The sequence below is a fragment of the Salvia splendens genome, chromosome 5, assembly GCF_004379255.2.
Source record: "Salvia splendens isolate huo1 chromosome 5, SspV2, whole genome shotgun sequence".
NCBI classification, from domain to species: Eukaryota; Viridiplantae; Streptophyta; class Magnoliopsida; order Lamiales; family Lamiaceae; genus Salvia; species Salvia splendens.
The window spans coordinates 33570755-33714498 of record NC_056036.1 but is presented as its reverse complement, the minus strand read 5'-3'; the positions used below and the strand labels follow the sequence as shown (position 1 = coordinate 33714498).

Genomic DNA, 143744 nt, shown 5'->3' with positions numbered 1-143744 from the left:
AATTCTTTGAATTACCATTCACCGGCCTTTCTGAAAATGGAGAAGAGCAAATATAAATTGTCAATGTAAAAGGAATCAGTAAAGAAATCTATTTTTAAATGCACTAGGCATTGGTCTCTCCAGAACATAATAAAAACAACAATTTGCCACGAACAATAAGGAAAATGGGAATCGGGTGAGAATTGGATCCGAAAATAGTTTCATACTCCTATATATTTTAAATCACTTGACTTAAAGGAGAAGTACACATTACTTACTTATTGCATGACTGTGATGCTTCTTAGACCATCTCTCCCAAATGCTGTCCTCCAATTTATTGAGTTGGCTAATTGCATACTAAGGTTGGCAAAAGGCTTGCATTAGTGTTAGATACTAGATAATTATGATTGAATCAAAATTAGGCATGAACTAAGCATGAACAAACAGATGGGGTCCCAGATAAATACTACAAGTGGAGGAAAGGAATCAGATGGAAAAGTAAAGATCAGGGGTTGGCCTATTTCATTTAAGTGAGCCAGATGCGCTAATGCCGAATCACAATCAGTTGAAAAATAACCCAGCAAGTAATTGCACGTAAACACTATTTCATATATAAATAATTGACGATATCTAATAAAGGCACTTTGCAACACAATAATATGTCATTACGAAAAATGATTTGGGTTTTATAAATGACCCCTATTTGGTATGCTTCCTAAACCTCTGTCAACTTCAATTTTAGGAGTATACACACCTGAAAATTTCACTATTCCCCCTAAAAGAAATACTCCCTTTGTCCACTAATAGTTGGCTCACTTTGACCGGGTACAAGTTTTAAGAAATGTAATGGAAAGTGAATGGAAAAGATAGTGGAAGGTGGGTCCTACTTTAATATAGTTTATAATAAATTTTGAGTGAGATAAAGTTGGTGGAATGTGGGGTCAATTACCAAAAGTAGTAAAAAAGCAAATGAGACATTTATTGGTGGACGGACGAAAATAGCAAAATGGGACGATTATTGGTGGATGGAGGGAGTACAACATGTTGTTCAGTCAAGACAACAACGAATCAACTAAAATCAACCTGTAGCTACTGTTACTCCTAAAGCAAAATCTAAGTGAAAATGTAAAGCTATTTATAGTGAAAAGATCAGGAAATACTTTAACATCAATCTTTTGGTGATCAAGAGTTTATTCAACTTTGAAATGAAAGAAGAAATGAAAAAAGTAGCTTTGACTTACATAAAGAGTATTTAGTTGAACACAAAGGGTTGGTGTTGTTAAAACATTAATATCATTAGACTTTCTGACATCAGGCAGCCTGGGATCTGTCAATTCCTTCTTCACAAAAGCTTTGATTCCACTTTCTCTCCCGAATCGTGTAAGAATGGGCACAGGTGGAATTATGTCTTCCTTGTCAGCTACAGTAGAATAAAGAGTTTATGATGTCAGGTTGAAGCTTGAAATAAAATTGTTGAATCATAAATTTGGGGTCACATATCACAAGCCAGAGGTAAAACAATATAGGAATTTGAATATGACTGACATAAAACACCCTTCCAGAATCTAATGCAATAAAACATTCAGACAAACAAAACAGTGGGCAAGTTAAGGATGTACAATTGGATGGCACAAACACAAATTAACTTTATACCAATTCATAAAGCTTGCTATGAAGCAAACTGAATGTTATGGAATGTACAAAGACCACAAGGCAGGACCAAACTGAAAGCACATGCATGGATACAATACCTAGGCTGTCCACGATATGCTTGGTATACACTTGGAATGCACTGTCAATGCCACGAAAGAGACTTTTGAGTTCTCCTGGCCTCATTGGAACTTTAAGAGCAAAGAACTGATCAACTGTCTGCAAAGTGCAAACAAAATCAATGAAATGGGATCCCAATAAGTTTATTATGACATGATTGAAACATTATTTCTATGTTTACAAGTATTGACAAGACCGGACGATATAGTATTGAGAGAGCCAACAACATAGCAGAATAACTTAATCAATCTGCAAAAAACATTATTCCCCGTAAAATAGAAAGACACCCGAGTCAGATATTATTATAGATAAGATTAACACTCTTATTCCTTCAATAGAAGAATTCTAATGATGACGAAAAAATTAGTACGAAACTGCATCATGAGGCAATCTCTCCAACCCCCATAGCACCAAACAAAGCCAATTAATTACATCAAAGATAACATGTAACTAGGATTTTATATATCTATTCCTTCAATAGGAGAATTCTAATGGTGACGAAAAACAGTAGAGAAACTGCATCCTGAGGCAACCTCTTCAACCCCCCATAGGACCAGAGAAAGCGAACTGATTATATCAAAGTTAACACATAACTAGGAATATATTTATTCAGATATGCATGCCACTGAAAGATCTCTATCCCGTGTTACTCATGAAAGTCCTATAGATTAATGTTTGAACCTAGTGATATAATATTGCTCCTGCAATTGTCAAATTAACTTTCAACTATTTCATCTCTGAATTATAGAGTCCGCATGAAGCTGTGGTTTTTAGGCCAGAAGGAAATGCCTACGAGTATCTGTAGCCTTATTTCTTAACAATTCTACAGATTGAAGTTTGACCTCAGTTATAGTGTTTTGCTTCAACAGTCAAATTGACTCAACTTTCTTCCTAACTGTAATAATGGAGTTAACATGACGCTGAATCAATTAGGCCAGATGGTATTTAAGAAAAGGCCTAAAAGAACCGTATGTGAGTGAACAATGTCTTTTCAACAGTCACTATCATAAAACTACAGCTACATGACAAGAGTTTTCTTGAATGAAGTGAAAGATCTGGTAAGGAAGACAAGAAATATCTGGATATCATAGCAAACAAACCTCCTCAACAATCCTGTATATCTCAACGATTGAGCTTCCATGCCTTTGCTGTGCTGATACTGGGGACCAATTCTGAAGAAGAAAAGAGAAAACAAGGAAGATGGAGAAGAAGAGCTCAGTCCTTATTAGCATAGAACAAGAAGGAACAAAGAGAATAGCAGGATCAAAGTACATTCTCATTTCTCACTTAAAAGAGTAATATTCTCAGACAATGGTAATTCAAATATTCATTGAAAGATAAATAAGAAAAAGAGCACCTCAGTTGATCTATTTACTAATTATATATCCAATGTAGTCAAGCGAATTGATGCATGCCATTGTCCAAGATATAGAAACTGTTGCATCGGAAAACTAAGCACTCAAAAATTAAACTAAGATATAGAAACAAACTTGTTAACAAGAGAACTAGGATAATTGCATTTACAATATTAACAATTCAACCCAGCATCATGCTTTGGGCCATTGAGGAACATCAATTTTTTTATTCGCAACAGTTTATAACTAGTACATGTTCTTTCAATTTTAGTCTAACCTTGGAGGGAAGATAAAGAACATAATGAAGAAGGTACTGCACCAAGTTTACAGGTTCAAAAAATCAAGGCAGATAAAAGACCTGGGTTTTGACCAGGCAAAAGGGTGATAACAAGAAGTGGTTTCTCCTACTGCCTACTAAAAGTTCAATCATGCCCTACTACCAAGAACAGATTCCACCAAGTATTTCGTCATCTTTACTGTACTCAGGCTGTAGATCTCCTTTTACTAAGAACCTAATATCAATAGTGTATGAATTTTTAGCATAAGTTGATACCTCCTGCTGCATGACTCGTTCAACCCATCCTGAAATTCTTGCAAGTTGTGCATTGACCCATCGCAACACCAATGTTCCAGATACAGTCTCAATCTGAATAATACAAATAAGGGTAAACCTTCTATTGCATAACTAGTTATTGTAAAAAACTGATGCAATTAAAACAGGGGAATTTAATAAAAGAACATATTAGATGAGAGGCTTTAATACTTTTTGTCATATGTATAATATTACAACAGAAAAACATGAATATATGGAAAGAAGTATAGTACAAGGTGCAGTATAGTAGTAGGGTTACTGCATGCACTTCCACTTGGATAATAGAGCTACTCTCAGTGGAATGGCTTAGTAACAAGCATCATTCCTTGTTTTTTCATTATTATAAAAACATTCCTTTTGATGTGGAAGGAACCAAGAGAAAGATAGTGAAGAATGGGAGAAGAGATTCTTGCAAGGAGAAGAAGAAAAGAGAGGGAGAGAGAGTAACAAGAAACAGTGCAAGGAGAAAAAGTAAGACAAAAGAGAGAGGTAAATGAATAAAAGAAGGGCTGACATAGGGTATTCTAGAGTTTGAACATTCTAGATGCATCACAATAACAGAAATTAGGATTAATCCTAAAACAGATATTAGGATCAATCATATTTTAAGAGATCATTCCTTCTGCTGTATAAACTTCAACATGAAACTAATAGTTGGACCAATGACCAATATACAAATAACAGTCTAGACCAGGATGGTATATTTGTGTCCATGGATCTGTTTCAATAGAGCACACTGAGAGGCTTCTGAGATTGTCAATGATCGAGGGGAGAAGTATCTAGCTACTGAGAAGGGATGCATTTGTATGTGTAAGCACGATGAATTGGACTATACCAAGAATTTAACCAGTTGATCATTGGATAAAGTAATTATACTGCAACTTTCAGCTCATGGGAAGTGATGCAATTATCACAAACTAGGAATATATATCACAACAATGCATTCCTAATCTTCTTCAAAGAGTAGATCCATACAAAGATATTAAAAACACAAACCCTCACCTTGTACAAATTTAGCTTCTTGAGGTAAGCCTCTGCAGTTCCCTCACCACAGGTGGATGTGATAACAGCTATTAAGTTTTGCTCAAGGTTATCAGCAGCCGGGAACACAGAAACAACATCCTCAGTCAAGTGTTCAACGCTTTCAAGGAATGGTTTCTAAGAAATTTAGAATAATTAGACTTCCACATAAGCCGGGATGATGAAGAAACATTAAGATGCAAGCATACCAGCTTGATGCCATAAAGCTTATGAATAAGAGATACTGCGACTGCACTGACATTCTGATGCCGCAGGGTTAATATAGGAAAATACGTGGCTGTGCTATTTTTTACAAGTTTCTTTGTCTGTTCAGCAAGTAATGCTAGAGGATGTTCATTTGTTGTGTCAGACAGTGTCTCAACATCCTGTATAATCTGCGAAGAATGATATTAAGATATATAATCTCAATGATATTAGAATATAAACAAGATACGTCACATTACATTAGTTAGGACTCAGGAGAACCAAGATGACACATGCTAATTATCAATAAGCCATTATTCTAAGAAGAATAATCACTGACAATACCAGTTTTAACTTTTAACTTTGAAAGCAAAATAATATTTGCTTACCATAGCCATGAGAAGAATGAATAGGTCAACAAAATATTTTTCATACAAGTAAAAAGACAATAGCATTTGGTTCATGATCTCAAGCATCATTTCCTCCAACAAATAATTCAAATTGAATTCCTTTTGCTTTAACATATTGCAGAAAAGTCGTATTTATAGCAATGCTCAAAGATCTCGACAACCAATGTTCGTTCCCTCATTCACCAATCCAATAGTTTTCAAACTTTCTTGCTATCCTTCAGCTTAAAAGTTCTCTAATATATTATCAAAACAAAAGGACAACTATGTTAATCTATTAGAAAATTAGATTCAAGTGCTCACTCTGGAAAATGCTTGCTTGATTGAAGATAACACATATATCTCGATTTGTTCTGCATCTGTGACAGGTGGACCTTGCATTGCCTGAAAAATCCAAGCGTTAGTTCAATGTTGTTCAAGTTAGTGAACAATTTAATAGCATGTGACCCATACTCCAATGTTATATTCATAATTTACCATTCTTGACTTCTTGATATATATTTGTTTCATGTTAATGAGTACTCTCGAGTCTTCCTTCTCCACTATAACATGGAATAACTTAAAGATCTGTGTTTGTCAAATTTGCCGAAATAGAATTGGCTTTTAAAATATTCTACAGATTTCCTTGATGAAATTAATATGAGGGTTGTACTGAAAATTACTGAAGAATCTATAAAACGATAAGTCTAATAGATGAATCACAACGTTGGGTGAAGAATAAACAAGGAAAAATAATAATATTAAACAAGGAAAACCACATTACCAACTCAGGTTCTTCGAGAAGAAGCCTCCGAGCAACCATGGCAACTACTAATGCATTTTCCATCGTTTTTGATCCCTACAATGAAAGAGAAGCAAACGATACAGAGATTGCCATCTTCCCAAGTTTTGATTATGATTCACAATAAGAAAATATCACAAAAAAATAATACAATAATAACAAATGATGAATAATAATGATGACAATAACTAGCAACAAAATACAGGGCAGCTAACAAGTTGACTTTTTGTTCCATCTGAACAATCAGGGGTGTGAGAATTAATAATAATTTATTTACGGGAACTTGAATTGTAGTGAGTACTTGAGCAATACAAACCCATTGCTTGAAGCTGCAGGAAACAGAATAAATTTAAAGGAGGCAATCAAAAGTGCCTAAATGGTGTAAAAACCGAACTAATTCATGTTGATATCAATCAACTTAAAGGATAGCAAAACACCTCGGGAAAATGATGATGGTAATCAGCCAAGCGCATATCAGCCCATTTTTTAATAGGTAATAGGAATGACTGCAAAAAAGTCAAGTCCTCAAATCCCTTTTCAGTCTGGACTCTGCAACTCAAGCTTCTCAAATGCAGTCTTTCCTGTGGGCCACGCTGCTCCTTTAAAGGTATTCTCTTCAACTGATTGATGGCATGCTGCAGTACATCTTGCTCACCGGTGATGACAAACTGTAAGGCACATAGAAGAGGATTGTGGTTAACAGATAGCAAAAGGTACTAGCAGTTTGAGTGTGTAAAAGATGATAAGGAGTCTACGCGATTCAAACACTGCCAGCAATATATACACTAATGATGTCATATGAAAGAATTCTCTTACAGGGATACTTGCATTCAAAATGTTGTAAGACGTTCACCGTAAGCTCAAAAGCCAAACATAAAATTACAGATAAGAGTTTAATAGTGGTATATGGGAGAGACCAACAAGAAAGTATATTGTCATTTAGTATCCATGCATTACTATTGAGCAAATTGCCATTTAGTATCTACTAAAAAGTTTCTTTCTATTAAAAAAAAGTCAAAAACACACATGCCAATTGAGTAAAGAAAAAACCATTTGGCCTTATACCTGCCGAAACAGCACCCAGGCATAGCATGTATAATGGATTGTCTCCGTGATACCTAAAACACGCCAGGTTGACTTAAAAAGCTCCAACATTTCTTCTACTTCCTGGCAGAAAGAAATCATAACTCTTTTCAACAAAAAACAAAATTTTAAGTTGGTCCGAGTAAATAGAAGTCCAGTAGTTATTTTTACAGAAACATAGTGACTGAATTCACTATCAAAACTCTGGAAGTAAATAGTGGTGCATATTTGACAACATTAAAAAACTTGCAACTTTCATTGCATACTTGTTGAGGAAAAACATAAAATATCTTAATGCACATAATATCCCACTGACCTCTGTAAGCTTGCCCTCATCCAAGACATCAAATACACTAAGCAATAGTTTTTCATACAGCCTGACATTTAAGTGATAACCATCCGCCCAGTGGCATACTTCACCAGTTAAATCACCTCTTGCAGGTCTCTCTGCAAGTGGAATAGTGATCTCCCTCAGAGATCTCAAACACTCTGTCCTCTGAAGATCACCTGTAGCTGATGGAAGAGACTGATGAACAAAACAAATATGTTAGTAATAGGAGCAAAAGAATCTGTAGTTTAAAAATTGTTGGAATCTCAAAATAGAGTATACCGGGTGACAACCTAAGATATCAAGAACTGAAGAAAAATGTGGAGTTTTTCTTTTCTCTTCTTTTATTTATTATTCCTATCATTATTTATAGTTTTATTCTTTGGAAAGGGGAGGTGTTGGGGGGAGGAAAGATAGGAAGACCATATAAATGTATATTGTTTGGTCAAATCACAATGGACACTATCAGGACAAAGCACTACTTCTAGAACACTTCAGACATGAAACAGACAGCGAATTTCCAGAAGCCTCTTTGTTACATTTTCAAACCCCTCTTTTCAATTTTCTACTATGCTATACACAAACGCTTTGCTTTGTTCATTTTAACTTTCTGCGAACACCATTGTCAATACTATATCATCATCATTACAAATTTATAATATGCCATCGTAAGTGGGGCCGACCACGTAAACGCAGTGTTGTCAAAATGGCGCCCGGGTCGCTCGGGTCGCCCGGGTCGCCCGGGTCGAGACCGTCACCGCCCCAACATGGGTGGGTTGATCGAGGTACGGGGTCGCCGCCGGGTCGCCCGGGTCGAGAGGGTTGCCTGGGTCGAGAGGGTCGCCGCCGGGTCGAGATACAGGTAATTCCTAGACCTTTATTCTCTGAATCTTTTCCTTTTTAATGCTGATTTGTTTTTACTAAAATAAACATAAGTATAAAAGTAAAAACTTACCTAAAAGTCTGCTGATTTTCTCAAATCTTTCACACTTTTGCTCTGACTTTCACTAATCTCAACAGGAGCACACGTTTTTCTCCTCTCTAATCTCAGCAGTGTGCTCCTCTCTAATCTCAGTCTTTTTTCCTCAAATCTCTCACACTTATATTCTGACTGCACACGTTTTTTCCTCAAATCTCTCACACTTATATTCTGATTTTCAAAAATCTCTCACACTTATATTCTGACTGCACACGTTTTTATCTATATATATGCATGAACACCATCAAGCTTTTCAAACCCTAAATTCATCCTCTTCATTCCTAAACAAATATACAGAGCCACCCTTCATCTATTCCTTCCTTTGTTTAATCAAGGTATTGTTCTAACTTTCATCTTCTTTTTGAATTTTGTGTGCAGATTAGTGGGTCTCTCGACCCAGTCGACTCGTCGACCCGCGACCCGAATTTTCACCTTATCGACCCGGTGCGACCCTCGACCCTAACAACACTGCGTAAACGTTTCTCTCTGTGTTCTGGCCATAAAAATATTGATTTTTTGATAGTAGATACTAGGCGCAAACTCATGGATATAAAAAACACAATCAGCAAATCAGATTTTCAAACCTATAAGTCTTAAAGCAACAAATTGTACATCAAACTAAAACCAATAACTCTAGACATCGTAAATTGCATTGGAAATATGGAACTAAAAACGAAACCAAAAGGTAAAAAATTATGAGCATAAGACATCCAGTTGAGAATATAATGCAAGGGAGTGGCATGAATGAGGGTGAAGTGCCGGAATAGAGCACTGAGAACGAAATAAATTCTGAGTGATGCTAATGGTGAAGGGGAATCATATAAAATAGAATATTGTTAATATGATGAGAAGTTAGTGACATCTGAACACACCTCAGACTCTTCGATCTTCGCCAGAAGAATCCTCAAATCACTTGCTTTTCTGCCAGATTCTCCAAATCCCACAACGGGATGATTTACAAGTCCTTCCTCCAACATATTTAACTGGGCTGACAGCAAATTAAATGAGTATTAAGAACAGAGGTAACTTAATACACACTTTACTGACAAATAAATAGCGATTAAGTATAAGCATATTTCCTCATTACTATGTCAACCAAAATGAAAATCAACTGGTCTCAAAACAGCTTCTTTAACAAATAGAAGCTTTTTGTCCTCAAAAGAGGAGAATATCTGAAACTCCAAAATGGAGAAGAGAAGAAAATAAAAGCAATAGGAAACCAAACAATTTGGGGGTGATAGGGGTTTTACAAAAAAAAGGAGAAATGAAGAGCTCACTTGTCTTTTCTGCCATTTTATATAAGACTTCTTATCTGAAAATTCTGTTCTCGATATGCAACATAACAATTCCAGTGGTACCAATAAAGTATCCATCCGTTTCCCAACTTTGCCAACCATGGCACTGAGTAGTGCTCGTCTTGTTCTGATGTCCATTTCCTCTGAAATCTGTTCAGGCCCATCCAAAATTTGGTGGATAAACAAATAAGCAGAAGCATGAGAACTAGCTTCGGGGAGAATGACAGTATCTAATTAATGGTCTTAGAATAAAGCTTAATGATATATTAAAAGCTTAAACATTTGATTCTCTCTGGGAGTAGTAGACAACAAGGCTCATCGAGTGAAAGGCAGGAGACTCATAACCTATGCGGCACCGATACGGATACGCGTATCGGTATCCGAAGGATACGGATACGCGGATACGGCTCTTTCCCAAACAACCCGATACGCGGATACGTTTTAACTATTTTTTTTAATAAATAATAATAGTGCAAAATAAATTACAAAATAGATATTCTAATTCAACATAGAGACATTAAAGGTCTATTACACTCAAAATAACATGATAGCAGCAGGTTCTAAATTAGGAAATAATTAAAAGGTAGTAGCAAACTAGCATCAAGCCATCAACATCAAGCTTCTTCCTCATTCCCCGTCTCCTCCAGCTCCACACCTTCATCCTCGGCATCACCCAATCCAAATGATACAGCCTGCAACTCAGGTTCATCAATGGAGAGGTCAGCAACTTCAAGAAGACCAACACCACTAAGGGAATCAAAAGAATCTCCCCCAACATCCCACATCCTTGTCTCTCCTTTCTTGTATGCATCAGTTCTTCTTGACAAATGTCTCAGATTTGAGTGCACAAAGACCAAATCTTCAGCCCGCTCAGGAGTTAAGGCATTTCTCTTGACACTATGGATGAAGCTATATGTGCTCCAATTTCTTTCACAGCAAGAAGAAGAGGCCGGTTGGCTGAGCAGTTTCATGGCCAAACTCATCAAAAGAGGGATAGATTGTCCATGATTTGTCCACCATGTCATTGGGGAAACAGCCCATCTATCATGTATAGAATCAGGGTCATTGAATTCTTCTGAACAACTAGAAAACCTTGCATATTCTTCCTTCACTGCAGCCAACTCTTGCGGTATGCGAAAGAATTTCTTGAAGCAAGTCATCCTCATTTGTGATATTTCCTTGTCCTTGTGGGGGGGTCGTCGGCCAGCACCTTCTTGAAGCCACATGTTGCTGTAAAATCTGGAATTGGCAGCAATTTAGATCATGAAGTTAAAATGAAAAAATGAAGAGCAAATATATTCATTGATAGCCCTCAACTTCTCAGCAATATATTCTTTTGACTTGTATTCTCCTTCACAATTGTCAGCCCTCAAAAACATTGGTGCTTTCTCAGAAACAGCGGTGAAGTTGATGATTGGCCTCCTCTGAGGATCTGACCAACCATCAGAGCAGATTGTGACCCCTTTCTCTGGCCATGTGCTCTTTGTACTCTCCAATAGAGTCTCTATGTGCCTTCTTTCTTGCTTGAGCAGTGATTCCCTTGCCCTGTTATACCCAGGTATTGTGTAACTTGGCAAATTGCGGCTGCAAGCAAATTGCGGCTGCAAGCAAATGCAACTTGGTATTTCCTCCACCAGGTTTAGGCTTCTCTAGAATGGTGACATGATCCCACAATGGAGCCCTGATATCAGTTATTTGTCTGGACCCAGATCCAACACTAGAACTAGCAGCAGAACTAGCACTAGAACTAGCAGCAGTAGCACTCAGATTTGGAGATGCCATACTGCTGAAATTATAATTGAATTGAATTGGGGGAGCAAAAAACTGAATTATAACATAGAAAAGCGATGGCAAAAATAGATACATAAAACTGAATTATAACATACCGAATCTATGGAGGCGGGGAGTTTTTGACCTAGCTGCGGCTTTCTCAATTGTGTGGAATCTTATATTGTATAGAGCATCATTATTTATAGAGCTAGATTTGTTCATCCAGCTGCAATGGGCTACATCACAAATGGGCTTTTTGGTCCAGCCCGTTAATTCTATCGGGCCGGCTCCTTTAGATGGGCTTTAAACTGGGCCGTATCCACCGAGATACGTATCGAATCTGAGGTTTCCCGGCCCAATACGGCCCATCCCGCGGATACGCCCAGGATACGTATCCGTCGCGTATCCGTCGCGTATCGGTATCGGATACGTATCCGATACGCGATACGGCAACAAAGTGAAGTATCCGTGTTATATAGCTCATAACAAACCTCCATCTGGACACGCATCGTCTCCAAGAGGCCAACTAAACCATGAGAATTATGAGATTGTGTTCCTGCTTGTTGACTCTTACTTCGCCCCAGCTTCTTCATCAAGCTCGATTTTTTATCTTTCTTTTTTTCTTTTGATGGAACAATTAGCCCCCTGCCAATATAATGAAATGCAAAAAAACTCATCAAATTTTATTCTATTTTATCTTTCTTCTTTGTATTGGGGGGGGGAGGGGTCAGTCCAAAGAGGGGTACCCTGAAGCTCCAGCGGCAGAAAGAAGGATCTCATATGCAGTTTCACGGAGATCTTCATCTGAAATACCTACAATATGAAGAAAAAATATCAAAACCATTACTTCCTAATTATAATAAAATTTAGCTCCAGGCAGGTATTTCTAAGAGTTATATAGTAGGGTAGATTCTGAGCCAACCTTTCTGGTTAAATGAAATAATTTTCAATAAAAAATAGAAATCGCACGAGTTGGTCCTATTCAAAGTGATAAAAACAGGAGTATGGGCATAATAGAATGCTTTAATTCTATTTGCTCGCAAGCTCTGAAGCAATTAACCTGCTTGGGAGAGCTACCAAAGTAAGAGCACCATTAACTCATCATGCAAATAAGACAAACACAAAGGTACATGATAAACTATCACCAACCACGCCTACCAGTAGAAAATGAAGGCAATCCAAGAACAACATCAGAAGCATCATTCAGTACTCTCCTGGAATATCTACGGCTATCCATCTCCTCTATCATATCATCATCGAAATCATCAATATCATCCACTGTTAGTTCTTTAGGTTGTGAAGAGTTCAGAGATTGCGACTTGACAAGCTTTGCGATTCCTCAATCAGATCACTTTCAACAGGCTCTGAAATGGAATGACTTGACACAATTGGAGTTGCTACCACATCTGGTACTAGCGGAGGTGGCCTTCGGGGAGGTGAACCAGAAGATTCAGCACTTGTGACTAGAAAGAATTCATCGGTAGAACCTGCATTATTCTTTTTTGAAGTAACAACAAACATTAACGCGTTTACTAGTGTCTGAGCACACTCAGTAGCACATTTTTTAAATCAAATTTATCAGAAAGGTGTTGGCCTTACCATGCTAGGGAATAGAGTGCCATCGTGGTAATCTCGAATGGCCTCCGAGAGTTCAAGCATATGACCTACAATCATCAGATCCCAACATGGAAAGTGAGAAACAAACTAAGCCAAAAGAGGAGAAAGTCCCTACCAAGAATCATCACCTTTCTTAGCACAATTAAGGACAAAATCGACGCTGACTTGATCCAGATCCACATCGTCTAACGACACTGCTCCGGGAGGCATTACTACCTTCTTCATCAAGCTACCAGAGAGTATGAAATCTAAGAGTGCCAGCCTATCCCGACGATACCTCTGCAGAAGTTCGAGCTCATTCTCCCTATAATGAGGAAGATAAACAACTCTTCAGTAAATGAATGAAACCTAATTATAAGGCTGAACTAATCAGTAACTAAAATTTGAAGAATCTGAGAATTGTAAGGCTAAATTAATCAGTAATTCCAACTAAAAATTGAGCAAATCGTGAAATCCAACAGAATGAGATGATAGTAGTGAAAAGAAGGGCACATACTCATCCATGGCGACTTAACAGCAGCGACCTTGAGCAACTCAGCAACTGAATCTGGCTGGAAGTATCAAAACGTGAAGGAGATTTGGATAAAAGGAAATGTAGATTAATAGAAGGGAATGGTGGATCTCTCGAAGTAGATGGTTGAAGTCAAATTGGGTGGAACGGAACTGAAAGAGTACAAAATCTAGAATGGAGTTGGGGTGTCAGACTGTGCTTTGTGGAGAAACGAAATGTATCTCTATCTGTATGCATATGAACAGCTGACTTATCTACGGATTTGCCCGATTTTTTTCATTACTGTATTTCATTTCAACTGTAGTTATATTTAAACAAAATAAAATGCCTAAGTTTATGCAACTGCTCATTTATATTATTGGATTTGTTTGTTAGGGCATCCACTATAGGGCGGCGCCGGCCGCCCCCAATCCGCCGCCGCCCCGCCGATCTATAATGCATGGAGCGTCCGCTCCGAGGCGGACGTCATTTTTGGAGCGGAAGGCTCAACCTGGACTCGCTTAACCATCGGCGGCCGGAGATCCCTTTCCATTCCAGCCAATCTCCTTTCACCGATGCAGATCGAGACACACTGGAGACGATGATGGGTCTGCTCAGTCCGGGCGTACCGGATACGCCGACAGCACGCGTGGATACGCCCGTTCCGACGAGAGTCGGCGGGTCCGGTGGGGCGGGTGGAAGCAGTGGCGGCGGGGCGCCGGAAGAGGCGGCAGCCGCGGTGGCAGCGGCGCCGGCAGTGGCGGTGGCGGCTCGGGCAGCGGTGCAGGTAGCGGCGTCGGCAGTGGCGGTGAGGGCAGCGGCGGCGCCAGCAGCCGGCGGTGGACAGACCACGTACTACACCAAAGCGGAGTCCATTGTTGTGGCGCAGGCATGGGATGCCGTCACATCGGACCCCATAGTGGGCACCGATCAGACCGAGGGGAGCTTTTGGAAGCGCATCCTGTTGGCATACAACGAGTGCAAACCTCGAGGCGCCAAACCGCGTGACGGGGAACAGCTCCGCAAAAAGTGGTCTAGGATTCTGCAGGCCACCAAGCGGTTCGCGGGCATATACGAGAACAACCTGCTCAGTGCTGAGAGTGGTCGAAGCGAAGCCGACGTGAAGGCGTTGTCTATGACCCAATTCAACACGGAAGGCTGGCCGAAGTTCACCATGTGGGAGGAGTATCTTGTTCTCGAGTACTGTCCGAAATTCAAGGCCATCTGTGCGCAAGAGCGGGCAGGAGCTCCTGGGGCGAAGCGTACTAGACACAACATATCTGGGGACTATAGCAGCGGCAGCGGCTCGTAATCATTCGACCTCTACGACGAGCAAACCGAAGAGCCCTCCGCTACACACTCTAGGCGCCCACGCCCTCCGGGACAACATGCCTCTATCTGAAGCACTAGAGTGGCTGGAAGTTCCTCCCGCATATCATCGGCCGCGTCTGGATCGCGCATCCCATAGCCCGCCCCTATACCGCAACCCATGGCCCCTGGTCCCCACGAGGTCTTGAGAGAGAACCTAGATGTGCAGTTGATGAAACAACTGCAGGGAAACTGCCGTTTCTACGAGACCGCAACCAACCCGGTCATCAAGGGTATATACTGGAAACTCATAAGTCGGATCCAGCGCCGGCTAGGCTTGTCTGATGAGGATTTGGCAGGGGCGGCAGCGGGGGAGGCGGTGGAGAAGAGGATGAGGAATCCGACTCCGCCACCGAGTAGACGGTGGCGGCGTTTTTATTTGTATTGTTTTTAAATGTTCGTTGTATAATTTTACCGTTTCCAATACAACGAATATTCGGTCCCAATTACCTCGTTTTCTAATATTTACATTCCGATAATTTTAATTATAATTGATTTAAAATAAATGAAAAAAAATGAAAAGTGACTAAAAATTTTGGGGCTATTGGAAGTGTCCACCTTATAGCTGCGGACACTTTTTATTGTAGGCGCAGATAAATAAACTGGGGTTGTGGACAAAAAAGGGCGGGGCTATTGGAAGTGTCCGCCTTATAGTGGATGCCCTTACTAACCAATTACAGATCTTTTACTATTGGTCAAGGTCTAGGCATATTAGCTAGAAATTAATTAATATTTAATTTGTTTATAAAAGTAATGTATACGGGATGCGTTATGGTGACATCATTTTTAAAGTGATAACGTACCACCAACCTCGTGCTGCCACGTGGCACGCTATCCTGTAATATTATGGGCGTATCTAGCAATATCATAGCAGGCGTTTTAGATGGATTTCTACGATTGCATGATAGTTTTACGTGGATTGTTGTGTAGATTGTTGAGTATTGCATTATTGTCTATAATACAAAATAACCGTATACAAAAGCAATTTTTCTATATATATACTGCAGCAACTGAAACATTCTATGCCTATACTGTCATACTCAACAATCTACACTGCAATCCACCTATTACTATCATGCAATCTGTAAACGCCTACTAAATGAATATTGTTGGATAACGTGCCACGTGGTAGCACGAGATTGTTGGTACATTGTCACTTTAAGAAGGGTTATCATCTTAATACATCCATATATGTAATTTTAAAAAAATATTACTCCACTTTACAGAAAATAACATGAGACTTTAAACTCGGTAGTGCTTATAATCACTCAAACTTAAAATTAAAAATATTCATTTATAATAAAAATAATAATAATAATAATAATAATAATAATAATAATATTTTTAATACATTAATAGAAACCATCAATTAGTTGCACGTAAACGAAAAAAATCAAAATTTGCATAAAACTCAATTTTTTTATTTGAAATTATTAGAAATTGGTCACTCACCATTTAAAAGGGCTTATAAGGAGAATGGTGAGAATGGTGGGATAAGATTTAATAGTTTTAACTGACATTTCCCCCAAATGATTCATCAAATGAATTGGATTGATGTGGAAACCAGAAGTTAGAGAGTTCAAAACCAAAACAAGTGTCACACACATAATTCAAATTTAATATGGACCAGAAAGTTTATGTTGACAATGTTTGAAGTTTTTTGCCAACTTAAAGATTCCACAAGTAATAGAATTAAACTTGAATTCTTAATCTATAAACAAACTACATCTCGTTTCACGCATTAACAATCAACCACAAATCCACAATCAAACTTTGATTTCAACACAACCTGTAATCCCAATCCTACTGCTATAAGAAGCGATCAATAATCAAACAACATTTGCAGTGATGACTAAGAACACATGCACAACGATGCACACAGTAAGAAATGAACACAACACAAACAAAACAGACGCGCAGCCGCAGCAAAAGAGGTAGTTTCACTTAACATTGACAGCAAACACTAATCTGACTCTGCGCGATCCATGGCACCAGCTGACATCCCCATATTTGTAGCCCCTGGATGCTCGTTTGGCGTCGAAAACAACCTTGAACGATGCTTTCCTGACGCAAGCCTGGAGGCGCATTCACCGACGCCATGTAAGTGGCGTTGGGCGATCCGACCTTGGTGACCACCCTCTTGACCTTGGTGGGGGCGGAACCCCGCTTGAGAGCTGCGATGGAGATGGTTGGGTAGTTGATGTTTGGGATGAGGTCCTTGGCTGAGCTTTTGGGGCAGCTGAGTTTGGTGTGGGTTAATAGACTCATTTGCTTTTGGGTGTAGCCGTAGTAGCACAGGAAACGCATGTGATCCTTCGTGGTTGTCTCGAATACGTGGCCCGGATCCAGTGCTTTCATGGGGCTGATCTCCCATGCTCCTGATTCGTCGTCCTATATGTTGTGTTGGTGATGGTTCTGCCTAGGGTTGGAACGGTACGGTATACCGCGCCGAAATGGCCATACCGCATACCGTACCGTGCGGTATGACCAAAAACCATACCTTTACCGTACCGCTTTTGTCGGTATACTGCAATTGCGGTATACCGAAAAGTCGGTATACCAAAATTTAGATATCGTTACCGTACCGCTTTTGTCAGTATACCGTACCGTGATTTCGATATATCGCAATATGCGGTATACCGCGGTATACCGTGATTTCCGGTATATACCGCAATTGCGGTATATATCGTATTTGCGGTATACCGTGTTATTTGCTGTATATACCGCAAATTTACGGTATATACCGCAAATTTGCGGTATATACCGTAAATTTGAGGTATATACCGCAATTGCGGTATGATGCGGTATAACGTGGTATACCGCGGAATATACAAAATGCATACCTTTACCGTACCTAAAACTGTCGGTACGGTATGATACCGTACCGAAAAGTACGGTATACCAAAAATTTGGTATTTTCGGTATTTTTTTTGTACGGTAAGTGCGGTATTTCGGTATATTTTTCCAGCCCTAGTTCTGCCAATGTTGTTTGAGATGGATGTTGCATGCGACACAAAGTGAACGTAATTAACGATACGCAAAGTAACTGTTGGGTTGCAAACTCATACCAGATAGAGAGAGAAGTTGAAAGGAATATATGTGTCGTTATTTTGGGAGTGATAGAAAAACAAATCCATGTGGGCTTGGCTCCAGTGGACGACGATATTAAACGAAATGATAAAGTAAGAGTAGTATCAGTTGTGATGAGGGCGGATTTGATGATGGAAGGGACCAGTGAGGATGGACTGATTTGAGGAAGGCAGCTGCAACGGAGACATGAGGGCAGGCCATGGAAATTTCGGACCGGAGTCTGAAGCTCGTCGTCCTGTTCCCTGGGACCTTATAACCTTGTGGTATGACAGGCAATGATGCTGCCAAAATGGCCACTCCCACTCCCGGAGCCATTACATCCGGCTGCACCAATACCACTAGTCATGATTGATTGATTCATTCAAAACCATTAATGTTAGCGAAATGCAAACCTTGAGGATGTTCTCGGTTAGAGTTCCGGGGCCTCGCGACGAGAAAGGTGCCACCACTAGCCTGAACCCTCTCACCTCTCGTGCTGCAGTTATTGTTGCAGTGGGATTCCTGTGTCACAATTTGTTGTTAGTAAAAGTAGAGAGTAGAATAAATTAGTTTACTTGGGTGGATAACTTACTTGGTAGAGTTGATGTAGTGGAGGATTTTGGAGCCTATGTGTTGTTCAACATCTGCAAATAGGAAGGTTCCTCCATCCTGTGGAGGATCAACCAGACCTTCTCTGTTTACTATGATGACATCTTTTGCATCGGCCTCTTCCACAACAAGTCGCTTTGTACCCTCCTCACATTACCATTTTCATCAAGACACACTATGATCTTACCTTTCGCTTTCTCCGGATCCAAAGACCCTACTAAACAGTTCCTACTCGACATGTTTCGGAAAATATTAAAAACTGAAGACACAAATTATAATTAGGTAAGAAAATAAAATGAATTTTGGAGCTAGGCACCTCGCGTCAGAAGATGGAGTGGAGTTTGCGGCGACTGCTTCTGCCAATGCAAGGGGATATCTCTCATCATGTTTTAAAGGAGAGAAATTGATTGCAGTGCCATGGCAGAAGAAGAATAGATTGATAATGATAAAGTGATATGTTAAATTAATTGAGTACCTTGTAGGATCTGCCATTTCCTAGCAGGATCTCGGAGTGGAAAGCGCGATCCAAACTAGAGGCGGCCATAGTGAAGATCCACGGAGCAGAGTTTTCAACGGTGTAAGGATTAGGGCCATTGTTCCCAGCTGAACAAACTACCATAACTCCCTTCTCCTGCTCATGGAAGGCTCCGATGGCGATGGGGTCGCTTAGGAAATCCAGATCCAAGTTCGTGCCCACGGATATGGAGATGATGTCCACTCCATCCTTTACAGCATCATCGATTGCCTTCAGTAAGGCTTAACCCGAGCATCCGTTCTCTTCGCACACCCTATAGCTTGCTATCATGGCCGCCGCATGCCAAGCCGTAGTAGCTAGCTAGCGCCAGGGACGACCGCACCGCCCGCGGTAGATGCCACGTGAGTTCTGTGGCCGAGGGAGTCCCTCGGCGATGCCTTGCCTTCTTGGTAGGCTCTTGCTCCTATCAACTTCCTCTTGAAGATGGTAATTGAGAGAGGCATCGATCGTTAGGGTTGATAGAATAGACATTGTATAATTGCATAGAATAATATATATGTTTTCTTGTTTCTTGTGTATTTTATGTGTACAATTTCTTCTTCTTTTATACGAGAAGAATATAGCTATCTAAGGAAAGAGATCAATCTATTCTAGGGCCATATTACACAATATCAGTTACAAATCTTCATCCCCAAGTCATACCAATTACTGATCTTTTCCTTTTATAGTTTGGCACTCCCCCTCAAGTTGAGTAACGGTATCTCCGATGTTCAACTTGCCCAGAACTTCGTGGAATACCTTATGATGCAAGTTGATCTTCAGACTTTACACCCACTGGTTCAGCTTCTTTAGCTTCTCCTTCCATGTCATTATTAGTGTTGTCTGTAACATGCAAAGGTACAATGTTATTATCAGAACTGGATCCAAGATCGGGGTTGAAGGTTCGGTCATGTCACTCAACTCTTCGTTCTGTATGTTGGAGTTCGGCTGCCCGATGGTACCGCTAACTGTCTCGAGTGGACCAACATCTCTAACAGACGATGACGTGGAGGCTGGTTACTCTCCCCCTGGGGTTCTGTCGTGGGTGTGGGTATAGTAGGACTAGGTATAGAAGGATGCCAATCTAGAGAGTCGTTGCTTTGAGTCTCCCCCTGACTCCTAGTTTGGCAATAAAAGTATTCGTCATCAACAAAGTCGCAATTCATCGTGATATATAAGGTCTGAGAAGTTGGATCATAACATCAATACCCTTTTTGAGATTTTCCATATCCCAAGAAGACACACTTGATTGCTCTAGGGGCAAATTTAGACCAATTTGGCTTAGGAATATGGACAAAAACAATGCAACCAAAAACTTTTGGGTCAAGGCTAAGTGAAGACGGGATATAGTGGTTTTGGGAAAAAATATCAAAGGGGTGTTTTGAAGTTTATGATATATGTCGGGAGACGGTTAATAAGGTAAACGGAGGTTGCTATAGCTTCTGGCCATAAGGATTTGGGTATGTTTGAGTCAATAAGAAAGGCTCGGGTCATTTCTAGGATATATCTATTTTTCTCTCTCCTACCCCATTTTGTTCCGGAGTGTGTGGGCAAGTGGTTTGGTGTACTAAGCCCTTTTCGGCGGAAAAATTTTGCATTTTAGAATTAACAAATTCTCCCTCATTATCGGATCTAAGGATTTGGATAGACTGTTTATACTGAGTTTACATGAGGGTATAAAATTGAGTAAATTTTTCAAAAACCTCATATTTTGCCTTTAAAAAATTAACCCAAGGCATGCGTGTAAAATCATCTACAAACAGCAAAAAATAGCGAAACCCCTGTCCCCCCAATAACAGGTACATGACCCCAAACATCAGAATGAATTAAGGCAAAATGAGTCTTCTCACGAGTATTATTTAAATGATACGAATATCTATGGCTTTTGGCCAAAAAACAAGTTTCACAATTCAAAGTAAAAGAGGAATCAACTAATTTCGAAAAAAGTAAACGAAGATATCCTATAGAAGGGTGCCCAAACCGGCGATGCCAAAGCCATGTTTGTTTGTCAGTCAGTCCGTGAGACAGCAACGCAGTACTCTATTGGGCTGCCTTATCCACGTAGTACAGTCCGTGTCGTTCAGTGCCACGCCCAACTATCTCCCCCGTCTGGGTATCCTGTAATAAGCAGAAATGGGGTTGCATTAGTAACTTGCAGTTAAGTTCCTTAGTTGCATGACTCACAGAAAGAAGCTTATGGGATAGGGAGGGAACATATAAGCAATCTGAGAGGCGTAAGGTTGGTGAAATATGGATAGTGCCTGCCCCCTTAACTGGTGCTAAATCCCCACTAGCTGTTTGGACATAACTTTTCCGAGATTTTGAGATTTCTAAAAAATCAATTGCATTATATGACATGGTATCGGTGGCTCCACAATAAAAAATCCAATGGCTATTTTTCTCTCCCATCGTTGAGGTTGACGAGTTTGCCAGTGCTTCAAACGTATTATGACATTTAATACTAGGGTGAATTTCCAAAGATTTATATTTTGGACCATCAGAATTATAATTTTTGGATTTTTGGGGTAATTTATGAAAACTATTAAACCCTGAGGGTTCAGAACATAAATTATTATAAGTTCCATGGTCAAAAAGCAAGGTCTTGGGATTTCTGGGGGTGCAAACGGAAATAAAATCTGAATGGGGTAAAATATGAGAATAAGGCAGAGTTGAGGGATCTAATTGTAAAGAAGACCCCTCTTTACCTTCTGCCCAAACCTTAACCGCTGACTGCCCCCCTCCTTCCCGGTGCTCCACGCCCTAGCCATCGCGACAGTGGCGACGGCTCGTTCCTCGGTTCCATGATTACTGGCGGTTGAAGGACCGATGTTGCCCGTTGGATAATCGGCGTAGGCAACTCGTTCCTCGATCGGCGCTGCCACAGATGTCGTCGCTCTTCCTCCTCCTCCACGATTCGCCCTCGCCTGTCGATTTCTCTTCATTTCCTCCCACCAATGGGGATATCCGTGGAGGAGAAAGCAGGTATCTTTTGTGTGCTTTTTCCCTCCACAGTGATGGCAAACTAATCAGCTTTTATCTTCTTCTCCTTTCCAATTGGTCGGAAATTTCGACGGTGGAGGAGGCGGCTGGCTGTTGGCGGCCTTGTTTCGGTCGAAGGTAACCAGGTCGGCTCCGACTCTGGAGCTTGGTTGTTCTTTTGACTTAATTAGTCCTGCATTGACGGCTTCAAGCCTCACCATCGTGTACGCCTGTCGTGGGCTCGGTAGGGGATCCTTGTTGATAATCTCCTTTTTTATTCCTTCATATCTCTCGTCCAGTGCAGTAAGAAATTGGTACACTCTCATCCTCTGTGTTGTCTGGTTGTTCTTCTCGATCGATGGTGGGTGGTCGACTGTGCATGGGTCTCGGGCATCTATGGAGATCTTGAAATTTGACCCACAAGGCTTCAAGAGTCATTCCTCACTGCCTAATCGTCATACACTGTCTGTGCAGATCGTACACTTGGAACAGATCCCTGCCGCTTCCGTATGTGATTGTCAGGCCTTCCCAGAGGTCCTTGGCGGTCGCATATTGGGAGACCTCTGTTACGATATTTGTTTCAATATTGTTGATGATCCAATTGAAGGTGCAGTGATCCCTTTGCTGCCACTTCGGGTAGTTCGGGTTGGTCCGTGGTGGAGGGTTTGAAACTCCAATAATGTGAGATGTCAACCCTTTTACCACCGATCGCCCGTTCCATCAGATTCGACCACAAGGGGTAATTGTCCCCATTCATTTTGGTCTTGACGGTAACTTCGCCGAGAGATTCGATCTGGTCTGATGGCGTTGTGTTTGGTTTGTTGCTGGTTTTGAAAAATTCGGCGAATTGCGCAGCAAGATCGGTTGAAATATTTATGGTGTTTGAGGCTATATTGGTTGGGTTTGAACTTTCGGTATCTGACATGTTTGTTTGCTCACAGGTTCAAGGTCGATGGGTCGGGAAAGGTATGGGACAGTGATGAACTCTCTCTGAGTCCCCCACTCTAACAACCTGCTCTGATACCATCTTGAAGATGGTAATCGAGAGAGGCAGTGATTGTTAGGGTTGATAGAATAGACATTGTATAATTGCAGAAAATAGTATATATGTTCTCTTATTTCTTGCGTATTTTATGTGTACAATTTCTCATTCTTTTATAGGAGAAGAGTATAGCTATCTAAGGAAAGAGATCAATCTATTCTAAGGCCCTATTACATGTTATCAATTATAAATCTTCCTCCCCAAGTCATACCAATTACTGATCTTTTCCTTTTATAGTTTGACACTCCTACATCAATCAACACCAAAAATTTCAGTGCTTATTAAATTGGTACCTAATTGCATATTCGGATACCTATTACAGTTTGTCTTGTTGAAATCTGCAGCTTCCTGACAAACACCTCTCCATTTGGAGGGGATCTTGCAGATGTGACGATCATTGAAACTAGGTGACTCCGGCCATATGCCTGAAACAACGCACTCTCTATTAGTAGTACAATTTACCTTTTATCTTTTTTTCTTGAAATAGTTGTTACACAAACCTATGTCAATGATTCCAATGATAACATCAGCTGATTTGTGGTTGTGATGAGTGTGTGGTGCTCTGGCTCTGTGATCTACAGCGGCCTCGAGAAAATCCCAGGAACGCGTTGTGTGGAGCTGCAGAAGCGGATCGGGAAATACAGAAACAATCGCTTATTTTTTCTGCACACACAATCAACTCAAGTTTAGCAAATCACAACACAACTTTCCTTGAGATAAGAGAGATGGTGAGTATTGAAGTATACCGGATATGAGAGAAGCTTCGAAGTCTGTGAGCATGGCAGAGAAGCCTCTGAAAGCATGGTTGTAGGAGCGCAACAAGGATTTTCTCTCACTGCAGCCAGTATGAAATGGAGAGAATGTTAACATGTAGTAATATTGTATATACTCAGATACGTGCAGGGGGTGGAAAGTATACAGACGCGGAAACAGGGAAGTAGTTTGGCCAACTGATCGACAATAGAACAACCCATAAATCTCGTCTGATTAAGTCAGAGATCCAAGCGATCGGTTGAGAAGATTTGGGAAGAAAGACTCGGCAGATTGTTACTTTGTTATTTCAGTTTCATTGTTCCTATTTTGTTGCATTATTTGCCTATATATAGTGAGGACCCTAGAATAGAGAGAGCATCTTGGGAAATCAGTGTAATTGGGCGATTCAGTTTCGCAGGCCTCCTGGGTGAGGATTTCGTTTCACTTTCCATTCTTGTTCCTTTCAATTACTGATAATAAAGCCGAGGTTTTGTCTCCCCATTTCCTTATTGTTTTCTGGTGCATTTTATCAAACAGATTCTGTGCGTGCATTTTATCAAATAGATTCTGTGCGTGAGTGTGTTTCTGGAGCAACTCTCTTGAGCACGCCTTGTGCTCGAACAATTCCCGGCCTTTACTCTATCAATTTTGGTGCGGTGAATGATGGCTAGTACGCGTAGTACGGAGGCCCGGTTAGGTGGACTAGAGAAGGCTATGGGAGATCTGGAGAAGAGTACGGAGTCATTGTCCAACATGGTCAATGAGATGAATATTCAATTTCAGAAAACCGACGACCGGATGAATGTTCAGTTCCAAAAAACAGAGGAACGAGTTTTGGCGTTTGGGTCTCAACTCGAGACGTTCATGGCAGAGGTCCGGAAGTTGCTGTCCTCCGGCAAGGGGCACGACAACAATGGGTCGAATGACACGGAGACAGCCGATGACCACGAGTCAACCACGCCTGGTGCAGGGGGCACAACGGTCTTGCTCATGCCGACTTTCGATGGCTCTGAGGCGATCGCTTGGCTCGCTCGGGCAGAGCAGTACTTTCTAGTGTCCGACACTCCACCAGAAAACCGTTTAAAGATTGCTGTCGCAGCATTGGCAGGCCCGGCCTTGCCATGGTTTCACCTGTTACGACGACGGATTCCCACTCTGTCTTGGGACCGTTTTACACAAGAATTGATGAAACGCTTCGGGGATAACATGGCGCTTGACGAGTATGAGGCATTCGCAGCTATCCGCCACGACGGTTCTCTCACCGACTACATAGCGGCTTTCGAGGCACGCCTAGCCTAGATATCTAACTTGTCTGACCACCAGTATCTCAGATTTTTTCTCGCAGCTTTGCAACTGGAAATTCGTATGCACATGAAGGCGGCTAACATCACAAGTTATTCTGACGCGGTTCAGCTCGCTCTGCGCATGGACCAGGTCGCGGGGGTACAGTCACCAGCTCCACGCCCAGCCCCGTCCTCAGGCCACTCTTTTGTCAGTTCGGCTCCGCCATCATCAAAGGGATTTTCTTCTTCGACTTCGGCTGGGTCGACAGCAGCTTCTCATCGGCCGGAACCACGCCGTTTTCGCAACATGTCATCCGAGGAATTTAAGAAGCATATGGCGGTTGGCACTTGTTTTCGTTGTGGTCTGAAATTCGGTCCATCGCATCGGTGCCCCCCCAAAACTCTTGACGTGATGGTCCAAGACGACGACGATCCCGTGGATGAGTTCGTTTCTCCTGACGACACCGACACTCTGGAATCAACCATCGAGCTGCAGCTATCTGAGCTCTCCTCAAACGGGTTTGACAACTCCCGTACGCTGAAGCTGTTTGGAGATATCGGCTCCCACAAGGCGAAGGTGATGGTTGACAGCGGTGCGAGCCACTGTTTCATTTCAGATCAGCTCGCAACCTCTCTGCAGCTCCCTATCACACCGACTGCCCCTTATTCAGTGATGCTCGGTGATGGGTCCAAAAGGCAGGCCGCTGGTATCTGCCATAATGTCCCTCTGATCTTGGCGGCTGAGACTTTTATTGTGTCTTGCTATGTGTTCCCCTTGCGCAACATCGACATCATCTTGGGGGTTTCATGGCTGGCCTCCTTGTGAGACGTCACGGCAAATTGGCAGCGTATGCCGATGGTGTTCTCAATCAATGGCCGAAGTTTGCTAATTCAGGGGGACCATGACTTTATTACCACTTTGTTAAAGCATCATTTGAATAAAAAATTTCTCATATCAACATATTTATATTTGTATAATTAATACTATCTCGTTTCATATCTGAAACCCATGCATAAAAAAATGAACGTCGTGTCAAACATACCAAAACCCAAAGGAGACATTAGGGGAATAATTGAAGATTACATTACCAAAGATAAAGGAGGCATTAGAGGGAAGAGATACATAATTGATACACAATTGATATGGCTCTTATTGTCCTAGAATAGATTTATCTACTTCCAAAAATATATTGTACTCCTCACTACAAAATGGAGAAGGCTTGATGTATTACACACACTGAAATAAAGAAATTCGCTACTCATCTTCTTCAATCATCTTTTCATACCAACTCCAATATGCATAGCCCTTCCAAATCTCTCGATAACCATCGTTAAGATGGTATCAAAGCGGGCTTGAGACTCAGAGCAATGTCATCATCGTCTCAAGTACCTTTCCCGACCCTTTGAAAAACCTGCAATACAAAACCAGTAAACATGTCAGATCCAAACAACACCCCAATCACACTCTCAGCCGAACAATTCGCGGAGTTCATGAGACTAAGTATGTCTCAGAAAAATCAAAACCCACAGCCTTTATCCATTGAATCACTAGGCGAAGTACGCCTGGCCGAGAAACTCAACGGGGATAATTATCCGTTGTGGGCCAAACTGATGAGTCGGGCGGTTCGAGGGAAGGGTCTGGCGTCTCACATCACTGGAGTTACAGACCCTCCCCCTCCGACAGATCCGAGCTACAACCGCTGGCAACAAAGAGATGACTGTTGCTTTAACTGGATAATTAGCAACATAGATGCCAGCCTCGTAAACGAGGTCTCTCAATACGAAACGGCGTTCGACTTGTGGGATAATCTAGCCACAACGTATGGGAGCGGAGCCGACCAATTCCAGATCTCAGACCTGCATAGACAAGCATACACCATCAAACAAGGAGAGACGACGTTAGAAAATCTATGGCAGAAGCTTCAAGATCTCTGGATATCAATCGACACCAGAGATCCAAACCCGATGGACACCCCAACGAGTATTGAAAAATACAACCGGAACACACAGAGGCACAGGTTGTATCAATTCGTTTGGGCCTTAGACGACCACAGATACAGCAAGATTAAGAGGGAGATTCTAAATATGGACCCAATCCCCACGGCGAGGAAAGCGTACGGGATGGTGAGACGAGAGTCAGTAAATGAGAAGCTTCTCAATCCAGAACCTGGAATCGGCGTGGGCCTGGCCGCAATTGACAGGAATCGAACCCCAACAACACAACACAACCAACCACAGCGAAATCCCAAGGATGAAGATAAAAGCAAATTAGTATGCAGCCACTGTGGGGGGAAGAAACACACCAGGGAGACGTGCTTCCACATTCACGGATTCCCGGAATGGTGGGAAGAGATGAAACGAACGAGACAAGCTCGGAATGCAAGCCGGAACGGCGGGGGGAGAGGAGGCGGAAGAGCCTCGGCGGCTGTTGCTCTCGAACACGCCACCTACGCCGAGAGTCCAGCGGGCGGCAGTGGAGGCAACGGCAACGGTGGAGTCAACGCCAGTAGCGGCGAAACCAGAACGGCGGAAAAAGCCCCAATCGCGTCCGTCGCGCTAGCGAGGACATGGTCCGAAGGTAACGAGTCGCGAATCGGAGGTCTCAACGGCGGAGACGACGCGGGGAGGGCAGGAGGAACTAGGGTTCCTACAGGCCGATTGGGGGAGATGGGCCGAATGAGGGAGACGACTGGGGTTAGAAAACCCAATTTAATCCCCCAACTCACCAAAATCTCAAACCCGACCCAAAACTCTCAACATTGTCAAACAGAACCCCACCGATTGAAGTTAACCCAAAATCCACCCCACACTTCCACCAAATTCGAAATTGCACCCCCACTCGCAAAAACTTTACAAATCACACCCCAAAAGTCTGTCCTAGTCCAAAATCACCCCAACGTACCATGCCGCAACTCGTTTGACGCATTAGCCTGCTCCTCTACTTCAAATTCCGGCCCAAAAGACCCTCACTGGATTTTTGACTGCGGAGCCACCGACACAATTTCGTTCGAAGCCTCAGACTTTGTATCCATTACCACCTCAAAAAAGGCCTATGTCCAAACTGCCAGTGGGGACCTAGCACGAGTTATGGGGGCGGGCACTATACACATCTCACCCACTCTCTGCCTCGCTAATTGCCTTTTTGTTCCGTCTTTATCTCATAAGTTGTTATCTATTAGTCATGTGACTAAGGAACTGAACTGTAAATTACTAATGCAACCGCAATTTTGTCTGTTACAGGATATCAAGACGGGGACGATAGTTGGGCGTGGCACTGAGCGAAGCGGACTGTATTACGTGGATGAGATAGCCCAACAGAGTGCTGCAATGATGCTGACTCCAGGACCAACTGACAGACAGGCTTGGCTTTGGCATCGTCGGTTAGGGCACCCTTCTTTAGGATATTTTCGCCTTCTTTTTCCTGAACTAGCTCGATCTTTGAACTCTTTTCATTGTGATACTTGTGTGTTAGCTAAAAACCATAGACACTCTTTCAAGTTAAACAATACGAGAGTCAAGGCTCCTTTTGCTTTAATACACTCTGATGTTTGGGGTCCTGCTCCTATTACTGGGGGACAGGGTTTTCGTTATTTTGTGCTTTTTATTGATGACTATTCCCGCATGACCTGGATCTATTTTTTGAAAAACAAACATGATGTGTTTGATAAGTTCGTAGACTTCTATAACCTTATTCAAACTCAATACAAACATAACATCCAAACCCTTAGATCAGACAATGGGGGGGAATTTGTCAACAACAAAATGCAAGAGTTTTTTAGGAAAAAAGGCCTAGTCCACCAAACCTCGTGTGCATATAGTCCAGAACAGAATGGGGTAGCCGAAAGGAAAAACCGCTATATACTCGAAATAACCCGAGCTCTCCTCATTGAATCCAAAATACCCAAATCATTCTGGCCAGAAGCCATTTCTACTGCTGTTTACCTCATAAATCGGCTACCCACCGGCATTCTTGGCTTTAAGACTCCCCTAGACATTTTTTCCCAGCACTTCGAAATCCCATCCTCCCTATCCCTTGAACCGAGAGTATTCGGATGTTCTGTTTTTGTCCACATTCCAAAACATGAACGTACCAAATTTGATCCATGTGCCCTCAAATGTGTCTTCCTTGGCTATGGAAAAAACCAAAAAGGATACCGCTGCTATGACCCAAAAACCCGAAGAGTCCACACTACCATAAATTGTGATTTTGTGGAAGGAGAATATTTTTATGACCAATCTAGTAGTCAGGGGGAGACATCAGACAACAGTCCAAAGGATGACCACCTAGATTGGCTACCAGATATTGGACACTACCATTTAGGGAGAGAGTCACAGCCAAGTCCTGTCACAGACGTTGGTCCACCTGAGGAAGTTAGCAACACCGCAGGGCCGCCAAGTCCAGTAGTACAGAACGACGACCAAAGTGGCAATGACCAACCGACAGCCCCGTCTTCGATTCCTGAGGTAAGCAATTCAGATTCCGATAATACGACCTTGGAGTTCACTAACCCTGATAGGGACACAAATGAAGAATGTGGAGTCAGTGGAAACAGTGGAGACTCATACGAGTTGCCACCAAGACGAACAAGAGGGGTCCCCCCACGACGGTACTCACCAGACTGGAAAGGAAGAAAGTCCAAGTATGCAGTATCCAATATTGCTCATAGCCATCTTTCAGAAATGGCCAAGGCATTCGAAGTTGCCTTATATGAAGAAGAAGACATCCCTAAGTCCTTTGAAGAGGCAAACAAACATAAGCACTGGAGAGAAGCCATGAAGAAGGAGATAGATGCCCTAATGAAAAACGATACATGGGAGAAATGTGCACTCCCAGAAGGAAAGAAGCAAGTCGGATGTCGATGGATATTCACAATAAAGAGAAAAGCAGATGGTTCAATCGAGAGATACAAGGCGAGACTAGTGGCGAAAGGGTATACTCAAGTATATGGAGTGGATTATGAAGAGACATTCTCACCAGTGGCTAAGATGGAAACCGTGCGAACACTACTATCAGTAGCAGCATGTAAAGATTGGGCACTACACCAGTTTGATGTAACCAACGCCTTTCTTCACGGAGAGCTTGAACAGAACAAGGAAGTATACATGGAGGTCCCACCAGGTTTCTCCCAAGAGTTTGGAAGAGGAGAGGTGTGCCGGTTACGGAAAACCCTGTACGGATTGAAGCAGTCACCACGAATCTGGTTCGGAAGATTTTGCCAGGCTATGACCAAGCATGGATTCCAACAAAGTCATTCCGATCACACGCTCTTCACAAAAAGGAGAGACGACAAGGTAACATGTCTGATTATCTATGTTGATGACATGATTATCACTGGAGATGATGTAGAAGAAATCCAGAGATTGAAGGAAAATCTGTCCAAAGAATTTGAGATGAAAGATCTAGGAGCGCTAAAGTACTTCTTGGGAATAGAAGTGTTGAGGTCTCGACATGGAATATTCCTAAGACAGAAAAAATATGTCTTAGATCTATTGGCGGAAACAGGTCTCCTCGAAAGTAAGCCTGCAGATATCCCAATGGTTCCAAACCATGGTCTGAAGATAGAGAATGGAGCGGAACTAGCAGACAGGGGAAGATATCAACGACTCGTTGGAAAGCTCATCTACCTCTCACATACTAGGCCAGACATTGCATATGCAGTGGGCATTGTGAGCCAATTTATGCACCAACCTCAAGTGAATCACATGGAGGCAGCATTAAGGATCGTACGGTACTTGAAAGGTACGATAGGCTATGGAATATTTCTAGCCAAGAGGGAAGACCTAGAGATTGATGGCTACACAGATGCGGATTGGGCAAGCAACCCAGTGGATAGGAAGTCTACAGGAGGTTACTTTACGTTCATCGGGGGAAACTTGGTTACTTGGAGGAGCAAGAAACAAAAGGTTGTAGCTCTATCTAGCGCTGAAGCCGAGTTCCGAGGAATGAAAAGTGGACTCATGGAAATCCTATGGCTGAGGAGATTGCTCACCGAGATTGGTTACCCACCTACTCGGAAAAGTCAGTTGTTCTGTGACAACAAAGCTGCCATCAGCATCTCAGAAAATCCGGTGCAACACGACAGAACAAAACATGTGGAAGTGGACCGACACTTCATCAAAGAAAAACTGGAAGGAGGCATTATCGAATTCCCGTTTGTCCGTTCTGAGGAGCAACTTGCGGACATATTGACCAAGGCCGTTCACCCGAAGATCTTCAAAGAGATATTGAGCAAGTTAAGCATCGGGGATACCATTGCTCAACTTGAGGGGGAGTGTCAAACATACCAAAACCCAAAGGAGACATTAGGGGAATAATTGAAGATTACATTACCAAAGATAAAGGAGGCATTAGAGGGAAGAGATACATAATTGATACACAATTGATATGGCTCTTATTGTCCTAGAATAGATTTATCTACTTCCAAAAATATATTGTACTCCTCACTACAAAATGGAGAAGGCTTGATGTATTACACACACTGAAATAAAGAAATTCGCTACTCATCTTCTTCAATCATCTTTTCATACCAACTCCAATATGCATAGCCCTTCCAAATCTCTCGATAACCATCGTTAAGACGTCGTCCTAAACTTTATTGGATGATTACTAAATAATTTATCATTTCAGTTTTAATTAAAAATAAAATAAAGAATAAGGATACCTGCAATGCTCTTTATCGGTGGTGTCCGGTCGTTTAGAACAAATATGGAGTAATATATTTTTGAATGTTTCGTTTTTAATTTCACAGTTTTTTCTAAAAGTACAATATTTAATGGTACCACGACTAATGTGAAGGAATAAAGCATCACCTCAATAGATTAGCTTTTGAGTAATTAAATTGAAAAGGAGAAGCAACGAAAACATGAGTACATTAAATTCAAAGTTGTTAAATCAACCAATAAAATAAGATTTCCTTCTTTTCAAATCTGAATCCCATGCATAAAGGAATTTGGTCCTAATGTTTAATTATTGCATGATTGTTTCATTGTTTGTCAGTACTAATCGATCACTTTACCTTTGATTAAAATAAAACATGTATTTAATATTGTATAATAGCTAGCACTCGCCATCTGTAAGTTTTAAAGGGCATCTTGTGTTTATTCTGTTATCCTTTATTCATTTTTTCAAGATTTATGGATTATAATGAGAACAAAATCGCCAAACAAATGTGAATAGCAGTTATCAACGGATTATAATATTTAGCACAATTTGGAGAGGTGCGCCAATGCTTATATCGAAATAACCAAAGTTAATTATCAAATAGATGAAGCTCCTAAATATTGTGGAAGGTAAATTAAGTTTTTTTGTAAACTAACTTACAGGTTAGCCTAAAACAAAAAAAATGTTAAAATGAGATAATATTTCGCCCAAAACAATTTCAACCCAAATAGCCTTAATGGACTTGACTACACTCAAACTGATGAATGCGATTGATAACCTATTGGTCCATCGCAAGGATATGGAGTGCTAATGTATGGATGGGAGAATATACTAATTAGCAACTTAAATCTTTTTTTGAAAGCATTTGACATTTTTCTAGAACACATTTGGTTGTTAAACCCGCCTTACTGAAATCTTGGTAGTACGTTTTTATTCACGCTTATACTACACTTGTTAAAGTTAATGATTGATCATATCCCGATGCATGTATGTATATGATCGTAATCAATTATTAACTAATTGGCATCCCAAACTAAGACCAGTTCTTAGTCATTAGATTATGAGATCTGCTAATTAAAATAATGTCAGGTGGATTATATTTTAAATGTGAAGTATTAAATAACTTAAAGGGTATTAATGTCAATTCTTATATATGACAGTTATAACCACTTTCTCTCTCCTCAAAATCATCTTAAAACTTTAAATCTACGTAACTCATCTCGATTGAAATTATTTTTCATAAAAAATATATCAAATTAAAGATAATTTTATATGGATTATACAAGATCAAAATCGCATTTGTTCCGACAATGGTCAGATGATGAAATTTTTTAATTTTTCTTTCAATTTTAGTATATATTGATAAGCAGATTTTATATTAATAAATGCATTAAAAAGTCAATATAATGCATGTACAATATCACTAAAACTGAGCTGAAAATTTTGTGTACGTGTATTAAAATATATGGAGTATATCATTGTGTTGATATTTTTAATACATTATGTTGATATCAGAAAAACTACAAAAATTATCATATTAGAGCATTAGCAGTGGTGCGAACATCCCCGCGGACATTCCAAAAACACCTCCTGCCACGTTATACGGACATCACACTGCAAATGCCACGTCATACGGATATCCCACTGCACAGTGCCGGATATCCCCAAAGACATCCCGATGGACTTCCCACAATAAATAAAAATTAATGCAATAATCGGGACGTCCGTGGGAGTCGACGCAATGGCGGACGTCCGCACGGACGTCGCGACGGATATCCGCGGAACTCCGGTGTCCGCGGAATTGCAAAATACTATTGATTCCTAGTCATTAATCTAAATGCATTTTCCAACATAATTATGGATACATAATTTTTTTTCTTTTTTTTTATCATGGGATAAATTTATAAAACACTACAGTTCTTTGTCCAATCATTTTTTTATAAAATGGATGTATACTCCATATAGTTTGCAAAAAAAACTTTATTTAAAGGAAATGTTGGGGGCATTATTACTGATAGTATTATAGTAAAAAAATTGCGTTTTGACTTTGTACTAAGAAATGCACCGAAAATGGAATACAAATGTTATAAAGGAGCTTGCTTTGGGAAAACATCTTATGAAGAACGTAATTGCAGCAGATTAGGTAGTATTCGCTTGGATCATTGTTTTCTTCTTCTCAGGTATTAAATCCCTACACTCTACGTTTATTGCTATTTTCATAGCTGACTTATTTGTGAAAATACTCATTTATTTGCATTGTAAATATTGTTGCTATGCTGCATGATATTATTGCGCCACCTATTCCAAATTTCCAAGCGACTCGATCCAATATTTCTTCCCAATGACTCGATCTGTTCTATATATCGATTGCGCTGTAATGCTTTTGTTTTATGAAATTTTCGCAAACATATATGATCGATTCCATTGCGTTTGTGCATTTCTTTACGTTGAACGACTATAGGTATACATTAGAATTGTGCCAATGAATTATGAGATGGTGCGTTGTAGATTTTGATTTTTATGTGCTTTCAATTTCATCGTTTTTATTTTGGATTAGGGTGTTTCGGAGATAGAATGACAGTGGATAGCGCTTGATTTGATTGGAATAGCGTCAAAATATTGCATTGTTAACTAGATTTTGTAATAGCTATGGCGTGGCTTAGAGTGGGATCCAATGTGGCGAAGCTCACTGTTAGACGGACTATATCTCAAGCTGGTTCTTATGCTGCTCCTCAACGGAGTCGATATTTCCATGCTACAGTTTATAGATCAAAGGCTCAATCTTCGCCTGTTCCTCGCCCTGTTCCTCTCCAGAGGTTGAGTGATAGCTTTCTACACGGCACGAGTAGTGTTTATCTTGAGGAGTTACAGAGAGCCTGGGAGCAGAATCCCAATAGTGTGGATGAATCATGGGACAATTTTTTCAGAAATTTTGTCGGCCAGGTAGCTACATCTCCTGGCCTTTCTGGCCAAATAATTCAAGAGAGTATGCGGCTGTTGTTACTAGTGAGATCTTACCAGGTTTATGGTCACTTGAAAGCCATGATAGATCCATTGGGTTTGGAAGAGAGGTCGATTCCCGATGATCTTGATCCAGCACTTTATGGTTTTTCAGAAGCTGATCTTGATAGAGAGTTCTTCGTTGGTGTTTGGAGAATGGCAGTGTTCTTGTCTGAGAACCACCCTGTGCAAACGTTAAGGGCGATATTGAAAAGACTAGAACAAGCTTATTGTGGAAGCATAGGCTATGAGTACATGCACATTGCAGACCGTGAAAAGTGTAATTGGTTGAGAGACAAAATTGAGACTCCGACACCTACTCAATATAGTCGGAAACGACGTGAGGTGATCCTTGACCGGCTCATATGGCGTACATAATTTGAGAATTTTTTGGCTGCCAAATGGACTGCTGCCAAAAGGTTTGGGCTTGAAGGTTGTGAGACATTGATTCCTGGTATGAAGGAAATGTTTGATAGGTCAGCAGATCTTGGAGTGGAGAGCATTGTAATTGGGATGTCACGTAGAGGAAGATTAACTTGTTCTGGGTAATGTTGTTCGGAAACCTCTGCGACAGATCTTCAATGAGTTTAGTGGTGGTACAAAGCCTTTGGATGAAGTTGGACTTTACACTGGGACTGGTGATGTCAAATATCATCTTGGCACTTCTTACGATCGCGCAACAAGGGGTGGTAAGAGAATTCACCTGTCTTTGGTTGCAAATCCCAGCCACTTAGAAGCAGTGGACCCTGTTGTGGTGGGAAAGACTAGAGCCAAACAATATTTCTCTAATGATGTTGACAGAACAAAAAACCTGGGTATTTTGATTCATGGTGATGGAAGCTTTGCTGGACAAGGTGTTGTCTATGAGACCTTGCATCTTAGTGCTCTTCCGAACTATACTACTGGCGGGACCATCCACGTCGTTGTGAACAATCAAGTGGCTTTCACTACTGACCCAAGATCAGGAAGATCCTCTCAGTATTGCACAGATGTTGCCAAAGCTCTTAGCGTGCCTATTTTCCATGTCAATGGTGATGATGTTGAAGCAGTTGTTAATGCCTGCGAACTTGCTGCAGAATGGCGTCAGAATTTTCATACAATGAAATTGTATGCTACCGTCGATTTGGCCACTATGAAATTGACGAGCCATCATTCACTCAACCAAAAATGTACAAGGTATGCACTTTATTTCATTTCCTACTTTATAAATGTTGTTATTCCTATTTTTTTTCCCAATCAACTTCGGTAGAAATTCAGCTTCATTTAATTCTTGTGTCGTTTTTTCTTTCAAGTAGCCTATGGCAGCTTCTAATTTCTTGAAAGATTATAGGTTATAAGGAATCACCCATCTGCACTCGAGATTTACCAAAAGAAGCTTCTGGAATCTGGTGATGTAAAAAAAAGATGTTGATCGGATAAACAACAAAGTCGCATCAATTCTCAATGAAGAATTTATTTCCAGCAAAGACTGTGTGCCTCAAAAAAGGGACTGGTTTTCAGCTTACTGGACTGGGTTCAAGTCTCCTGAACAGCTTTCCCATGTTCGTAACACTGGGTAATGTGATGTCTTCACTTACACTTTCAGATAAGTTATACTCCAAAACACTAAACCTTTTCTGTTTTCAGGGTCAATCCAGAGATTTTGAAGAATGTTGGCAAGGCTATCACAAATCTTCCGGAACAATTCAAACCCCATAGAGCAGTTAAGAGAATCTTTGAAGATCGTGCAAAAATGATTGAGAACAATTTGCAACATTGATTGTGGAGGGAAATCATGTTAGGTTGAGTGGACAGGATGTTGAGCGAGGTACTTTCAGCCATAGGCATTCTGTTCTTCACGACCAGGAAACAGGGGAAAAATACTGCCCTCTAGATCATGTTATGATGAACCAACACGAAGAGATGTTTAATGTAAGCAACATGTAATATTGGTCAGTATGCTTGCTTCCTGTGTTTTTATGTGCACTGTTTGACCTTTGTGTTTAATTAGACTTCTAATACATCGTAGTCTCATCTTAATGAGACAAAGCATTTAAAGAGCATTCAGAATGAAGCTCCTGTTATGCATTTTATTGGGACTAGGATTGCTCTGAGTGAATTTGTGTTCTCTTGGCACTAAAACTTCTCTATAATGATCTCTTTTCCCTAACTTCACACATTGTTTTCAACTATGCTAACATAAACTGTAAAATGGTTGGAGTTCTAGCCCAAATTATACTGTCACCTATGCAAAATTATTTGCAGGACTAGTAAGTATTTTCTAAAAATTCAAGTCATAAGACTGCTGTTAAGCTAGTTTTCTTTGGGGTAAGAATGAATTTATTCCTCATGTATGACATTTCATTGGCTGATTTGTTGGACTATGCATCATTTATTTAGTTGCTTTTCAGGTTTTCATCATTTACTTAAGAAGAATTATTGACACTGAATCCAGCTCCCTTTCCGAGTTTGGAGTTTTGGGGTTTGAATTAGGCTATTCAATGGAAAATCCGAATTCTCTGGTACTCTGGGAAACTCAGTTTGGTGATTTTTCCAATGGAGCTCAGGTGATGTTTGACCAATTTGTGAGCAGTGGAGAGGCCAAATGGCTACGGCAAACTGGACTAGTTGTCCTTCTTCGTCATGGGTATGACGGCCAAGGTCCAGAACTCTCAAGTGCACGATTAGAACGCTTCCTTCAGGTATTGCTATTTTTCTTCATCGTTTTCTCCCGTTAATATTCTTCTTGTATTTCCATCTACATGTATTCTTCTCATATTTCTAGATAATATCTTGTTGTTTTTTCCAGGGATGTAAACTTGACCTTTCATGTTGTATTGTAGATGAGTGATGATCATCCATCTGTCATACCTGATGAGATGGAAGCAACCCTCAGGAAACAGATTCAGCAATGCAACTGGCAGTTGGTGAATGTAACTACACCTGCAAATTATTTACACGTCCTGAGGCGACAGATAAGCATATTTAACTACAATATGTGCAATTAGAGAAAGACGCGTCCTCTCATTCTATATCTTTCGTGTTGCAGATACATAGGGAGTTCCGTAAACCTCTCATTGTAATGTCACCAAAGAACTTGCTACGTCACAAGGACTGCAAATCTAATTTATCCGAGTTTGATGATGTTCAAGGACACCAAGGCTTTGACACACAAGGAACCAGGTTTAAACGCCTAATAAAGGACCAAAATAATCACTCCGATCTTGAAGAGGGCATAAGACGCCTGGTTCTTTGCTCTGGAAAGGTGTGAAGTTATACTTCAATTTGTTCCTGTTACTTTTGTCTTCATATTAGAATCTTGTTTGCAGGTGTATTATGAGCTTGACGAAGGCTGGTGCGAAGGATGTGGCAATCTGTAGGGTGGAGCAGCTTTGTCCCTTCCCATACGATCTCGTCGAATCGTGAACTTAAAAGATATCCAAGTACATGTCCCAAGTAGTACTAAGTATAGTTTTTCATCTATGGATATTTACTTGATAAATTCTAACCAAATCATTATTTCAGATGCGGAAGTTGTGTGGTGCCAGGAAGAGCCAATGAACATGGGGGCATACAACTACATCGCATCTCATCTTGGCAGTACGATGAAAGCTGCGAGCACATAGGGCGTGCTTTGTCCGCTGCCACAGCCACTGGCTTTACCCAAGTTCACACAAAAGAGCAAACCGAAATAGTCCAGAAAGCCATGCAGCCTGATCCCATCAATTGATGTGATGCTTTTGTGTTTTACGGAAATAAGCTCGGATGACTTTTGATACGGAGAGAACTAATGCTTTTTTTCGAGTTTGTCAATTAAAAACAAGTGTTTCTTTCATCGTTGGTTGGTCGATGAAAATGTATAAATCGGTGGCATAAACTAATTCAACTTTTGGTACTTGTTCATTTGAGTGTAGCACAAATATTGTTTTAATTAATAAATACTGTAAGATTTTCTTTACAGGTTAGACTAGACGTAAATGCAAGTACATTTACCAGGGTTTCAATATTTCAAAGGTGTCTTTTTAATTACTCCCTCGTCCCATGAAATTTTGTCACATTTTTCCATTTTCGTCCGTCCCATAAAATTTGTCACATTTTACTTTTTACCATTTTTTGTTATGGACCCCACATTCCACTAACTTATTCTCACTCACATTTTATTATAAAACTAATACTTTACAAGTAGCACCCACATCCTACTAACTTTTCAACTCACTTTCCATCACATTTTTTAAAACCCGTGTCCGGTCAAACTATGACAAAATTTGGGGGACGGAGGGAGTAGAAGAAAGGGAATTCGTTTAAATCGTTGTAAAACTTATGCAGTTTATGATTTTGTTTCTAAATACGGATGTAATTATTAATAAATGTTTATCAATATTATGAAAAAATCTATATGCTCTCGATTCTAGGTTTCGAACTTACAACATGAATGGGGTTGTGCATCGCACGAGTGTGACACTGTAAATTTTCTAATAGGCTAGTTCATTCTTTGTGAAATGTATTGAACAACAATATTAAACGATCGGAAGGGTGTACATTGTATTTTCTAGCTTGATTATAAAGGACAAATAAGCTCTCCGGTGCGGCCCCCTCCCGCCCCCTAAATCTGGGTCGGGCCGGCCCAGGTCCGCCGCAACCCGCTTATATTGAGGCCCAGTCCGGCCCGGGCCCATGTCTAAGGTGGGCTGGGCTGGGCTTTTTCTAATTTTGCTAAGCCCGGCCCAACCCAGGTCCACTTGCCATGTGGGCCTGGGCTTGGCTGAGCTTTGTTTAATTTTTTTATTTATGTATTTTAAAGATATGCTAAATGTATTATATGCAAAAATAAAACATATAACTTGTACTCCGTATTTATATCTCATTAACTAAATCTAAATTTAAATAATGTGCTTAAGTTCATTGATTGACTTTGTATTAACAATATTTTTCATGTTCTTTATTCTATTTAAAAGTAAGTGTATAACTAATGGAATAACCAATATTGTTAGTTTTGTTAGGAGATGCTAACATATGAGTTGATGTTATATTTATAAAACTACAAGTATATGAACTAACTAACAAATTAAAATAATTCTATAATTATTCATCAAATTTTAAAGTTTGAATACATAATATTCTTAAAGTTAAACTTCAAAACTATCTTTTTTACATCTTGGATAAAAAAAATATAAGAAAAAAATTAGATGTATTCAAGATTGAATGTTGCATTCATGATTTGATTGGAAACTTATGTTGATATTAAACTATTACTGTTTGAGCCCATTCGGAGACATCCAAAAAATTGAAATGATATAAACAAAATTAACATGTCTCGTGCACAATATAACATGCATAAATAGAGAAATATACCATTATTAGTTCTTAATCACCTAATTACATTAAAAAACTAATTATAGAAGGTGGGCCTCTGATGGGCCCGGGCCTGGGCTGTGTCTGGGTTGGGCTTCAGATGGTCCTGAGCCTGGGTTTTCAAAATGGCCCAATTAGAGCCCAGACCCGTTTCATTTTACTGGTGGGCCGAGCCTGGACCAGCCCGGCCCAGTTGGCAACTCTAGACACAATCCGCACATTGGATACAGACATTACACACCAACACACACTATAAACAATGCACGCACACAATGATAGTGTCGGTATTTTGACGATGATGGTTCTAGTGTTAACATTTGTGGCCTTGTGGGTATCTTCTTGATGTCAACATACCAGAAGCAGTTTCTACATCAATAATTAAAAATACGAGTGATATGGGTAATGAAATAGAAACAATTAAATGACGAGCGAGAAAATAGATATTCTAGTTGTACTGTATGTTTATTCAGAACGTCTGTATTTAATGAGAGTGTGTAATTCCTTCAAATTTAATTTTGTATTAATTACTTCATTTTACCAAATAGATATTTAAACCAACTAATTTTAATTTTAATTTTAATTTTAATTTTAATTTTAATTTTAATTTTAATTTTAATTTTAATTTTAATTTTACCAAACAGACCTAAGAGGGACACAAACAATGGTAAATTTTCGAATTTAAGGTGGTGAATTTTATACTTCCATCACTACTTTTTAAATGATACAGATACAAATACAAATACAGTGAGTATAAGAAAATGAATTCATAGCCGAGTCTCTCCACCGCTGCGGATGCACTCTTTGTGAATGATTTGTGCTCTTGTTTTCTACTCAGATTCCCCTACTTCAAATGGTGATTGCGCCTCTTCATAGCCATCTACTTACGTTTTGGCGTTTGTTCATTTTCAAATTAATATATACCGATTGGTTTATGTGCGCGCCAGGATTTATTCAGGAAGGCAATTCTGCATCCAGGGCAGCCTCAAGATTTCGCTCTCCAGACTGTGCAGCAAGTTATAAAACCCCAGGTTCGAAGCAGAAATACATTAATTTGAATGTTGTGAGTTGATGAATCCAACTAATTCAGGGGAAACCCCCAAAAACTAGTTTTACTTTTGTTTTCGATTTTTTCATGGAATTGTATTTTAGCTGTTTGTATTGAGTGTATTATATGTTCCTTGCAGAAGCAAGTGAAACTCGTTCAAGATGAAAATATGCTGTTGGAGAATATTCTGCGGACTTTGCTTCAAGAACTTGTGGTAACACCACATTCCTGTCTTAGTATATTCTCTACTTCTAAACATTTTCGACCAGGAATTGCTAGTGTTAGTGATTGAAATTTGATGTTTTGAGACTTTCTGTTGCTAATTGGTACACATCGTGTGGAGTTTTGGTACTAAATACAACTTAATCTAGAGTTCTAGACAAAAGCTATTGACCGGCCGTTAGTGTTGACAACTTAAATATTGGAACTTATGTAATGTTGAAATATGTGCAATTGGACGATGAATTGCAACTTAGTTGGTTAGACGCTTCCTCTCAAACCAATGGGTTGTGGGTTTAAGTCATTTCCGGTGCTTGTGTGTGAATTGTAACTCAGAGAAAACATGTCCAATTGATTAGAAACACTAGCTTGTGTTCTAATGAATTTACGTTCGAGGTCTAGGCAGCCATTCTAATTGGTGTGGTGTGTATGAGTGGTCAATATAAATTGAACGTTTACATGCTCTACCATTTTGTTGCAGTCAGATGCAGTTCAGTCAGGTGAGGCAATTATGCTATTTGGTCAATCCATAGCTGATGAGGATGCACGTCCTGGTCAAATTCCTCGTCTTCTTGGTGAGTGTGTTTTTAATTTTTAACATTCTGCTTTGTGTAAGGATTTTGGTAGCTTCTTTTTCTCTCTGCTGGATAGTCCAGTGAGTTTACAGGGAGATGTAAGGATGATAGTTGTGTTAGCTGAAGGAGTCCATTTTGTCCTTATATTATCTTAAGATATGGACAATATTTGGGTTTTAAGATAGGAAGTACTTGCTTATATCAAGTTATAAACTTTTCTCCAAGTTGTTGCTCATCTGCTCTGGCACTTTTTAATCTGGAAAATATGGGTGACAAAAAGAACTGGTTTAATAACTAAATGCTGCTAATTTAGGTTTTAGCTAAGAGATGGTGTAAGGCTAAGCTAGCGATGAGTGAAGTTCTATCAGGATTTCATTGTCTTAACAATGTTAGCATGTGAAAAGTGGGTTTTGTTTACGTCAGTCACTTTAAGGACTCGCTGCCTTAGCACACAAAAAGATGATACCAAGTCTTAGTCTTTCAAGGACTAAAGTTGCCATTGCATAATTGACAGAAGAAACGTTTAAATTTTACCATATCGTCATACCCAAACAACTAGTATTGTAAGAAGATGTGTGCAAGAACTGCTCAATAAGTTGCGGCTCAAAATGTGATGGTGGAAAATGAGTTTGAGGGGACTGGAAAACTAGACTAATTGAAAAAAACGAATACTGAACTTTGGAATATTGTTCTTTTGCTTTCCCATGGCAATGATGGCGCTGTGTTAACATATATTCCTTGAAGTGGCATTTGCCAAATTATATGTTCTGCTCTCCTATGGAAGGACATACTAGCATTTTTAATCTAATTTGATTGCTAGAAAACTTTAATTTCAGATAAAGCCGGCAATTCTTGGTGTGTATAGTGTTTACATATTTTATTTGATTTCCCCTGCTTCTGTTTACTCTGTTCTTGAACTACTTTCTGCCTGCTCACTATTTCCTTTTCTTTTGGCAATGTGGAATCTTTCCAACTAAATTTCAACCATGAACCATTGTAGGTGATTAAGGATGGAGTTATTGCTTCTAAAATCTGAATTATACCCCAAAGAAAGATCAAGATACCTTGCTTTTCTTACCGCTTTCTAATCTTTTGTGCTATTGTTTTCTTCCTTGTAGACATTGTATTATACCTCTGTGAGAAAGAACATATTGAAGGTGGCATGATTTTCCAGCTTTTGGAAGATTTGACAGAGATGTCTACAATGAGGAACTGCGAAGACATTTTTGGGTACATTGAAAGTAAACAAGACATTCTTGGCAAGGTAGGCTTCATTATACTTGTGGTATTGCTTCTGTACATTCTACCTCATGAGTCATGTATCAGCATCTTACAAACATTTCTCTTCTTCCTGGATTTGTTACCTGTTCTACCCCCACAATTTTATGCTTTTATTTTATGTGTTACATAGCCAGAGCTCTTTGCCAGAGGGAAGCTTGTTATGCTGAGAACATGCAATCAGCTACTTCGTCGTCTATCAAAGGTTCGATCTCTTGTTTAATCATTATGTTTATTTATAGATTATTGAGAACTCTGTGTAATTTTTCGGTTGGAATGTTGCGTTCCTCTCTCAGCCATACTTCACTTCTTGTAAATAATCTAGATGATATTTTCTTAATATCAAGATTTATGTAGCTCTCAGAAACTTAGCTGTCTAATATATAACATAACGACATTGGATCTTCTCCATACGTAGAACAAAGTTGACTATATGAGCATTGAGCAACATGGTCTAGGATATAAATGCATAATACTTCTTGCTTTTTCCTCCGTAATCTTCCTCTTTCTTCATGCTTGCTTACTATTTGGCAATTAAAGTATCAGGTGTAGTTTCTTGTTGTTTCTGTTAAAAAACTAATTCGAGGATCAGGCTGTGGAGTCAGATTTGGATTTTACAGGAGGCGGATGTGCATTTACATTTAGGACTTGCATTATACTGAAAGCTTGTTAAATGAAATTCTATTAACTTTTGGCAGTCGGCAGAATGTTTCAACTACAAGTGGTAAAATTTTAAATCACTGCAAATGCACTATAATCCTAGCTTTCCATGATATCTTGTTACACTCTGTTCAGCATAATGACTTTCTACATCATAATATTTGTTATGTCTGAATCTGAAATACTTATATTTATGTAAATGGGCTTGCAGGCAAATGATGTTGTGTTCTGTGGACGAATTATTATGTTTCTTGCTCATTTTTTCCCATTATCAGAACGTTCAGGTAGTTTTTGCTGGCAATAGGTAGTTGCTCCATTGCTTTTATTTTATTTTTTTCACCAGTTAATTTATCATCTCTCCCTTTCTGGCAGCTGTCAATATCAAAGGAGTTTTTAATACGTCAAATGAGACCAAATATGAAAAAGAAGCCCCAGAAAGTAACCCTTTGTTTTCAATTTCCAATGTCTCCTATTCCGTTTCCAAGTTCATCTTGTTCTAACTATCAACCCTTTAAAATTGACTTGTCCACTTTCAGGTAGTTCTATTGATTTCAACTTTTACAAAACCTTTTGGAGTTTACAGGTTGGTGGGCATGAGTGAAATCTAATTGTTTGAAAACATTGTACTCCGAATAGTTTACAATTACCTGGCAATGTGCATTAGTTTTAACATTATACTTATTTGCTGTTCTTTGTCTAGCCTGGAAACATGTATTAGTTCACCATTATTTGTCACCTACCAGAGTAGATGTTTTCTGAACTTCCAAACTTGAAAACAAAAAATCAAAGGAGAATTGGTTGTCATCCTTTTGAAATATCTGTTGAATTACGTAGTTTTTTTTATTCAATTAATGACATAGAATTTCTTGCATTGGTGAAAATCTCGTATCTACCTATGGCAGCTAGTGAACAACTTTTATAATGTTGGAATAGTGAGAAGTATAACTGAAATGAGAACTAGAAGCTGGATACTTAATTGTCAATGAAGTAAACCTATTAACTTTTATTTGTGGAAATTATTGTCACCCTCTCTCAATTTGTGATGGCGGGATGGGCTAGATATTGTTTTTACTTATGCCTTCAACTATCACATATTCAAAGCTTAATTAAGATGTTTTGTGTGGTGATGAAGATATTCAGTTCACTAGTATGGAAATGTTGGCAGCTTATCCTTTTGTCAACTCCTGTCATTCATAAAAATGTGGAAGGCATAACTTGACTTTGTATCTTGTGAGATCTGTATACTGTTATTTGTGGTGACTTAATATGACTTATTATGCCAATTACGCATAAGGAAACTATGCACTTTTATGATATTAAACAATTATACGCTGAATAACATTTTTTTTGTAGTAAAGAAAATAAAGAAAATTCTTCGATACTATTGAAATTCAATCACCCCAAATATTAGCCCAGAGCTATTCGCTTTGCTTCATCTCCAAGCTATTTTATTGTAATATTGGTCTGTGCACTATTGATGTTTCACTTTGCTATCCAGGAATCCTTTTCCAATCCTGCTTCTCTTGCTTCCACCGTTACAAAGTGGCAAAAATTTACTTCTAGTTTGATGGTAAATTCTTTTACTGGAGTTGTCTTAACATCCTGCAAAATAGATGAATTGCTCACCATGCTTTCTCAAATCTGGATATTTAGGTTGTGTTGAATACATTTGAGGCTCAACCTCTGAGGGATGAAGATGGCAGTGCTATTAACCTTGAGGATGAAGCGTCAAACTTCAGTATAAAATATCTCACCAGCAGTAATCTAATGGGTCTGGAGGTGGGAGTCGTGCAAGATAGGAGTTTTTTTAGTATGGCAACCTGCTTTAAACAGATTAATTTTATAATGAGTATTCTCTCATTCTCGGCTTATTACAGTTAAAAGATCCAAGTTTTCGAAGACATATTCTGGTTCAGTGCCTTATTTTGTTTGATTACTTAAAGGTACTTCTTTCTCTCCCTTTTTAATTAGGTCATATATATTATAATTTGTAATTTTTTGAACCACTTGAAAATGCGATGCTATTGGATGCATAAAATAAGAATGGCATTTGTTCTGTAAATTATTGTGGCTTGCTTTATTTGTCATTGTTGGAAGGTGTTAGTCATTTTTTCTGGTGGTTACCTTCTGCATATCTCTTTCTGTAATATGCACTTAAGTATCAAACTTCACATGCTAGGGAATCTATTTCTTTCTGAGAGTGAATAAATTAGTGATCATTAACATGACCTCTATGTTCTTTATCAAGCCACCCAATTCTATGTAAATATATATTCAGTTAAATGTTGATACATTTCTTAATTTTAGTAATCTTGCTAGGTCAGATCATTCTTCCATGCTTTCTTTTGAATTCATTTCCAATTCTTTAAGAAGTATTTACTAATATGTTACTTCCTTCAGGCCCCTGGAAAAACCGATAAAGATTTGCCAACAGATACAACAGTGAGTTCATTTGAATCTTGTTATCCTTTGTTATTATCTCTGGAGATTACTATTTTGCTTGTCTAGCCATTTTTTATCTTTTCGTCTATTAACTTTTATGGCCATAATTTGAAATTAGCTTGGCCTTTTATAAGCAAAGCTTGACTTATCCTGCTTGAAAACGAACTTCTACACTTTATCTCTTAAGGTGATACACTTTTGCTTGGACTCTAAAACATTAAATAAGATTACAAGATAACTTAAGAGAAAATTCCTAACTTACTCTAATTTATCAAACTGAAACAACACAAATTTACTTGGACTAAACAAACCAAGACCCTATCCTACGCCTGGATAGGTTTCGAGTCTGTGACCAAATGGACTCGCATTTGCATGCTTTCTCTCGACTGACCTGTGCATGTGATAACCTTCACATCCTTGTAAAGCTGTGAGTAGTCTCCTTTACTCGCTATGAAACTATGGCCCCCTTCTCCCTACTTCTCTCAGCCCTTGCTTGTTGGCGTCTTCCTTCATCGAGGTTGAAGCACTTTAGAAAACAGCAAAACCATGTCACCAACTAGGCGTTTTCTCATTTAAGTCCAAAGCTAGGATCGTATCAGGGGGGTGGGTATAAACTCTACAACATCCAAGGAGAGAGAAAATACAGTAAGAAGAGAATGTACGTAAAAGGAAGATGGGAATAGGAGACAAGACTCTTTTTTACTCCCTCTGTCCATGAAAAGTATGAACTCTTTCCTTTTTTAGTCCGCCCCTGAAAAGTATGAACATTCTATTTTTAGAAACTTTTTTTCTCTGTAAAGATGTGAGACCCATTCTCTACTAACAATACTTTAAAAATGATTTCTCTCTCTGTATCTTACTTTACCAATTATGCATTAAAACCCTTGCCAAGCCAAATGTTCATACTTTTCAGGGACGGAGGGAGTATTATGTAACTCAAGATAATTTTCATTTTCCCTAAGAGACCAATATGGAAACATACTCAATGTCCAACATACAAGAATTATTGATCATAATGAACGGATGTGCCAGATTTTCTGTTTTTCTTTTGTTTGGTGACGATGACATAACATATAATAGCTATGTGCTTGTAGCCTTGCAATACTCATAAAATGCTTGTTTTTCTTCACCGTCCATTTATAAATGTTTTTTAATTTGTGTCCTGAAATCCAGATTAACTTCTTTACCATTTATTGATCTAGAAAGAGGAGATAAAAAATTGTGAAGAACGGGTGAAGAAGCTTCTAGAAATGACCCCCCCTAGAGGGAAAGAATTCCTTCATAGCATTGAGCATATTTTGGAGCGTGAGAGGAATTGGGTAAGTATCTGTAGCACAGGTTGCATCTGTTTTTCATTTGACTTCTGAGATTGCTTTTTATGAATGTCTTTGATTATTTATGGCTTTTTGTGTTATCAAATTAATCATATACTCTGTCTCTAGGTTTGGTGGAAGCGCGATGGTTGCTCTGCATTTGAAAAACCACCTGTGGAGAAAAAGCCAGCTCAAGATGGTGGTCGGAAGCGGTAATCAACTATCGTTTTAATTGTCTGTCTGAATTAGCTTCATTAGGATATATGAGGTCGATGCCTGTCTTTCAGACATCCATGCAGTATGTACCCCACTCCGTGAGCTGGTTCATGATGCTTCATTTGTGACATATGTTTGTTATGCATTAAATACAACTTGATATAGAGTAAATTTGAGGGGAAGGTATATGCATTTATGCGCCTGTTACAGAAACGAAGATTGTTACCAATGCGAGTGTTGCTAGATGTTGAGTCAAGTTTTTCCTCTGAGAGTCAACTGGTTCAAAAAATAGTTAGCAATCATTTGTCCACTTCAGAAGCATAATGGAGATAACTAGCATAACTAAAAACTTCTGATGCTTTTGAGGATCAGCCTGTCAAATTCGTAAGAATGTAGCCAAGATGTACATTATTATTTATATGTTACTGAAATATTATCCCACCCTGACTGTCCTTTTTTTGTTTGGGCGTATCTATTAGTCGTCCTCGGTGGAGATTGGGAAATAAAGAACTGTCGCAGTTGTGGAAATGGGCTGATCAGAACCCGGTAAATATCTCATATCTTTTATACTTGCTTTACAATTTTTAATATTTGCTTCATGCATTTAAACATTGATAGCTATTGCTAAATGCTGAATATAACATTCTAGACAGACACAACTTACGAGTACGTGATCAAAAACTGTTTCTTACTATTAGTTATAAATGGTTTATTTCTTCAGAATGCTCTTACAGATCCTCAGCGTGTCCGCACTCCTGCCATCATGGATTACTGGAAACCGTTGGCTGAAGATGTGAGGACATTTAACCTATTTTTTTTTAAATAAGCTCTTGTGCACACTTGTATTTATTAATCTAATTTTGAAACAACAGATGGACGAATCTGCTGGAATAGAAGAAGAATATCATCACAAAAATAGCCGAGTCAGTTTAACTTCTTCCTTACCTTCAATATTCTTTTTTTTTTCTGGGTTTAGTCTTTCTCTGTGTGATTTTCATCATTCATCTTTGTGATATTGGCTAGTTCATTCTTATTTATGAGTGCTTGTGCTCTATGTTGCACAATATATGAGCAAATGTATTCACTTCCAAGATCCTCGTTTAAGTATTCCGACCCCACCAATTTGATCATCTTGTCTGAACTGTAACCACTTTTACTTTTAACATTTCCAAGTATATTCCAGGTATATTGCTGGAAAGGTTTAAGGTTTTCTGCCCGGCAAGATTTGGAAGGGTTTTCAAGAGTATGTATTTTCTTCATAGCTAAGATATTTGTTTAATCATCAGCTACATTAAAGATTAACTCAATTGTTGTATTTTGTAGTTCACTGAACATGGCATTGAAGGGGTTGTTCCCTTGGAACTTTTGCCACTCGAAGTGCGATCAAAATATCAAGCTAAACCAGGTGATCGAACCAAACGTGCCAAGAAGGAAGAGACAAAAGGTTCCACGCAACAAGTCGAAGACACTCAGGTAATTCACATATCTCCAGAAATCATTTACTACAAAACTCGATATTTGTTCGTGCAAAAAGCCGTTTCAAGAGAGTAAAATGTGCATGCATCTCCTCTGTTATCTAACCTCTGGTGCTTGGGGCAGATTGCGACTCCTGCTAGTGAGACCGAGATGGATGGGGGCAGAAACGATGGCGAGGGAGCTACAGGTGATGGAAGCAGCGTAAGTGGTGAGGGTGATGAAAATCAGAAACTCAACTCTGATACTGACGGTGGTTTGGAAGCAGGCCAAATTGAAGGAGATACAGACTTGGATGTTGTAGCCTAGCCTATTACTTGCACTAACTCATCTATTTTAGATTTACTTCATTATGTTTTTTGGCCAATGTTGTATCTTACTAGACACTATTATTCATTGGATTACTTGCCAATATTAACATTTTTTGTCTGAATTTATAAATTTTCACACAATTTACAATTATAAGAATCATAACACCGAGTTCAATGTTACAACTGAACTATGCAAATATAGTTGCAACTATCATAAGAAGACAATAGTGAAAAGATCATAATTTAATTTTTTAAACACAATTTTTTAACCCAAAAGAAACACTTCAACTACTGTGAGACAGAGGTAGTTACTATAGTTGCATCGATCTATTGCAAACACGTAAGCTTAGAACAGGAAACTCAACGGAGCTGTCTTCTCACATACGCAGCAAAAACAAGCTGCTAAGTTGCTAACTACGAAGAAGCAGACTACATGTATGTGACTTATCATCCAAGCAAATAGACTAAAACAAGCTTTGAAATCGGCCACGCTAACTGCATTTCTTACATGTCATGAGATGCATGTATTGCAACAAATAAACAGCTCTCTAGACATGAATGATAAACTTATTCTACACCAGCCATCTCCAAAGGCCATCGATAAGGTAGAGTTTTTCTCCATAGCTCTCAGGCTTTCTGCAAATGATAAAATACAATTAGGTGCCCAACCTTAAAATCATTCTCATTTGAAGTGTTTTGACGACACAATAATGCATACCTGCTGCATTGGGAGATATAGTTTGAATTCTGGTGGGAGTTCCTCCTCTGAGTAGAGGCGATCAGAGAAATATATCCTTCTCAGGCGGCAATTGGCATGAACCTGAACTCTCAGAGTCTCAACATAGTTAGTTCCATATGCACGTCGAGTAAGGTCAGTGAGGTTCAGCTGGATTTGGTTCCAGCCCTCATCCAACTTCAAGGGCATGGTGCAAATAAAGGGTTTAACTCTTGTTACAGCCTGAAACAGAGGGTCGATGAAAAATAATCAACACAAGGAATTAATAAGAATCGCACAGACAGATATAGATTTCATCAAAGAAATTAATTCAAACGAGTTTATACTCTACAATCAGACTAGTTTGGGCTCGATATAAATCATTGAAGTTCGTAGCAAACTATTATACAAACTCTTTGAGGAGTTACATTTGGGAGTGGCTTATCTATTTTAATAACAATTGCAAATAACATATATATGTAGAAATATTTTGGATAGAAAATTTACTTATGGGAAAACTTACAGACTTGAAAATTAGAAGCTCGGAATCTTCGGCGGACATTTTTATCGTCGAGCACATGAATCTCAAACGTGAAGTACTTCTTCATATTTTTAACAATCATAACCAAGAACGGAAGCTTGATACCAAGCGTTGCAGTTGGATCAGCAGGGCAGGTAATGTAGGTGGATTGGACATTCGACCCAACTAATTCAAGGACATTAGATTGTATGTCATCATCTTGCAGTCGCTTGATCTGGCCATTGACAACTGTAATAATTTTCCAATGAAACCGTAAGACTAAAAGGAAAATGCCAGAAGATAAAGTGTACTGTAAACACCACAAACACATACAAAACATCTGCACATTAGCATATAAACCTTGCTACTTCCATCCATATACACGAGGTAGGTAATGGTGTTTCGTATAAAAATAGGATTTCAAGAAAATCATAGAATTATTCATAGATACACTTATTGTTGCATTCAACAACAAGGTCAATCCTCCATATACGCAGGACCTCAAATATTCTCACTTGTGAAAAGCTCATTCAAAGAGGCAATGCAGAGAAAAGGATGGTCTGATTCTAAACATAAATAAAGAGTTGTAATTTCATAAAGCATCCACAAACTACCAGCATTAACATACATAACCTGTGATGTAAAAAAATAGGAGTAAAAATGAGAAATGTAAAAGAAGAGAAGACCTACTACCTTCTTTATCCCATATCTGCAAAGGCTTACTCCTGAGGAATAAAAAACATCAGAAACCAACCACAGATAAAAAAAAGGTGAATAAAAATTACACACCCCAGGCTGTAAAGGATCGAAAGAAAACCGGACTGGAATGTGTTCTTAAACATCTCCTCTGCAGCCTGCAACAAAATATAACAAAATTAAACGCAACTTGGATACATTGAAACACCAAATACAGTTGGTTAATCTGTCCTCGAATTCCAATTTCTAGGTTTTCGTATATTATAATTGCATTAATTTCTGGAAGAAAGGAAAAACCCTAGCATGTCCCGGTAATCAAAGCACGCATAAAACACAAACCGAGCCCATACACGTACCTGGAGAAGAGAGAGAGAGGAGGGAGAGGGAGAGGGAGAGGGAGAGGGAGAGAGAGAGAGAGAGAGGAGAGTGAGGGGAGTTGGAGAGAAGAAGATTAATTTTTCACAAAAGGAGAGCGTGGAGAGGGCCGAGGGGATAGGAGGAGAAAAACTAATTTTATGATTTAATTGTTTTACCCTTTTCGGGTTAACCCTATCAACTAAACTGAGAAAAAAAGTCAATTGCTAACTTAATTTTTAATTGCTAATTATAATTAATTTAGAATCATAAGATTTGTAGAGATGTAGTAGTGGTCGTCATGTATAATTTCATTTTATTATTATTTAAATTTTAAAAGATAAGAAAGCTATCAAAATTAAGGTTTTGGATCAAAATGTCAATATAGTTAATTAAACAAATCAATACAATTCATTGAATATGTCAACACAATTCAGCATTGATATTGTATATGTATTATATTGACAAATTATGATAGCTACATTGACATTAAGCTGCTTTTGAAAAATACGAAAATTAGAGATTTTTTTTCTTCAAATTTTGATATCGGAACATATGCAAATGAGATATCGTTAGAATTCTTCTAAAATTATCTTTAATTTGATATAAGTTGTGTAAAAAAATAATTTAAATTGAGATAGTTATAATCATTTAAAGTTTTTAGATATTTTTTTAAAGTTAGTTATAACTGACTTTTTGGTCAATTGAAATGAATATCCCTAATTGACATTTTCTGTGCATTGTATTGATACTCATGGATGGATGATCTTGTGCCTTGATTTCATGATCCAATCTCTATAATTTAGTTATAGTTAACAATTTAAGAGTGAGTTAGCAATATAACACACCCCGGGCTGGGTAAATATGCCGAAAACGGTATATCGATTGTATCGTACTGAAAAATATCGAAAAATTTCAAATTTTTGGTATACCGAAATTTTCGGTACGATACATACAATACAGTACCGCATCGTAAATTTTCGATCCGATAACGATATGAAATTTCTTATACCGCAGTATACTGTTTTATATTGAATATATGATATATATCGATATTATCGGTATACCGAAATATATCAAAAATCAATACATATTGAATTATCGATACATACTTTTATACTGATTATAATAATAATAATACGAAATCAATATGTATTGAATTATCGATGCATACCTTTATACTGAGGTCCTCTTATATTACTTATAGCATCATGATCCAAAATTAAGACCAAATCTACACCCTTAGATTTTAAAATGAATAGATGAGATTAATCTCACGAATTTCAATAAATAGAAGATAAAATATAAACAAAGGGGTAAGATCGTTATTTAGTTAACATATTATAATTTTCTCGGTTTTTTTATATCAACATAGTGCATTACAAATATCAACACAATTACATGAAAATATCAACACAGTTATATTGAAATTGTTTGATGCATTTATTGATAAAAATCTGCTTATCAACATATACGAAAACTGAAATAAAAATTATCAAATTTCACCATCTGAACGTCATCGGAACATATGCAATTGAGATCTCGTTAGAATCCTTATAAAACTATCTTTAATTTGATATATTTTTTGTGAAAAAATAATTTAAATCGTAAGAGTTACGTAAATTCAAAGTTTTAAGATGATTTTGAAGAGAGAAAGTAGTTCGTTTTAACTGCTATATTTATTAATTGATATTAATATCCTTTGAATTTATATAATTATTATTTAAATTAATATTATAATCCACTTGACATTATTTCAACCACTAGATGTCTCCATCTAACGGTTAGGAATTGGTCTCAATTTTTTATTACTATTTAGTTAGCAATTGATCACCACCCCTTTATACTGATTATAATAATAATATAATTTTTTTAAGATTAAAAGTTTAAAATCATAAATAGATATCTATTTAATTTATTTATATATTCAAAAAATATTTATTGGAAACCCTAAAATCATAAATAGATATCCATTTAATTTCGATATACCTTTCAGAACGGTATATTGAAGTTCGGTACGATATACCGAAATTTTGATACGGTAACGTTATAGATACTATATATACCGAAATTTCGGATACCGAAATCCGGTATACTGAAACTTTCGATACGATAACGATATGAAATTCTTTCATATCGGAATTTTCGATACGATAACGATACAAAATTTTCAGTACAATATACCGAATCGATCCAACCCTATCTATACATACCAAATGTCGTAACGAGTTGGCATGTCAAACAAGTAGTTATTTGACAAATGGATTTTCTAAAAAATCATATTACAACTATGCATGAACTATACATGGAAACTAATGAATATAAATCCTAAACTACTGTGGATGGTAAGGCAGCTGGAAACTAATGAATATAAATCCTAAACTACTGTGGATGGTAAGACAGCAGGCGCAGCGAGCACTACTGTGGATGGTAAGGCAGAGGGCGCAACAAGCACTACTGTGGAAGCAACAGAAGCTATGCTCAACGCTGCAGCGGTGTCTATGAACGCTGCAGTGTCGAAGTACAAGGCTGCAATTGCGGAGGGGCAGACCATCATAAAAAGGTGCAACAACAACTAGGCAATGAAAAAGATCTTTTGGTGAACCTGTCAGATTCTATGGTGCATAAGCCTGGTGTTGGTGCTACTGCTGCCTCCAGAAGCAGAAGCAATATAGATGAGCAGGATGGAAAAGAGCGGGATGGGGAAGAAGGGGAAGACCTCCTAATCAAGTAGGCTATGAAGAAGTTCCTTTGGTGCACCTGACAGATTCTATGGTGGATAAGATTCTATACAAATAGTTACGTGGTTTACAAATATATAAACCTTTCCACTCTAATGCCAAATCTACAAACCTAATGTTCTTTTTCAAATATGAAGTATGTGGTTTCGCTTTTGTGTAGAGGGTTTACATCTTATAGCCACATGAAGAGATTAATATGATATATAATATTTTTTTAAAAAGAATTCAAATATATGTGGTTTCGTCTTTTGTGTAGGGTGTTTACATCTTACAGCCACATATAGAGATTAATATGGTGTATCTAAGTTAAATGAGTCTCAATTTAAATAGATTAAAAAATGCTTAAAGCTTGTAAATAATTACGCAGAGGTATATATACATGGACAAATCACAAACTCTACACCCTGATTACATATTGGATGAAAACTGTGTCAAACTTCAAAGGTTGTAAACTATTAATGAGGGAAAGATTTTACAAGAAATCTATCTACTCCCATGAATATATTAAGGCTGTGTTTGGGAATATGGAAATGGAATTGGAGACTCCAATTCCGATTCCATTGTTTGGTATAAAAAAAATTGTATAGAATTAGAATTGAATTATAATTTCAAGTATTTCAATTCCATGATTTCAATTCTATGGTTCAACAAAAGAATTTGAATTCCAAAATTTCAATTCCCGAGTCAAGACTTAAAAAGGAGCGGATCCTATTCGGGTCAAAGTTCCAATCCGGGTCATAATTATTTTTCTCAACTCTGTCTGCCTCTTCTCCTCTCTCGCGACTTTCCCTTTCCTATGCAGATTTGCCTCAGCCCTCCATCTTTGTTCAAACGATTCATCAAGGTAATTATTCCACATCAAAATTCAGATTTACCATCATCTCAGATCTCGATTGTAGTTGTTAGCTAGGGTTAAATGTGTTGAATTGGGCTTTATCTTAGCCGCCGTTTTGACTTTGAATTGAATTTGATTTAGATATGGAATGCATATGCTGAACATCTCAAAGATGTTGGATTGATTTCCGCATCAAATTGGGAGGAATTTTGTTTGAGATTATGGCCGCAATACCCATCTCTCCGTCCAGCCACTGCTGTTCTACATCTTCGGCTTGTTCCAATTCATCCTCTATTTGGTCACACCAAAATCCCATTTATTTTCTATTTCATGCCACTTCTCCTAAACCCAAATACTGTTCTCTGCAATGGAAGGTTAACACTTTTCCTAATGTGATTTTTCATGCAAGATGGTTGTTTGGTGATAGAGTTTGGTGAAATGTCACTATTTGTGCTAGTGCACGATGACTTCTCACAATGCAATTATTGACTAATTGGTAGGAGTATTTAGGATAAGAAGTATGCTTCTAGTCCTAGTTAGTATCATACATCATGTAACTTGTATAATTTTCACTTCTTTATTTAAAATGCATTTGCTTCATGTGTATGGGAAGTGAGTGACAAAAAGTATGCTTCCAGTGCATGACTAAATCGAGAATGATCAAGAGATATTCTGGATAGAATAATATTAGTTTGATATGTACTAGTACTACTTAATATCCTACTATCTTAGTAGGAGGATATACCATTCTGGGTCATTTATAGTACTCCATAACAATATGTTGCTACTTTTTTGTGCATGCAAATTGGCATGTTCACTTGTAAGTTTCCATTTTGATTTTTGAATCTTCTGAATGTAGGGAACTCATCTTGGAAGCCCAGATCCAAAAGGGTGCTTCAGTAAGTATAATTGACATTGCTTGATTCGAATAAAATATGCTAAAGTTGTTGACTTTTGTGTTTGATTGTTTCTTCTACATAGTACATTTCTGTTATCTCTTTCATATTTTTGTTGACTGTTGTTTGGATTTTCAGAAAGTTGTATGCTTGATCAAGTGTTTAAAGTTACATTTGCTGCCACATATCTCATTTTTCTCATTTTTCCTCAATTTTATGTCACGATTGTTGTTTATATTATGGTTAGAATGTGATTATGGTATAGCTTATAAATTTTCACTATCTTTTAACTTTAGTACATGGACATCCATGAGTCTGACTCCGATGATGGAAGAGACGATGAGAGTTCCTTCGACTAAGATATTCACTATTCTTCAAGTTGTGAAATTTTCTCATTAGTCAGTCAATGACATGAACAATGCATGGTGAAAGAGCCCAGTCTTGACTTTTCCATAGCAGGCGAGTTATATATAAGACGGCTCTATTATGGAAGTGACAGAACTTGTAAGGAATAGCTTAGATTGACTAGGCATTGCTTTACTGTGCTATGTTTTAAGTTAAAAGAGAGAGGTTTGAAAACTACAAGAAATATCACGGTTGATGAAGTAGTAGCCATGTTTCTATATGTCATCTCTTTTAATTTAACAAACCGTAAAGTCGGCTTTGATTTCATTAGATCTGGAGAGACTGTTAGTAGATACTTCCATATAGTTTAAATACTATACTAAAATTAGGAAGTCATTATGTTCTCAACGAGAAACAATCATGGAAGGCTTCGAAGATGAAAAATGGGATTGGTTTGAAGCAAGTATTATTCTATTTGTTTTTTTTTAATTTATCTAAAATTATACGAACTAATTAGTAGTTTCGTGACGTAGAACTGTCTCGGGGCACTTGATGGAACACACGTTGAAGTAAGTGTTTCATTGAAAGATCAAGGAAGATATAGAAATAGAAAGGGTAGGATAACAACCAATCTTTTGGCTGTGTGTTCTCATGACTTGAGGGTTTACATATATTTTACCTAGATGGGAAGGATCTGCAACAGATAGCAGAGTATTACGAGATGCACTTACTAGAAATGATCCGTTCATAGTACCTAAAGGTATGTTCTAGTTAAGAAGTTTCATTTTTTTTCTCTGTTATCATATTTAAGCTTTAAGTAATAATTAAAATTTACTTTTTATCTCGTAGATAAGTATTTTCTGGTAGATGCTGGATATACCAATGGACCTGGCTTTCTAGCTCCTTATAGAGGTATTCAATACCATCTCAATGAGTGGTCCACTAGAGGAAACAATCCACAAAATCCAAAGGAGTTATACAACCCGAGACATGCAACTGCTAGGAATGTGATATAAAGAGCTTTTGGGTTATTCAAAAAACGAAGGAAAATTCTTAGAGAAGTATCCTTTTTTGATGTCAAAACGCATGTGATGATCATCAATGTTTGTGCTATTCTTCACAATCTTATTCGAGTAGAAGCACCTAATGATCCATTGTTGGATGAAGTGGATGCTGAGATTCAAACTAGAGTTACTCAACAAGGTGATGATCATAATGAGGGGGAAGAGAATCAACCAACTTTGCCGGGTGATTATCATACTGCGGAAGAGACTCAACACTCGGATCGAATTACAGTTGTTCAAGTTACTAATGAGTGGACTAGATTTCGGTATAGTTTAGCCGAAGCTATGTTTCTTCATTATCAAAATAGGCGTAACTTTTAGTGTCGTGCTTATGAAACTAAATATGTAATAGAATTGGTTTTTTGGTACAATGTTTTGTGGTCCTTATTAGACTAAAGCTCAACTTGATAAGATGTCTTTCAATTTGATCTTTGTTTGAATTTGAATATGTTATTTTCATCTAGTAGACTTAGTTTATGGAGAATAGTAGTAGCTTTTAATATATTGTTGAAACCTTTGTACTTTTATAGTATAGCAAAGATTCGGGGACGAGCAATCAGACCGTCATATCAAAATCAACTTCAGCTCCATCGCCCGGACTTGTAAGAAACAACACAACATGAGAGAATTTGTTTTGGTAGTTCTGAATCACCTTTTCGATCATAAGCAAAGTTGTTTCTTGTCCATCGTTGGACACAACACAAACCAAAACAAACTATTGTAATTTGTAAACAAGTTTCGAGTTACTCAACTATCAAATCTAGGGGTGGGTTAACCGACCCTAAAAATTGGTAAAAAAAGTAACCGGAACCAATCTGAGTTCGGTTACTTAATTAACCGACTCGGTTAGAACCGGTCGATTATCGGTTATAACCGAAATAATCGAATTGCTCATGGTTACTTCAAATGATGCAAATCTTGTTAGTTTTGAATCTTGATAGTCTAATTGGTAGATGGGGCTACATGAGATATTTATGATGCAGAAAGTCCACGACCTTATTTATGTTAGTTAAAATAGGAGTATTATTAATGAGAAAGTGAAAGAAAATGAAAATCAACAGGTGGCATTAAGTTTTAGCAGTATATGTCATTAAACTAATTATTTAAAATAAAACTGCAAGTGAGTTGCTCTCGAAGATCTCCATACTTCCTGAAACTCAAAACAATAGATATATCCCATCCGGGTTCCAAACAGAAATATAATAATAGAAATATAATGTAGCATTTTATTGACTTCTCTACGCTAATTAAGTGAAGGGATATCTTATTTTTAAAATAATTTTTAGGCATTTTATTAATTTTGAAAGATCTTACTTTTAAAATAATTTTTAAGAAATTTTTATTGATTTTGAGGTATTATAAATAATAGTGACATAAATTAAAATAGATTTTGATGGTGCAATATGAGACTTTGACAAAATTTGGAAGTAAGTTACATTTTATTCTATTGTGAAACTGATACGCTCGGATTTTGCACTATTTTAAAGCCATTATTTGGTTCGTTTTGAGTGTCAAAGTTGCATTACATGTTCATTATTTGCATATTTTATCCATTTTGGTATTTTGACGTGTTTTGTGAGAAATGTGCAAAATAGAACTAAAAAAGGGATGAAAAAGGTCAAAATCTGGAAGCTGGAGAAGAAGCCTAACCCAGAGGCCGCTGGACCCATGCCAGCGGTCGCTGAAACGAGTCCAGAGAGCTCGAAACGTTTCCAGCCTCAGTTTAATCCCTTTTTTCCGGGGATTCTGAAGTCCAATCGGAGTGTGCTACATACCACTCTCTTCGTCTTTGAAAGATCTTCACGATGGTACCTATAATATCTCAATTGGATTTCTGTGGAGAAAGTTATGGCCATTCTACGAACATCGCACAATGCTATCAAGTGCTTAATTTAGACGGAAATTCAAGGAAATAAATTATTACCTTGTGAAGCCAAATCTTTTCCTTAACTTATGGAACACGAAATTTACCTTCTCCAAACCTTTTTTCACGCCTATAAATACAACATAACCTAACTCATAATATTCACCATTCACTGCCTCCAAAATTGGGGAGCCTCAAAGGCTCCTCCATCTCCAACCTGCTGGGGTTTGAATCCCCTTGCACAGAGGAAGACTTGTACAAAACAAATAAATCAGACGTAGGATCTATTTGACAGATTATGAGAGTAATCTATTCACATGTTAACACAGAATTGCATGCTAGAATGCAAATAATCATGCTTAAAGAAAATAAATCAAAGAAAATAATCAAGCTCCAAAGAATCATCGATTGCTTGCGCCTTCTCCATGTGATGATCTTCAATACTAGACCACATATCTTCTAACTGGTTCCCGGACTGTATTCTGAAATCAGTGTGGGCTGATCTTATCAAAATACTAGGACTCGAATAAAGAAGACATAAATTCCTCACGGAGCAGGAAAAGATGAAAATTTTCGTCTCCTACTGTAGAGAGGAGAGGGACGAAAATTATCAATAAAAGTAAAAGTATTTTCTGTCTCATTTATTCACCTATTTATAATAGTTACATATTGGGCCCAGCCAGGGATCTATGGAGGTTTGGATGTGGCCTCCCCCAATTAGCTTTACTAATTAAATTGAACCCAAAATTTAATACAAGCTTATATTGGAATATCATTATCAGCCACTACAGTAATAGTATTGCACTGCCCATCCAAATCCGAAATTACAAGTAATCCGAGTTTCCATTTTATTTAAATGTTTATTTTCCGCGCTTAAGATATAAATATACATTTATTAATTAAAGTCTGCTATGGATTTAATTAATTAACATCTTATTCATTCCAAGAGTGGACTCAACAAGAAACACTTATTTATTATTCATAGAATAATTAAATTCCAACTGGCTAGTTTCCGAATAATAAAACCTTGTTCGAGTTTCTCTTGAGGACATTATCAAACCAGACTCACCAGGCGTGTGATTCAACATAATAGCAATCTTAGCACCGCTATATATTAATTACCACTACCCAAGATATCAGGATTATTGGGTTGCGAAAAACCCGCACCATTTGATAAGTCAAAGTAATGCATAATCAATACCGTATGCTCAATGCTAACATATGTAGATTAAGAAATAGTTATTTATCAAGACTTCGTCTTTCAGTAGATAACATAAAGACATGTCTTGCTGTTAGATCCATTCAGTGCTATACCACATCAATGTCATCTTATTTCAGTAAGGCTTTAGAAATAATCAGACTGACATTGCAACCTTTCGTGATAGGTAGCCAAAGCCTATCTAGGTTGTGAAATTCTTCTTTCTCTTTTGCAAAGCATTGCATAGAACCGACTGTAGTTACCTTAAAGTAGACAACGCCCACAACCAGTCTACTAAGCAAAAGACTTAGGCTTTGTTTGCTTCTTATGCATTTAATTGTTTGTAAAACATCTTATAAATGCACAAGCAAACATAATGTAATAATAATACTGATTCTATTCGTGCGAAACTTTCTCGAATGATACTGAATCGGGTTAAAAGCGGATTGTAGAGTTTTTCGTATACAAGCAAGATTCTATTCGTGCTCGAAACATACTTTTCAGTATACCAAATCCAACACAACCCTAATCCTTCCACTTAATTTCCACCATTGTTCTTTGTTCTTGCTTGGAGTGAAGATTGAAGACTAGAAGACTCTACCTTTGGGTTTTATCTTTCTTGTTTTTATGTTTTCATTGTTTTTCCTTCAAACTATGAATTTATGTTATTTGTCTATTAGTAACTAAATTTGTAGGATGGATGTGTTATTAATGACTTTGATTTATACTATTCCTACTTATTTAATATCCGTTTTGTTCATTACTTGCTTCAATTCAAGTGTGTGATAATGTTTTATGTTTGAGTGACACATTCTGTGAATGATTTGTTGACTTGCAAAGTAATCGAGAGAGAATTTGCATGTTAGAAAAGCTTAGTTGACCTACAATTATTCCCTTAAAACGGTACTTTTAATTGAGAGCGAGAACAATAGGAGTCTTTTGTACTTTTGGGAGTTGCAAATCTAGGATTGATGACCCTAGTGTATGTGATCTACTTTGTTCCGCATGGGCAATATTATGTGACTCGTTCTAGTAAAGTATGAACTGTGCTAAGGTATTGTAGTTGGAGTTTGTATAAATCATAACTGTGAAAGAACATCCCTGGTATTCTCTTTCTTCAACTTCATTTACATGACAAGTTAACTGCGATCTTTTACTGTTTTTGTTTATTTGCTTTCATTTACTGTTTTTCTTAGTTAAATTAAACCCTAAATTGTGTGTCCAAATAGTGATAGAAGCCCAGTATTTGGTAGCTAATCTATGATCGTATTTCTTGTGTTCGATTTCCTTTTATAAATCATAAAATAGTTCGTCTAAATTTAAAGAAAACACATTTTACCTTGACAATCCCAATCACGTTACATTATGTTTACGTCATAATTTGAAATAATATTTATATAAATTAGTTATTTTGCACTGATTAAATGAGTGGGGCAATTCTAATTATATTTATCCATCCTTCCCATAATAAGAGTCACATTTGCCATTTTAGTCCATCCCAAAATAAGAGTCACATTTCATTTTTACCATAAATGGTAAATAGGTTTCACATTCCACTAACTCACTTCACTCACATTTTACTATAGGGAAAATTATTTGTAAAGTCATGAACTTTAACATAGTTTGGTTTTTCTTGTTAACTTTAAATGTTGCATGAAAAGTCATGAACTTTACCAAACTGTGTAAATTTCTCATCCGACCCGACCCGATAGATTTCCGACACAATTACTTATCCTACGTGGCGCACCGAAGACGTGACTTAGCAAAACTCCACTAATTATGAGTATTTCTCTTCTATCTTTGCAATTTCTGACCTTGGACTATCACAGACATACAAGTAGAACAAATAAAAACATACAAATCGAATTCAACATACAAATCGACATAAACATACAAATCGAATTCCACAAATCGAATTCAGCATAAAAGTAGCATTAATTCTACAATACGAATTGAACCCTAAATTTCTCATTTGCCAAGTCACGCTTCCGGCACGTCACGTAGGATAAGTTTGTGCAGAAAATCTATCGGGTTGAATCGGATGGGAAATTTACACAGTTTGGTAAAGTTCATGATTTTTTGATAAGGCTCATTTCATGCATCAGTTATGGGGTAAAATTCGGTGATTTCCATGAACTCATTTATAAGTTTAGGTGCGTAGAGAATCTGCCAGACCCAGGAAGCGGATGGAAAATTTACCACGCAGAGGGAATCAAAGGAAATTGAAGTGAAGAACGCCAACTCACAACCTGACCTGGGGGATTGCAGGAGCGATGGCGGGAGCAGCTGTGAAGCAAAAGCATCTTTTAAAGCAAATCAGCAAGGAAAAATGCCCTAGAGACCACAATCATGAAGAGAGACAGTCCCATCTTAGCTCTATATTAGTTTTTGCTCTTAGCTAACTTCTCTTCACTTCACACACACTTCTCTGTGCACTTAGCATAATAGGTTGATAATCTGGGGGCTTTTGGGTGTTTTAATTCATTCAGTAGTGCAACACCGTCCTCACGAAGGGCGAAGAAACAATCTATTTATATTTCTGTTGTTTTAGCCGTGAACTTCATTGCTTTGGAAGCTCGGCGCTGGATATTGTGTTTAGCTCTCTGTTTCTGATATTATGCAAGTTTCTGTTTATGTTTATCTGGTTTTGATGTTTGATGCTGGTTTTTACTGATTTGGATGTTTTTCGCAACTAATTGTTGATTTGGAGTTGAGATCGGTGGAATCAGAGTTGATTTGTTGTTGGATTTGTTGAATCTGAGTTGAGGAGTTACGAATCTGAACGTAGCAGAGTTGATATTGGTTTGATCTGAGTTGAATTGTCGTTCGGAGTTGTGGATTTGAGATGTGGGGTTCTGATTCTGCATGGTTATGGATGTTTATTGTCGTTTTCCTATTTTGATCGACCTAGTAGTTTAAATCTAGTAGTTTTATGCTTAATCGTAATGTTTGAAGTCAGATCTGAGATTGCTCTGTTTTTATATATCTTTGATGCTCTGTTTCGTCTGTGTTTATTTAGTTTACTAAAGAAGATGAAGTCGGAAGTTAGTTAGAGTCTGATTTGCTGTTGGCCATTGTTTACGTGGCTAAATCGGGAAAATGGTCCCCACTGCTGTTTACGTGTTATTTAGCTATTTTTGGAAAGTCGTCAACCTGACCCAGTAGTTTAGTTATTTGAATTTCTCCAGTTAAATTTCATTTCCGTGAGTCATGCATGCGTACGTACTTTTCCTGTTTTCCTTGGTGCAGTAGATAGATTAGTTGTCTTTCATTTCCTCTGAGTCTAGTAGTACTTAACCCATGAGTTGCGTGGCAGCAACCAACCCCTTCCAAATCCTCTAAACACTTGCTAACACCTCCATCTTTGTGGGATCGATCGTTACTACCCTATACTAACCAATAGAAAATGGGTTAAGGTTTTGAAGCGATTGAGAGGGTCCCAATGACATATTCAGATAGTTTTGAGATTTGCTAGACCTAGCGGTCGGGTGAATCCTCTGGACCTGTTTGATTGACACGCACCTGCACACACTCCAAATCAATCACTTCACTTTTCATGCAACATTTAAAGTTCACGGGTAAAACCAAACTATTTTGAAAGTTCATGACTTTATATGCAAGTTGCCTTTTATTATAAACCAATATAAAAAAAATGAGGTTCATATTCCTTTAACTTTTTTAACCCACTATTTTTTACATTTTTTAAAACTCGTGTCTACACTAAATGTGACTCCTATTGTGGGAGAGAGGGAGTATTTTTTTTCTTTTTCATAATCTACTTAAATAGTCCCTATATCCGGTATAAATGTCTCATGTTCCCTTTTTTCATTCGTTTATCATTAAATATCTTATTTTACTTTTACTATTTTTAGTTAAAATGGAGGCAATATGATACGATGAGAGGTCGTATCTGCACGTCCTTCGAAGGTTGCCAAGAGGGGAAGTTCTTCGAGCAGCTGCCGACTGCTAGGGTTTTCGTGAGGAAAGAGTTTCTTGCGAGGAAAGAAAATAACACGTAGGAAACATAGGGCAAATTATGATATATTGATTGTGTTTCTTAGTGTACGAAATCCTTTTTTCTATTAACTAAGGACCCTAGGTTTGGTTTGACTTGATCAATTCCAGAAGAGAACTAATAAGAAAACCCAAAATGGAGCTTATAATTTCGTTCGACTCTAATAATATTAAAATAGTTTCAGCAAAAAAAAATAATTTAATCTCAAAAAAGAAAATAAAACACTAGACGTAATCTGCTAACTTGACTGACGCTTTGGGCGTCCGACTTCATCACAACCTCTTTGGGAGACGGTTCGTCTGGGCTAACGCCGTCCGATTTGTCTGAGCTAGCGTCGTCGCCTGTTTCTTCCAGCTCTCGCGGTACCTCCACATCCTCTTCATGCGTGATCGACGCATCCTCTGGTGGTATGGCCGATATTATACCCGTACCACAATACATACCAGGAATACACCCTGTAGGCGGTGGCTGATGGGACGTGGAGGCATCCGCAGTTCCCTCACATCATATTTCAACGATCTCATCTTCATCACTATGTGCGAACTCCGTACAAGTGGGCGGTGGCGGTGACAGATGGGACGTGGAGGCATTCACAGTTCCCTCACATTGTATTTCAACGATCTCATCTTAATCACTACGTACGAACTCCGTACAAGTGAGCGGTGGCGGTGGTTGATGGGACGTGGAGGCATCCGTTATTCCCTTCGGGCTTGTTGACCTCTCCGCCACATGTGTGGGGATGTCGAGTGATGAGATGTGCAGAGGTCTTCCAGCATTGTGCTCTTATGTTTTGACCTCATTTGCAGATTAATTAAAGACCTCATTAGATAAAGATTTGCAATAGTAGTATTAGTTACAAAAAGGAAGGTGATTGCAAAACCTATGTTACCGTGCGAATTTCAAGTTACTGTGCGAATTTCAAGTCATTCTTTCATAGACACAGTGCAAATTAAATACACATAAATTATTCATTCATTAGGGTTTAGCTTTCTATATTCATGATATGCTAGAATGACTTCTCAACTCGATATGTAACCACAGTGCGAATTTCAAGTCATTCTAACACTAGCATAAAATTAATTTAACACGTTACTTAATTAACTAAGCAAATGTATATTTTATTAATATTTTGGGTGAAGGTAGATATTCTAAATTTTTTTTACTACAAATCAGGCTCTCCATATGTTCAATATTTTTATTTTAACTCTGGTAATGGATGTAATTAAGTGAAATGGTTGATACTAGTATATTTTTAATTGTATTCTTATAATTTTGGTAGAAAAATTAAAATATGATAGTTTTCTTTGTTAGTATCCCCCGTCACACAATAAGAGCCATATTTTACCATTCCTGTCAGTCTCATAATAAGAGTCCTATTTTACTTTTACCATAAATGGTAAGTAGGTTCCACATTCCACCAACTTATTCCACTCACATTTTATTATAAAACTAATATATAAATGTGACCCACATACCACCAACTTATTCAATCTACTTTTCTTTACCTTTCTTAAAACTTATATCCAAACCAAATAGGACTACTATTGTGGGACGGAAGGAGTAATCCTAATCACTTTTGATTGGGAAAACAAAAAAAACTTTTTATATAAGTCTTCACCAAATAAGATTACATAAAATAGTCATAATTTGGTAATTTGTAGGATTAGATCTTACAAGGACACGTACTCAGTTTTGATAAATTTTGCTATATTTGTAATGACTTGCAATGAGAGACGTAAATCACTAAAAAAATACTAGTATGTAGGTTGTTCTATGTGATCTCTAAAATATAAAATTATGTTTTACTAATATTAACCATATTTTTTTATTTCTTGTTTTTCTTTTATAAATTTATATCAGATATTCTTGATAATTCGAAAAGATATAAAAGTGAATGATCGTATTTGTTGATTTAAAAAAGAGGAGGAAATTCCCTTCAATTATCTTATATACTAACTATTAATATTAAACATAATTAATGAAATAAATCCACAACCATGAGTGAGAGCTTGCTCAGATTCGGCCAAGCTATGTCACTTATTTTAATTGGTGATACTTTCTTTTTATCACTTACTAATACTAATCTGACTATAAACATAAACTTTATGGAACGTGATTTTTTTTTCCTTCCTTGTAAGGCCATTAATTTGGTAAATGGCCAAACCTCTTGCTTTGCATAGAAAAATGCAGCACATGAAATTGCCTCCATGCCTTAAACGTTTAATTACTACAAATGCAATACATTGCCATGTGGCGAGTAAAGCTTCACGTTGAAGCGCTTTTTCCATATTGATGAAAAGCGTGATTCCAAAGTCACGTGTCACAGCACGTGCGCGCCTAGATGTATTCAACCAATAAGCTTGCAGTTTAGGATGGAGCTTCCTCGTCCACTACTTCATCCTTGCGGTAGGCCCCACTCAATTCTCAGCCACAAACCTCAAATATGAGTTGGCACACGTTTTCCCCAAGCTCCCCAAATTGCCCCTCATACCTTTCTCTGCTTTGGTCATATATTTTAAAATGTTTTTTTAATTGGATATGAAATTTTGTAGTAATATAGATAGAGCATCCAAACTGAACAATAACAAATTGTTTTCAAACCTTAATTTTTGTCAAATAATAATAATAAACTGAAATTTTGATGAATAATTGCAATGTATAATGTATTAAATGAATGGAGATATTAAAATGACGATATTATTCGAATATAATGACCTTTATAATTTTTTAATTTTAAAAGAAATTAAGTGGAGAGTGGGTCAAAAAATATGGTTGAATATAAATTGTATGGTTACATTTTAATGCTTCTCTATCACTACTTTATACCCCGATAAACTGATCACGAAGAAAAATATTCAATTAATTTCATAAAAGTTAGTTCCTTTTAATTTATAGATATTGCTCTACATCATATTATCCTTAACAAATAATTAAACTTCATTACTACTTATATTATACGATCCCAACATTGTTTATATTAGACTCACATTTGTTTTGAAAATTAGGTATCATTACTTTTCTCTGCAGAATATCTGGTACTCCTTTCTTTCGCTTAAAAAAAGAGGTATGAGAATTACGAAAGAAAAGATATCGTGGAGAGATAGAGTTTTGGAATCGGCAACGTGCAAGTACTCATGAAAGACCCGATTTTGACCCAATAGCAAGCTGTCGGATTGCAGACGTATACTTTTGCATTGTTGTAAGACTCTGCCAACTTGTGGCGTCCAATCGTTCTTGGAAGTACTCGTCACGGGTGCCTACGTATTTGCGATTCGAAAAAATAACTCTCGGCGCATATGGAAACAACGTCAAAAGTATTCCTCTCCCCACCGTGGTTGCTCGAACAAAATAATCCTGAATGAACATTTGGACACTACAAAAAACTTAGTTTTTAAGAACATAAAAATTGAGACGCAATTCCTTGCGTTGGAAAATGTTACTTAAAAAATAACAAGAATTTAGGACGCAAAAAAAAAAACGTTCCTAAATTAAAGGCAATTTACTTTATCTTTTGCTTTTTTAGGACGCTTCCATTTGCGTCCTCTAATTTTAATTGAGACACTAGCAATAAAGACATTTTTTTAAAGCATTGGAGATATATATTTAGAAACACAGATTAGTATTCTTAATTGCATTAAAAAATGTTCTTAACAAATTTTTTTTGTAGTGGGACAACTTCCTCCGGATCACGATAGATGTAGCGTTGGGTTCTTTGTGCAGGAGGAAGAGTGACGAGGTTGTTGTAATACTCTTTATAACGTTGTTCCGCTAAGGCAATCAACCGAGCTATTTCCTCATTGTTACTTATACTATTGATAATGGAAATTAGAGAAAAGAGTGACTTAGAGTATTTTTTCAGTGAAAAAAAATTATGTAATGAATAAGCTGTTAACAGATGATTTTGGAATAAATTGGAGGATGAAAAAAATAAAAAAAGAAATGAACGGCAATAAAGCGGTTATATTTGGGAAAGTGAGAATTTTTAATTAATTTCAGTTTTTTTTAAACAATCAAAACACCGGCTCGACCCCTTCTCGTCGAGGATGAGATGCTTGTAATGTGTCTCCCCGTATCTCGTCTCACCAAGATGAGCCCAAGATATTTGTATCTCACCGTTGTGGATGCCATAGAAATAAGTCATATTTCTTTTTTCGTCCGTCCCATAAAAATAGTCCATATTCATTTATGATTTTTTTTCATTCTCTTTTACTTTATTATTTATGGATGGCTTAATTTTAACTAATTTTAATCATTTTCTTTTACTTTACCAATTATACATTTAAACTAACGTTAACTTTAAGAGCATCTCCAATAACCGGCGTCACCACCGCGACGCCGATTTTTCGCCGACGCCGGTTTGACGCCGAACCATTGGAACCGGCGTCAGCAAAATCGGCGTCAAAATCGGCGTCGCCATGCCGATTCCCGCGCTGACGCCGGTTCCGACGCCGATCCTCACGGGCGCCATTGTGCGTCCCGGATCGGCGCCAAACCGGCGTCGGATTTAAATTTTTTTTAATATTTAAAAACAATTTTTACAAATAAATTTATACAAGAAATTCGTAATAGCCCATATATATTTAATGGGCTTGCGAATTATGAAACCATTCTAGGTTGTCTCTCTTTTATAGAGACATCCTTGAATGTTTTATGTTCCACATTCGATGTGGGACAAAAACCACTCTAGGTAGTCTCTCTTTTATAGAGACATCCTTGAATGTTTTATGTTCCACATTCGATGTGGGACAAAAACCACTCTAGGTAGTCTCTCTTTTATAGAGACATCCTTGAATGTTTTATGTTTCACATTCGATGTGGGACAAAAATCATTCTAGGTTGTCTCTCTTTTATAGAGACATCCTTGAATGTTTTATGTTTCACATTCGATGTGGGACAAAAATCATTCTAGGTTGTCTCTCTTTTATAGAGACATCCTTGAATGTTTATGTTTCACATTCGATGTGGGACAAAAATCATTCTAGGTTGTCTCTCTTTTATAGAGACATCCTTGAATGTTTATGTTTCACATTCGATGTGGGACAAAAATCATTCTAGGTTGTCTCTCTTTAATAGAGACATCTTTGAATGTTTTATGTTTCACATTCGATGTGGGACAAAAATCATTCTAGGTTGTCTCTCTTTTATAGAGACATCCTTGAATGTTTTATGTTTCCATATAGAAATATTGTACTTTTTTAATTGTACTTTTTAATTTTTGTAATTTTTTTAAATTATTGTATTTTTTTTAAATTAATGTACTTTCTAAATTTTAATAGTATTATTCGAATTTCCCGTATTTGTCTCGTAAATTAAATTCCGTATGTTGATACGAGTGTAAATTAAATTATATAATTGTTATTAGTGATGTGGATAGGTAGTGTGAAGGCTATGTGGGGGCTATTTGATGTCCAGTTGATGTGGCAAGCTGATGTGGCAGGAGAATTGTAGTGCTGATGATGTGGCAGTGTGAAGGTTATTTGATGGCTATTTGACGTCCAGTGCTATTGGAGATGCTCTAAATAATCTATTAAACGGAGAGAGTGAATAAAACTATTACCTTGGCACGAGCGAGATACTACTTTATTAGATATGCACAGAGAATTGAGTAGTACTAATATTGAGCGAAGGAAGGGCAAAAATGTCCGTTGAGACAGAACAGAAAACCATAAATAGAAGCTTTGTTTTTAGTTCAGACTGTAAAGGTTACTGTTAAGGTTTTCTGACCTTGAAAGAAAGCTTCACACAATTTAACAAAGATTACGAACTGGTAATCCCTAATCCTTTGGCTACTTGAATTTTGTTTGTGTTTTATGATTAACTCCTCACTTAAAAACCTCAGCCTTAATCTGATTAAAGTTAAGTGTTTTTTCGCTGCTTGAGGGCTCTTGCTTTAATTTCTGTACTATTTCTTACACAGCCTGAAATAATTCATCGTCATGCTAAATTGAGTTTGACAAAGTGTTTAGATTTGATATCTTTTGTACATGCCTAAATCTAGGCACTTCGTTATTCCGATTGTAGTCACTGTTTACTTGCTTGGAGCAAAAAGAAACTCATGTAATTTTGACCTACTACCTCTCCCCACGAAAAATAGACAAAATTGTAAATGACACGAGTTTTAATGCATAATTGGTAAAGCGAGCAAGATGGAGGGAAAAAGTGGTGGAAGTAGTGTTAGTAAATTGTGGGGTCCACATTTATAATGATGTGTATGATTTGTATTTGTTTAAAAGTTTCTATATTTAGAATTGGTCTAATTTTGGTGGACGGTCCAAAATGGTGAAATTAGTCTATTTTTGTGGACGGAGGTAGTATAAAAATAATTAGATGCATGAGCTAGGATTTGCTTTGAGAATGGAATATGTCTACTTGGGTTTTAACTTCATATAAGTGAGAAATAAACGAAAACAATTTGGCTTGCGGATAGCTTTTGTCGCTGTCCCTTAGGAATTGCAATGCTTTTAGGGGACGGAGGGAGTACTCTCGTGTTTTTTGACATGTGTGTAATACATAAACCAGGCCATGGAGTGGTACTATGGCAGAGGCAACGAAGATGTGACAGTCCCGGAAGATGAGGAGGGGCTTCGATCATGGGGCGATAGGTGGCCTTCGTGGGTTGGAAACTGCAACTCATCGTCAGAGGTGGAGCAACTCCACCACCCCATCATCTTGTCTAGCCAGCAGAGTGATGATTGGGATGTTCATCTCAAGGATCTTCCCAAAATTCAAGAGGCTGATGACATTTTCTTGTACTACTATCACTTAGCCTCTAATTTGCTTCATGTGTGCATAGATTCAAAGCCCTGATCCTCCGTTGTCTATGCAGTGACTCGCTTTTCAAAGTGGGCGAGGGGTCTGAGAATATCGCACAAACCTCAAGCTGGAACGACGCGATGACCTTTGATTTTGGTGATTATGTCCGAGACACTACAAGCACACCCCATTTTTCACACCAACAGGTTGCTTACCAATCTGTTCACTCTTTGTGAACTGATCATTCATGCTTTGGTTTATAAACTCTCAATTATCCAAGTAATTAACTGATATTGGCACTCGACATTCCAGGAACTGGAGGCTGAAATTCGCATGTTCGAGCAACAATCTGATCAATGTGAAGATACGAAGGAGTATATATCCATGGACGAATCTGCGTTACTGGAGCTACAGAATTTGACTCAGCAGGTAAATTGCCAGTCTGATATCTCCATGGAAGTGGTATAAACTAATTGAAGATGCTGCTGATTAATTTGATAGTTGGCCGAGACGACCAGAGTTTGCTTTCGCGATTCTCTGTACCGCCTGGCAGAGAACTCGAGATACCAGACAGAATGCAGCCAGAATGGAAAACAAGACATGTACAACTGCAAATCAATGTCTAGCGCTGGACCATCCAGGTTTAAATTAAATTCATTTTTGCACCTATATCAATCATGTCTTTATTTGCTAAAAAATACCACTACTATTGCATTTGATGTGAAATAATCATGATGAACATCCAGGTCTCATGAATCCAACTCTGAGGACATGAAATCCATCGACAGAACAGTTGCTACGCTCTTGTTCACCACGATGCAGTTGTGCAATTCAACTTCAACAACGTCAGATGTCGAATACAAGGCCAACTCGTATTGGTGCGATCCATGCTCCTCAGCTCTGTCTCTGCCAGGAGGCGACGCTGAGGTCCCGACATTCGATTAGATGGATCGACCATTTCTAAGACCTCTCCCTATCGAAACTTGACCTCCAAAGCCATGGTGTAAAGAAAATAGGTAATATTTCTTTTTCATATTCGGTTCGTTTTATGGGAGGGGAGCTCTGCTTTTGTATAACTCAAGAAGATACAGTTTTGTTGGAAGGAAAATCATACTATATGTTACAACATTAAATACAAATGTTGAGATTTAAATTCCTATTAAAGCATATGAATATGAGAGGTAACGCTGAGTTCCTTCCACTTTCATCACAAACACCAAAATCAAGTAACAAGAGATGGATCATAAATATTGAAAACTTTATTATTTTGATTCTTTCCATATCTACCAACTAGCTAAGCATAAATCACAGGAGAGGAATGAACAAAATGTTATCTTTTTCTCTAGTTGAGAAGATTATATGCGATTTGTACAGGCCGGAAGGTTTCTTGAGAATTGATTAATTGCTCTAATATAATTACAATTCTTTTTAGACACATTTAAAAAAGAGGTACAGTTGGAACATTTCGTGTCAACTCTGTAAGATTATTAATTGTTATTCAAATCCAAGTTGGGGATGTATTTGTCATCCCTATCCAATATCCAACATTAATAATCATTACAAGATTTAGTCTGAAGATTGACATTTAATGGGATTTGTTTGACATGATTTAGTATAATGGAATTTAAATGCAATAAGCTAGATGATTAATTACTTGACATAGACTTAGGTGTGTCGTTTTGGGACGCGGGTATTGGAATCCCAACCCAGTAATTGTAAATGGGCATTTTTATTAGTGCTAAAATATTATTGCAAGCGTAAGATGCTACTCCCTATAAGTCTATAATACTATATTTATGACATACAAAGTATCGCATCCACATAAATTAATGATTTAATTTTAATTATTATAACTAAAATTTCTTATACTATCTATACTACATTAAAAGAAAAATTACCATTTAAATCATAACTTTTCATGGTCTATCCCATAACTTATAAAATTAGCTAATTAAATCATAACTTTTGCACATTTCTCAATTATCCATAATTAAAATTTTGATGAAATTTGTTATTTAAATCATTGTTTTGGTTAACTTTTGGATAAGTTTAGCATTATTCAAATTATTATGATGGTCGAATTCAGATGATTATGATGTAAATAATAAAGATTTAATGACAAAAATTATAAAAATTACAACAAATTTGGTCAAAATTTTATTTGTGTGAGACAATTAAGAAATGTCAAAGATTATAATTTAATTTGCTACTTTTATAAGTTATGGGAAGAACAATCAACCAAAAATTATTATCTAAATAACAATTTTCCCTATAAACAAAATAGAGCTTTAAATTATAAATCTCATTGTTCTCTTTCACCAAATAAGAAAATAAGCAATAATTGTGATGAAACATAAAGTATTAACATTTTGCGTAATAAAGATTAAAGAGGTCTAGGCTTCTGTGTATTGATTTAATAATATTATGCTTAATATCCGATGCTAAATTAAATTACAACGAATAATTATGCTTAATATCCGATGCTAAATTAAATTACAACGAATAAAAAAGACAAAGAAAGAGATCTATACTTCAAACTCATCGTTCTCTTTCTGTAAATAAAAAATATAACTGTGATTAAACATAGAGATCTCCACATAAATTTAACTGTTAACAAACGTAAATTAAAGTACTAGATTAAACTTTAAAAGAGTCTCGGAATTATGTGTTAGAAAAAGGAAAAAGATATTAACTTGTAGATCTAGAAATGTATAAGCTTAGAGGATAAGAAATATATTAGCTTGGTGTCCAAGAATACTTGGAGCACAAGCTTTATAATGCCTTATATAAGGGTGTCATATTATCGAAGAAAATAATCAAGCCATCTATCACAATGTAGTCTTTCAAGCTATTCTACTTCTTTAAATTCAGTATTTACATTTCTGCATTTCAATTCTATTTTTCAACATGGTATCAGAGCCACTAACGATCCTCAGTTCGTTAGTTTGTTCCAAAAAAAAAAAACTTCAAATATATGTGTTTGAAAGCCAGATCCGTGTCCATTTCGTCACAAAAACCAAATCTCTCAACAAAACTCAGCAAACTAAATCCACAACAAAAAACACCATAAATCAGCAACATGGTGATGGACGAGAGGAGCAGCACGTCGTCGAGAATGTCGGTCATGGAGGTCGCTGGAAAAAGAAACCAGTTGCCTATCTGGCCAACCAGGAGAAGCCCGCCGAAACGGAGTACACAGTCGAGATGGTCAGAGTAGTCAACGAGGAATTGTCCGGGAGGAGAGAAAGTACATTGCCGAACAATTCATCTCTCCTTCTCCAAACCGAGGAAAGTCCCGCCGAAGGGAGAAGAGTTTGAGCTAGCCGGAGAGAAGACCGTCGAAAAGGAGCCAGTGATAGAATGGCCGCTGCCCAACAACCGGGAGAGGTGTGAACGTTCAAACTCAGAATCGTCTGAGGGGGAGAGACACTGTCAAATGGTGGAATGGAGGTTGTTGATTTAGTAATAATCCACAAGAGACGACTGTAGAGGGCTTAGAAGAACTGTTGCCGCTAGAGTTAGAAAAGACTCAGAAAGGGAAGATGTCAGACGACCATAGTAGGTTTGTTCATTCTTGTCGAGAAAGGGTGAAGAGAAAACAACAACAGTCAAGTTAAGGACCGACGGTGAGAGGGCGAGAAAGCTGCAAAGGCGCAACCCATACACCAATGGAGCGTCGAGATTTCCACGCAAAAGGATCGATGGCGGAATTACCCTAGAGAGACTTGCTGAGACTGGCAACAAGGAAGCCAGGGAAGGAGGTGAAGCAGTCAAAGAATCATCCGGTGGAGGGGAAGAGGAAGTACACTTCCAGAAGATTCATCACCAACTATACCGACACAGTGGAGAGCTACATAAGGCAAGAAGGGAAATGGCGAAATGAATGCCAACAAAAAGGGTATGAATCATCTACCAAGGGGAGAGAACCGCCACTGCTGAAAGAAATTTGATGCCAAGAGAAGAAGCTGGAGGTAGCTGTTGTTAGCTGAGGAGAGAAAGAAGAAGGCATGATGGTGAAGTAGGTGGAACTCCTTACACCACCAAGAGCCAATACGGGAACGCTGAGAAGATTGAGACATGTCATATTGGCTTCTAAAGTGGAAGCCATCACAGGGGAGAGACTGTCCCTGGAAAGCTAAGGCTGTGGAAGCGGTCACTGACAAGAGGACAAGAGACGGTGGATTGTCTAGGGCCGGAGAAGAAAGCAGTGGCCGGAATGACCAGAGGAAAAGAGCTCAGGTTGTTCGAGAAATGAGACATTGATGGAGGAACCACCAAGAAAGGAGGAACCAACAAAATGGCTGCTTGACCGAATCCAGAGAAGATGTTGGCGAAAGCATTGTCGCTGGAGGATAGGTTGTTCTCGGGGGGCGAGAAACGGAAGGAGAGGTTGTGATATTTCTTCTTCATTGTTAGGGTTTCCAAAAAGAAGAAGCAAATTTGGGTCTAGTGTCCTTAGGCTTAACAAAGAAAAGAAATGGGCCGAGAATGGCCCCAAACTTAAGCTCTAGGCTGTAACTTAAATTCAGTCCAAAGACGAGTTAGCTCCTCGACACGAGTCAAAACTGTCTGAATGAGCTCCTCGACAAGAGTAAAAAGTTGTTTGAAGTAGCTCCTTGACATGAGTTAAAACTGTAAGAAAAAAATGTAGATTGCTCCTAGATACAAACAAAAACTATCTAAGCGGCTCCTGGATACGAGCAAAAACTATCTAAGATGACTCCTGAACATGAGCTAAAACTATCTAAGTGGCTCTTGGACATGAGCAAAAACTATCTAAGTTGGCTCTTGACACAAAGAAAAAACTGTCCTAAAAATTGAAGAGCTCCCTGAAATGAGCCTAAACTTTAAATGAAGGAAAAAAAAACTAACTTCTTGGCACGAGTCTAAACTATCAATTACGAATTCAAGAAGCTCCATGATATGAGCATAAACTATCAATGAAATTGAAGGACTCCTGAATATGAGTATAAACTATTTATCAAAGTGGAGATTGTGCAAGTTAAGTGTCGAAAAAGTTCGATACTCAACTTGAGGGGGAGTGTTGAAATGCATAAATCAAACCAAGGCATTCAACTCAAGAATCTTTGAAGATGTTCTTCGCAAATTGAGTATCGAAAATCTCACTACTCAATTTGAGGGGGAGTGTTAGAAAAAGGAAAAAGATATTAACTTGTACATCAAGAAATGTATAAGCGAGGATAAGAAATATATTATCTTGGAGGTTAAGAAATACATTAGCTTGGTGCCCAAGAATACTTGGAGCACAAGCTTTGTAATCTATAAGTACAAGATCAAAAACTTGACATAAAAAATCATTACAATCTATTAAAATTTTAAAAAAATAAAAGACGCATAAGGAAGATGCGTCTCTACCTAAGACGCATGACCCTCATGCGTCGTTAAAAAAAATGAAAAAAAAGAGAGACGCATGACCCTCATGCGTCTTTATGAAAGACACATAATTGTCATGCGTCTCATTAAAAGGAGACGCATGAGGGTCATGCGTCTCTCCCAAACCCGGAACAAAAAAAAAGTTCAGTACAAACACGGAATCTAAGTTCTATTCTAGAACAAAAAAGTTTTTGATACTCGTACCGGTACATACATAACTCGTACCGGTGCCCAAGAAACAATGCCTCCATGATATATCGATGGAATGTTGATTTGAATCTATCCTTATCTTAGCATATATCATTGCAACTAATTCAGAGAATGAAACGCACGAATTCAATACGATGGAGGCTCTCGCACGAGGTGGATCATACCCAATGCCCACTTGAGTAAGTTGAACTATTCTACCACCCTAATATAAACTCACGAATACTGACATGATTTCTGCAAAAATATATATACAAACCAACAACAATTAAAGACAATTTTTTTCAATAAACCCTAATTTAGTAAGTTTAAAATAAATTTATCAAAAACCCTAATAATATGCAAATAAACAACAAATAAGGGAGCAATGTTGAAATATTGAAGGAAACTTACCGAAATATGAAGGGAATCGCCAAGAAATCGAGGAAATCGCTGAGTTTTGTCCGCCTCTCTTTCTCTCGCGTATTCTGCCTATTCTGCCGTCCTGCTACTGATTTAAGCAAGTTAAAGACGCATGAGCATCATGTGTCTCTCCCTAAGACGCATGAGCATCATGCGTCGTCTATTAAAATTTTAAAAAATAAAAGACGCATGAGGGAGATGCGTCTCTACCTAAGACGCATGACCCTCATGCGTCGTTAAAAAACACGAAAAAAAGAGAGACGTGTGACCCTCATGCGTCTTTACGAAAGACGCATAATCGTCATGCGTCTCATTAAAAGGAGACGCATGAGGGTCATGCGTCTCTCCCAAACCCGAAAAAAAACAGTTCAGTACACTGAAGGAATGATATCTCTATTCTAGAACAAAAAAAGAAAAAACCCTTACAGGTAACGTTGTACATCGTGAACGCTCTGTTCTCACCACACCACACCACACCACACCACACCACACCATTTGCTCGAGATTCAACTTCATTCTCACCGTCCGCTCGAGAATGATCTCCTCAAGTGAGTGGTAGGGCAAGCAGAAACGAGGAGCTTAGAAAAAAAAATCAAGGAAACTGTGCATTGCTCCCTAAATGGGAAGACATAATTGAAGAAAGTAACAGCGGTGGTGGCAGTACAGAAGTAGAAGATGTGAAGAGAGAGCGAGAGAGGTGAGTGAGGGGAGGCGGCAACAAGCTATACCTATCGGCGAAAAAAGGGAGGCAACAATGGGGAGAGAGAGAGCTTTGAGAAAGAGAATAGATGCTGAGAATGAAGAGGTTTTATTTAGTTGTGAAATTTGAGATTTTATTTTGAAATGAGACTGATTAAATGTTGACTGATTGCCAATTAATAAGATTTAATGAATGCCAATTCATTCTTAATTTTTGAATTGATGCGATTCATGTGTAATTTAATAATGTACTGGTACAGTTTGAATTTTCTACATTCAAAAAAATAATTAATAAAATAATTAAAGTAATGATGTTATTGATTGCTAGATTACTTATGTTTTTTGAATATTTTTTTATTTCTTGATTCTTAAAAATTAAATAAATTTCCATTTCATATCTACTATAATCAAGTACAATGCGCAAGAAAAGATCTCCACGCATTCTAAAACGCCAAAGGAAAACAGTCGAACCTCATCGTGGCTCCTCGGTAAAGTAGTCTGAGTACAGCCGTCGGGCAGCCACGTCATGCTCACGGAAGAATCGCTGCCGGATTGGCCTAGGGACCAAGCTGTTTTTCCCATTATTGTTGTTCCTCAACGCGCAATGTATAGTCCAATATGGCTTGCTCTAAGAGCTCACGTATCTCATCGTCAGGACTGGCCGGCGTTCATTTCGAGTAGAGAGAAAAAAAAGAAGGGAGAAGTGTGTTGTGAAGTGGGTGTGGATGAAATGAAACTAGAGAAGTGGCATATAGTGTGAATTTTGAAAAAAAAATACTAAAATAAAACAGTCATCGGCGCTGCAATTGGTGCCGATTGCGGTGGGCGTGGACAGAATGTCAGGCTTCTCCATGCCGCCATAGATTGGTGCTCCAACTGCAGTGGGGGACGGCCAAACCGCCGACCGATCGGCGGTCCAGACGTCCCCTCATTGTAAATGCTCCAAGTAATACGAGAGACAAGTCCATGATATATTTATTATATTTGTAAAATTCAAGCTAAAAAGTTACAATGGATAATAATTTAGACTATCCTTATAATCTTGTGGTGTTAGAATTCAAGCACAAACTATATAACTTGATAACCTTGACGCTTATGAAGGTAAGAGGAAAATGGACATTGATTTCTTTGGTAATAGAGAAAGGGAAGAATAAAAATATTGAGATTACTCCAAATAGTTAAAGCAGCAAGAATTTATAAAGTTTGTATAAGAGCTGGATTAGGCTCATCTATTGATATAGAATGCCTAAATAAAACGTAATCAGCTTCAAACATGTAACATACGTGTATGTTTCAACTATTGCAACTAATTCAAATCGAAAAAATAAAATGACGTACCTACAAGACCTCACAACGGAAGAGATCATATTTCTTGACTTAATTCCATGGGTTCTAGGTGCCTTTGAAGCTGAATAGCAGGCGAATGCCGTGAATTCCCTTTCTCCTCCAAAGGAATAAGTTGTCCGGCAAATAAGCACTTTATGATCCAGTAAACCGACTGCATCAGATTCAAAAATCATGTGTCATTATCCCTGTGGGCAGGAGAGATGTTCTCTAGCATATTTATGCCCGGTTGATACTAGATCATTTATTTCCCATTCCGTCCTTTTCATTTCCAATTCAAATGAGAGTTCATTGCAGCATGAGACTGATGGCATCAATAACTAACCGTTACATGTATGTTCTGGTCCATGGCACATTGTCTCAAGTGACGAGAAGCACAACTCTCCTCCTCAGCAACAAGTACAGCCATTGAAATTCTCCCAGTCTCAAGAGTCTGTATCAAACCTTGCAGAGTTTTGAAAATCTGCCCACCACCATGCTGGCCAGGATACAGATCAAATAAAGGATAGAGCCATGAGTCTTCCGCCATGAAAATGAGCTAGCCAGATAGTATCTAAAAAAAAAAAAACAATGGTAGCATCTTATCATACATGAGTAGATAAACCAACATTCAAATTACTGCCAAATTATGAAGATGAACATATTTATGATGTTTAAACCTTATGGACGTACTATGAGTAAACAGAAAAATGAAGGAATCTGATATCAAGAATGAATATATAATTGTCTAGGCAATGTTGTTCTTTAGTATATATTTCAGGCAATTACTTCCCCAATCCCACCATCAAATTTCACAGGATGTCGTCAGCAACAAAAGCATAAAAATTACAAGAATCCAAAGCTCTTTGGCATGCATATTGTTTCAAAAGTATACAAGCATATGCATCTTACCTTGAGAATAGTAGTAATGTTTGTAAAATATTTGGTCTTTCCATGAAGCATGACTCCTAGATTGTTAAAGACAAGAGAATGAATGTTGTACTTGACAGCTGTATAAACTTGGTCATTTCTGCTAATATTCATGGACAGGATCGTGTACCTGAAAATTTGAAACATCAGAACATGATAAACTGGAAAAAGCCAAAGGAAAATTAATAAAGAAACCAATAAACAAATTCAGAAAAGAAAAAACGTTAAGAACCTTAACAATAAGGGATGGTGGCACGTAGTAATTCATAGGATACATGTCAAATTGATTAAGATTGAGGAAAAAGATGCAAAAAGTTTATTAGTTACACAGCCAAAGCACTAAACCCTATACCCTAAATGGAGAGGATAAAAGCAAAACCTTCTGTAGATATAAAGATAAGGTATCGGATACTAAATAGCATGCTGCTTAATAAGATGGACAAAGCATAATTATGTCCACTGTTATTCATTGATAGGTGATAAGTGAGTGAGTATCTTCTCAAGCAATGTACAGAATGCATAGGTTTGTAACAAAAGTTGAAGCAAACCTCTTAAGTATTAAATGTTTAATCACTCGACGTGTCCATTTGTGGAATGTCAAAGTGCACACGAACCTAGATACCTTCTCATTTTGAGAAAATTGTCTAATAAATTAGCAATGTTATTTTACCCAAAATCTCTTTTGTGCACAGAAGGCTTCCTACTAATTTAGAACATGTAAGATATTTTATGTCAATTTGATGATGCTACTTCGCTGATCATGCGTGTACTATAAATTCTCCTGGAGAAACTACTTTCAGGATCAGAAAAATACATATAGATGATGCAGCAATCAAATGTTCAATTTTATTTGGTAAGCTCAATTATTTACCTAAAATATTACTCTTAACAACATATCACAAACATACCTGTTTGGCTGCACGACAAAACCTGCTGCAATGGAATCAATAAGCCAATTAACTCTGAGTACATATCCATTCACAGCACACCCATACAGGAACTTGAATGATTGTATCTGAGATAGCAAAAGAACAAGAATTAGACATTTCCACACTGCAAGAGAATATTAGCAATTACTATCTCCGTCCTTTAAAATTTTTAATGCACAATTGGTAAAGTAAGAGAGAGATAGAAAGAAAAAGTGATTGAAGCATTGTTAGTGGATAATGGGTTCCACCGCATTAGAGAGAAAAAACTTTCCTAAATAGAAAGTTTCTAATTTTAAACGGACCAAAATGGAAAAAGTTTATATTTTTAAAGGACGGAGGTAGTAGTAGCCATCTTTTAGGTGTAGAATAAATTTATAATACAATGTAAAATGCAGCTCAATATTTATGAAGGGCAATATCAGGTTTTGTCAAGTAGATACCTAATGTAGGAACATATTCCGCTTTCAAAGAAGGCTCGTATGCCACGAATTAAATGTCAAAAAGACAAAATAAAATAGTTTTGCATTCAAATAGTGGCCATTGCTCCCAAAACTATTACTTAAACTTTGTAATTAGAAAGAAATACTAATACTCCCAGTGTAGAGAAACTAAGATGATGAAACAAAACAGAACCAGGTGCTGAGTCCGTAGTTCATCAGACTCAACTTTCGCTAACTCCTCTTCTAATTCCAATGCAGGAATATGAGCTACACATTCCTATAAGCCATTTAGGAAAAGACATTTAATAAGAAGCTATGAGCCTTTTCGTATGTCATGATCCTTATAATTGCAGTTTTATTGAGTTCGGCATTGAGAAATTCCTCTAATAATTACCTCCTCAACTCCTAGTGAAATGATTAATCTACAAACGGAATATTTTTCCTTTGAAACTGTTCTTTTCTTGATATTTTATGGGCAGCCTTCCAAATGACGGGATAAAAATATGCGCAGAAAAATATATACATTCTTTATATACAGCGGAAGATTGAAAAAAACATTAAAGTCGGCTCTAACCTTCTTTAAACATAAAACAACTGGAAGGGCCCGAGACTTGGACCTAGAGTTTCTCTTTCCCTTTGCGTTTGCAGATGGAATTTGAGAGAGGACTATGCCACCATATTTTCTAATGAGACCATCAATTTCCTTTTCCTTTTGCTGAGAGAATCCAGTAAGCAAAAATTCCATATGCTGAAATATCAACCTTTTTTTCTTCTTATCCAAGTTCACTCTTAAATATCTGTCCATCTGTTGAGTTCTAGACTCAAGATGATTACTGGGTCTAGTTAACCTTTTCCCAGATCTAGTAGAATAGCCTGCAAAGATGTTAAAAGTCGTTAACATAAAACTATCAGCTACTCAAATTTATGAGTCACATGGAAGGCAGGGTTTTACTTACAAGGTTTTGATGCAGTTTGCAACTTCCGAACTTTTTTGTTGTCTGGAATGTTCGTTTCCCTTTCAGAAAAGTGAACTCGTTTCCGCGTTGGTTGCTTTTCGGTACTTTGATTTTCACATCGTAATAGCTTTGGCTGCAGTTTATCATAGGGCAAGTGCTTCACCAAGCTTTCTGGTTGTGCTGTCCCAATTGCATTTTCTTCAACAAAATTTTGCCTACAATAAATGGAATCCTGGAAGCGGGATTCTGTTCTATGGGTAAATACAAGAGACGGACTTCGAGCAGTGTTTTCTTTATTTAGAATTTGTAGTTCAGCCCCAGCCTTCACCTCTTTCAGAAATGAACATTTCTGATGACTATCTTTTCCAGAAAGCATAGTGTGGCTGGGCAACAACACACTATAATCCCTAAGAGAGGCTGATTGCCTAGAAACTTTATCCTCTGAGACATTGCTATCAGATGTTTGCCTGGCACTATTTTCTTCTTCAGCTGGCATATTGTAAAAATAAGGAGTACCCAGCACATTGTCTTTCTTAGATTCAATTGTAATAGGAACAACTGGGTCTCCGTAGTTTAGATTTGGTAAGGAACACAGATTTTCAGGAATACTTGATGGCACAACTGAGCAAAGGGGGTCCACCAAGGATGCACTTGAAGATCCTACATCTTGAGAAAGCAACATAACATCATTTTCTCCAGAGAAATTTTCGCTGCGTATGCTCAGCTGAGAAGCTACTAAGGCCTGTTTATCATGATTCTGGATAAATGAGTTCACATCTGGAGCAGTATATGCAGATTCTGACAAAAAGCTAGTCTGAGCAACAAAAGGTTTTGGAATGCTGCATTTCATAGTTGCACACTTCACTTCATTCTGCAAACATAGATGTACATTATAAGAAATGCAAAAGAGGAAAGGTCAAAATTACCTTACAGATAAAAAGAAGAGATAAACAAACACACTAATCGTTATGAAAAAAATATAGATGACTTGTCACTCTCCTATTACCAAATTGTTGCTTCAAATTTACCAAAGCACGCCTTAAGACTTTCAGTTCAGATTAGTTAAAGTTTTTAAGAGCTTGTAGTTCTAATTCTATTAAGTATTTTACTAAAGGAATACTGGAAGAGAAATTCAGTTCAGATTAGTTAATGTTTTTCTTGAGGTCATTAAGAGCTTGTAGTTCTAATTCTATTAAGTTTTTTTTACTAGTAAACCATATACATGTTACTAAAGGAACACCGAAAGAGAAACTCAGACGATTTATTTATGGTAAAACACATTACAAGGTACTAAGTGAATACTGGCAAAGTTCACAAAGTGCTTACGTGCTAAATAAATTATTTAAACCAAAAAGCACTTAAACTAAAAAGCATTTAGTAGAGGGTTTCTTTAAGGTTGTGCAAAGTTGTTCCAATTGAAATTTTCTATCAAATTAATACATGTATCAGAAATCGTAATTTATTAATAATAGTTTGATGAGACAAAAATGCAACATCAACATTTACTTACATTGCTTGACCATCCACCAAGCCAACGGCTCTGGAACCTTTGTTGAACTATATTTGGTTTACAATAATTGTTTTCTGCAAAGAGAAGAGAATTGACTAGTTGTGCTCGGAGTTGTTTTCAAACGAAATAAAAGAGAGGGAATAGGAAAAAGTACTGTACCCCTATCTCGAAGACACATAATAGGAGAAGAGCTCACATAACTTTTATTTGGATTGCTTTCTGGTATGAGTGTATTGACTTCCTGAAGATTGGACAAAACAGTAATTAGTACATTGTACAAAACTAAAGGTGCTGAAAGTTTTACATTAGCATTTGAAAATCTAATAAATAGTTAAATCACATTAAAACAAAAGGAAAACTCAAATGCAATCAAAATATATTTAAAACATCACCACAGAACTTTGATGTTATCAGGAAGATGCTATGCTTCCCGCTCAGTGCGTACAGTTTTATTTAAGCCTCAACAGACATTCAAGCCAATCAACAAATTACTAACTAAAATGCATAAAGTTACTATGGAACTCAAATAGTTAAATCACATTAAAACAAAATCTAATAAATGGTTAAATCACATTAAAGCAAAAGGAAAACTCAAATGCAATCAAAATATATTTAAAACATCACCACATAACTTTGATGTTATCAGGAAGATGCTATGCTTCCCGCTCATTGCGTACAGTTTTATTTAAGCCTCAACAAACATTTGAGCCAATCAACAAATTACTAACTAAAATGCATAAAGTTACTATGGAACTCAATGCCGATGATTGTCATGGAAAACCAGGATAGCTGCAGCCAGTGGATAAAATAGCAATGCAGAAGCTAATGTATACTATGCATCAAAATTTTCAGAAGTGGAAACATTTACTCAAAACCGAAACCTACTCTTCAGTGGCTGCAGATCAAAAAGAGAAAAGGAAAAAGTCATCTGGATCTTGTGAGGCAGGATAAGTTATATTTCCAAGGATACTTTCAATGCTACAGCTACACCAAGTGCATGTGCATCGGAGGTGTTTCACCAAAACAACTAAGCCAGTTACACCATAATAATGTTTAATATGAATCTTGCCAACAATAAGCTAAGGCAAAATTTTTTTGGGAACAGCCTGTGTATACGAATTCTCATTTTGATATCATATTGCTTTACTGTGCTATTGCGCTCCCCTGAACTTTACAAATCAATAACCTGTCTAACATGCAATGCATATGGTTTATTGAAACATAGATGGAAAATTGTCAACGGAGAAATTTGAATAAGGATTAGAATCTTCCGAACCTCTGCTGAAACTGAAGGAAGGCAGTTTTCCTGAAATTTAATATCCCTCGAAAAATCATTGCAGTGGCCAGCATCAGTGCCCACATCACAAGATAGACTACAATTTACCATCTCTTGTGCATCACTGCCACTATATACGGCATTCAAAGCCTTTTTCAATTGTATGTCATTGTCAAAATTATAGTTACCTGAATTTTCACAAACAGAAGCACTAGTATTCTTGTGTTCAACTTCATTATTATGCTCAGATTCCAAAGTATCCTTAACTCGAGATAAACTTAACTCATTTCCAGGCAACTCACTGAAGTGAATACCAGCATCTTCATACACAATTTCCATAGTTACATCATCCAAGTCAGATAAATTATCCATGTCACTTGTCAAGGAAAATGAGTCAGCAAAGGTGTTTTCCCAAACTTCCAACCGTGCTTGCTTTAGCTTAAGAGAAGCTTCAAGTATAGCTGAAGCTGAGGAAGATTTTTCAAGTGAATCGCTGTTGATTAATTCATTAATGACCAGTGCTTCAGATGCTGCAATACAAAGCTCTACGGCATCAGATGCAGCTTCAGAGAAATGTACATTGTCATTAAACTTCAGCAGTTCGACCTTTTTATCACTCCTCTCCGACTCTTCCATTAGAGTGCAATTTACTGCACCAGCATCCGGATGTGTACTTAAATTAGCATCCTTCTGAACTTCTAAAGTTCCAATAGGTTGAGCCACAACAGGATAATTAGGCTCTGTTTCACATGCATCATTACTTAGAACTGCATTTTCTGAATCACTATCTGACGACAGACAAAGACGAAAGTGTTCCACCTTCAGAAAGAAAAGACATAATGTAAGCCAGATTCTGTACATAATATATGTTTTCCACTGGGTAAAGAGTGTACTCTAAAGCATAGATTTCACAATAATGGCCAAGAACAAGGTCCTAGGATACAGTCAAAAAGTGTGCAACAGCTTGTGGGACAATATGAGGAAGATAGCCACATTACGATTTCTCAGTTCAATAGTTACCAATGTTTAACTTCATAAGCACAAACACTATTTTAGCATTATGTATGAAAAGTAATATAATGTCAGACTTATATACAAGTCATAGTTACAGTCTAGAACATTTAGAATCACGAACAAACACTCTATTATCATCATGATTAAGCCAGACAAGGGATAGGTACCTAACATTTTCTAACCTATTCAAGTAGCCTAAAAGAATGCATCTTTTTAGGGCTAATTAATGATGATGATGATGATGCAAGATGCCATAACAGAGAAATAGAGGAAGGATAGAAGAATAAAACTATAAAAGTTTCAGCGCAGGATCATCATTCCTCATTAAATGCATACAAAGTAAACCTCTTTGCCACTTTCTTTAAATAGATTTCGAACATAAGATTGAGCATATATAACACTCACAGTCACGGACGAATCCCCACCTATCTATTGTAAGGAAGGTAAAGGAGAACTGAATCCATTTACCAGTAGAAACTTACATCATTAGCAGAGTGAGCACAACTGAAGGGCGAACTATCAGTTCCAGACATAAATAATTGACCAATGTTACATCCACCTTTGTCCCTCAAAGAATCTCCACTGTTAAAGTTTCTAAATTCCTGTTAAATACATTCATGAGATTATGGCTCCTAGAGATAAGTCATAAGCTTTCTAGTAGAATACTATAAGATAAATAATTTTCACTTCATAAGTAAAAGAGATCTGGCATTTGTCTCCAGCAGAAACAACAAGCTGAAATTGGTCGTACACTACTTCTTTTAAGTTGCAACAAAACCATTTCATTCCTGTCCATGTATCACCATTTCAATACTGACTGCCGCCTGATCTGTCAAACTTCCCTATTGCAACAGCAACTTCAACAAATAGTATACACTTCACATGTCCATTTTAGAAGTTGATCTATATAACTAATTCGAGCTAGCATTGACCAAATGAGAAACCAGCCATCTTCCGAAGTTGAAAACACCTAGTAAATGCCGCACGAAGTTTAACAAAACATATAAGAGAAATTCTTCTTTCACCATACCTCAACCCGCTTCTCAAATGTAATGTAATCTTCCTCCATCGTCTCGGCATCCAACCATTCCTCATTGCATTGCTGAAGCCAGACAGGCAACCACGTATCCTCCTGCCATATGCCCAAAATAAGCCGTGAGTGTAGAATAATTAGTAGCCAAGACAAAGCGAAATCCCTCAGATTAGGAAGAAGCAGATCGCATGACCTTAACATGAACTAGTCCTTAATCATAAAAAAAATAGAAATACGAATTCGATTCCATATAGTAAAAAAATCACAATTTCGCAGAGAACAATAAAAACATAGATTACAGGGGCGAAGCAAATGGGAATGGAACAATTGAAAATAAATAAATCTTACCTCGGAGAATTGTGGAGGGCGAAAACCAGCTAATCTTCCCATAGATTAGTTTAGGCGAAAGACAGATTAGTATGGCCTCCCAAAAGTGCAATTCCGGCGCCGGCAGTGGCGATTTTTTGGCGCCAAGGGTATAGTTTCCCGGGAAATTGAAGTATTGAACATCGCCAGTGGACAAATTATATTCATTTTCAGAAAGAATTTAGAAAACATAAATAAAAGAGGAAGAAGGCCCAACCAAATAATTAATCTAGGGCATCCATCATGGGCTGGGAATCAGGTAACAATTTGCAATATTTTTTAAAAATTAAAGAAGAGGATGTAGGCCCAGCCCAACATCCAATTTTTATTCATATAAATTATGTAATTAATTAAAATTAAGTGGATAGTAAAATATAATTACTCACTAGATGATAGATGTAACTAAAATTTAGTGGATGGTAAATATATTAAATACTCCTTCCATCCACAAAATGTTGTTCATGTTTGACTCGGCGCGGATTTTAAGAAATGTGAAGAAAAGTGAGTCGAAAAAGTTAGTGGAATGTAGGCCCGACATTTATATATTAGTTTCATAATAGAATGTGAGTATAATGAGTTAGTGGAAAGTGAGATCCATTTGCCAAAAATGAAAAAAAAACAAAGTGGACAACATTTCACGATAGACCAAAATGGCAAAACAGGACAACATTTCACAGACAGAGAGAGTAGTTTTATTAGACACTCACTTCGTCCAATAATAGATGATACACTTGGTTAATGATACAAGATCTTATGAGATATTGTTTTGTGTATTAAGTGAGGTAAGAGAAAATAATAAGAGTATATTTATATTATTGTGACAGGGATTTCTAAAAAAAATACGGAATATTTTTATTGGATAAATTAAAAAGAAAAATTGTAGGAACTCTTATTTAACAGACAGATTGTGTATAATTGCAGCCGGTGCATGTATTCCTTGTCAAAAGTTTCTATAAATTTTCATTTCTCGCAATATTCAAAAGATTAATTAAATAAGTTAAGGCGATGTTAAATTTTATAGATAAAATAGTACAGAGGTATAATCTAAGATGAAATTGTAAGATTATTTTAATTGGAGGGTTTATCTATAACTAATTATTATTCATCTAGAATTGAATTGTAAATTCAATCTCATAAATTGATCAAATTATATATTTAATCTCAATATACAGACGCGATCAACTCATAAACGTACTTCGCATAACTTTTCCGACATAAGTAAATAACGAAGACCCCATTTTGGATTCTATTTTTCTATCGCAATGTCCGTTTCACGCTTTTAAAGCTCTTTATGCCAAAAAAGGTGCTTTAATAATTCATACTCCTACATAGTACATGCCTGCAGCGTGAAACTCGTTTTAGGAAATAAAAAATTGAATATAATTTATTATTTGTTATAGTTAATTAAAATTTAATAAATAGTTAATGAGGATTATTAATTCATAACTATAGTTACTATCTAAATTAGAAATAATTAGTTTATTATTAGGATTTATTAATTCATGACCTTATTAAAAGGAGCTGCAAATTCCGGCGTGAGACTCTATTAACATGGAACGTAGGAGAATACTACATCAATCAACAAAAAAATTTGTTATTAGTGGATTAGGAGACTCTCGTTATTTGAGTAAGAAATTTACCATAAATAAAAATAGACTACTTTTTGTTGACAACCAAAATTTTAAAAATAAAACTATTTTTTTATAGAGAGATGTAGTACTATAAACAAATTATTTCTCGGAAGTCGGAACCCTTGGCGTTGCCCGTCTATATATATATGAAGGTGAATTAGGTAATTTTTTCTCCAATAACAGTTTCAATTAAAAATGTCTTTTTTCCTGGAAGACGATATTCCTTCCAAATGGAGTAACATTTTCGCGGACAGGAAAATTTTTTGTGTTTGGAAATTGGAGATATAAAATTACATAACAAAATGTAGTAGTAATAAGCGATTTTGCCATTATCCTTACCGAAATCTATACCGAATCTCATAATACAATTCAACTAAAATAATTTTTCCACAAAACCCAACATGTGTCTAGAAATCGCTCTTATATATGTATAATTAATTAGTTATTAAGTTCATTGTTAACTATACACTAAAAAATTAATAAATTTAATCATCGACTGTTATCCTTTGGTACCATCAGAAGGAATTGGCCACCGTCCATAATTACATCAGTAATTCAACTTTTTTTAGTGATAAGACTCGAATAAATATTAAGTCAATAAATCACAATGTTCTTAATTATCCTTTATCAAAATTAATGGAATCAATAAATTGAGCTACTAACTTTAGCAGAACTTTTTTGACATTGGCTTGTCGTTTGAATTCACCTTTAGCAGATAAAGAAGGCCCCAGTTTGAATTCCATATATCTTCACTATGGTTTGTCGTTTCAGGCTTTAGGCTCTTTTTTGCCAATAAAAAGGGGCCACATAATCATTCCATACATGCGTGAAACTCGTTTAGGAGTTAGTCACTATTTAATTAAGATTTATTAATTCAAATTTAACTAATTATTTATAATAGTTAATTAGAAGTTAGTCAATATTTAATTAAGATTTATTCATTTTCAAAAATATAGTTTAGTGTTCAAAAACAGAAATTATTAGTTACTATTATAATTTATTAATTTATAGTTAGAGTTTGATAATTCATTTGAACTTGACTAATCTTATTAAAAATGCTTGAACAACAGATACACAAATAAATCAATTTTTTTGCTCCATCTAGTTTGAATCATGGATTCAATAAAAATACAAAGCCGTAGATATTTGTGAATAAAAAGCTGAAAAATGTTCCTCTTTTCTACTGGCATGTAGCATTATAATTTTCATTTGATCTCTTACTCCTTATCCCTCCGTCCCAAAGAAGATAACCCGTTTTTTGGATGACATGAGATTTTATGCAACTTTATTTTATATTTTAAGTGAAAAAAATAAATTAAGAGAGAGGAAATCAAGCAGAGATAAACGTGCTTTCATTTTTAGTAACTCCTTCCGTTTCTGAATAAGTGAGACATTGCTTTTGAGCACGAATTTTAAGAAAATGAAATTTTGTTACTTAAGTGGAGATAATAAAATAAGATACATGAAAAAATAGAGAAGAAAAAGTAAAAGATCGCCAAAAAAGGAAATGACTCATTAGCTTGGAACATCCCTTAAAAGAAATATGAATCACTTAGCAAGGGAAGAATGTAATATAACCTTAATTCTTCTCTTTAAGCATGCGTATTGTGGATTACACACAGGAGCAATTCTTCATTATGAGTATGAAGACTGCAGTGAATTATTCAATCAGGCCAAACAATCGAAATCATTAGGAATATGAATTATCCTAATAAAATAAGATTTAGATATTGAATAATTAATCAAAATATCATTAGAGTTAACTACTTTTGAATCTTAAAATTCTAAGTATTTAACTATTAGTAATAGACAAATAAACAAAAACAATTATAAAAGCGAAAGCATGTTTAACATAATTTTGTACTCCATTTGAATAATTCAAACTAATTCGCTCAGTTAACCACCCACAAGAAGTCAATTGTCCCAATCCAAATAATAAGCTTGGGTTAGTGACGTATGCTTTATTTAATAAGCTATAGATAAAGTGTTACTTTCGCAACCCATGGTGCTGTCACATTACTTATAAAGTAATAGTAGTAGTAGTAGGAGTACATCTTATAACGTCATAAACTCCAAAAAATTAAAGTGAAATTTTTATGTGATATACTATAGGAGTAGTAATTATATTCCACTTTATTTCATATCATCAAGCAAATGGTGTACAATAGTCGCTCAATATACAATACATTGACTATAATACGACATAAATAAAAATAAAAAAAATAAAACGAAATCATGGTGTATCATATCATAATCACCTATATATATTTAGTCATGCATTCTCTAGCAAAACAACACACACGTCCAATTTCTTCAACATCTAATCTTCAATACTACTAAATCTACCATGTCGCAAGAAAAGAAAGTTGTAGAAAAGATTTCCGGTTGGCTCCGAATATTCGACGACGGCTCGGTGGACCGGACCTGGACCGGTCCGCCCACGGTCAAGTTCATGATGGATCCCGTGCCGCCCCACGACGACTTCATAGACGGCGTCGCCATCGCCGACGCCACCACCGACTCCGGCCTCAAAGTCCGCATCTACCTACCCGAAAAGAAACCCGACGACCCCGAAAAGCTCAGCCTCCTCGTCCACTTCCACGGCGGCGGCTTCTGCCTCAGCGACGCCGACTGGTTCATGTACTACACCGTCTACACGCGCCTGGCGCGGGAGGCACGCTCCATCGTGGTCTCGCCCTACCTCCGCCAGGCCCCCGAGCACCGCCTCCCCGCCGCCTGCGACGATGGCTTCTCCGCCCTCGAGTGGCTCTCCCGGGGCGAGCCCCGCCACCCCTGGATCGATGGCGCCGCCGACTTCGGCCGGATTTTCCTCATCGGAGACAGCTCCGGCGGGAATATCGCCCACCAGGTGGCGGCGCGTGCGAGGGACGCGGGGGTGAAGCTGGCCGGGGCGGTGCTGATGCACACGGACTTCTGCCGGACGCAGCGGAGCAAGTCGGAGATGGAGAAGGCGGAGACGCCGTTTCTGACGCCGGAGATGATGGACAAGATGCTGGAGATGGCGCTGCCGGAGGGTGCCACGAAGGAGCACCCGATCACGTGCCCGATGGGGGAGGCGGCGCCGCCGCTGGAGACGGTGAGGCTGCCGCCGTATCTGTACTGCATGGCGGATCATGATCTGGTGAGGGATAGGGAGATGGAGTTCTATGAAGCGATGAAGAAGGCTGGAAAAGAGATTGAGCTGTTTACGAGCCACGACGTCGGCCATAGTTTCTACCTAAACAAGATCGCCGTCGATTCCGATCCCAAAGTGGCGGAGGAGACTCGGAAGCTGTTTGAAGTGATTATTTGCTTTATCAACACCCATTGACTTTTCTTGTCCGTTTGTCTTCTTGTTTTTGTTGTTTGCTTGCTTTCTCTGTGTGGTTTGTTTGGTGTTGCTTTTTATAATGGGTGCATGCCTTATGCATGCCTGTATTTTCATGATCATGTTATTATGAATGTTTGTTTTTATGTTATTTGATGGTTGTTTAATCCACAGATTCCACATGGTTAATTCATAACATAAGTTAGTTAGTTTGCGCGGTCATTTAACAAATACTCCCTCCGTTCGCGAATAAGATGCTTATTTCTTTTCGACACGGATTTTAAAAAATGTTTAAAATGTAGGTAGAAAAAAGTTAGTGATATATGAGTCTTATTTGTATTTATTTATTTTAAAAAATGTGAGTGAAATGAGTTAGTGGTATTGTGATACGAGGGTACTCGTATCGGTTCCGGCAGCGAGAGATTGCCGGTGAAGGGGTAGGTTCGTTCGCGGGGTCTCCCCGTCGAGCAGCCTAGATTTCTCTGCCAATTAGGAGTTGACGAGATGAATTTGCAGAGAAAGTAAATAACTAAAATAAAAGACGATAAAAAAGATAAATTGTATTTCTTCAATAAATGATTCAAAAGATAACAAATGCTCCTATTTATAATACTCCCTAATAACCTAACTTAGTGATCAAGAAATAGGAAAGATATGCTAAATCAATAATATATAAAATAATAGAGATATGAGAATATCTTGTAGATATACTCGTATCAACTCCCCCACGGTTGAAATTCACATTGTCCTCAAGGTGGAAACCACGACAAAACGAAGAGTGTGGCGAACAAAAGCTTTGACGAGGTATCCCAACCTGGATCAAATGTATACATACGCCCACGAACTCTCTCATTCCTCGGCACATCAAGTAAAACGTCAACAAAATACTTCTCTCCTTCCTTCCCCTCATGAGAACATCCTCCATGAATTCGTTGGTGAGCAACATTTGTAAGAAGGGATACAAGTGCTCTTGCCATCTTCAATATTATTCCCATGCTTCTTGTACCGCCGAGATTTGAGAAGTCATCCATTAGCTGACTGGATTTATGCCTCGCCCAAAGATAGTGCGTGTGACTAGGGGGCTTCTCAACGCATCCATGCATGCCCAAACATTGCACGTCATTGCACAGAGGAATCAACCGTGCATCAGCGTCGAGGAAAGTTGATCGATGATTAATACTTATAACATCACCAACATGCCAAACCACAAATACACAGGCAATTACCTTCTTCATATCCTCAATGGAACCATCTTCGTCCTCTTTCAACAAAAAAGAATCAATCTTGTTGCTCAACATTGTAATATCCAACCTGTTATGCTCCACAACATGTATATGTTTTCGGCAAGTAAAAACAACATTACATGGAGCATCTATGCCATCTTTACTACCATAAATTGGTCCACTAACATCAACACTAGAATGAATAACATCTTTTTCCTCTTCATCATTATCAACGACAATTAATTCCATTGAGTCATACCCGAAATTGGAGTTGCACGATAGAGATATTGTGGCTGGTGGAGGCGGGATAGCAACAACAACAGGCAGCGAGCTTCTAGATGGATCGTGATGGAGATCAGCTGGGGCGGCAGCGGTCATCTGTGGTAGGGGACACGATACTGGCTCCGTGTACATGACGCTGAATGTAGGGACTGGAGGAGGTTTTGTGGCAGCGTGCAGATCACCCAGGCAACGTTCACGTGAATCCATCTGAGACTCCAATTCCCTGACAATAGCAGTCAAACGCTCGAGCTGTGAAGCCAAGGCAGCCATCGACAGGTTCGGTTCCAAATTCAGCGTGTACTGGGGCGGTAGTGGCGGTAGGTGATCAAATTCTGAGTACTCGGGTTGCGTCCAATCCAGGGGGTCGGGTGGCTGATTGGGAGGCGGATGACATGGGTGATAGCCGAATTGGTATGTCTGCGAAAGTCCACACCACTCCGAGCCAACACATGGTGGCTGTGGCTGCTGAAAACCAGGCTGTTGGGCAGCGTAGGATCGATACGGCTGCTGCCACTCTACGTAATCGAGTGTGTGGGTGGTTGGTTGCTGCCAATCTGTATAAACGGGCTGGCCGAACTGATAATTAGCATAGTTGCTTGACATCATGATGGCAGTGGTAGAGACGGTGGTAATGCGGAGGATGAGAACCAATGAAAGCACCAGATGATACGAGGGTACTCGTATCGGTTCCGGCAGCGAGGGATTGCCGACGAAGGGGTAGGTTCGTTCGTGGGGTCTCCCCGTCGAGCAGCCTAGATTTCTCGGCCAATTAGGGGTTGTCGAGATGAATTTGCAGAGAAAGTAAATAACTATAATAAAAGACGATAAAAAAGATAAATTGTATTTCTTCAATGAATGATTCAAAAGATAAAAAAAGGCTCCTATTTATAAAACTCCCTAATAACCTAACTTAGTGATCAAGAAATAAGAAAGATATGCTAAATCAATAATATATAAAAAATAGAAATATGAGAATATCTTGTAGATATACTCGTATCATATTGGCCTATTATCATTTATAGGAACCGGGATCCCTATTCGTGGACAGACTAAAATGGAAAAACAAGACTCTTATTTGCGAACGGAAGGAGTTGTTTTACTAGAAATAATGATTCTTGAATTACCCCCTCTCATAAGGACACCACCTTATTGTATTCCCTCCGTCTACGACTTATAGTCCCACTTTGATTGGGTGCGTGTCTTAAGAAATACGGTGATATGAGTATTGACAAACAGAGCTCTGGTTTCTTGGAGACTCTAAAGATGGACAGCGTCAGGACTATATTCATGTATAATTATATTGTATTTAAATTAGATAGGCACCATACCTGATATAGCCTATGTCGTTAGAGTCATGAGTCAATTCATGCATCAGCCACATGAGGATCACATGGACGCTACATTGAGAGTCATATGATATCTGAAAGGTACTATGGGATATGGAGTTTTACTTGAGAAATGAGAGCACTTGGAAATTTATGGATTCACATATGCTACCTGGGCGAGCATTCCAATTGATAAAAGATCTACGGTTGTATATTTTACCTTTGTTTGAGTGAACCTAGTTACCTAGAGAACCAAGAAGCAAAAAGTCGCAGACTCGCAGCCTTATCCAGCGCAAAGGCAAAGTTTTGTAGTGTAAAAAGTGGTCGGCTAGAAATTTTGTAGCTAAGGAGTCGTCTTACCGTGATTGATTTTCCTCCCACTCAGAGAAGTAATTTATTTTGTAATAACAAGACAGCTATCAGCATCATGAAGAATCGAGTCCAACATGATAGAACCACATGGAGAATCGAGTCCAACATGATAGAACCAAACTCTTAGAAATTGATCGATATACTTTTATAAAGGAAAAACTCGATAATGGTACTACAGATTTTCCTTCTGTTTGATCAGATGATCAGTGGGCACACATCTTAACAAAAACTGTAAATTCAAAGAGTTTTAACGGAATTGTTAGAAAGTTGATAGTCGGAGACGACTTTGCAACTTGAGGTAATGTCAAATAGAGAAAGAAATCAAGAGTGAGTGGTCTATTTTGTCAAATAAAGAAAGAAACAAAGAGAAAGAGGTTGTGCATCGTTCTTCACAACAGACAAGAAAGAAAATACTCCGTATTTGTCACTTGGTCAGATATTTCAGAATCTCCTCTTACTAGATAGAATATACTACTACAAAACCAAAACCAAAACCAAAACCAAAATCAGCGACTGACTCCTGAAAATTTAATAACGACAACCACTAGAAAAACAACATTAAAAATGAGTATTAGACATGCACTTTCAGTTTAACACACAAATATTATGGTGTATCAAATTCAACCGGTCCAAATAAGTGACTAATTATCAGAACATAAAATTTGAATATAGTTTGCATAAGCAAAGCTATGGACCAATTGGGTATGGAAGACTTGTGAGTTGTAAATTAAGCAGTAAACATCTATCTATATGAGGCTAGTGACCCAAGCAAATAACTCCATTTCTAGGCAGATTCTGGTTTAAAATTCGAACTAATTTCTTCACTCTTTGTTATTGTGATCCTATAAGTGAAATGTGTATTTGTCACATATCAAAACAAATACTAGTATTGGACAATCATGATCCTATTCCGTATTCCATTATTCCGTATCATTACCTCATAGATAATTCAGTTTCTAAATTTGTTCTTCTCTAAATCATGTCAAAATTCAGTTCTTTGACAAAGGAAACAGAGATTCAGTTCAATATATGCGGGTTAGAAAATCCATACTAGCAACACAATGTGGAAGCCACAACCACCACCACTCTTTTATTATTGCTAAGTTTAAGTGAGTACAGAATCCTAGCGAAGGTGGAGGCTAGTGTTTGTATGGATTTGTTCATCATTTAACCCCATAGCCCTCTACTCCTACTCAATCCTGTCCAACCAAAAACGGCAACATTTTATGTGTAGCTGAAAACAAGGATCTTCCATGCCTAATTAATTTAGCTAATATTTGTCCCACCAGTTCCATAACTACAATAATGGACCTATAACTTGTATACCAGACAGAAACATGTTGGATAATGCATGAATCGAGTGTATACCAGACAACACCTAGCTCAATAACTAGGATTATCGGAGCTGAATGGATGAGATATAGCAAGCCTGTCATGATATGTAGTTCACACGAGCGCGACTTCATGTGTGTGTGTGCGAGAGAGAGAGAGAGAGAGAGCATTGAGCCAAATATTTCACAACGATATATGACTACCCAACTTTCTGATAAGACTGTCCACAATAAGGACACTTTGGTTAGAGGTCTCCAAACCGAACCGGCGGTTCCGACGGGCCGGTTCAGGTTTGCGAATTTTGAAGAGCCGGAACCGGCGGTTCCGAACCGCCGGTTTGGCGGTTCCCGACAACTCCCGACATCTTTTCAGGCCTACTTCCTAGTCTTTTCAGAAACCGCTCCCGCGACCGCCGGTTTGGGCAGAAATGACGGAAACCGCCGGTTTCGACCGAAAAACCAGCGGTAAACCGGCGGTTCCGGCGTTGTTTTTAAAATTTGAAATTTGAAATTGACGAAAAACTGCCGGTTTCCACCGAAAACCGGCGGTTTTGGCGGTAAACCGGCGGTTCGGCCGTTATTTTCAAAAATTAAAAATTTTTTTAATCAAAATTTTCCCCTATAAATACCCCATCCTCTTCATTTCTACTCACTCAATTCTTGTGTTAATAAGAATTTCTCTCTCAATCTCAATTTCTCTATTCTCCATCCTCATTCTCTCAAGTAGTTTACGTTATTTGCGCTCATAATTTACTCACGTTGTTCACGTTATCATCTTCACACAATCACACTACTCTCTATTCTCCACTTTTAATTTCCATAAATATTTATATCATGTCTTCATCTCGTCGTGGTGGTGATCGGGGCAAGGAAATTGCCCAAGATCAAAGTGATACTCGTCGTCGACGTGCCCCTTCTAGAGCACAAGTTGCGGAGGAGGTGGGAAGGCTAGCCACTCTTCGAGCTCAAGTAAGTTATAATATGTTTTAATTTTTTGTTAATTCATTTTTATTAAATTCATAATTTCATTTTTCAACATCTATGTGTCTATGTGTTTTATTTTTGTGTTAGTATTTTTACTTAGTTGTATAATTTTCGTAGGGGGAAGAAGATCGAAATGCGGCATTGTTACTTGCCCTCGCCGACGACGACCAACAAGGGGGCATTCACATTCGGCTTCGCATTTCGAGTACGATGTGAATCTATCGTCGGACGAAGGCGATGATGGATCGCATCAATTCCCCCTTCTAGCACCGGCCAAGTTGGCGACAATGATGAGGAGGAGGCCGATGCTCCTCCTCCCACAGGACGACAAAAGAAAAAGATGCCTCCCAAGTTGAAATCCGAGATTTTTACCAAACATTTCAAGAAGGCCCCGGTGGTAATTTCAAATCCTAATGATCCGACCACTACCGTTGAGACAAGTGAGTTCAAAGCATATTGCAACTATTGCGATAAAGTCTATCCATTTGTTATCGGTGGGGGATATGGTACTCTCCATCGCCATTTGAAGGCAAAATACCCCGTGGAATATGGGCATTCTAAGTCCCAAAGCCAAATAAACTTCCCCGCCGGCTCATCGTCTCAAACAGGTACGCCGCTATTTAAATATGATCCGAAAAATGTTACTGATGCTATGGTAAGATGGGCGGCAATGAAACATTTGCCGTTCAATTTTTTTAATGACAAAAAATATGAAGTTACTATGCAAACCGCTTTTAATGTTGCTACAAAGAGAATTCCCCCCTCTACTGCTCAAAGATCTAACAACCGTCAGTTTTTTGACAAAAAAAGAGAGGTTGGAAAATTTCTATCCACCTTGGGGCACAAAGTTAATATTTGCTCCGATGTGTGGACAGATTCTTTCCAACGAAATTCTTACATGGGAATTTCATGTCATTTTATAGACAATATTTGGTCTTTAAATAAACGTTTAATTGGTTTTAGACAATTTCCTTCCCCACACACCGCACAAGCAATTGCATCTTTAATTATTCAAGATTTGAATGAGTATGAGTTATGCAACAAGATATTTTTGGTTGGTTTTGATAACGCAACCGCTAACACCGCAAGTATATCCGATTTAATTGCGGCTTGCTCCCCGGCGATAAGTGGTAAGTATTTTCACCAACGATGTATTTGTCATATTTTAAACTTATGTGTACAAGATGCTCCAACCTATTACTACAGCTGTATCCTTGATCCACTGGAAGCCTCAAATTGGCAAGGCGTTGAAGAAGTATTGCCACACGAAGAAAATAAGGTACACAACTTTTACTTTAGACGTGTCTACTAGATGGAACTCTACATATGATATGTTGCATTCTACATTGGAGCATATAGAATATTTAGTTGATTTTTATAGAACTTACCCTGTTGATGATTTATATCTAACATCTTCTTGTTGGGATCAATGCATGAGCTTGTTTAAGTTATTCAAAGGTTTTCGAAATGCCACTATTGAGTTATCGGGTGTGTATTATTGCACATCCGTTCGTGTTTTAGAACATTGCATGATCATATCACTTGGTTTTAAAATTGCAATGAAAAATTCCACAAACAATCTTGAGTTAATGTGTGTTTTATATTACATGGTTGAAAAATGGCTCAAGTATTTCAACGAGATCCCCACGATTTTTTTGCTTGCCAAAGTTTTGGATCCAAAGTGGAAACTAGTTGGTACTTTCAAAATTTTAGAATTTTATTACAACAATTTGGCTTCTATTGATCTTGAACCACTCCGAGCTTTGCAAACTGACGAGGACGACAACTACATAAACCTAGCTCAAACATTCCAAATAAACCTCTCCCACCTCCCAAGCCTCCAAAGAAGTTTTGAGTTCGACTTGCGGGCTCTCTTTCACGATTACGAAGCCAAGTATAACCGTACCCACCAAGTGAGACCTAGACCCCCCGTCAAACACATAACTTTGGCTTCTTCCAAGTTGATGACCCTGAAGCCCAATCCCAATTGGCAGACCTATACGGCTTCAGCAGCGGAGGAAGGACGGCAAATTCGACAAGTGAGTTAGACTTATATTTTGACTCTCACTTTTTATTCAATGAGGAAGAAGGAGGTCCCGTTCCCCAACAAATCGACGTCCTAGATTGGTGGGGATCACACGAGAAAGATTTTCCCATCCTTGCATCAATGGCCAAGGAGATCTTTTCGGTTCCGGCTTCCACTGTCGTCGTCGAGTCCGCCTTTAGTGTTGGAGGCAACGTCTTGGACGACAGAAGAAGTAGACTCACCGGGCAAAACATAGAAGCCACCATGTTACTTGATGATTGGTGCTCCGCCGAAATTAGAGACCAATAACCGGATTGGAACAATCAAGTAGTACAACCCGACCAAGACTACTTCCCCGATGAAGAAGAGTAGGCGCGCCGCCAATTCCTACGATCAAGCCAAATAGGTAAGCAAGGTAAGAGAACTACGTGGACTTTGATTCCAAAATGCAATTGAGCATTGAGGATACGTAGGCATCTCAACTTAAATTTTAAATTTAAGTTGAGCTCAAGTCCTTTTCCTTTATTTTTCCCCCCTTTGTTTTGAATATGTAATTTGTAAATTGTAATCAAGACTTTAAGTCTTTTGTAATTTATAATTTTTAAGTTGTAATTTGTAAATTTTAAGTTGGAATTTGTAGTTTTAAAGTTGTAACTTGTAAATTTTTAGTTGTAATTTGTAATTTTAAAGTTGTAATTTGCAATTTTAAAGTTGTAATTTGTATCAATAAAATTGCATTTGTACATCGCTTTATTCTAATTTTATTTATACAAATATATTTATATTTTTACTTGAATTACAAATTCACAATGTATATAAAAAAAATTGAACCGCCGAACCGGACGAACCGGCCCGGAACCGGACATGCAACGGCGGTTCCGGCGGTTCACGGTTCAGGAACCGGAACCGCCGAACCTTGGTCGGGCTGGTTCAGGTTCACTTATTTTTTAAACCAGAACCGGCGGTTTCGAACCGTGAACCGCCGGTTCCCGAACCGTGGTGACGTCTAACTTTGGTGGACAAACCATTTTTTTTCCACAACCACTCTTCTAAGTGTCCACAACAATAGTGGACACTCTGGAGTCACTTTTTTTTTGTTTTATCAATTGATTGTATATTTTAATTCAATTAGAATTAAAATTATCAGATTGAAAAATAATTAGGAAATAACTGCTAATTTAATAAATAAAAATAATAAACTAAATTTTCGTTGTATTACATGAAGGAGAAAATTATACAACGAAAATTTTCGACATCACACAATTTCTTCACGCTGCCCCCCTCCCCTACGTGCTCAGACCTCTTCAATCAAATCGGCCTGGAGTTGGGTATGTGTTGTGTTCCTGCGCATATCAATGAAATGTTGGAGCAGATATTCATTACTACGCGGTACACCCATCTGTATCGGCGCGGAGGCAACACCGTGACTTGAACTAACACCATGTTTCGGTGCCCAATGCTCAGCAGCAAATCCTTCATCTTCTATTATCATATTGTGCAATATGATACATGCATACATGATATTCGTGACATCATCTTCGTGCCAAACTCGTGCCGGGCACCGTAAAATGGCCCACCACGCTTGGAGCACATCAACAGCTCGCTCAACATCCTTTCTAGCACCCTCTTATTTTCGCGCAAAATAGGCTTTCTTTAGTCCGACCGGTTGTTGAACTGTCTTGACAAATACGGGCCAATGAGGGTATATCCCATCAGCAAAATAGTATCCCCTATGGTACTAGGTGCCGTTGGCCATGAATCTGATTTCAGGACCCTCCCCCGGTACTCATCATTGAAGAGAGGCGATGACTACAGAAAGCTGATGTCGTTGTTCGAACCTGCGACACTGAAATACGTATGCCAGATCGGCAAACGATAGTCGGCAACGGCTTCCAGGATCATCGAGGGATGTCTGCCTTTAATCCAGTAGTAAACTGGCCTTTCCACGCCACTGGCCAGTTTCTCCACTCCCAATGCATGCAATCGATGCTGCCCATCATCCTCGGGAAACCGTGCACCGAACCGTGCATATCTAGTAGTCTATAGCAGTCCTCATAGGTTGGCTTTCGTAGATACTCCGGACCAAAGATTTCCCGGATGCACATCAAGGCTAGTCGTCTCACCCATCTGCAGGTATTCGTCGAACATATCAGTCGGGCAGGCATATGCAAGTTGCCTAATTGCAGCGGTGCATTTCTGCAAAGTAAATAGACCGATCCGGCCGGTGCAATCACGTCGGAGGGTGAAGCACATGTACCGCCCGCCAATGACATCGCTATATGGGTTAAGAGCGGTTGCAAAATTCTGAAACGCCGATGGAAAATCTCTGCCGGATAACGAGGGTTATCGCCAAAGTAGTCTGCCATCAGCCACTCGTGCGCTCCGACATGATCTCGTGGGATTGTCCGCCGATGATGAAACGGAAGAGGGACCACCGCCACTGCCTCCCGCGCCGCGTCCTCATCGGCTTCCGCCTGCACCTCTTGAATCAGATAATCCCACGCTTCCAGTGGCGGACGCAGGAATAAATCTTGGCAGGTGCTTCACTAAAAAATCTTGGCAGGAGACACACACATATTATATATATATATAATAAAAAAATAATAATAAAAATTCTAAAAATAAATAAATATCTAATACATAAAATTAATCCAAAACAGGTTTGACAAAAAGAATAATACAGTTTGCTAAAGCGGCGGCAACTGAATTCTACGTGTTTTCATCGATTGAAAACGCTGCAGGATCGGCTCGTTATCAATCGTTGAAAAAATATCCTTCTCAATGTACACAACTAGACTGTCATTCATCCACTCGTCACCCATTCGATTTCGTAAATCAGTCTTGATAGTCTTCATTGCAGAAAATGCTCTCTCAACAGAAGCAGTAGCAACAGGTAAAACCAAGGCCAACTCAATAATCCGATAGACCAATGGAAAAACTAAATGCTTCTTAGTTTTGACCATTTTCATAGCAAAACTTCCCAAATCACTAAGCGCAACAAATTGAGGATCACACCGCACATTAGCAATAAAGTTACTAACTTGCCGTGGAAGATGTAAACATTCGCTCGCAGAGAAGTCCTCGGGATATAAAGTAGCAATATGAATGACTTGATGCTCATTGAATTCAGAGAAAGAATTTCTTGGATCAAGACAAGCTATGCAATTTAGCAAATTAGTTCAATAAATCACAAAATACTATGTAAATAAAAGTTATGAATCTAAAGTATCTAACACATTGTGATTGTGTAAACTATGACAAAAGAAAAGGAAAAACTGACCTTACTCTACCAATTATAGTTGCGAAGAAAATAAGTAATTCTCTTTTGGAATTTGTGGGAGAAGTTTCATTTTTGTTTTGCTCCGCCGCTATGAAAGAAGTAGGGCTAGATGACAAATCCTTTTAATTCTTAATTAATATACCTGCCCTGAAACTAACCCCTGCCGTCAAATAGGAATAGTGCAGTACTTTTTCAACTTTTATTATTTTATTTATTTAAGTTATTTGTAAGTTAGTGTATTACTTTTTATTATTATTTATTGTCTAATAGTGCAGTACTTTAAATAGGGAACTGACAGTACTTTTTCTGCTTTTATTGTTTTACTATTCATCATCTTCCTCTTCTCATTTCTCAACTCCATTGTTGTGAAGTTTTTAGGTGTAATTTTAATTTTCATCCCCTCCTTTCCATTAAACCTCTAATAAATTAGACATCAAAGCTATTAACTTGGTGAGGGCTGACTATAGGTTCGAATTTTTTAAAAAAAAATTGCAATAGAAATTTATTTAAAAAAATGGGTTGGGAGGGGCTTAAGCCCCTCACCTCCTCCACCTGTGTCCGCCACTGCACGCTTCATTCCACAAATCTTCCATTTTTTGGAACTGGAATAAAGAAAAACTTAGAGAGAGAAATTTGGAATAGAGAGTTTTATTTGGTGTGAAAATAATGAGGGGAATGAGTTTTATTTATAGGCAAAAAATAAAAAAAATGAAAAAAAGTGGGCAGGCGCCGCGGTGCACAGGCCCCATTATAACCCGCCGCGGCTCGTCCACCCCCTGTCCACGCCGAATACTCGGCAGAGGGCTGTCCGCCCCTCCCCGCCCCGGCGCCCCTGTCCTCCACTATAGGGAGGACACTCTAACGATTATTATTTATAAGATAACATTTCACAATACGGCCTTCAAATACGGTCAAGCATATAAGTCCAAAAGCATCAGACTAAAGACATGATAAACATGGTAAATCACATTTAAAATTTATACCATTAAACTCCACACGTAACAATTTCCACCATTAGACTCCAATCTTTAAATTCAACCAAATTAATCTGAATTGAAGCAAGAATAGGAATGAGCAAGTAAAAGTTAACTTAGCTTTCACGTATTTTTAAGTAAGATTTTTTAAAATTCCAAACTAGAGACATCAGTGTTAACTAAATAATATATATTACAATTATTCCACATCGGTGTAAAGAGATAACTGAAATCACTATATAAGTCTCATGTGCCCCACTTCCTATCACCAATTGGTTTTAGAATGAAATCAATGGATTTCTATGATAGTATCAGAGCGGGTCACTGAACAAACACACTATATATTTAGGATGGAACCCATGGATTTCTATCAACACACTATATATTTAGGATGGAACCCATGGATTTCTATTCATGAACCCATGGATTTCTTTCAATTAGAAAGTGTTGGATATCCGAATTCGGACGTCTAAAACAAATAAAATAGGTAAAAGAATTACATTAATGGCTGGTTAGGGTGATCGTCAAACTTAACTACCAAAATATACGACGTTAATCCTCTTTTAAAAATGGTTTCTGTTTTCGGCCACAGTCCAATGCTAATATTGTTTCAAATTTCAGTGTTACCGACATCGATAATCAATTGTAATTTCAGTGTTTAAAAAACCGGACCGGACCGCCGGATCGACCGGTTCAACCGTGAACCGGTAGGCAGTCCGGTCCGGTTCACCCTTAAATACCACTTGCATGTTGAACCGCCGTGAACCGATGGAACCGGCCGGTCGGACCGGTCCAACAGTGAACCGAAAACCGGTTTTTAAATTTTTTCACTTTTCAAAATTTATTGCTGAGGGTTTGAACACATGACCTCGTCTCTAAATACCAACCCCTTTACCACTCCACCACATGGTCATTTTGAAATATTATGAACATTAATTATTGTTATATGATAGGGCTCATTACAAGCATGATTTTGTAGGGTTTATTACATTAACATGGTTGATAATGTGCGAAAAGAGTGGCGAATTTGAGTGTGCAGGGGCTATAGATGGTAGAAGCGGCAAGTGCAGGAACAACTTGTACAACTCGGGAAAGGGGTGAAAGTGGCCAAAAAAAAGCTAAGTTGATCAGTTGCGTACAAACAGTGAAACCTGCCCAGCCGACAAGTTGATCAAGTGGAGTTTACCACATGAAGTGATGAGTCAGAGGAGAGAGAAGAAAAGATGTCATTTCAAGGGCATAAATGTCAAGACAGGATGGGCTTACCCTAGGGATTTGTGCCCAACATCATCCTATAAATACGGAGAGAGTGCACACAAGAAGAGAGTTCGACACTATCATCACCTTGACTCACCTCATAGTTACCACATTTTCACATTATTTTTCTTAGCATGGAGTAAGGAGCTAGCAACAGGAGTTTCCGTTTCCACCTCTGTTTTCATCTCTTCTTCGTCGTCAAGGGAGAAGAGACCTGGATCTGCGTAGAAGTCTTCGTAGTTGGAGTTTTTGTTGCACCCCAAGGGGGTTAAAACAATTTCTATTCTGCTTTTAGTTCGTCGTCTCCGTAGCTTAGTTGTTTTTAATGTTTTTCTTCCAGTTGCTACCTTAGTTTCCTTTCCATTGTTAATCGTTCTTTAAATCCTTGTTTGGAATTCTGTTTTAGTTACGTTTACTGAAGATCGTTTATGACATGGAGTTTTTAGTTCAAGTTGAGTTGGATCTGATGTTCTCTGTTTTGATTGTTTTTGTTTGCTTTAGTTCCGCCTTGTTTATGTTTCTCGTAGGTAGATTTCGTCAACTTACATGAGAATAGGTTGGATACTTTAGATCTACTTTTCTTTACGTCGATTTCATATGGATCTGTGTTCGTTTTATCTGATTTTTGTTTTTATGTTTGCTGCTCTGTTTAGATCTGCTTTCGTTGTTTTTATTTAGTTGGTTAGCAAAGAATAAGGTAGCAGTTTGTTAGGATTGCAGTCTCTGTCACCTTTTCGATGTTTACAGCTATTAGGTAGTGCGCTTATTGTGTGTCAGTGGTCCCAAGTTACTTTTACCTTTCTGCTCTAGGTTTAGTTGATCAAGTCGTTTGTTTCTTAGTTTTAATGTCTGTTTAGTGTAGCTTGATCAGTTTAGTTTAGCTAGTTGAGCAATTCCTATTCCTTAGTTTATACTTAACCCACTAAAAAGCGTGGCCGCAGCCAAACCTCCCAAATGTCTCAATCCCAACTCCACTCGCATATGTCACTGAGGGATTCGACCCTTACTTCCATTTACTAGTTTAATAGTATTGTGGGTTAAGGTCTTGAAAGTCATAAGTCTCTCCGTTTGCATACCCAGCGACAAGTAGTTGTCAGCCAGCTTGAACCATCTATTGTTTGACTTGATCAAGTTGAGCAACGCTGCATGTTTTAATTTGCATGTGAACTCTGAGTTCTTAGTTTCGAAAATGATATTTCAAATGGCGCCGTTTCCAGTGATGGATGACGTTGTACGTGCTTGTGTTTGAGATACTTGGTAATCCTCCTATTTTCTTTTTCCTTTTCAGTTTATGAACAGAGGCCTGAACTTTAGGCACTGGAATAATATGATCAATTGGAGAGATACGAAATCCAATTGGAGGATCAGAGAAGCAACCAACCCGGTCGTCACAAGATCTGGACTGAACATAGGAGGTCCATCTAATACAAGCTCAGAAGGGGAAGAAGATCAGAACCCGTTTGCCGAGTTGAAGGAGGAGACCGTTATAGAAGGACCGGACAGGATGGCCGCACTGGTAGATAACGATCTCGAGATCAGGTCTCTCAACGCTCACTTGCCTGGAGAACCAGCTCAGGCAATAGTGGTGACCCCAGGGCAGACGAATATAGATGTGAAGAACAACATACTGGCCGTCATGCCCCAATATTATGAGAGACCAACCGAGAGCCCATATGAATTCTTACATGACTTCTGCAAGATTTGTGGGATTAAAAAACATCCAGCTGGATCGACTGAGGACGACTACAGGCTTAGGGTGATCCCTTTCGCTTTAAAAGCAGAAGCCGATACTTGGTTCATGAGGCTACTACCCAACTCTATCAGAACGTGGGCCGATTTTAGATCTCAATTCCTAGATTACTTTTTCCCTTCCACAAAGACTAATGCGCTGAAGAAGGAGATCCAAAGTGCCTATCAAGATTGCGATGAGCCTTTGACTCAGTATTGGAATAGGTTCAAGGGAATGTTGGACGCCTGCCCAAACAACCATATGATGGAGGCGGAAATCTTCAATAATTTCTATGAAGGGATGACACCCGAGAGCAAGGATCTGATGAATTCTTCCAGTGGAGGTGATTTCTCGAAACTAAGGGTAAGTGAAGCTAAGAGGGTACTGGAGAGGCTGGTAAATGCTAAGAAAGCGTATGACTCTCCCAGGGCCCTGTTAACGAGACGGGTGGCAGCAAACACCACTGTGGCCACAACAGAGGATATGATGGAGGCCTGAATGGATCGGTTGGAAAAAACTATACTGTTTGCCATGGAGAAAAATACACAACCTGCTCCTGCGGAGAAGGTGAAGGTTGAGTCGAGTCAAGAGGAGATGTATCCTAGTTATGGGCATTCAGGATAACAAGGTTTCCAAGCGCAGGCGAATACAACTGGGAATTGGAATCAGAACCCTAATTGGAATCCGTGGAAGATCAAGGATGCCCCATGGAGGGATCACCCAAATTTCAGGTGGTCAGATCCGAACACAGCTCAACAACTACCATCGGCGATTACCTATCAACAACCTCCAGCAGTGAGTTATCAGCAGCCACCAGCTATCTGCTATCCACAGTCAGAAGGGCAACCTCATTGGCAGAACCGAAACCAAGATGGTCAGAACAATTGGAACAACAATAGGGGACAAGGGAACTAATCTAATTGGCCGAACCAGAATCAAAACAATCAAATGGTTTCCTATGTTCCACCACATCAGAGAGGATACCAGAACAACAACCAGAACACTCAGTCGCAGCAGCATGGCAATCAGGGGCCATACGAGAATTTCCATCAAGGACGGGGGTCTTTGTTGAATCACCCGTCGGGAATGAATGCGAGCCAACCAAATTCTAAATTGTCGACGAAAATTGATGATGTAGTAGGGGATTTGCTGAATTTTCAACAACACATTCAAGGAAACATGCAAGCTGATAATGACTTGGTGCATAAGATACAGGACGCCCAGCAACAGCAGAAAACGGCTATGGATATGCTCACTAAACAACTATCCCAGATGGCCACGACGTTGAATGAAATACTTGGATATGATGGTAAGATACCCGCGACTGTCAAGATGCCGGACAAGGCTAACATTAGCAAAATCACTCTGAGGTCGGGTAAAGATTATGATGAGCCTCTGGGCAGAACAGATGAGGAAGATGGAGAAGAGAACAGTGAGGATACCCTCTTAAAGGAGGCAAGAGATCCATTTCCTCAGTTTGCCGAACCACAACCTCCTGACCCAGGACCAGAGGAGTTGATCGCGGAAGTTAAGAAACATGAGAGGGATGACCCGGATGAATGAACGAGCAATGTAGTCAAGCACCTAAAACCTTACCCATACAGGGGAGAGGCCAAAAGACAAAAGGAGGATCCGACCGATTTCATGGAGATTTTTGGCAAGCTTGAGATCAACCTGCCATTTCTACAAGCATTGAAACTACCCCTGTTCAACAGGTTTATCAAGGACTTCATAGCTGGAAAAGCTAAGGCCGATGGAAAGATTGTGATTGGGGAAAGTGTGTCTACTGTAATTCAGAAGAGAAGGCTTCCTTCTAAAATGGCTGATCCTGGGATGTTTACTCTACACAACATTATTTGGGATGTTAAAATCGAGCATGCTATGTGTGATCTGGGAGCGTCTATTAATGTGCTGCCTTTCTCGGTTTACAAGAGATTGACTGTAGTCAGCCTATTAGATACAAAGGTGGTTATCCAGCTTGTGGATAGATCATGCATTAGCCATGAAGGCGTACTGGAAAATGTGAATGTGAGGGTGCATGACTTCCTATACCCTGCAGATTTTCACGTGATCCGTATAAATGAGTCTGAAGCTGGTGAATCTAGTAGAGTATTGTTGGGATGCCATTCTTGCGAACAGCCAAGACTATAATCGTTGTGAGTGACGGTACGATTTGCTTGGATTATCATGGGGAGAAATTCACTTTCAATATTGATGAAGCAATGAAAAAACCTTTGGATAGTGAAAATCTACATTCATTAGATGTTATTCACCCATTAGTCCAAGAATTTCTTGAGACTTAACTGTTGCAGGAGCAGCTTGCAGCTGCTGAATTGAACGACTCGATTGAAGAAGAGGTCTCCGGATGGTGTGCGATACTTTTGACGCAGAATATGACCGATGAAGAGATCAATAATGCAATCATGGGATTCTGCCAGAAACCGACCTCAACTGGGTCCACTGGCTTTGCTCAACTGAACAGTTTGGAAAAGGTGCCCGATTTTGGGGAGCTTGCGGCGAAGAATGTCAAGAAAAACCCATTGCCCTAAGAGGCGGTCACGCCTAAGAAGGAGTTGAAGACATTACCCCAGGATTAAAGTATGCCTACCTCGGGGATGAGGAAACTTTTCCATTCATCATCAACAGCCAGTTGACAGAGAAGCAAGAGGAAGAGTTATTGAGAGTGCTGAGGAGAAACCAGAAGGCCATTGGATGGACTTTGTAGGATTTGGTCGGGATCAGCCCTGACCTCTGCATGCATCACATACGCTTCGAAGATGGTGCGAAAGCTCACAGAGAGCAACAAAGGAAGCTTAACCCCAAAAATGATGTGGAGATCGCTGATCCATTAACCCACCTTCTCAAAAATGATGTGGAGTTTGTTTTTGATGAACTATGTTAGAAGGCGTTCCAGCTCTTGAAGGATAGACTTGTTTCAGCCCCAATCATTAGAGCTTCTAACTGGAATCACACCTTTGAGGTGATGTGCGACGCCAACGACCTTTTAGTGGGAGCAATCCTTGGACAAAAAATTGATGTGAAGAGTTATGTCATCTTCTATGCTTCTAAAACTCTCAACCAGGCTTAGAAAAATTATGATACAACGGAGAAGGAGATGCTGGCTATAGTGTACTCTTTTGAAAAGTTTTGCCCTTATTTACTTGGATCCAAAGTTATTGTTTATACTGACCACGCAGCAATCAAATACCTCTTGGCAAAAAAAGAGTCGAAGACTGATCCGTTGGGTGTTACTGCTGCAAGAATTTCATTGGGAGACAAATGATAAAGCTGGGACATAGAATAGGGTGGCTGACCACTTAAGCAGAATAAATCAAGGAGAGGATAAAGAAGATGTCCCCGACGCTTTTCCAGAGGAGCACCTGTATTTCGCCCAAGGATTAAATGTCTTGATCAGCTGGAAGGATGTGCTCGACGCAACTGATCTAGTAGCCTTTTTAAATGAAGTAAGAAGAAGGCAAGTTGAGCCTTGGTTCACTGATATAGCGAATTATTTGATAACTGGAGAACTGCCTTCTATAACCGAGGTGACTAGGGCCCAGAGATTAAAGATCAAAAGTGAAGAAAAGTACTACTTCTGGGATGACCCTTACCTATGGAAAATGGGAGTTGATCAAGTCATCAGAAGGTGCATCCCTGAGTGGGATCAAGAATATATATTGGTTTATTGTCACTCTCTTGCCTGAGGTGGTCACTTCGGCTCGAAGAAGACAGCTAGGAAAGTCCTGGATAGTGGTTTCTATTGGCCAGACTTGCACAAGGATTCCTATGAGTTTTGCAGGAGGTGTAGTCGTTGTCAGCTGACCGGGGGGATTTCTGCTAGAGATGAGATGCCGCAAGTACCCATCGTGGTTTGCGAGATATTCGATGTTTGGGGAATGGATTTCATGGGCCCCTTCCCATCGTCATACGAGAACACTTATATACTGGTTGAGGTAGATTATGTGTCTAAATGGATAGAGGCTAAAGCTACAAGCTCATGTGAGTCAAAAGAAGTCGCGAAATTTCTGAAGGCCAACATTTTCAACCGATATGGAGTACCCGAGCTATTATATCTGATCAGGGAACCCATTTCTGCAACCGGACTATCGAAGCATTAATGAGAATGTGTGAAGCAGTGGAGCCCAAAGCATTAATGAGGCAAAGGACTCCACAACATGCAGCCCAAGGAACAAGCAGTAGACGTCCGGCTGGACGAGATGACTCCCACCCTAGAACAGCTGACTCCAGGAGGGATCAGCCAAGGAGATGAACCCCCCCATTGACCAAGTAATTTCAGTTTTTTGTTTGTGTATATATGTGTCTGTCTTGCCTTCATCACACTTAGCCTGGTGCTCAGTCTAAGTGTGAGAAGTTTGTGTCTTGTTTGTATGTTTTCTGTGTTTGGTGTGCTGATTTCTCCTACTTAGTCCGATGCTCGGTCTAAGTGTGAGAAGTTTTTATATGATAATAGGGTTTCTAGGTTTTTAGAATGTTTGTTAGTGAATCACTTACTACTCTTTTCCACTTTATCATGCTAGCTTGAGGGCAAACTAAGATAAAGTGAGAGGGGGGAGTAGTGTGGAGTATTTGGACATAAGCATCTGAATCATTTGACTTATCTATTTTTACCTTTTCTACCTGTTAAATCATCTGAATCAACTGAGCGAAGCATGTCGAATTATAACTTGATCTGTTGATAGGCCAGTTGGTAGGATAGTGAGTCATTTGAGCAAAGCATGTCGAATCAGTCCTTATGTGCTTGTCAAAGTTGTCTTAGGAAAACATGAATGAGCTGGCAAAAACAGAAGGCATAAAACCCTTAGTGAGAGTGAATGAAAATGAAAAATGCATGTTGAACTGTGAGACCCCTCTTTCTAAAAGTAAGTTGAAGTCAGTGTGGACGAAGTAAGAACGATGAAAGAGCCAAGATTTTTAGCCAACTATGAAGCCCTCTAAAAGTGAGTTATAAGCCAGAGTAGAACACTTTCTACTGAAATAAAAAAAAATAAAGTGGCTGCCACTTGATGCTGAGAGGGAAATGACATAGGCTAGTGAGGACTAAAGGCAATAGGAAATAACCAGTTTGGCCTCTCTTTTTTTCGAACTAGAAGAACCCGCCTCATTGTAAGGGCACCCCTAGTACCCAATTTGACCCTACATTATGAATTCACCTTCTGTTGAAACCATGAGCCTCCATGCCATGTGACTAAGGGGATAGAATGGAGCAGCCAACCAATTGGGGGTAGAAGGGATATGAAAGAAAGAGTTATAGTCAAGATGGTAGGAAAAAGAAAAGGGCAGACACTTATAACCTGACCCAAGAAAAAAAAAAGAGAAATAGTTTAATAAAGGGCATGAAAAAATGTAACCTGACCCTGAAAAAAATAAAATAATAATAATAATAATAATTTTGTTAGATAAACAGAGCAGGACATGATGTAACCTGACCCTGTAGTAGAAAAGTTAGATGAATAAGGCCAAAAATGGCCAAGGTATGTTGTCAAATTTTGGGAAGTTTGAAGATGTAATAGGGAGGCTACTCCACTTTTGTTCCTGAGCTCACATGTCCTTAGTCGTTTTACAAGATTTTTATGAACTTAGGACCCATAGGACCCTACCTATCTACACCATAACCCTTGACCCCATTACAACCTTAACAAAAGACCTTAAGGAACTAGTCTGTACCTATGGAACTCAAGCATCAGTGGTATGGCAAAATAAATGAGTGAATGGTCCTAACATCTCTGGTGAGAAATGAGTGACCGAGTGAATCCAACAGTTGGCTAGAGTATGGGTTATCTTGACGAACTGATAGGCTAATCAGAATGAAAAAAGAGGGGGAGAAATTTGAGACTGCAAAATATTTGGAATGGCCTTAAGCTTGTGGGGAATATTGCCAGAAGTTGAGCCAGTTTCAGACATGGAGATGTAAATATTTGCCTAAGTATTGTTTTTTAGTCAGTTCTATGAGTCTGTTTAGTTTTTAGGAGTCGGTCAGGGACCCATGCATGTAACTTGCCTTTTTTCTTGTTGTTCTTTGATACTTGAGGACAAACATGGTTTAAGTGTGAGCAACTTGATAGGGCTCGTTACAAGCATGGTTTTGTAGGGTTTATTACACTAACATGGCTGATAATGTGCGAAAATAGTGGTGAATTTGATTATGCAGGGGCTATAAATTGTAGAAGCGGCAAGTGCATGAACAACTTGATCAACTCGGGAAAGGAGTGAAAAGGGGCCAGAAATGATGCTAAGTTGATCAGTTGCGTACAAACAATGAAACCTACCCAGTCGACAAGTTGATCAAGTGGAGTTTACCACATGAAGTGATGAGTCAGAGGAGAGAGAAGAAAAGATACCATCTCAAGGGCATAAATGTCAAGACAGGCTGGGCTTACCCTAGGGATTTGGGCCCAACATCATCCTATAAATACGGAGAGAGTGCACACAAGAAGAGAGTTCAACACTATCATCACCTTGAGTCACCTCATAGTCACCTCATTTTCACCTTATTTTTTTAGCATGGAGTAAGGAGCTAGCAGCAGGAGTCGCCGTTTCCACTTCTGTTTTCATCTTTTCTTCCTCGTTAAGGGAGAAGGGACATGGATCTGCGTAGAAGTCTTTGTAGTTGGAGTTTTTGTTGCACCCCGAGGGGGGTAAAACAATTTCTATTCTGTTTTTAGTTCGTCGTCTCTGTAGCTTAGTTGTTTTTAATGTTTTTCTTCCAGTTGCTACTCTAGTTTCCTTTCCATAGTTAACCGCTCTTTAAATCCTTGTTTGGAATTCTGTTTTAGTTACGTTTACTGAAGATCGTTTATGAAATGAAGTTTTTAGTTCAAGTTGTGTTGGATCTGATGTTCTCTGTTTTGATTGTTTTCGTTTGCTTTAGTTCCGCCTTGTTTATGTTTTCTCGTAGGTAGATTTACATTTTAGTTCGTCAACTTGGATGAGAATAGGTTAGATACTTTAGATCTGATTTTCTTTACGTCGATTTCATATGGATCTATGTTCGTTTTATCTGATTTCTGTTTTTATGTTTGTTGCTTTGTTTAGATCTGCTTTCGTTGTTTTTATTTAGCTGGTTAGCAAAGAATAAGGTAGCAGTTTGTTAGGATTGCAGTCTCTGTCACCTTTTCGATGTTTACAGCTATTAGGTAGTGCGCTTATTGTGTGTCAGTGGTCCCAAGTTGCTTTTACGTGGCTAAACCTTCAAGGAATTCACAAGCCTCAATGTATACCTCTACTTGATTCATGCTTGAACTAGCAATTGATGGGAAAAGCAACCTTGAAAACTAGGAATTTGAAACAAACCATCAAAGGGAAGAACAAAGCTTACAAGCTAAAAATTCAATGTTCAACCAAGGAATAAAATGGAAAAGGTGTTATTTATAGTTTAGGCACAAAATTCAAGGCACAAAACGTCCGCCTGGGCATTTTTCATGGCTCATTTCGCCTGACCGCGTGTTTTCTCTGGACTCGCCCTTTCTTCTGCGCGGCTTTGGTAAATCGTCCATAACTCTCTCCACCGGACTCCGATTGAGGCATGCAAGGTATCCACGCGAAGCTCTTTCGAAGACGAAGACATTGGTGGCATTTTCAGAGCATTTGGACATCATATTGATAGGCTGATCACTGGTTGAATCCAGCTATATGTAAAATCCTTGATGCACGGCTTTCATGATCGTATCAATATGCCCAGTGGATAAAATAAATAAGCGCATTTGATCACTAATACTATTATCTGACCATATTTTGAATATTTTTTATAACCTTGAAATTTGATAGTAAAAAACGTATATTGTTAGACCATTTCCAATCATACTTCAAAAATGAGTTTTGGTGTAGAAATTTTCTTCAACAATACACTAAACTCAAACCCATTTTTTGTGTTTTTAGTACTCCAACCATACTCCAAAAATGAGTTTTTGTGTAGAAATTTTCTCGAACCATACACCAAACCCAAATCCATTTTTGGTGTTTTTGTGAAACAACAAAAAATATAGTGTTACTGCAAATATTTTGTGAGACAGAAACTAAAAAATAGTGTAAATTTTGAATTTAGTGTAAATGGTTGAAGTAACACTACTTTTTAGTGTGATAGATACGAGTTTATAATTATACATAGAGTTTAATAGTTTTTAATATTGTATAACTAATCATTTATATATCTAATTTTATTTATCTACAAAAAGATTTATGATATTTAATAATTTATTTATGAAATTTAATACTTTTACTTACAACTAATTATATATAAGGTTAATCTTTTTTGATATACAATTAATTATATGTAAATTTAATATATTTTCTATATTTTATATTTAATTATATGTATTTAAAACAGTAACGGTTCGACCAGTGATTCAACCGGTTGAACCGTGAACCAGTAGCTTCTTCGGTTCGTTCACCGGTGCAGTTTTTTAAAACATGGTGTAATTTCGTAGTTAAAGTTCGTTTCCTTTTTTAGTGCACACCCCATCTTCATTACTTTTGATCATTTACACCCATAATATAACCTTATTCACTCACTTAAGCTAGAAGACTAAAGAAATTTAATTCTAGCTTCATCTTAATCACATGATATTCGTAAGATTGCTAACTGAAATAATCAATAAATTTACAACAACAACTAATAATTAACTATATTCTTTATAGTGAATACTGTTAAATATTTTCTGCAATATTTGACTTTTGTCAAAATTTGTTGTGCCACATCGGTGGGGCATTGGTTATTTGGGGGAGTGGCTGCCTATAAAAGGAGCACTCCTTTTGTAAATCATCTTAAAATTGTGTTCTCTTCTAAATTTAAATATAAGTGGACTCTGCGAAGGTTGGTAGTAGTGTTTTGTACGGTTCTTTTGGGTTTTTTTTTTGTGATAAATACACCGTGTTGATAAAAAATTGTTAGGAATTTGTTATTTAAAAGGGATAGTGTCCCCACCAGTCTTTTCAGATAATTTATTTGGATTAGTAATGCTATCGAGCAGATTCCATCGAGTTAACAATAAAATTACCGAATCGGTTCATTTCACTATTTGAGAGAAAATTACCTGATTTCTCAACAAATACACGATCTTCAGATCACAAAACACAGTCAAATGGCTCAAATCTCCAACAAAACTGTATAAGTACCAACTAGAAGCACAATAACACCAATCACTATAATCCCACACAACACAATCGATAGTACTATGTATATTCACAATTTAAGCGGTTAATCATCCTAATCTAATAATTCTAGCTCCATTCCACAGAATAGTACTATGTATATTCACAATTAATAGAATTAATTATATAAAATATAAGTATTTACTCTCGCATCCCTTATAGTTGAAGCATTTTTTCATTTCGGGAAGTCCTCTCATAATTGAGTCATTTCCATATAAAGTAACATTTTTTCTCACTCTTATTCTACTCTCTCTTACTTTATTCTCTCTACTTTTTTTCTTTCTTTTACTTATTTTATCTATTTATTTAACACGCTCAACATCCATTTCTTAAACTCTATGCAATTCCGCTTCAACTATGAAGGAAAGAGGGAGTATCTTATAGCATAATAATATGGTTTTCAAAAATCATTGTATTTACATAAAAATGTGATATTAAATCCCACAAAATGCAACATGAGTAGTAGAGAATAATTGGCATTGACATAAGAAGACAAAATAAAGATTAAGGTAACAAAATAAATAAACCGAAGAAGGAAAGCAAATCAGCACTTTACTTCGTACTTCCAGTCAATTCACAATTCGTCTTCACAGTAAAATACTTTAACAAAAATATTGGAAAACCTTAGAGAATTGAAACTAGTCATTGTAAGTTGTAACCATGATGTTGGAATTATTTAAATATGACAGATTTCACATATGACTAATAATATGATGTATAAAATTTATAATCTAACTACATTGAACTTTAAACTTTGAATATAAACAGTCTTTGAATTTTAAAAATATTATGGGAGGTCTTTGAATTTAGTGTATAATCCATCTGTGATATTTTTTTTATAAAACTAAAATTATTTAATTATTAGTTTCATCTTAATCACATGAAATTCGTTAGACTACTAACCAAAATAATCAACACATTTACAAGAATAAGGAATAGGTATATCCATTATAGTGGATACACGATCTTCAGATCACAAAAGACAATCAAAATGGAATCAAATGGCTCAAAATCTCCAACAAAGCGGTATAAGTACCAACTAGAAGCACAATAACACCAATCACTATAATCCCACACAACACAATCAACTCGCTCCCGATTCTAACATAAATCCCCGAGATCTTCATGTAGCACAAGCAAGGCATTATGATTGAGGCCGTGACGCTCAGAAACGCCCCCACCAGTGACATTAGATACCCGAATAAAGGCACAACCAAGGCCACAAAGATCGTGCTCGCCACCAATGCAGTCCTAATCAATATGCTCCAATGTCTGCTACGCCCCACTAAGAATCGCCTCTCGAGAGTTTTCACAATTGGACACACCATCAAAGCATACTTAGCCAATGGATTGACCAACGTTGTATAGATGGCAACTTTGGAGCTAACCAGGTTAGTAGGGAGATTCAATGTCACCTGAGACTGCACCTCTGACCCGAACATTAGATACCCTAGGACAGCCATTGAAGCATAGCTCATCGTGCAAACAAGAAAGCATATGAGCAAAACCTGCAACCATAATATATATCAAGATTAATAACAAAACTACTACCGTTGTTGGCGCCAAAACTAACTGTTTCATCACATAACCTTAGAAAACTGCTTTTGGTTCCTCATGGAAGTGTACAACGTCGGGAAAACTGGATGTGCGCAATAGCAAAATACATATAGGCTAATCGCGGTAGGGATTCCTCTGCTTTGGAATAGAGTGCCCTGCTCCTGAAATCCGATGCCATCAAAAACAGCACACCACAGAACAGAAGCGATGAGCATAAAGGAAGCGACTACTCCAGTGGCGGATATGTAAGATAGAATGGCCATGTTGTCTAGCAACACAGTAGGCAGCACGATGAGTCCAACAATGAGAACGAACGCCTGCTTCCCGGTTATAAAACATCCTCCTCCAGCAGTAGGAAATAAATTTTGTAGATTATCGCCCTCAAGAATCACAAAACCGGTTGCCACAAGATACAGCTCCACGTTCATTGTTACTGCTACGAACATCCTCCCAATCGACCCAAATGCTCGCTCCCCTATATCGGGATAGCTTCGAATGTTTGTGTCCAAGTCCATGCATCTTTTGATGAGTAGAGATGTGTAGTAGGTGCAGCCGGCGATGAGGAAGAGTAGTATCAAGCTTAGCCATCCGCCTGATGATAAGGCATAAGGAACTGATAGTATTCCTACGCCTGAAAAATTGTAAGTCAAGTCGAAATTCATAAATCAGATGGACATTTGAGATTATAAATAGTAATCCCTCCGTACACGATTAAATGACTCGCGAATTTTAAGAATTTATTTGACTTTATGATGAAAATGAATGAAAAAATAGTGAAATGTGTAACCCATTTTTATATAGTTTTACAATGGAACGTGAGATTCACTTAATAAAAATAAAAAAAATGTAAATGGAACATTTAATTGTAGACACTATGAACTGACAAAACGGATAAAGTAATCGCGAATAGATGTATATATTTTATAATTAAATTGCAGACATACTATTGTTCAATAACATTTGGATATTATGAATTTTAACCTAGAGTACATAAGTATATTGGCATCTAGCTCAGAAAAATTAGATCAAATGACTACAAACAGAATATAGACCTGAAAAATATTTTTCAATTCTAAAAGATCATCAAACTATTGTTACTTTGCTTGTCTTCGAAAAATCACCGAACTATTGTTATTTATGTTTGTTACTGTGTAATTAGTAGATACTATAAAGATTTTAGTAACAATAAAAATTATCTTCTAAAAATTTAAATTTAGAAATAAAAAAAAAGCCCCACCAAGATTTTTTTTGCCTCCATAGATCAACTATATTTTGAATAAACATCACATGTCACATTCCACGTTTATAATGCCTAATGGTAATGTGACCAGTCCACTCAGTGTCGGTGCCCCATTCTCCATTTTATCCTATTTAATGATTGATTAAGAGCATCTCCAGTGGGCGGACATCCCACTAGAACATCCACTAGGACATCCCAAAAACACCTTCTGCCACGTCACTAGGACTTCCCATCCTACTGTCACGTCACTAGGACATCCCCTGCACAATCCGCCCTTCCCATCGCCCTTCCCACTAGGACATCCCGCAATAAAAAAATCACAATAATTTAATTACATAAAAACGGAAATATAATTTTGACACGGAATACGGGAAAGCAAAATACGGGCAAAAATACATATTCATAAAACATAAAAAAAACATAGTTAGAAAAAAAGCAAAATACATAGTCATTCAAAAAAAGAAAAATACATATAAGAGCATCCACAGTGGGTCGGTCGATAGCACGCCCGATGCAATCATATCGGGTGTGCTATCATCCACCACTATAGCTATGCGGATGATTTCCGATACATCGTCCGCGCCCTATACATCGTCTGCGGACGATAGGCTTCTCAACATGCATCGTCCTTGGTATCGCCCGCCCCATTACGGGTCACGCGGACGATAGAACGCGTTTTCTATTTTTTTAATTTTATTTCTTCCAAAATCTATATATATACAACAATTCAACACTTCCAAATTCTCTCTCCTATATTTCACTCTATCTTCACTCTTCTCTTCCTCTATTTTCAATATGAATCCGGGTGAGTTCCCAAATCTGAATAGTCCCGACGGTCTGCCGATGTTCGGCGGTAGTGCACAGTGGCCGGGTACGGACCCTGACAAATACCGCCCCTTCGACTCCAACACCCAGTACGATCCGGATTTCAGCATGGATTCGTACGGGCTCTCCGACATGGAGCCGACCTCGCCTCCCCCGCCGTCGCCTCTGCATCTGCACCCAAGGAGCGGAAGAAGAGGAATAGACACCAAGCCCAGAAGTTGCCGCCTCCGGAGGTGAACAAAGAATTTGCCCTAGGGAGGACAAACTACAGCCTCGAAGAAAGCGTTCTTTTGACAAAGTGTTGGGTTGCTATTTCAGAGGATCCGGTGTTTGCCAACAACCAAAAGCAAATCGCGTACTGGGAGCGCATCGACGAGCGCTACAACGAAGCCAAGTTGGCAGCCTCGTACAAGCGCCATAGGGAGCAGCTGCACAATCATTGGGATCAAATCAAGAAGCAACTCAATTTGTTCTCGGATGAGTATACAAAGTGCTTGAGAGGGAAGGGCGGCGGCGAGAATTTGAACGATGTGCGCGATAAAGCGCTCCCGTCGTACATTTCACTGTACGCCGAGTTCAAGCACTACTCCTCCTAGCTCATCGTGAAGGAGAAGCAGAAGTTCCAAGGAGGGATTATGCCCATTTCGTCTGCGAGGAAGAGGACGAAGAACACCGCTACCGATGATTATATGAGCAGCGACAGCGGCGCAATTCCGATGGACCTTGATAGAACCTAGTTCTATCGAATTAGAGCACGAACGTTTGAAGTGAGAAAAAGAACAAGATAAACCCTAGTTGAGGTGCTAGGGGGCGATTTCCACCAGAACAGGGAATGAGAACAAGTAATTAACTTTATTTCTCAATGAATGAAAATACGATAGAATTCTATTATATAGAATCCTAAACCCTAACACAGTCTTGCTAATCAAGAAAGATAATTAAAATAAAAGATTACAAAAGATATGGAAAATAACTAAAGATAACTAACTAAAATAAAAGATGCTCTTTATCAAATAAATTCATGAAAGATATATTGGAGATGATCTTTGACGATATTTGTTGAATCGTTGACCCTATCAGACCTCATCCAGCCGATGTACGAGGATGAGAGCTCCGGCACACCGGTGTCCCACTGTAGGTGGAAGGGTAGGAGGATAAAATGTTGATCTGATGGAAGATAGGGCGCTCTATAGAGCGGGCTATAGGGCGTCCCATTGTGGATGCTCTACGCATTACCAGACTATAGATAAAGCAACATAGGCCAAGTGAATTAAATTAATGCTTCTATTTTAATTTACAAATGCCTATCTCTTTTTTGGTTGATTGACTCTTTATTAGTAACTTTTTATTCCCATTTAATAACCGAGATAATGGAAGTACACCAAAAAACTAACTACCAATTGTTAAAATATTAGTATGTCTTAAGCTTTTAAATAAAAACAATAAGCATTAACGAAATCGGAGTTATACTAATTTCGTCACCGATCAATTCGATCTGAAACTGGTAATTTAAAATTTAAATTATTAAAACTACTTTATTGTCCAATATATATTGTCAAGTAGCGTGTGATGGAGGAAATATAATTTTTTTAATTAACTGCAAAAAAGACGTGTGTCAAGTAGGGTGGAATAAAGAGAATATAACTTTAATCTCAATACAAGATCATGAATAGTGACAACTACATTTTTTTCATATATATTGCACTAAAATCATACTTTTTTGAACTAAAATACTTCCAAGCCCAAACTATAAGATCTACTATTTGTTTATTTTTTTTCATGAGAGAGAAAACCGACACTTCTGCTGCGCTTGATTCATTCTTTTTTTTCCTTCCTCCAAGAGAAATAAATGAACTAACTCTTACTCATGGAAAAAGATAATACTCCATAAATAATTCTTATAGCGTGTAAGATATTTAAATTCAAAAAAATGCAAATGTTATTCCAATAGTATTATACCAATGTTCAGTTGACGTTTCCTAGTATTTTAAGAAATACTAGAAACCACAGATGGTATTAATGCAATATCTATAAACTAAAAATATTATTCTCTCATAAATATTATGATTGTCATGACAATGAAATATAATGTTATGTATGACACACAGCACATCCATCGTACTCAAATGGATAAATGAAATGTTGGAGAAATGAATGTCAGTTATTATGCACGTCTACCTAATTCAGTTATTTCATATGGGGCTTAACCAGACAAATTTAGTTGTATACTTTCGAAATTAAAGGACATACTCAAGACTCATATGTTGAAGCTACAAAACTGGTTCATCCTAAACTTTTTTTAAAGCCAAAAAATAAATTATGAAAATATGAACTTTCTCAATTATCCTTTCCTTTTCCGGCACATTACGTGTTGGAATCGTAGTCAGTTTAAAGTACGTTTGTTTCAAACTTAATTAGATGTTTTTATTTTGTCCAGTGCGGTTTTACCAACTTGTTTTAAACTAACTGTGACATCAATATGTGATTAGTGGGAAATACGTTGAAAATAGAAGGATGAGAAAATTGAAAAAAATCTAACTTTCATGATTTATTTTTTGAATTTTGAAAAGTATGCGATTACCAAGAATTTGACAATTATTAGAAATTGACCACTCGCTCCTTAAAATGTCTCATAATAGGGGGTTATCCTAAGCCAATTACCGTGAGACGGAATTTAAGGATTTTTAACACATCCCTGCACGTGTGGGCCAGACTGAACATTAGATTTCCACACATAGGATGAACAAGAGAAAAGATAAGAGAACCATCATCAATGTGGCCCCGAATGAACTTAAGACATTAACTCATGAGATAGATAAGAGATAAAAGATATTCATCATCTACTTGGCTGCTCTAATACCATATTAAAAATGAGTTACTTATTCCCTTAAAAGGGCTCATAAGAGGGACGGGTTATCCACATTTGTATAGACGAAATAGGATTATCATCAATTCAGTGTGGAACATAATTTATAGATTTTTAACACTCCTCGCACGCGTTGGCCGGAATGAACATCAGACTTCCACACATGGGGTAGACAGGACAAGAGATAAAAAAAACATCATGGATGTGGCCCGAAATGAACATCAGACTCCCACTCGTGAGGTAGATAAGAGACTAATCATCGACTCGGGCCCTCTCTGATAGTATCATATTAGAAATGAATCACTCAACCCTTAAAAGACTTCATAAGAGGAGAGATCCACACTTAGATAACATAAGATCATCACCAAGTTAATATTAGACAAAATTTAGAAATTTTTAACAATATAATCTTTCGTGATTTGGCAATTTGGCCTATATTTCATATACTTCAAACAAGGAAATTAATATCTAAATCCAAACAAAGTTCAATTTTATGAGAAAAGAGGAAATCAATATGTATCAAACAAGAGAAAAGAAAAGGTTACTGTAGACTGTAGTAAAAAACCTGAAAGAGCATTGACGCCGTTGAAGCAGGTTTTGAAGAAAGATGTTGACCCCAAACCGGAGTTATGGCGGCGGAGTTGGTGTTGATGGTGAGCTGACTCAGCCTCTCCATTATCTTCCAACAATGCTATTCCGATCGACAGATCGTCGCCATCTGCTGCAGCCTTCATCGGAAACAGCTGCTGATTTAGGTGAGCAATTTTTTTCTATTTTTATAGTATTATTATTTATTATGTGAGAAGCGATATATTGCAAATGCATTTAGAGCACCCACAGCCGTGCTCTTGCCAACGAGCATGGTTGTGGGCCTGGCACCACTATTTCTGCATGCTTTTAGGCAATAGCACAACACCCACAGCTGTACTCTTCCGCAAGGACGAGCACAAGGGTCCCACCATTCTATTATTCAATTTAAATAAAAACATTTCCATAATATTAAAATTCATTAAAAAAACCGAAATAATATTACAAATAAAATAAAAAAGACATAATTAACATCCTAAAAAATAAAAATTACATAATTAAAATCCTAAAAATTAAAAATTACATAATTAAAGCTAAAAATATCCCCGTGGAAGACTATTCATCTGGCAGCACTACCCCCAATTACTTTTGGAGGCCCAATATCATGGCCTCGTGCGATCGAAGTTGCGAGGGGGTCATAGTTAACCTATCAGCCATATTGAGTTGGGCGAAAATCGCCCACAACGAGTTGGTGGGGATGGAGGTGGCGCATAGGGCACGGGAACGGGAACGGGAGCATCGCCGGATGGAGTCGCGGCGCGACGGCAGTTGGCCACCGCCTTCTTCCTTCCTTGCGGTCGGCGTTGTGAACCGCTTGGGCCGGCGTCGGGGCTACCCAAGTTAGCTCCGGCGAGTTGGCTAACCACATCTTCGGAGTCGGCGTCGGATAGGGATACCGACCTTGACCGTTTGGAGGAGCCGCTAGAGAAGGATGTTACGCCTTGTAACACCCCGACTTTTTCTACTCTTTTTATTGTGTTCTTGAAAGGACCGTCGTTTGTACACTTGAAAATTTTTTCGACCTTGTTTCTTTTGTCGAGAGAATAATTTTACAATTTGGCTTTGGGCTATTAATTTTAAGAGTGTTGGGTCATCCAAATTTTCTTATTCTTTAACCAACTTAGCCAAACTCTACAATTTACATGTTGGGCCCAATTTCATCAAAGAACTTTAAGTTTCCAAGCCCAATTCATTTTATTTGGAAACCACACTTTGAAGCCCAATTAGAGATTAATGATTTCTATACATGCATCCTTTCCTCAACCCCACGACACCTTCCACCCTTCATCTTCCACCTTCCAACTCCCTCAATTAATCCTACAACCAAAAGACACCCCATTTAAACATCCACCCTTTCACTTCTCTTCTCACTTTATACTTTACAACAAGAACAAAGAGAGAGAGGAGAAGAAACCGAGAGATGAGGGGAGAAGAAGAGTGAGGCAGCGGCGATGAGGAAGAGAAATGGCGACGTTAGAAGCGTGAGGGCTCCGGTTCAATCGAACGCAGCAACGTCAGTTCAGCGGCAACGATCCAGCAGTGGCGACGAACAGTGGCCCCCTTGCTGCGTTTTGAAAACTGAAACGAAAGAACATATTTTTGAAGGAGAACTTATCTTTCGGGGCTGTTCGGAGATGTTTCAGGGGCTGCCGTGTCGTTTCGAGGTTGAATCGGTGAGGAACGATGGCTGTCCGAACAGCAAACAGACAATGCAGTGGCTAATTGCGAATGACGGCGACGCTGCGAGACCTTCGACTGCACAGCAGCGACGACGCAGCAGCGCCGAGCGTCTGTGGTGGACACGGGTGACGAATCGGAGTCAGCAGCGGCGACGTCGGCGGCGAACAGGCTGACCAACGGGCAGTAGCCGACGACGACCGATCTGGACCGTGAGTTGCAGAGTTTACAGTGATGGAACAAAACGAATTGATAGAGAGATGAGTGATGGTGGTCGAAAGAGGAAAGGGAGCGACGGCGGAGCAGCAACGTTCGTACAGCAGCGTCTCCCGGCTCTGTGCAGCAGCCAACAACAGCAACAACGTGCAGCAACGGGCCGAACAGCGATGGCACCGCTCGTCTGCTCGACGAATTCCGAACAGTAAGTTCCGACACGTTTTTGACCGACCAAATGAACTCCGATTTGACCAATTCTTTTTCCTGAGTAAACTTCATGATGTCTTCTATGTTGTGTGTAAATTTCAACCCTTTTGGATTAAAGATGAATTTTTGGTGAATTTTTGAAGTTAACTGCGCAACTCTGCCGAAAATGTTTTCTCGACCAGTAGGTTACGTGGTTGTTTTGACTGACCTAAAAGGGGTATTTGGACATGAAATTTTAACTGGAAGTCCTTTGATGAGTCTTCTGTATTGTGGTAAAGTTTTAGCCCCAACGGAAGTCGGATGATTTTTAAATGATTTTTATAAAATCGTTGCGCAGTGCTGCCAGTTTTCAAATGAAATTATATATGTGATGAAGTGATAGGATATGCAAAGATGTATGTTATGATGTGATTTATGTGATTGGAAAATATGTTGATATATGTGCTATGTAAATTTTTAAAGGTGAAACATCGCAAGTGAATCGTGATCGCAAGGGAAAGAAAGTGTTTTCGGATTAAGCACTCGAGGTGGGCTTTATTCTTTAAACTCTATTATTTGCATGTATATGAAATGGAGAGATAAGGGTGGTTTCAAATGTTATGTCATGCCGAATTTTATGTTTTGAAATGCCTATCTGATTGTCTACTGGGGAGTGAGTCCCTACTAGACTTTGATGGTTAACGAATTCGGGTCTAACTAGGGAGTGAGTCCCTACTTAGGCTAGTGCACTGATGGGGATCGTGAGCCGTTCTTTGTGGTCGGCCGGTCCAGTGATCGAGTTTGTGGCCACATTCTCGTTTCACATATGATGGTTCAGATATGGTACATGATGGGGAATGATGATGATGTTTGCATGCGCATGCACCTTTTGATGGAAATGATTTTAGTGGTTCTCGGCATTTTAAAGTAAAACCCGAGTTTCACTTAACGATGGCTGGCATAACTTAAATGATAAAAATGTTTTTGGGGCATGAGTTCACTGAGTGCATCAAGTACTCAGCCCCCTGCATATGTTTTCCCTATGTGCAGGTTGAGCGTTGACGAGGACGGAGGATGTTGAGCATTTGGACAAAGACTATTCAATAAATGTTCCGGTTGCTATTATGTCTTCATACATAGTAGTAGCTAACTCTCAAATGCTTCCGCTATGTCAAGTTTTAGAACTCTGATGTTTTCTTTAATCCGTTGGACTATTTTTTATTCGAACTATGTTGCTTCATGATTTAAGACTATGATTTGTTAATGAAGTTCGTCTTTTGATCTACATTTCGTACCCCTTTGATTGTTTTCCCCTTTCTTCCCCGCTTCTTAATTCCCCCATTAGTCGCGATCCACCGTATTTTCTATCCTTAGGAAGTGGGGTCGTGACACGCCTCCCTTATACTTCGGATGCGACTGCGTCTTCTACCAAATGTTGAGGTACTTGAACGCCTTGTAGTTCATGGATTGGTAGGTCGACATGGCGGAACTGATGATGTCGACCTCACTCCGGCCGCTCCCCGCCGACCGCTCTTCCTGGAGATAATACCGCTGGAACTTTTGGATTTCTTCGTTGGGTCTGTAGATGGCGTTGCGCACCATACTCTCGTTGCGCTCGATTGTTCCCTCAGGCCGGTTTTCATTGTACCAGCGACAAATGCGCCACCAAAAGTGATCGTCGGATTGGTTCGTGCCAACTTCCAGATCTTCGGAGATTGACAAGAACGCCTTGAACAATTGCTCCATCTCCGTCGGAGTGTACGGTGTGCGGACACCGCGAGTAGGAGGAGTCAGAGTTTGGGAGGGGGCAGTCGACCTCGCTCTAAGTTCGAGTGTGCACCCATATAGCCATTCGGGGTTTGGTCGTTGATCGGGTAAGGCCGGTAGCCACCTGGAACGCCCGAACTTTGGGTTTGAGGAGGGGCCGAATATTCCATTTTCGGACTAGGAAACGGTTGTGAACCGAACCAATCGGGGTTCCAACCGTGGGAGCCCGGAGGGTAGTGTTGCCCACAGTTCGGAACCGGACGGTTCCGGTTCGGAACCGCCGGTTCCGGTTTGGTCGAAGGCGGAACCGGAACCGGACCGTGAGGCTATTTCACGGTTCCGGTTCCGGTTCGAAAACCGGCGGTTCCGGTTCCGGTTCGGAACCGCCGGTTTTTCCGGCGGTTTAGGCGGTTCCGGTTCGGAACCGGCGGTTCCGCGGTTCGATTTTTTTTTTTTAAATTTCAAATTTGGATTTATACAACAATTTGGAACAAGAGTACAAGACAATGTATAATTCAAATAGAAATACGACGAATAAGGAGAAAATGATATCAATTTTATTGAGTTTGAGTTGTAACGGACAACGATACATTACAATTTACAATACATATGCATCTACAACTACAACTACAAGTATACAACATACAACAATGTAATATAATTTACAAGTGTCGTCGGACTCGGGAACGTAAATAAAAAAAACATGAAATGGGGGGGGGGGGGAAATTGAAAAGGGCTTGAGCTCAACTTAAACTTTCAAAGTTAAACTTTTCAAATTTAAGTTGAGTTGCCTACGTATCCACAATTTTATTGAGGAATCAAAGCCCACGTAGTTCTCGGGATGAAGACATATTGCTATGTAGAAATGTAGAAATATGGAATAATATATATTTTTTTATTTTAGCAATTGAGAAAGAAAGACAACTTATAGAACTACGGGAACAAGTATAAGTGTAAAACAATGCGTAATAAGAGTAGCACTTGCGTAATTAAAAGGAAGCACAATAGCACAAATGAGAAATTGGAGACAAAGAGAGAGAATTGGGAGATTGAAGAGAGAAACTCTTATGGAAGAATTCGAATTTGATATTTGAAAAAAAAAATTGAATTTTCGGAAAACCGGCGGTTTTGGCGGAAAACCGCCGGAACCGTCGGTTTCCGGGCAAAACCGCCGGTTTTCACGGTTAACCGCCGGTTAACCGCCAAAAAACCGCCGAAACCGGCCGGTTTTGCAGCTGAAAAGCTGCCGCCGTCGGCCCCATCCCCGATGCCTTGATATACGCACCCGAACCGCCGGTTCCGCCGGTTAACCGCCGGTTCCGAACCGTCCCGAACCGCCGGTTCGGTGACGGTTCCGGTTCCGAATATCTTGAACCTGAACCGGACCGCGACCCGAATTGCGACGGTTCCGGTTCGGGAAAATTGCCACGGTTCCGGTTCGGCGGTTAACCGCCGGAACCGGAACCGGTGGGCATCTCTACCGGAGGATGATCACCTTGGCCGGACATTGTTATGTTGTATGAGTGGAAGAAAGATTGAGAATGGGGATGAGAGAATGTAGATGAGAATGGAAATGAGAGAATGTAGATGAGAACTGTATAGTGTAGTGTGAATTTTTTGGTGTGAAAGTGAGGGTATTTATATATGAAAATGTATATTTTTGGGGGAAAAAAAATGGGTAGAAAACGGTAGAAAACGGACATATTTTCTTGGGAAATGGGAAAATGTTTTTTTAATCGATTTTTTTAATTAAAACCCGATTTTTTTAAAAAAAACTCAAATGCAACGGCTATGTCGTTGCCCAATCACGTCCGGCCACGTCACCTGCTCGCTGGCACTGACATGCTCGATGCATCGAGCAGCGCCGTGGCAGCGGTGCGAGCGCAGCGGCGGGCGACATCTTCCGTGCCGCTGACACGGACGGACACCGTCCGTCCACCATTGCAGATACTCTTACTCCCTCCATTCCACAGTAATAGAGTCATTTTGTTATTTTGGTATGTTCCATAGTAATAGAGTCATTTCCCTTTTTAGTAAAAGTCAACACATTTTTCCATACCTACTTTTCTCCCTCTTACTTTATTCTCTCATCATCTATCTACCTTTTTCATTTTAAACTTTATTCTCCCTTTTACTTGACTCATCTAACATAATTTTTTTAATCTCCGTGTCAAAAAGGAACTTCTCCATTACTATGGAACGGAGGGAGTATTATTTATAGAGACACGAGAGAGTGAAACAAAATGTGAAAGAATGTATGTAAAGGTCGATTTTATGCTTCAGGCCTAATAAACAAATTCGGCCCAATTATTAAAATTGGTTATGTTTGTAATGTCTCAATTTTAAATGATAATGAAATGAAGTGATGGCCATATAGTCACGAAAATGGTTGACTTTTATTACTCATTCAGACGAATATTTAACAAAATAGTAATTTATAATGCCATGATACTAGTATAATTGATTATTACTCTCCCTCTTTCCTTATTAATTGAAGCACAGAAATTAAGACAGTGTGTTCAGTAGATGTTGAATAAAAACAAAGAGAATAAAGTAAGAGAAAATAAAATAAATGTGATAATTACTTTTTGTCAAAAATATAAATGACTCAATTATATTGAAATTCCCCAAAATAGAAAAATGACTTGATTATATTATAACTAAAATAATCAGAATTTAAGAAGATAATAAAAATTAAGTTGAAAATTCTCATTGTTTAATTACTTGATTAGTTGATTTAGGTGAACAGTACAATTGTACACAAATTTTTTACTAATGAACCATTGATTAAAATAAATAGTATTGGGAAAGATGGAGAATTAATTTTTACAATTGTGATGGACCATTAAATAGAATAAGTAGTATAGGGCTAAGATGGAGTGTCAATTTGTTATACGGATTAAGTTACATGTGTTGATAATTAAAATTTACAAGAATAAAGATTTCGTGTAGATATATTGCAAAAATAGTGGTTCACAAGCTAAGAATAAATTTAATCAATTATTAAATTGCAGCGTTCCAAATTTTTTTGGGATGATTAAGATAATAATTGTTCGATAAAATGACTGCAACGACGCGGCACCGATTACTCTGATGCAACACCAATAGCTCCTACAATCGCACCCCAAATATTAATAGTTTTGGAATGAACGGATAAACTTCAAATTCTATCATAAATTTTAATAACATTTATAATACATTACCAATATATACCGTTGGTTTTTTTGCCCAGAAGTAGAATAATTGAACTCAGGTAATACATAACGTTGCTTAAAATTTGGTTTTATAATTAGAAAAAAATAATACATACATTTTCAATATTATTATATTTCCATTCACTATGTACATACATATAATTTAATAATTACATGTATTTCATAGTGCTTTTTTTCATCAGAGTTTTAATTTGTGAAGAAAAAATGAATAACGAATATACAGAGTTGCAATTTCATAGACAAGCCTAATAAAATGTAGTTTAATGTATAAAAAAATAGAAACTCAATGTTACAAAATAAAGTATATATTCCTTGAAAAAAAACCCTGTAGGATAATGTAATTCCACTAGTCATAGACTTAAATAGAGAGCCTACGACCATATAAAGTAAAACATAATAAACACAACATAAACATTTATAATGTAATTCCACTAGTCATAGACTTATGTAGAGAGCCTACGATCATATAACGTCATATAGTAAAACATAATAAAAACAACATAAACATTTATAATGGTTTAATTTTATAAAAACCCTGGGTCCCCAAAACTTTATCACCATTTAGTTTGACACGGATTTTAAGAAATATATAAAAAAAAGTGATGTTGGAAAAAATATTTGTCACGCCCGCATTTTCTAAGGATAGAAAGCACGGTAGATCGCGACTAGGTGAGGGTTAAAGAAACGGGGAAGAAAGGGGAAAATATACACATTTGACCAAAAATTTAATAACTGAAATTACTTGGGAAAACGTCATAACGTTATCCTAACAAAAATACCAACTCTAAGTAAATAAGGAATGGACGGCAAACAATCTTGAAACGAGTTAGACTCTCAACGATAAAACAATTCTAAGGAAAAAGGTTCTTAGCGGAAGCGTTCAAGACACGGAAAATGTCGAGTATGAAGACACGACATCTCCAACAATACAAAACATGACAAAACAATCCATGAACTCTGCTCAACATCCTCCACGTCCATCGCCGCTCAATCTGCACATTAAGAAAAACAATATGCAAGGCTGAGTACTTGATGCACTCAGTGGACACATGCCAATACACAGTTTGTGAAGCCATAATCAAGTGACCTTGGGGGTTTTGATTAAAAGAACCCAAGTACACAAAAAGCATTTCACCTAAAAAGTCGGTTGCACAACCATTTTCCATCCACATCCACCATCACCATATCTGAACATACATGACAAGGAACGTGGCCACGAACCAAGTCACTAGACCGGCTAACTCCAAAGAGATAGCACACGATCTACAGGGTGTACACTAGTCCGAGCAGGGTTTGCGGCCCTACTGGGACCCCGAATTCGATTAAACATACATGGCATAACCACTTCAGATAGGTTCATCAAAACACAAAACATGGCAAGACAAACACTTTTCACCTCCTTTCGCATAAAAATATATTTAGGACATAGTCCTTATTCAAAAAGAAAGTCCACCTCGCAAGCTTAGCTCCTCAACAAACTTTCTATCCCAACCTCAAATGGCGTGCAAAAGTTCACCCTTTTCGAAATAATATGATATGCAAAAATTAGACTTTGCAAAATAATTTACTTTAAAACAATGCATGCATCCTACTTGTGTATGCTCAAAACATCCTCTAACTTTTCGTCAAAATAATATAAAGTCCTCGTATTTTTCTAATTTAGCTCATCGCCAAGGAAACTGCCCAACACTATTTAATTTGATCCAAACTAAACGAATTCTGAACCGGCCCAAACCAAATAATTAAGGTAGCCCAACTAAAAGAAATAAAGTGGCCTGAATCATGATACTCACAAAAGATAAGAAAAATAATTATACTCCATGTCACTACACCAAACGTCTATATACATATTTTCAAACCCAAAATACACATATATCAATCCCCACTTTAAAACTACTAATTAAAAGAATTTAAACTATATGCTCCCAACCCAACACATTTAGTATACAAAAGAGAAAAAAGAAAAGTAAACAAAATTAAACAAATGTAGATGCATACTCCCTGGCCCCGTCACTATCCGTTTCCCTCTTTCATCATTCGAAAAAAAACCTCTCTCTGTAACTCACGCCTTCTCTCTCAAAATCTTATACCCAAAAATTAAAAGCAAAGTTCCCATCTCTTCTTCCTTGCTCTCCTAACACACTCCATAGAGCAAAAATCTCGGTTCCCATCATAGATCTCTCTAAATCTCAATTCACAGGAACAAAAAAAAAATCCCACTCCAGTCACAACTCTCTCTCTCTCTCGGTCTCGCCGGTAATAGCTCGCCGCCGCTGCCCCTGTCACGCTCGGCCTCCGTCGCCGCAGCCACTGTCCGTTCACGACAGGTGAGATCTCTCTCTCCCTTTCCCCCCAATCTAAAACTTTTATTAAGTTTTTCTAATATGTTCGATTCAAACATTTTTGGGCAGACATTGGAACTTTAAGAATTGAGCTCGAAGGTAAATAGAAGGCTACTAAATGTATTAAAGATTAAATCTTTATCAAAACACATCATTCAACAGTTTCAAGAACATTCAAGGATGATGAATCGGCGAATTTTTGATGTTTGTAAATGCAGGAAATAAATGAAGATCAACACAGGGATTTTACGTGGTTCGATTTACTGATGTAAATCTACGTCCACGGGGAGAAATGGGGGCAGGTTTGTATTGCTTGATCTGCGAATTACAGCTTACAACACTAGCCTGCTTTATGATATTCTCTCTAGAGAGCTTTTTTAGAATTTAACAGAAGAAGTTATCTATCTGACCTAGGTTCTATTTATACAGTGAACCAAGATCGTGGCATGCAGCATTTATTAGGTAGTGGATGTCGTGGAGATCGTGGCGACCTTGCATGGGTCCACTATCCTGCATGAGTTAATGACTGCTTGACACCACTAAATAGATCGTCGGTGTAGTGGAGGTGGAAATCTTGCATGAGTCCACTATCTCCTAGTTCGGTCGAATACTGAGACCGAACTGCTGAATTATTGCCGAGCAGCTTTTGCCGATCTGAGAGTAGAGCTTGATGCCGACCTGAGAGCAGAGCTTGATGAGTTGGCTTTCACCGAGCTGTAGGCTGGGGCCGAACTCTTTGGTTGTGCCGAACTGAACTCTTTAGTCACGCCGAACTGATACTCTGTCTTGGGCTTTACTGCTGTTGGGCTTGTTTAGTACGTACTCCATCACTACCCCCCCCGAAAAGAGAAGTGAATCACTTCGGCATTCTGGATAAAAGTATGGGGTAAGTTGATGTTTGTCCACGGTCTCATGAAGTGAACTCTTCTTTGACCGGACTTGGTTTGTGTCCTAATTTGGCGAGTTTTATCGCTCGGATCGAACTTTCCGTTGTCCTAATTTGGGGATCGGACTTTCCCTTGTCCTAATTCGGCGAGTTTTATCGCGTGGATCGGACTTTCCCTAGTCCTAATTCAGGCAAGTTTTATCGCGAGAATTGGACTTTTGTTGCAGTTCGTTTCAGACGAAGTGCTTGTTTAAGCTGAATTGTGGTCTTGTATCCTCTTTAGAAGCTTTGACGCACAATCGTGGGCTTGTTGCAGCTCGTTTCAGACGAACTGCTTGTTTAAGCTGAATTGTGGTCTTGTATCTTCTGTAGAAGCTTTGACTCACAATCGTTTAGCTTGTATATGTTCTAAGAAGGGGATCAGCCTTCGAAGAACAAGATGCCTCAGTAACATTTGTAAGAGACGACACGCACAGAGACAGACGAAACAGACAGACAAAAACGCACAGAGAAAAAAAAGACCAAGTAAGCCAAATAAAGCACAGAGACAAAAAACGCACATAACCTTAGGACCGAACTAGACACAAGACAGACTGACCGGACTGTCTCTTACAAATGGAACTTTTTGAGGTTGGAAATGTGCCATGTTCGGGGGTACCTGTTCTCCTGACATGTGAGCCAATTTGTAAAACCCTTTGCCGAGGACTTCTGACACCCGATACGGACCTTCCCATGTGGGTTCAAGCTTGCCCAGCTTTTCTGCTCGGCTTACTTCGTTGTTTCTCAGGACGAGATCTCCCACTTGAATTTGCAGCTTCTTCACCCTTTGGTTGTAATACCGGGCTACTTGCTCCTTGTACTTGGCTGCTTTTATGCATGCCAATTCTCTTCTTTCTTCGGCAAGATCTAGCTCGGCTCTCAGTCCGTCGTCATTCATTTCTGAGGAGAAATTTAGAGTTCGGGGACTGGGTACGCCGATCTCCACCGGAATCACAGCTTCAGTGCCGTATACCAGACTGTACGGAGTTTCACCGTTGGAGGTTGTGGGTGTAGTTCGGTAGGACCATAGGACTTGAGGGAGATTTTCTACCCATTGTCCTTTGGCTTGTTCTAACCGAGCTTTTAACCCTTTCACCAGGATACGATTTGTTACCTCCGTTTGTCCGTTTGCTTGTGGATGAGAGACCGAAGTGAACCGCTGTTGAATATTCAGCTCTTGGCACCAATTCTTGAACGTCTTGTTGGTGAACTGAGTCCCGTTATCCGAGATGAGGATGTGGGGGATGCCAAATCGGCACACTATGTTCTTCCAGACGAAGTCCAATGTCTTTGAGCTCGTTATCGTAGCTAATGGTTCAGCTTCCACCCACTTCGTAAAGTAGTCCACGGCAACGATTAGGAATTTCATTTGCCGAGGAGCTTGAGGAAGTGGTCCCACTATGTCTATGCCCCATTGCATGAAAGGCCAAGGACTTTGCATAGTGGATAGATCGGTCTGCGGCATCCTTGGGATATTTGCATGGATTTGGCACTTCGGGCATGTCTTGACGAGCTGCACTGCTTCTTGTACCAAGGTTGGCCAATAATATCCCCATCTTAGAACTTTTTTAGCTAAAGCTCTAGCTCCGATGTGGCTGCCGCACGATCCTTCATGAACTTCTCTGAGGATGTAGTCCGTCTCTTCTGGTCCTACGCACCGCAATAACGGCTGGAGGTAAGACTTTCTAAAGAGGACTCCTTCATGAAGTTCGTACCGAAGTGCTCGGCACGTGATCTTCCGAGCTTCTCTCTTATCCTCGGGCAATTGTCCTTGATCCAGATACTGCAAGATCGGAGTCATCCAGTTCGGCGAGCTGGATACTGAATGTACTTCGGCTTCATCAATGCTTCGATGCATTAATTCTTCTGCCTTTGAGCTCGGATCTGAGGCCAACTTACTTAAGGTATCTGCTCGGCTATTTTCCGCTCTGGGAACGCGGATTATCCGAAAATAGGAAAAACTTCGGCTGATGCTTTGCGCTTTGTCCAAATACTTCTTCATTCTCTCGTCACGAGCTTCACTTGTACCCAACATGTGATTTACTATGACTTGTGAATCACAATGGACTTTGAGAGATTTGACGAGCAGACTTTGCGCTAACTGGAGTCCGGCAAGGAGGGCTTCGTACTCGGCTTCATTATTAGTAGTGGGGAATAGGAACCGAAGTGAGTAGGTTACCTCGTGTCCGTCGGGAGCGACGAGTAAAATACCAGCTCCACTTCCCATCTTGTTTGAAGCTCCATCTACGAATCCGCTCCAGCAGTCTGGCGGCTCTACTTCGGATTTCAAGGGCTGTGCTAGTTCGGTATTGGCAGACTTTTTCTGTTCGGCAATGACAGGGATTGCTTGATCGAACTTGGCCTCTGTAAGAAAATCTGCCAAGGCTTGTCCCTTGATGGCTTTCCGAGGTAGGTACTCGATTGAGTGTTCTCCCAGCTCTATGGCCCATTTGGCGATTCTGCCTGATGCTTCTGGCTTGGTCAAAACTTGCCGAAGAGGCAGATCGGTTAAGACGCATACCTTGTGAGCATAGAAGTATGGCCGCAGTCTCCTTGCTGCATTTACTAACGCCAGAGCAATTTTTTCCAGAGGTTGATACCTTGTTTCTGGACCTCTTAATGCTCGGCTTGTAAAGTAGATGGGAAGCTGCTTTAGGCCTTCTTCTCGTACAAGCACCGCGCTGATGGTTTGATCTGATGCCGCTAAGTATAAGAATATTACTTCGGCTTCGGTTGGAGCAGAGAGAATAGGAAGCTCGGCTAGATAACTTTTGAGCTCGTCAAAGGCCTTTTTCTGCTCGGCTCCCCACTCGAACTTTGGTGCCTTTTTCAACACCTTGAAGAATGGCAGTTGCTTTTCGGCTGCTTGGGAAAGGAATCGATTCAGTGCGGCTAGACATCCGGTTAGCCTTTGCACGTCATGTATGGACTTCGGCATTGCCATGTGCTGAACGACTTGAACTTTTGAGGGATTTGCCTTGAGTCCGTCCTTTGAAACCCAACAACCCAGAAACTTTCCCGAATCTACCAAAAAGGTACATTTTTGGGGGTTGAGTTTGAGGTTGGCTTTTCGGAGCACGTTGAGAGTGGATTTGAGGTTGTCTTCGTACTCCGAAGTGCTTTTGCTTTTGACAACTATGTCGTCGACATACACTTCAACCTGTTTCCCGATTAGGTGCCGAAAAAGCTTGTCTACCATCCTTTGATAAGTGGCTCCGGCATTCTTTAAACCGAATGGCATCTTTTTATAAGCGAAAATGCCGAAATCGGTAATGAAAGCTGTTTTCGGAGCGTCATTCTCATCCATCAACACTTGGTGATATCCTTTGTATAAATCAAGAAAACAGAAAATTTCGAAGCCGATCAAAGCTTCTACTTTTTTATCTATATTCGGAAGGGGATAGCAATCTTTTGGACAGTGCTTGTTTAGATCGGTAAAATCTATGCACATCCGCCATCCTCCTCCTTTTTTCTTGATCATCACAGGATTGGCCACCCAAGAAGGATATTTCACCTCGAATAGTACATCCGCTTTTAGTAATTGGTGGACTTCGTCATGGATGACTTGGCTTCTTTCTGCCGCAAAGAGTCTTTGCTTCTGTTTTACTGGCCGGATTGAAGGATCAATATTTAACCGATGAGTGATTACCTCGGGGGGCACTCCGGTCATGTCCAACAGAGACCATGCAAAGACATCTTTGTACTCCTTGAGGAGCTGAATGGTCTTTTCCCGGAGTAGAGGCGTTCCTGCGAAGCCGACGTTGATCGTTCTGGATGGATCATCTTCGTATAACTGAACGGTCATTGAGTTCGGCTCTGAAGTGACTTCGGTCATCTCGCTTGCCTCCGACTCCGGTTGCTGTGATTGCTATGCTTGATGGTGCCGAACTGATTGCTCGGCACTTTTAAGCGCAATCTGCAGACATTCTTTTGCTCTCTTTTGATCACCTCGGATGACCGCTATCCCACCTTTAGTGGGGATCTTGATGGTGAGGTGATAAGTAGAGCAAACGGCCCGAACTGTGTTGAGCCAGTCCCTCCCCAGGATGACGTTGTACGGAGACCGAGCTTTCACCACAAAGAACTCGATCATCGTATTGGAGCTTGTAGGCGCTTTTCCCACCGTGATCGGAAGGCTGATAATACCTTCAGGGCGGGTGTCCTCCTGGGCAAAACTTTTCAGAGGAAGTGGAGCCGGACTGAGCCGAGCTGGATCCACTTCCATTTTATCGAAACATTCTTTAAAAAGAATGCTGACTGACGCTCCTGTATCCACAAATACTCTGTGGACCAGTTTGTTTGCCACCCCGGCTTGAATGACAATAGCGTCTTGGTGAGGAGAGATGGCTGGGACGGGATCGGCATCTGAAAATGTAATCACTTCGTCTTTCTTCAGCCTTTTATGTGTTGGTTCCTCTTGATTGGAACCTCTGCGTTCTGCTTTTAGGGACGACTTAGTCTTCCCGGCAGGGAGAGCATCAATAGTCAGGATTACTCCATCATATTGCGGCTCGTCGTCGTCTTCGGGATCCTCATGCCTTTTCGGATCCTGAGGATTGCAGTTCGCACCTCTCTGCTTTTTGTTCTTTTTCGGCTGCTTGCTTTGGTATTTTTTTAACGTTCCTGTTTTCACAAGAACATCAATACCTGCAGCCAAATCTCGGCACTCCTCGGTATCGTGACCGTGGGTGTGATGGAAGGAGCAATATTGATCCTGAGGTCGCCGCGCGGCTGATTTCGTCATCCGCTTTGGTTTTTCGAACATATCGGAATGTAGTTCGAAAATTTCCGCTCTTGACTTGTTTAATGGTACGAACTGAGCGGGCGGCTTCTCGGGGTTGAGACGTGGTCCCAATCTGCCTTGTACCGGTGCCCTTTGAATTCTTTCAAAAGGAGTTCGGCGAGGAAGCCTCTGATCGCTATGATCGGGCTTCTTTTCCTCTCCTCGGGATGAGCTGTCTAAAGACCGTTTTCGACGGTCTGCCTCATCCGCACGGGAAAACTGGTCCGCAATGTCCCACATCTCTTGAGCTGTTTGCGGACCGCACTCCACGAGCTTTCTGTAGAGAGCTCCGGGCAGGATTCCATTTTGGAATGCCGAAATGACAAGTAGATCATTGAGATTATCTACTTGTAGGCATTCTTTATGGAATCTCGTCAGGAAGTCGCTGATCTTTTCGTCGCGACCTTGACGTATAGAAAGCAGCTGAGCCGAAGTGATCCGGGCTTCTGCTTTCTGAAAGAACCTCCTGTGGAAAGCATCCATTAGATCTCGGTAGGATCTAATGCTGCCTTGAGGAAGGCTGTCGAACCACCTTCTGGCGTTCCCGATGAGCAGCTCGGGGAACAGTTTGCACATATGGACCTCATTGAGACCCTGGTTCGCCATATTATATTGATAGCGTCCCAAGAAGTCATGAGGATCCTCTAGCCCGTCATAAGTCATTGACGGTGTCCGGTAGTTCCGCGGCAAAGGAGTTTGGGTGATGTCGTCCGAGAACGGAGTCTTTAATGCTCCGTACATGGCGAACCCGACATCTCTTCGGTACGGAGGAGATGGAGTTCTCCTGTGGTTCCGGTACCGAGGAGGAGCAGGAGCATGTTGAGGTTGAGGATTCTTTCTCCTAGAAGACACGTCACTACTGCGGTAGTGACTTTCATGTCTGGATGAGGAGGGAGAATCCGCCGTTGTCTTCTCCGGCTGTTGGCTCTTCTGCAGGAAGGTTAAGAACTCCTCCTGCTTCTCGGCCAAGAACAGCTTGACAGCTTCATTTAAATTGGGCTGCTGGGAAGACTCGGTGCGATGACTCCTGGAGTGGCTTGCTCCTTCTTCGTGAGAACCGGAGGTAGATGTCTCCCGAGGCCGTTTTTCAGACCTGCGAGCTGGACTAGCTTCCTCACGGTTATCACGAACGGTATTATGAGTGTTATGTGATCTGGTATGCATTTTTTGGGGTGGAAAAGGGTCAAAAATTCGCTTTATCACAAATTTTGTTCTCTGTTTCCCACAGACGGCGCCAGTGATGAATCGGCGAATTTTTGATGTTTGTAAATGCAGGAAATAAATGAAGATCAACACAGGGATTTTACGTGGTTCGATTTACTGATGTAAATCTACGTCCACGGGGAGAAATGGGGGCAGGTTTGTATTGCTTGATCTGCGAATTACAGCTTACAACACTAGCCTGCTTTATGATATTCTCTCTAGAGAGCTTTTTTAGAATTTAACAGAAGAAGTTATCTATCTGACCTAGGTTCTATTTATACAGTGAACCAAGATCGTGGCATGCAGCATTTATTAGGTAGTGGATGTCGTGGAGATCGTGGCGACCTTGCATGGGTCCACTATCCTGCATGAGTTAATGACTGCTTGACACCACTAAATAGATCGTCGGTGTAGTGGAGGTGGAAATCTTGCATGAGTCCACTATCTCCTAGTTCGGTCGAATACTGAGACCGAACTGCTGAATTATTGCCGAGCAGCTTTTGCCGATCTGAGAGTAGAGCTTGATGCCGACCTGAGAGCAGAGCTTGATGAGTTGGCTTTCACCGAGCTGTAGGCTGGGGCCGAACTCTTTGGTTGTGCCGAACTGAACTCTTTAGTCACGCCGAACTGATACTCTGTCTTGGGCTTTACTGCTGTTGGGCTTGTTTAGTACGTACTCCATCAAAGGATGAACTAAATTCCCATGGGTGTACTACCGTGGTGATATGCAGTGGAATTTAGGAAAAGAAATATACCTTTGTTGCAAAGAGTTGCAGGAAAACAATTTGAAGGACTCTCGGCTCTCTTACTCTAACTATTTCTTCTCAACTGTAATTTCAAGAATTTATATTATGGAATCAAAATATGGAGGTTCCTATTCATGTGATTGAAGAGAAATTACCTTTGTGGAAGAAAGAAAATACGGCAGAATGGATGTTGAATTCACAGTGTGCCTCTTCTTTTTCTTTTGTTTTGGAGGAATGAGGAAACTGCATTGTGCAGTTGAAACAAATATACGTAGTTGACATATTTTGGTTGGAGATTTTTCATGGATGTAGGGATGTTGGTGAAACCGTCTGATGTTGAAAAGATTTGAAGTAAAATTGGGCTGCAAAAATTAGGAAGAATTGGTTTTGGGCTTCACAAATGACTTCATTTAATTTGAACAATTGAGCTAGATATAGTAGGCCCAATTATTGGATTTAATTCCAAATACTTGTAAACATAATTTATATTTTCCCATTAACGATACCAATCGCACACATCGATTTCTTAACCAACACAATTCGACAATATCAACCAAACATTCACAAAATTCCACTTTCCTTGGCATACCAAACAAAATCAAGGGCGGTATTTTACTCAACGTCTAACATTCGCTCAATCTCAAAACAAAAACTTAATGTGAAAAGGTAAGAATAAAAGCGGGCATTACAATATTAATAAAAAGTTGATCCTACTTTTATACTCCTTTTAATTTTATACTAAAATGTAAGTGAAAATGAGTTAGTGGAATGTGACGTCTACTAACAACAATAATAAAAGCGGAAGGTGAAAATTTTTTAGGACAGACGAAAACTGAAACAAATGACAAATTTTCAAGAATAAAGAGAGTATAAAATTTTAATCAGTATAGTTTTAACATATTTAATAAATAATGTAGTAAACATGCGTCAATAAATTTCTGAATGAACAAATTCGAGGAGATACTATTTAATCATAATTTGTAACAAAATCATCAGCAAAAATTTATAAATATTTATTCCTATCATTATTAAATTTTTTATACATATTATAATAGGCAGTTTGGTAAGGAAGTAAATAAACATAACATAATAAAAATAAACTAATGTATTTTAAGTTATATTTTGTCATACAACTCTAAGATAAATAAGTGTATATGGAGTTATGATATATACAAAACTCAATATTATTATAGTACACAAAACTAAAAAAATGGAAGTCATCTTTAGGTATCATGGATGTCATTGTAAGCTTATATTTAGGTTATTTTAGAATTTAGAATAATAGACCTAAAATGATCCAAAAATAATCTCAAATTCGAATTTTTTAAAACAACCTACAAACTAACTACAGTGTAAAATGAATAATTTTTTGTTATCAGATTGGCAAATCATGTGATTAGGATTTGACCTGCCTTTTGTATTAAGAACAATTCTTGTTTTTGATTAAAATCATATAATAGATAGATTTATAATAATATAAAAGGGTTAAAATGCAGCCTACTTTTGAATCAATATTAAGGCCAAATATGAACCTTTATATCAAAACATGATATTACACGATAAAATAAGATATTATAAAATTTAACTTAAAATATATATTTTAAATAAAATTAATAAATTAAATATATTATTAAAATAGAGCAAATTTAAAAATATAAATAATAAAATAAAATTATACTATATTTTTCAATTAATTGAAATAAAAACATAGTAGTATTTTTTAATTAATTAAAATTAATATTTTTAAAATAATAAAAATAACTAAAATTAAAGTTTAATTGTATTTTTTTAATTAATAGAAATAATTAAAGTAATAATTTTTTCTCTAAACGGATAACCCTAACCCTACCCAACTTGTTATATTCAGGTTCTTATTGGGTCAACCCGATAAGGACCCAAAACCCTAAACGTATGTATTCGTGTCGGGTTAACTTCGTGCCGATTGGTCTTGGATTATCGTGTCGGATCAAAAATTTTCAGCCCTACGACTGCTTCTAAATTCGAAAACATACTTGAACAACATTACAATTTTTTTGACATTAGTACATTGAACTTAGGGCATTATGTACATTGACTTAGGGTAACATAGCAATGCAATGAAGGTCATAACTTTGTAAGTCATTCCAAACTACTCCCTCCATCTCATTCAAGATGTCCACATTCTTGAATGACACAAGATTTTAGGTGGAGTAATTGAGTATGATAAATTTAGTAGAGTGAAAAAAGGTGATTGAATATTTTAATGAGGAGAGGGTGATTTATTTTCAAATATAGAAAGTGAACATCTTGAATATGACAAACTAAAAGGAAAAGTGGATATCTTGAGTGAGACGGATGAAGTATAATTTGTGCTTTTTTTTTCTTTAGATTATATGCAATTGAGATTTCATTAGAATCCTCATAAATTACCTT

The 143744-nt window shown here is 38.5% G+C and overlaps 10 protein-coding genes, 1 long non-coding RNA gene and 2 pseudogenes across 17 annotated transcripts in view; 7 read left to right on the top strand and 6 right to left on the bottom strand.

Moving 5' to 3' along the window:
* LOC121805515 (protein unc-13 homolog) overlaps window positions 1-13965 on the bottom strand; it is a 15730-nt gene extending 1765 nt beyond the window's left edge. The window contains exons 1-22 of one of the 2 annotated variants that reach the window (XM_042205400.1): window positions 13677-13965; window positions 13309-13484; window positions 13163-13227; window positions 12923-13060; window positions 12722-12890; window positions 12310-12376; window positions 12055-12208; window positions 9776-9943; window positions 9371-9481; window positions 7508-7717; window positions 7174-7275; window positions 6546-6776; window positions 6091-6165; window positions 5631-5711; window positions 4926-5111; window positions 4699-4854; window positions 3658-3750; window positions 2850-2921; window positions 1731-1848; window positions 1221-1399; window positions 258-336; window positions 1-30 (exon numbers count right to left, since the gene is read on the bottom strand). The exon at window positions 1-30 is cut by the window's left edge and continues 75 nt beyond it. In XM_042205400.1, the coding sequence (XP_042061334.1) occupies window positions 1-30; window positions 258-336; window positions 1221-1399; window positions 1731-1848; window positions 2850-2921; window positions 3658-3750; window positions 4699-4854; window positions 4926-5111; window positions 5631-5711; window positions 6091-6165; window positions 6546-6776; window positions 7174-7275; window positions 7508-7717; window positions 9371-9481; window positions 9776-9943; window positions 12055-12208; window positions 12310-12376; window positions 12722-12890; window positions 12923-13060; window positions 13163-13227; window positions 13309-13484; window positions 13677-13684 (2668 nt within the window). In that variant the 5' untranslated portion in view covers window positions 13685-13965. Of the gene's footprint in view, window positions 31-257; window positions 337-1220; window positions 1400-1730; window positions 1849-2849; window positions 2922-3657; window positions 3751-4698; window positions 4855-4925; window positions 5112-5630; window positions 5712-6090; window positions 6166-6545; window positions 6777-7173; window positions 7276-7507; window positions 7718-9370; window positions 9482-9775; window positions 9944-12054; window positions 12209-12309; window positions 12377-12721; window positions 13061-13162; window positions 13228-13308; window positions 13485-13676 lie in introns of both variants that reach the window. The other variant, XM_042205399.1, reaches the window with a different exon arrangement.
* Window positions 10229-12060, bottom strand: LOC121805516. 2 transcript variants are annotated; one of them, XM_042205401.1, is made up of 3 exons: window positions 11680-12060; window positions 11111-11579; window positions 10229-11032 (listed from the first exon to the last, which is right to left on the bottom strand). In XM_042205401.1, the coding sequence occupies exons 2-3, from the start codon at window positions 11170-11172 to the stop codon at window positions 10408-10410; spliced, it is 687 nt and encodes a 228-aa protein (XP_042061335.1). In that variant the 5' UTR covers window positions 11173-11579; window positions 11680-12060; the 3' UTR covers window positions 10229-10407. The 2 variants fall into 2 exon arrangements, with proteins under 2 accessions (XP_042061335.1, XP_042061336.1); XM_042205402.1 differs by having other exon boundaries at window positions 11111-11576.
* A 3013-nt stretch (window positions 13966-16978) lies between the features above and the next one.
* Window positions 16979-24121, bottom strand: LOC121804160 (annotated as a pseudogene).
* A 10476-nt stretch (window positions 24122-34597) lies between these two features.
* On the top strand, window positions 34598-38831 carry LOC121803069 (annotated as a pseudogene).
* Window positions 38832-41006: 2175 nt separating this feature from the next.
* Window positions 41007-49933, top strand: LOC121801931 (THO complex subunit 1-like). Its single transcript, XM_042201405.1, has 21 exons — window positions 41007-41132; window positions 41224-41307; window positions 41464-41538; window positions 42025-42118; window positions 43237-43382; window positions 43530-43601; window positions 44268-44340; window positions 44429-44494; window positions 44593-44639; window positions 45555-45626; window positions 45710-45835; window positions 45934-45999; window positions 46457-46498; window positions 47701-47817; window positions 47941-48023; window positions 48507-48573; window positions 48749-48820; window positions 48900-48950; window positions 49211-49270; window positions 49351-49500; window positions 49627-49933. The coding sequence occupies exons 1-21, from the start codon at window positions 41130-41132 to the stop codon at window positions 49807-49809; spliced, it is 1749 nt and encodes a 582-aa protein (XP_042057339.1). The 5' UTR covers window positions 41007-41129; the 3' UTR covers window positions 49810-49933.
* Window positions 49934-50116: 183 nt separating this feature from the next.
* LOC121802095 (cilia- and flagella-associated protein 20) lies at window positions 50117-52244 on the bottom strand. The gene is made up of 6 exons (XM_042201662.1): window positions 52099-52244; window positions 51836-51900; window positions 51740-51771; window positions 51054-51295; window positions 50530-50769; window positions 50117-50447 (listed from the first exon to the last, which is right to left on the bottom strand). The coding sequence occupies exons 2-6, from the start codon at window positions 51886-51888 to the stop codon at window positions 50439-50441; spliced, it is 576 nt and encodes a 191-aa protein (XP_042057596.1). The 5' UTR covers window positions 51889-51900; window positions 52099-52244; the 3' UTR covers window positions 50117-50438.
* Window positions 52245-55503: 3259 nt separating this feature from the next.
* LOC121802633 lies at window positions 55504-58425 on the top strand. Of its 2 annotated transcripts, XM_042202313.1 has the most exons (6): window positions 55504-55681; window positions 55814-56046; window positions 56532-56571; window positions 57447-57482; window positions 57597-57673; window positions 57763-58425. In XM_042202313.1, exons 2-6 carry the CDS (start codon window positions 56040-56042, stop codon window positions 57927-57929), a joined length of 327 nt encoding a protein of 108 aa, XP_042058247.1. In that variant the 5' UTR covers window positions 55504-55681; window positions 55814-56039; the 3' UTR covers window positions 57930-58425. The 2 variants fall into 2 exon arrangements, 1 of the variants encoding a protein (XP_042058247.1); XR_006050824.1 differs by having other exon boundaries at window positions 55505-55681; window positions 56865-57673.
* A 12289-nt stretch (window positions 58426-70714) lies between these two features.
* LOC121803126 (protein LNK4-like) lies at window positions 70715-72992 on the top strand. The gene is made up of 6 exons (XM_042202827.1): window positions 70715-70821; window positions 71574-71803; window positions 71881-72013; window positions 72120-72236; window positions 72309-72448; window positions 72554-72992. The coding sequence occupies exons 2-6, from the start codon at window positions 71577-71579 to the stop codon at window positions 72750-72752; spliced, it is 816 nt and encodes a 271-aa protein (XP_042058761.1). The 5' UTR covers window positions 70715-70821; window positions 71574-71576; the 3' UTR covers window positions 72753-72992.
* Window positions 72993-79241: 6249 nt separating this feature from the next.
* Window positions 79242-88422, bottom strand: LOC121803544. Of its 4 annotated transcripts, none has more exons than XM_042203177.1 (12): window positions 88269-88422; window positions 87918-88019; window positions 87370-87489; window positions 85874-86692; window positions 84757-84838; window positions 84598-84671; window positions 83088-83958; window positions 82706-83004; window positions 81671-81777; window positions 80745-80892; window positions 80179-80331; window positions 79242-80007 (listed from the first exon to the last, which is right to left on the bottom strand). In XM_042203177.1, the coding sequence occupies exons 1-12, from the start codon at window positions 88308-88310 to the stop codon at window positions 79873-79875; spliced, it is 2952 nt and encodes a 983-aa protein (XP_042059111.1). In that variant the 5' UTR covers window positions 88311-88422; the 3' UTR covers window positions 79242-79872. The 4 variants fall into 4 exon arrangements, 3 of the variants coding, with proteins under 3 accessions (XP_042059111.1, XP_042059112.1, XP_042059113.1); XR_006051062.1 differs by having other exon boundaries at window positions 79871-80007; window positions 80745-80800; XM_042203178.1 differs by lacking the exon at window positions 79242-80007 and having other exon boundaries at window positions 80194-80406.
* A 3773-nt stretch (window positions 88423-92195) lies between these two features.
* Window positions 92196-93396, top strand: LOC121802069 (probable carboxylesterase 17). Its single transcript, XM_042201627.1, has one exon. It carries the CDS (start codon window positions 92265-92267, stop codon window positions 93246-93248), a length of 984 nt encoding a protein of 327 aa, XP_042057561.1. The 5' UTR covers window positions 92196-92264; the 3' UTR covers window positions 93249-93396.
* A 16276-nt stretch (window positions 93397-109672) lies between these two features.
* LOC121804159 lies at window positions 109673-110577 on the top strand. The gene is made up of 2 exons (XM_042203697.1): window positions 109673-110137; window positions 110341-110577. The coding sequence occupies exons 1-2, from the start codon at window positions 109673-109675 to the stop codon at window positions 110575-110577; spliced, it is 702 nt and encodes a 233-aa protein (XP_042059631.1).
* Window positions 110578-118182: 7605 nt separating this feature from the next.
* LOC121804158 (amino acid transporter AVT1J-like) lies at window positions 118183-124445 on the bottom strand. Its single transcript, XM_042203696.1, has 3 exons — window positions 124250-124445; window positions 118786-119384; window positions 118183-118704 (listed from the first exon to the last, which is right to left on the bottom strand). Exons 1-3 carry the CDS (start codon window positions 124416-124418, stop codon window positions 118183-118185), a joined length of 1290 nt encoding a protein of 429 aa, XP_042059630.1. The 5' UTR covers window positions 124419-124445.
* An 8909-nt stretch (window positions 124446-133354) lies between these two features.
* On the top strand, window positions 133355-133949 carry LOC121803615. Its single transcript, XR_006051085.1, has 3 exons — window positions 133355-133660; window positions 133745-133774; window positions 133894-133949. It is a non-coding gene; the product is annotated as an uncharacterized LOC121803615 (long non-coding RNA).
* Window positions 133950-143744: the final 9795 nt, after the last annotated feature.

What these genes read in the sequence shown, in the direction of transcription:
- LOC121803544 (XM_042203177.1), bottom strand. Translation starts at nt 88,310, where the DNA reads ATGGGAAGATTAGCTGGTTTTCGCCCTCCACAATTCTCCGAG. An exon ending in CATTTGAGAAGCGGGTTGAG is followed by an intron (nt 87,490 to 87,917) that starts GTATGGTGAAAG and finishes TGTATTTAACAG; the next exon opens with GAATTTAGAAACTTTAACAG. An exon ending in TTTGTCGTGCAGCCAAACAG is followed by an intron (nt 80,893 to 81,670) that starts GTATGTTTGTGA and finishes TCAAATTTTCAG; the next exon opens with GTACACGATCCTGTCCATGA.
- LOC121804159 (XM_042203697.1), top strand. Translation starts at nt 109,673, where the DNA reads ATGGAGATTTTTGGCAAGCTTGAGATCAACCTGCCATTTCTACAAGCA. An exon ending in AAGCTGGTGAATCTAGTAGA is followed by an intron (nt 110,138 to 110,340) that starts GTATTGTTGGGA and finishes TAACTGTTGCAG; the next exon opens with GAGCAGCTTGCAGCTGCTGA.
- LOC121802633 (XM_042202313.1), top strand. An exon ending in TTGATGGAACACACGTTGAA is followed by an intron (nt 57,483 to 57,596) that starts GTAAGTGTTTCA and finishes TATTTTACCTAG; the next exon opens with ATGGGAAGGATCTGCAACAG. An exon ending in TCCGTTCATAGTACCTAAAG is followed by an intron (nt 57,674 to 57,762) that starts GTATGTTCTAGT and finishes TTTATCTCGTAG; the next exon opens with ATAAGTATTTTCTGGTAGAT.
- LOC121802069 (XM_042201627.1), top strand. Translation starts at nt 92,265, where the DNA reads ATGTCGCAAGAAAAGAAAGTTGTAGAAAAGATTTCCGGTTGGCTCCGA.
- LOC121801931 (XM_042201405.1), top strand. An exon ending in CTTTGCTTCAAGAACTTGTG is followed by an intron (nt 41,539 to 42,024) that starts GTAACACCACAT and finishes ATTTTGTTGCAG; the next exon opens with TCAGATGCAGTTCAGTCAGG. An exon ending in TACTTCGTCGTCTATCAAAG is followed by an intron (nt 43,602 to 44,267) that starts GTTCGATCTCTT and finishes ATGGGCTTGCAG; the next exon opens with GCAAATGATGTTGTGTTCTG.
- LOC121805516 (XM_042205401.1), bottom strand. Translation starts at nt 11,172, where the DNA reads ATGTTTTTGAGGGCTGACAATTGTGAAGGAGAATACAAGTCAAAAGAA. An exon ending in AAAGAATATATTGCTGAGAA is followed by an intron (nt 11,033 to 11,110) that starts GTTGAGGGCTAT and finishes TGCCAATTCCAG; the next exon opens with ATTTTACAGCAACATGTGGC.
- LOC121803126 (XM_042202827.1), top strand. Translation starts at nt 71,577, where the DNA reads ATGGAGTGGTACTATGGCAGAGGCAACGAAGATGTGACAGTCCCGGAA. An exon ending in GAGGCTGATGACATTTTCTT is followed by an intron (nt 71,804 to 71,880) that starts GTACTACTATCA and finishes TTGTCTATGCAG; the next exon opens with TGACTCGCTTTTCAAAGTGG. An exon ending in TCTAGCGCTGGACCATCCAG is followed by an intron (nt 72,449 to 72,553) that starts GTTTAAATTAAA and finishes ATGAACATCCAG; the next exon opens with GTCTCATGAATCCAACTCTG.
- LOC121802095 (XM_042201662.1), bottom strand. Translation starts at nt 51,888, where the DNA reads ATGTTTAAGAACACATTCCAGTCCGGTTTTCTTTCGATCCTTTACAGC. An exon ending in GCAGATATGGGATAAAGAAG is followed by an intron (nt 51,296 to 51,739) that starts GTAGTAGGTCTT and finishes AAATTATTACAG; the next exon opens with TTGTCAATGGCCAGATCAAG. An exon ending in TCCGAGCTTCTAATTTTCAA is followed by an intron (nt 50,770 to 51,053) that starts GTCTGTAAGTTT and finishes CCTCTGTTTCAG; the next exon opens with GCTGTAACAAGAGTTAAACC.
- LOC121804158 (XM_042203696.1), bottom strand. Translation starts at nt 124,418, where the DNA reads ATGAAGGCTGCAGCAGATGGCGACGATCTGTCGATCGGAATAGCATTG. An exon ending in CGGCGTCAATGCTCTTTCAG is followed by an intron (nt 119,385 to 124,249) that starts GTTTTTTACTAC and finishes ACAATTTTTCAG; the next exon opens with GCGTAGGAATACTATCAGTT. An exon ending in ACCAAAAGCAGTTTTCTAAG is followed by an intron (nt 118,705 to 118,785) that starts GTTATGTGATGA and finishes TTATGGTTGCAG; the next exon opens with GTTTTGCTCATATGCTTTCT.